The sequence below is a fragment of the Prunus dulcis genome, chromosome 6 (assembly GCF_902201215.1).
Source record: "Prunus dulcis chromosome 6, ALMONDv2, whole genome shotgun sequence".
In the NCBI taxonomy this organism is placed as follows: Eukaryota; Viridiplantae; Streptophyta; class Magnoliopsida; order Rosales; family Rosaceae; genus Prunus; species Prunus dulcis.
Genome location: NC_047655.1, coordinates 13,369,998 through 13,514,176, shown reverse-complemented (window position 1 = coordinate 13,514,176; position 144,179 = coordinate 13,369,998). Strand labels below are relative to the sequence as shown.

The window sequence follows — 144,179 nt, the reverse complement described above, 5'->3', positions numbered from 1 at the left end:
GAAGTTGGATTCATTTGAATTTGGATTGTATTTTTGTTGAAGTTGGATTCATTTTGATGTGTTGAAAGCTTGATGGAACCTCAAATTTGGGGTATGTTAGTATATAAATACATTTTGGGCAGATTTGTTAAATTTTAAATTTAAAAAAAAAAAAAAAAACGGGAACCGCAGGAACCGAACCGGAACCGGACAGGTCCGGTTTGGTTCGGATTTCTGTATGGATGTTGAGCAGAACCGGTCCAAACCGAACCGATCTGCACTATCGGATCAGGTTCCATTTTTTTCCCGAAACCGGTCCAAACCGAACCGTGCCCAGCCCTAGAACAACCCAGTAATGCTGTCAATCTCTATCCCCATCCATTTTCCCTACCGACACCCAAAAGTCCCAACTCTCCAAGCCACACTTACCTCCCCAACTCCAATCCACCCACGTCTAATATATATAATAAAAGCCCATGCAGCCTCACCACTCCACAATGGTCCTTCCCACTTCTCCACCCGCTGAGTAACTCCTCCCTTACTAGACTACTGCCTTCTTTTAAATTTTTTTTTTTAAAAAAATTTCTAATGATATATTTTAGTTTAATTGAACTTTTAATGTATTTTAAAATTAATTCAATTTTTTTATTAACTTCAAAAAGCTTTATAGGTTTTCAAAATAAAATGAAAAAAGATTATCATGTTCATTTAGCAGCAATTTTAACGGAACGGACCAAATTGATAAATGGTATTAAACATAGGGATCAAATTGGCCAAATTGAAAACATATGGACTAAATTGGCCAACGTGATAACACACAGGGACAATTTTGATATTAAAGCCAAATAAATAATATAAAAGTGAAGTAAAAAGAACTTAATGTATGGCAAGGGTAGTATAGGAAAGAGAAAGAACAAAAAAGAAAAAGATTGATTAAAAAATATTAAAAAGTAAAATGGAGTGTAAGTGAAGAAAAGGAGAGTGAAAAAATCAGCTTCCTAAATATAATATTACATGAGTTATTATTTTTTTAATAAAAATAAAAATAATTAAAGGGTAAAAAAATTCAATTTAAATGGACCAAGCACAACTCGAATTCAATGTTGACTTGGGCTTTAGACCGGGTCAAGAATGATTTTGATAAATGGGTTAGCACGACACGACCCAATTAATTAATTGGGTCAAGCCAAGCGCCTAAATAACTTAGTGGCTGGAATTTAAGTGGACTGGGCCAACACAGCATGACCCGTTTGACATCTCTACTTTGAAGTATTGAAAAGTAAATCAATGGGGAAAAAAGAAGTGTTGGGAAGTAAATCTCGTCTAAAATTACTTATAAGGAATATAAAAAAATTAACTATAATGAAGAGTAAATTTGTATGATGCCATGAGAGCTTTAAAGAAAAAAAAAATACAAATAATAGTCTAAACAAATCTAAATTAATTTAATTTATAAAAAGAGAAATTGGAACTTAAGTGTAAGGAGAGTAACACACTACCTCACCAAGTCACATAACACACTTCCGTATTCTCTTTTTTATCTTTGGCATTTCTCGCTTTCAAGGCCTAAGAACTTTACTTTTTGAAGTGGGCAGTTGGGATTACAAAACAGGCGCAAACAACACATAGGTACTGCATTTATAAAACTTATCACTCTGTATTTTGTGATAATTTTTTTTATTATTTTATGATGAAATTGTGTGATAAAATTTTGATTGAAGGGAAAAATATAACGATTTATACTAGTAAATATTTTTTTTCATGCCATATGCTACACGATTTATAATAGTAGGGAAACTTTGAAAAATGCCAAAGGAGAGAAATTTTTTAAAAGAAGCCAAAATGGATAAAATTACCCTTATTTATTTTTGTAATTTTTAAGAAAAAGTGAGTTTTTTTATGGCTAAAACCTAAAATTACTCATTATGAACATGTCATTACTTCTGGAAGGTTAAAAGATAGGATACTATGATTCCTACGCACTAAACATGGAGCTAATTTGATTGCTACACACTAAACAAAAGGATATCGGGGTTTGACATGGGCCCCACATTTCAAAGCAGCGTCTACAAATCGGATTGGTGGATTTCTGGGTATTAAAAGAATGCGAAATAATAGTACTACCATTAGAAGTGCACCAATTTGGCCACGAGAACAAACACCAACTTGAACACCAACACAAGCAAAATAGCATTCAAGTTAAAAAGGGGGAGATTATCACAAGACAACAGATTTACTGTGAGCAAGCGAGTCAAATTAATTCACTATAACTAGAACTTTCGCTTGTACTACATCAATGCAAATAAGGTCTTCGACATATTACCAAGAGCACAACGATACAGTTACAAGTGCCGATGCCATTTACTGTTATAAAATTTACATATATGCTTTTGCTTATATGGGGGATTGAGTTTGTAACCAATCCCATTAAAATGCGACGATATACTTTTAGGACGTACATATCTAATTCAAAGCAGAGTCAAGATTCCATCTTCGTTCTTCATCACGAGCAGTTTGTGTCATAAGTTGCAAGCCCCAACAACTCTGGGCCTTCGAGTCGATGGTTATTCTCAAAGCTACAATATTGGAACCGAAAAAGCAAAAAAAACAAATAAAGATTATTTCATATAACCACAGGAAAATAAAACTAGCAGCTGGAAATAAACCTATACGAGAAGACTATTAAGATCTTAGCTGCGTCTGCAGCGAAAACCCCTAGCCCAACCCCAGGCAACCTAAGTTTCCTTGGCATTGAAAACTGAACTTGCTCTTAACGGTACTAAAAGTTCATAAATCTCTTATTCTCAACGAATAGTGAGAAATAACACAATCAATAGTTTTAAACTTCTACACCACACTACACGCAGACACAATTTCATGAAGTGTTGAAACATGGTGGGGGTTGTGGGAACTCTAGAACAGTGTTTAATGAACTTATTTATTTCTTAAGACAGTCCAGAAAATTTAGCAGTGTGCAGTTTTTGAGAGATCTATTTGTGTTTGACAAAAATCATTCAAATATGTTCACTAAGCATACCAAAATGACATAGCAGCAGTAATCCCATTCGTCAGACTTTATTCTCTATACAAACATCCTATAGCATAGAGGATGGAGTTTCAACCATTTCCAGATATGTAGTGCAAATCCAAGAAACTAAACATTTTATTTAATAATCATTCCAATATTTTACTCCAATATACTGATAATGATGAGAAGCACAACGTGCATACCCTAACTCATTTGTCCATATACTCATGGTAATTTGCTTCTTATGTCATGCGAAATTCACATTATCTATCTGAATAGCTCAAGACCAAGCAAAAATATGCATGCCATATGCATTCTCACATATAGAGTATACAAGATCAGTAAAGCATGTGCAAAAGGCTAAGCATTGTATATGTGGCGACTTAAAGTCTAAGTAAAGTCACAAGTAAAATAAACAACTGTTGAGCCCAAACACAGGAAGCATCATGCATGAGGACCTCAATGCAAACATGAACAGCAATGCAACCACCCAAGCCCCTTATTCTTTTTTTTAAAGAACAGGCACAAAGCCCTTTATTCTTTTTCTTAAAATTAAGTGCTCTTTATTCTTTTTCTTAAAATTAAGTGTCAAAAAGGAAGGGATAAGCTCAAATACAGATACTTAAAATATAAAAGACGAGAGAACATGTAGTAGCCTTGGTTGTAGCCAGGGAAGAAATGATCTCGTTGGATTTACAAAGGAATACAAGATAAGGAAGCAAAATGATAAATGATAGAAGTGACCTACTTGTTTAAAGGGATGTGCTCAAATGGTCCACTGGTAGGAATTGTTCCACATAAATCATTGCTGGATACATCCCTGGAAAAGTGGCAATTTTAAATGATTAACAGGTGTTTATAACAGAAAAGATACAACAAGGAAACTGCCACACTTGCAGAAAAAAGAAGGTATTGAAGAAATAGATTGAGACAAGAAGCACTCACACAACTTTTAGGCTTGAAATACCAACAAGATCCCGCGGGATTGGTCCAGTTAACTTGTTATCATTGAGACGTCTACCAATCCAAGCAACAATGAAAGGAAGGCATATATTACTTAGCTAAAAAACCTCATTGTTTCAATCTGAGTATACATATATAGACATATATATCTATGTATAAAGAAAGAGAGAGATAGAGACACAGAGACACAAAGAGGACCAGTAGATCATATATTGATACAAGGCCAGTGATTAGTCCCCTAATCTAAGCCACATTCAAGAAATTGCAAAATGCGACAATTCAAAAGCTACCAGATTCATTTTCCGGTGTTGCACCTGTGATCTAGGATCCCAAATAAGTTATCCATCAATATTCAAGCAAAAGTGGAGTTGTCAGAAAGCCAAACTCCCAATTTCTCGTCCGAGAAAATAGACTAAATTAAGCCAAAACAGCCCAATAACACAGGTAAAGTTCAGTGCTTAATTTAATCAACTCACAAAAACACAAGTGATTTCAATTTCCCCAATGAAGATGGAATGGTCCCTGATATGTTGTTGTTATATAAGTCCAAGCTAACGAGGCTCTTCAAGTTACCAAGGTCAGCTGGAATAGTTCCTTGAATGTTATTTTTGTAAAGCTCCCTACATAATAAAGAGGTATAAGGGTTAGCCAGACAGTACTTTAATCCAAGAACCAAAAATAAATGTAAGCTTTATGAACAACCCCAGCATATTATTGTCAGAGAAAATGAGAAGGGCTAAGAAACATACAGATATTGAAGATGCTCGAGCTTTCCTAGTTCAGGTACCAAATGTCCAGAGAGGTTTGAATTACCCAGGTCCCTGCCCAATATATCAAAATCATATAATAAACTTGCAACATATTAACAATAACTTGGGAAAAAAACATTACAAACTGAAGACTAAAAATTGCCCTCCTATAGAAAGTACAAATTAAGATCACCAATGCCGCACCCAGAGTTAGGGTAGGAAGTAGTAACCACAATATTGAATATTCTGACATCACTGTCAATACGGGTTATTCATGAAAAGACTCAAACAGATTGCAGATGGGCATAAATACCACTGCAGCTAGCAAGCCGAATGCAATAAATTCACACAAGACAAGACTAAGGAAAAAAAGAAGAAAAAAAAATTATTGAAAGCAAAGAAAGAATTATGGGAATGACTGTACAACAACAAAGAATGTTCTCAACTGAGGCTCTAATATATGCTAAAAACTCAGCTTCAGTATTCATATCGACCCACATATTGAAACAGGTGAGTCTCAAAAGCAAAGCTAGCAAAAAATTTCCACTCAAACATTGAGTGATATAGAGATAATTGTCTTTCACCATACATGATATGATGTCCCAACAGCTTAAGTAGCACTAACATTTCAGCACAAAGGCAATGCAATCTGGAGCTGTAGAGCATAATACTGATACATTTTGGGCAATAATAACAAGATGTATTTGACATATGCATGATCCTACAACTTCTCCCATTTTAAACATCATGATTGTGGTATTGAAATGTTGATGAAACAGTATTCTAGTTCCTACACAAACATATAATAGAGTTGCTTTGAGTTAAGCAGAAAAGCACACTGTCTTTAATCGCAAAATAATACAAACATGAAAAAGAAATAAAGCTTTTCTTTGAATTTTTTTATATAAAAAAACTCTGTCCAAATAGTAATCACTGAATTAACCTATCAACAAAGGGAAGGAGTAGTCAGTGAACTGACCAACCAAACTTTATTCTGGTTTTTTTTTTCTTTTTCATGATGATTACCCATGAGTCTCCAAGGAAAGCCCAAAATTACTGTTTTACAAACAAAAAAAAAAAAAAATTGCACAAAATATATACAGCAAACCAATTTGATCAAACAGTCACAGCGGCCCAATCTAAAAGCAAATAGCGATCACCTTCATATCCATCAGCAAAAAAATAACTAAAATTTGAACAAAGGTACCTAAATGAAGGCATATATGTATGTAAGAGGAGCAAGAGGGAGAGAGAGAATGGTACACTCGGGTAACGCGATTGTCCTGGTTGCAGGTGATGTGAAACCAAGTGCAGGGGTTGACAAGGGTGGGATCCCAGCTCTGAAGCACGTTATCGGGATCCGATAAGCTCCGCCTGAGCGTGTACAGAGCGTCTCCTTCAGAGTTTCCATAGACCAAGGGAACGAAGCTCACGGTTAGGGTTAGGGTCAACAAACAGCAGGCCGCCGCCATGGCCATGGTTGACGCTGATACAGCTAGCTCTAAGAAGAAGATTCTTGAGAAGATTCAAAATCTCTTCAGCTTTCTACAAAATTTGTACTTGCAATAGGGCTTTGCCTTTAATCTTTAATTACTTTTTTCTGTTCTGCGTTTTGCGGGTTTTGGTTGTTTGTGAGAGAGACAAAGACAGAGACAGCAGAGTCAAAGGGTCAAGAGAAGGAAAATGAGAAGGATCGGCTTTGGGACTCACAGAGTAAAACATGGCCTTTTCTTAAATCATTTTCTTTCTTACCTTTTTATTTTTATTTTTTGTATTGGACTGGATTGGATGATATGATTTCTTCATTCCTTCTTCTTTTATTACTCTCAGTGGCGGTAGATGAACAAATGGAGTTGTTCCACTAACCAACTACCACTGAAATGAAATTCTCACTACTTCGTCAAAACGAACAAAATAATAGTTTGGTTTTCTCCTCTCATTCTTATTTATGGGGAATTAGGTGACTATCTAGAGCCTATAAGATTTTAAAAGACTTTAAAAATTCGGGTGTATTTAATTTGGATTTTATGAATTTTTAAAGAGCATATAAAAGTTTGTGCGTATTCAATTCAAACTTGTATGAACTCTTAAAGACCCCGTTTGGTTCATGGAAAAAGAGGCTTGGAAATGAGAATTCAATTGATTTCTCATGTTTGGTAAATCCAGGCATGGGAAATCGTTGCCTGGCACATGGGAAATCATTGCCTGGCACATGGGAAAGTAGGGGGGAAGTGAAGCTCTTCTCTTAACTTGGGTGTTGTTTTCCCTCCTCATGAGAAAGTTTGGAAAAATGAGCCAACATTCAATGCACAATTTTCATGACTATTTTGTCCCTATGAACAATTTATAATTACAACATATCATTAAATGCTTTCTTTTTTTATTTGATTTAATATGGGTATAATTGGAAAATTATACAAACTTTGTTTTCCATTCCTACTCAAAACAAATATGGGAAAGGAAACAAAGTGAAATCTCCCGGTTACTTTCCCGACATTACCAAACATGGGAAAGGAATCTTGCATTCACATTCCTTGGAAAATGACATGGGAAATAATTTCCCCTCAAATCCATTCCGTGAACCAAACAAGGCCAAAAAGTCTATAAAACTCTAGGTGTATTCAACTAATGTGTTTTTGGGAAAATGAAAAAAAAAAAAAAAAAACTTGGGATTTCATGATTCCAAAAGGGAAATCCGTGCGTTTGGCAAAATCAATCAAGATTTTGCAAATCAAATGCAGGAAATATGGAGGGATTTCCCAATCCAAAATCCCGAGTTCAAATCCTATCATAATGGGTGGAATTTTGCAAATCTCAAGTGTAGGGGGTGTATTTCATTTGATGCACGCCAACCAATGACCGGGCTAGAATTCTTAACATTGAGGGGCCAAAATTTCAAAATCACTTCTACATAAGTTTTTCATCTTCAACTGAGAGGGCCAACACTAATATAATTACAGTAATTGTATTACTATATCATATATTTTATAATATATTACAAGTGGGCTAGGCCCAGGGCAGGCCTTGTTGTGGCTCCACCCCTAGCGCCAAATCTCTTCACTAAATATAGGAGGCCATACCCATATCTGTGTTTGATATTCAATTTAATCATCTTTTTTATCTTATGGAATCTCATCTTTGGTTTCCAGATTATTGCTCTCTCTTCCTTTCAATGTAAGCCTATGTGTCTTGCTCTTCAAAGTTTTTATTTATAGCAATTTATGACTTCAGATTACGGATTCATTATGTTTATTTGTTCATCACTCTCTATGTTCTAATTGTGTCCAGTTACCTAGGGCATATGAATGCGTGTGTGTTAAAATAAAGTTTTATAAACTTGTCTAATCATATAACAACACTATAAAAGTTAAATATTTAACAAGAAGAGCAGTTCCTCTTCGAATAAAACAAGTTTTTGAGTACCCTTTTGGGCTTTAGAATGATCCGGTGGTGTGTCTAGTGGTTTTTGAATATGCATTTGTGTTGATTGAGTTGTTATGGGTGTGATGAGTGATTCTTGAATGATCCAGGTTGTGTTGAGTGGGATATGAATATGCTTTTGTTTGTGAGGGAATAAAACTGCTTTATAAATGCCCTCATCATGTTTGAAAGCTTGGTGAAATTTGCAATTTTTTTGGTTTTATAAAAGGCAAGCAGACTGTTGCTTGATGTGTATACAAATAGTTCGTTGTAGTAATGTTCATGGTCAACTACATGAAATTTGTAATGTCTGTGTGGGAACATGGAATTTTAGCAACCAGTTAGAATGTGACACGTGTAAAACGGAATATTTCTTAAGTGAAATAATTATGCTAATTAAATTATGTTTAATTAGCCAATTATCCTGATTTAAGATAGAGTATCTCCCTAAATAAGAATTCGATTTCTACTAAATCTCCTTAATATTATTATGTCATCTCATTTAAGAAAAAGAATAATTCCCATCAACATGGAATTATTCTTCACAAACCCTACCCAAGATTAATCACCCTTTATAAGATAGAATTATTCTTCTTCTGATGCTCGTGTTTTGCTAGATGCTTTAGCCAGGGATAACCTGTTTCAAGTTCCAAGTGGTAATTTATTATCTTTTAATTAATGTAATTATATTGCATATAATATAAGTATTATCTTTAATACTACAATAGCCAAAACTTTTCTTTAAAACTTTTTCTATTGTAGATAAGTATTATCTTGTGGATGCATGATAAGTTAATGGGCCGGGTTTTTTAGCACTTTACAAAGGAACTGGATATCACTTAAATGAATGGACTAGAAACAATTGTCCTGAAAATTACAAAGAGTTATTTAACTTGCGTAATTCAATTGCAGAGAATGTAATTGAAAAGTCATTAGGGTTGTAATAACCCAAACCTAAAATTCATACTTAATGAATAATTTATTTGGAGAAAAGACAATTTTGCCTTTGGAATATTTTATTAAGGAAAAGTTGACTTTTTGACCGGAAAGGAATTTGACCATTCTACAGACACCGTTGCGTAGAGCACGGTGAAATGAGTTTATAGACATGTAGTGGGCCCGAATCGGAGTTGTAACAAGAGAGTTATGGTCAAAAGAGTCTTAGTGGCACAATCGTAAATATTTCGAAGTTGGATTTTATAAAACCAGCTCACTCTCTCTCTCTCTCTCTCTCTCTCTCTCTCTCTCTCTCTCCTCCAGCGAGCTCCCTCTCTCTCTGCGATGGCTCACCTTCTCTCTGTGGACGGGGCCTGTACCAAAACGACCGGGACGACGTCCTCTTCAAACCCCAGCCACCTCCCCCCGCCAGCTGCTGCGGATTCGCCGGAATTTGGAGATGAAGCGGCCGATGTTGTCCGAACTTCAAAGCCGCCGATTTCCCTCCTCCGACCACCATTTCCGTCGACCCAGGTATGGATTTTGAACCTCTCGAGCTGTTCTAGCTGCCTGTCGGGTAGGAATTGATCGATTCTTAGTATAGCTATTGGATTTTTGAGCTTGAAGTTTCGGCCGATTTTTGGCCTCCGTGATCGGCCACTTCCGGTCAGTTTTGGGGTAGGTCAAAGAACAAAAGTGGTTCCAAATATGGTGTTTTACCTAGGGTAAGAATTTGGATACCGTTTGAGCCTCGAACGGATTTTCTATATTGTGCGATTTCCTGGTTCAATACTGCTGAGCCGTTGGATCGCGCTCAATTTCAGATATGTTGTTCTAGATAATTTCAGAATCATGTAGAATTCGACGGATTGTGAATCGGAGTCCCAGATACTCCGAAATCGCAAACCCTGGGGCTAGGGTTTAGAAATTTTACGATTACACGATCGTGGTCAATCCGATCGTCAGTTTCAGACCAGATTTGCAGGACATGGTTATTTAAATGTGAGGAGCCTATAGGAATTCTCAGATTGGTAATCGGAGGTCGTGGACCCCATGGGGTTCCGTATCGACCAAAATGGAAGTTTATCGCTTAGTGAAGTCTCGGGTCTTTTCAGATAGTTCTAAATATCTGAAATGCTAAAGTTGGTATAAGAAAGACTTTAAGTTAGTGCACGTATTCTAGGAGCCGGAGGTCAGGGTTTTACATAAAAACTTATACCGAGCAATTTTATTAATTAAATATTCATGGTGGTTTACCCAGGCACCCGGGACCAGGCAGACCCGCAGGAGAGACCTTCAGAAGGTCTAGTTAGCTCGAACCAGGAGTGAGTGGACTTTTCTTTTATAAATGATTTTATATAAATGAATTTCATTATTTGATCTTGAATAAGTTTTATTGATTGTGATTTTACTAGCATGAATTGTGAAGTTAAATATCTTTATTTTTGTACTGCTTAGTCAAATATGCTAAAGAGGTATAGACAGCAGAATTTGAGATTTATATCAGATAAAATGGCAGCATAGTTCCAGATGTAACAAAAAAAAAATCAGTTATTTATCAGATTTTTTCAGAAACCTTATATTTTCTTATGGCAGCAGAATTCTTGATTTAATAAAAATTCAATTCTTCAGCAGATCTTCCAGTCTTGTTATATTTTCTCAGAAATTTTATGTTTCTTTAAACCACCGTGGGTACCCAGTTATAGAAAACAGTTTGCTTTCAGTATCTGTTGCCTTCGGATATGACAATGTCTACGGACATCCAGTTACCTTCAGTTTTGTCAGTGCACTTGACATTTGCCTCACGAGTTTCGGGGACGCCCTGACCGTGAGAGCCAGGATTGCGGATCAGGCTGACTACGGTCCCCTGAATCCTGCCAGTTTGCAGCTCGGATTGACTTTGTGTCACCGAGACCTGCCAGGGGAATTGACGGAATTACAGGGGTACACCTAGGTGGTAGTTGTAAATTGATTTCAGTGCTTCTATGTGAATTTTGATTACAGTGATTTTATGCGAGTTTTCTCGATATTGAACATGTTTTCCATCTGCGTATATGCATATGTGAATGCCGTGATTTTAGTGTGATTCAAATGCAGTTTACATATTCAGCTTTACATAACTATTTTTTTTTACAGTGGGGGTTAGTATATTCTATTGTTATTTTCTGACTCTTTATTTTTGGTCCACTCACATTTTGTCGAATCTTTTGCGCCCCCAGGCTGTAGCGTGCACAGGAAATCCACCACCGGGCCATTTTGTCAAGGTCACCTGCCGAAAATTCGGCAGAGTCTCCCCTGTAATTTGCTCAATCCCAAAATTTTCACCTGTCAAAACGAGCATGTATAATTATACAACCAACTGCCAGTACTTCAATATACATGCCAATAGTTCCATTCTCACTCTAGGGCAATATACAGTTCGAAGGGTAAATAGGTCAATTGTGCCCGACATTCGCCAAGTGTCAGACACGCACAGGGTCCGACTCGAATTTCAAAGCAGAATTTGGTTCGAGTCCTGTCAATTTGGCATCAGAGCAAGGTTCTACTTCATGTAGACTTTGCCCCTTGTGCATTCTCGTTTTCTTTTCAAAATCCGTTTTTCGTGATAGGACAGATAGGCCCTAAGGGTGGTGGTGTCCGTAGGGGGACTAGACAGTTGTCCCGACGTAAGGGGATGGGATCCCCAGATCGGGCTGGAACCGCACCGGTATCTGAACCGGTAGAGTAGTCTTTTGTTAGAGGCTCGTCATGAGCCGTACCTGCTGTGCCTTTTATGCAGGGAGATCCTAACCATTACGTGTTAAATTTTTCGAGCCGCATTTGATAGTCAGTACTATCCACAAGTCTACCAGAATGTGACGATGCAAGAGTTTTTACAGCTGGACAGAGGACAATGACTGTATCAGAGTACGAGAAAACGCTTGATCTGTCTAAGTATTGTCCTCCACTGGTGGAGGAGGATGGCAAGAAGTGCCACCTTTTTACGATAGGGTTAAAGGCCTCCATCAGAGGTATTGTGATCAGTCAGTGGTTGATTAACTTTGGTGATGTGACGATGTCTGCCTTATTAGTTGAAAGTAGCCAGATAATGGTCAGACACGGGGTGACATAAGTGGTACTAGTCAGGGATTATCTAAGAGAGGCAGTTACAGTTCTGGATCATCGAGTGGCCGCAATTGTGGAGGCTACCGACCTGGATTCAGTTCCAGTGGAGGTTTTAGCCAAGGTAGTAGTATTGGAAACCGCTCTTGGGTTAGTGCAGCCAGAGGTATTGGAAGACAGTTGTTGTCAGGATTTGGCAGGAGGAGTCGCCCCCAATGTGTCAGGTGTGGTAGGTACCATTCCGGGCCTTGCCAGTAGGGCACTACTGGATGCTATTACTGTGGACATTCTGGACCTTTTCGAAAGGATTGCCCGCTGTCCCCTCAGCATTGAGAGATCACAGCAGCATCGACTCCAGAAACAGGTATGCAGGGTAGATTACAGGAGATACCACAGTCTATGGAGGCTTTGTCCAATGGTGGGCCCAGATCAGTGTAGCCAGTCGAGGCAGCAGTCAGCCGAGGGGGCGTGGTGAACGTTCCAGGGCCACAAGCAGAGCGTATAACATGTCACAGCAGGAAGCACATGCATCACCTGCTGTAGTTACAGATTTAATTCCCTTCGACATGGTTGACTTGGATGTCATTTAAGGGTTAGATTGATTGGCCAGATATCGTGCCTCAGTAGATGGCCAGGAAAGAGTGCTCAGGATACATAGCATATGTAAATAATACTAGAGATAATTAGATGAAATTGAAGATATTCCAGTAGTACAGGAATTTTCAGATGTTTTTCCCGAAGATCTTCTTAGATTACCTTTTCATCGGAGAGTGGAGAGAGAGAGAGAGAAAGAGAGAGAGGGCTTCAGGTATTTTTCTCGGGTATTAGGAGTATGTTTAGATGTACCTTGAATGATGAATGAGGCATCTATTTATAGGAGCCTCGGGGCTAAGGTTTCGTAGAGAATATGATGAGTTTATTCTTTACCCAAATTCGTTGGGATCGAGTCGAACTTGATAATATCTGAATTAAATGATATTATCTCTTTTTATGAAGATAATATATGAATTAATGATATTAGCTTCTCTTTATTAGGATAATATATGAATTAATGATATTATCTTATTAAATAAAGATAATATAATATTAATTAAGAAATTTATTCATATTAATTAATTAGCCAGATAAACTGGTTTAATTAATTAATTTAAAAGATAATCTTTTTTTCTATGTGGCCTGCTGTGATTGGAGACGAAAATATTTGCTCCCACATTTCTAACAAAAGCTTTGGTGTCAAGGTAGGGATTTCTTGAGGAGCCTTTTACACAGATTGATTTAATTAAATTTCGTGAGCACTATATTATGCGTGATATTATAATTATTTGGAGTTCTTGGGTTGAGAAAATAGTGGTGGAAAAGAGGGTAATGAGAATGATCTTTTTTGTAGTTGAGTCTAATTCTTAGTAGGAACCAGGTCTCAGGGATCCCATAATGCACATATTTTTTTATTGGGTGATTCTGGACTAGTGACAAAGAGTTAGACAAGATGACTAACAAAGGAGGAAAATTGTGGGATGATTAAGATGGGTGTTAGTTCATATAAATGGGCATTCGGGACCAAGTGGTATAAGCATGGTATGAGACGTGCATGTCTGCTTGTCCAGTTATATGAATTAACGAGAGTAGACGAAGAGCATTCATGCATTAATATTATTATTGTGATATTTGGCAGTGTGATTGCATGTCACTTAATTTAGTTATATCAATTTCGTGTGGTTAGGTCTCATGTCCCTATTGGGTGGTTGCTCATCCCACACCCTATTTAATTTTTCAGATGAATTAGTGGGCAAGACAATGACTAAACCAAATGAGACTGAATTAGATGAGGGTGATAGAGCTTTTTTAATTAATTGTAAAGTTGTAAGATTTTGGAGCTATTGTTATAAAAGAAGTTTATTTTAAACACTGTTTCGGCCTTCTTTTTATTTTATTTTACTTTCTTACACAATGGGCACGGGGTTTCCACCGACCCCTGGGGTCCGGGGCATGACAAAAGTGGATGGAGAATAGGGCACGAAGACTCACTTCTGGTCATTTTCTTGGAAGCAACTAGCCGAGTTTGGTCTTTCTGAATTTGATATGGTGGAGGGAGAGTCATTTGGTTTGAAGCTTCAACTTCTACACTTGTGCCAGTTGGTGGTCTCTTCCTCATCATCATAAAATTATTTCTCAATTACAGCATTGTCATCAGATTCGTACTCAGATGCCTCCTGCAGAGGAATTGCAAAGTGCAGAATAAGTTCGAAAGTGATCGTTAAATAAGTTTGAAATTGATTCGTTAAGCTTATCTCTTTTTGAGAACTTAGCATGCGTATCCCTTGAAAAGATGGTGCCTTCTTTTGGAGTAGAAACAATATCTCTGAATTTATAAAAAGGGGTTTGATCTTCTGGTGGTAGAGATTCAAAGATGTCTCCTGCTTTTGTTAACTCTTTATCAACCCAGTTGAAATTGTTGACTTTCTTAAATCAGAGAAAGAGATTCACGTGAGTCTGTTTCCTTTTGGGCTCCCTCTTCTATTTTAATTATGCCCAAGCCTTTTTGATTTTTCTGGAGCCATGGGCTGATTGCTTTTCTTTTTCTAGGCCCAAGTTTATTTGCAGAGTCCAGACTGCTTGGGCCATGTGGTTTTGTCTTTGTTGTTTTTGGGTTGGGTGTGCCAAATTAGGCCCAAACATCTTTCTCTTTTCCAAAAGCTTGATATTTATGGTGGCTTCGGTGCATCCCAATTTGGTTATCATCATTTGGCCTTCAAATCAGTCATAATTGCTCCCTTGACCAGAAACTTTTCAGGGTGTGAGTTTATATAGAAGATAGAATAGAAGAGGAAGAAGAGAATTTTTTTGAATGATAGACAGAAGAAGAGGAGTAGGAGAGAGGATGGAGAAGTATAGATGATGAAAAAGTAGGGGATGAAAAGAAGCCACCAGCTGCAAAATAAGAAAAGAATGAGATGCAAAGAGAAGTTTTATAAAAAAAATTTAAAAAAATCCACATGCTCTATTTCTAAATATTTAAAATTAAAAAAATTTAATTCTAGTCCAATCAAAGAGACACCAAATCTAGTACAAGTGTTATTCAGCTTAGGCCAAATCAATTTAAGACAATCTCAAAATTTAATTCAGTTCATGATAATTTATCATACCAAACGACCCCTCAGTTCATGACAATTTATCATACCAAACGAACCGAAGATGTAGTAATGAGGATCTATTTATGTAAATGTTTTTGGCAAACTAAAACGGAAGAAGAGCCATAACTAAATGTCTATTTTAGAAAAGAATATTCAAGAGCCAACAACAGTAAATCGTCACAGTAGTAGTCTCTCATTCCCCCACGCAGAGACACAGATTTGACTTATAAAAAATAAGACAGATTTGAATTTCGAGCTGGTTAAATGCGTGGAGACCCTCACCTCACCCACGTGGTCCCCGCACGACGATTGTTGAAAGACCATACTGCCCACACGAAACTCTCTCGTTTGGCAACGAAAGGGACACAACTATTATTCAAGAATTTAACTAGGGGTAAAACCGTCAAATAACAGGGGAACAGCAACAAATCCAACCTTTCACAAAATCTATGCAATGACCATATTGCCCACGGCCCTTTCACGCGAACCAAAACGCAAGAACGACAGCATTCTCTCTAGTTTGGCAACGAAAGGGAACCAACTGTCATTTAGGACTTCGGGAAGGGCAAAACCGTCAAAACATACGGGAACAGCCTACGGTGCGAACGAGGAATGACATAACAACTCAGAGCGCACTTTCAGCGTGCGCTTTGGAAGGATAAAAGAGTAGCGAGAGTTGCAAGCAGTTAATGCTTCTGAGTGAAATGAATCTGGACCGTGCGATCAGAGTGGGTCCCACAAGGTTTGACGAGGTCAGGTACGTTTAACCGCAGGGACTGTAGTGATTGGTACCGCAGACAGAGGAGATGGTAGAACTTTGGACTCAACGAAGATATAATAGGCAGGAGTTTGTCTGTGTATGTTAAAATAGGAGAGAGAGTAACTGAGAGTTAATGAGAGTGAGAGACAGTTGACAAAGTGAAAAACCTCAAAGCTCTTCGGTTCAGTCCCAAAATCTCAGTTTTAGGGTTTCTTCTCGTGGGTTCTCTGTTTTCTCGGGTAAAAGCATTTTGCTTCAGAGTTGGGTTTTTTTTGTGCTTTTCAAAGCCAAAATTTGTTCTTGGTGTTTGTGGGTTTTTGATTCTTGATGGTGTTTCTTTCTTCAATGCAGTTCATTTTTGGTTTTGCTTCATGGTGATTTTGGGTGTTTCGTGTCTCTCAGTTCCATCTCTCTAAATTTCTCATGTTTGCAGTTCAAGTTTTTTTTTTTTTTCCTTGCTTTTGAAAAAAGGTTTTGACCTTTTGGTTTTTTTATGCTTACAGTATGTTAAAGTCTCGAGCTTTTCTCTTTTCTCCTCTTGTTTGTTCTGTGTGGCTGTTGTTTTGAGCAATGCACTTCTGTTTTCGACTGATTTTGGGTCATTTCTCGGTTTTTAAGACCGATCCTTGTGTATTAATACTGTTTCACTTGCAGGGTTGAAGAATTTTATCGGTTGGGTTTCTCAAAAGCGGGTTTCTTGTGCGCTTAGGTAATGTTAATAGTAAAGTTTTCATTTTTTTATTTGCATGCCCCTTTTTTGGGTCTTACTGCGCTTCAAAATGACTCTTTTTAACCACTCTGCATTTGGGTTTCGTTTTGGGGAATTTTTCTCGCTTGCGTAGGTATTTTACATGTGTATGTTTTAATTGCCTTGAGTTGTTGCTCTGATGAATGCATGTCTGGTTTTTTTATGTACTGATATTTTATTTAAATTTTGGACTCTTTAAGTCTTAAGATTTTTCCAGCTTCCACGGTCGAGTTGCGTTTCCTTAACCTACACCTTATGTATCTAATTTTTGTTGGCTTTCTCCTTAAAACTCACATGTAGGTGTTTTTGGCTTTTTGTTTGTTTCCCATTTTTGTAAGTTTGATTTTGATGTAAAATTTTATTGTCAGTTACGGTTTCTGTGATCCACAGTAGCATGTATTTTATATTTTGACTCTATGAGACCGTTATTGATATCGTGTTCCTATTTCTATCATCTGCCTCATTAAAATTCTTGTCAAAGCCTCTTTACAAGTCTGTGTACTTCTCTGCATGTGTTTTTCAGCTGTAAAAACCTTCAGTGTTGTATAATTTTGCTCATTCCGAGTTAGATTTCTGGTCACTATGCTCTGTTGCCACTATGGTATCTTTATGTTGTGAGAGGGTCTGCACCGTTAAAATTCTCTTCCAAGCCTCTTCACGAGTCTGTGTACTTGTCTGCATGTGCATGTGTTTTTCAGCTGTCAAAACCTTCATTGTGTGTATAATTTTTCTCATTCTGAGTTAGATTTCTGGTCACTGTGCTCTGTTGTGAAAGGGTCTTATGTACCATCCGTTCACATCAATTTGGGTTTAAATACTCCATCTAGGCTTGAGGTGATGCTTGTGTTGTATTAGGGTGTTAGCGAGTGTAAAATAGTCAGTTTTGTCTCAAATTTGCCTTGTTAGGCATATTTATTACTGTCATACAGTCTGCAGTTCTGGAAACAAAAAAGGGTGCTTAGAAGCTCTGACTTCCCACATGGCATTCTAGATAGTGCTTCTCTTGATTATTTTGCCTTGTTTTATTTGAACACTACATGATGTTGAGATTCTGTTATCGTTCAATTTTGGTCCCACCTACTGAATATGGTATTTGGAGTGCTATGTGATTTTGTATGAACTTCCTTAGACATTTATTTGCTATAAATTGCTCAGTTAAGTGCTTTGTTCTACGCGGTTCTTTTGGACTTTTTGTATGTTTGAATTGTTATCTTTTGCTTAAGTTTTTTGTGTTGGATCAGCATGATTAAGAACTTCTTTGCCTAAATTGTGTAGAGATAGTTTCTGGGTTCTGATGCTATGTTAAAGTTTCTTCCTAAGGCCTTTTGTTTCCCAGATTTTCAGTATTTAGTGATCTTGTGGTGAGATATAAATGTGTTATGGGTGTTAGTATTCAGTGTCATACTGTGGAATTGTTCTTTCTCTAATTTTTCAAGCAGTTACATCGTTGTTTCACTGCCTTGTTGGGTTTTACTTCCTGATCGGTTTTCTAGTTATTGTTTGCCACTTTATAGGAAGTTTAATATATCCCTGTGTGGTCAAAGTGTGTTATTAGCACCGCTGGTGCCGCATTTGGAAGTTCCATTCCTGCTTCAACATTATCCTTTGGCATTAGGAATCAAGTTTCTTAAGTGTGTACTCTTTATTTTTCATGAAAATGCTTAATTTTGTTGCGTTTCAATTGCATACTTATTTTGTATTTTAGGATATGGATTCGTTTGAGCCGGATGGAAATGGAGCAAATGGGGTGAATGGGGCAAATGGGGTGAATGGGGCAGATGGGGTGAATGAGGCAGATGGGGTGAACGGGGCAGAGCATGCATTGCCACCTCCACCCCCTGTTATTCCACCAGATGTTGTTCCATTGCGTCCTGAAGCAGATAACATTCCTGAACCTGTTAAGAAGAAAAATGTGCGGGTTCCAATTGCTAGGCGTGGCCTTGGAACCAAGGGGACAAAGATACCTCTGGTCACTAATCACTTCAAAGTGAATGTTACTAATATTGATGGTTACTTCTTCCACTACAGTGTAAGTCCCATAAACTTTCTGTATTTTCCAATCTTTTTCTTAATGTTCTGAAATCATCAGTTTAACACTTGTTCTCATTTTTGTATACATAGGTTTCTGTTTCTTATGAAGATGGCCGTCCTCTTGATGGCAAGGGTGCTGGAAGAAGAATAATCGATCGGGTGCATGAGACTTATCACTCTGAGTTAGGTGGAAAGGACTTTGCTTATGATGGGGAGAAGAGCCTCTTTACTGTTGGTTCCCTTCCACGAAACAAACTTGAATTTGCTGTTGTGCTCGAGGATATGCCATCGAACAGGTATGTAAGGAAGGATTGTAAAGGATTTCTTCCCTCGGTGTTGGTCGTTTCTCCTTTCAACCTTCTTGCCCTAAATTCAGTTGGACTTTTTTGTGTTTAGAAATAATGGAAATGCTAGCCCTGATGGTCATGGGAGTCCAAATGAGAGTGACCGGAAGAGATTAAGGCGCCCAAATCGGTCTAAAACATTCAATGTGGAGATTAGCTATGCTGCAAAAATTCCCATGAAAGCAATTGGAGATGCTCTGCGTGGTCAAGAATCAGAGAATTCCCAAGAAGCTCTGAGAGTACTGGACATCATATTAAGACAGCATGCATCTAAGCAGTGAGTGAATTTTTCCTTGTTTTCTTCCATCTGTCTCCTTCCTGCAATTAGTTTTGTGTTTATATTATTCATTGGCTGGATGGGATCATATCTAATGAAATCTTGGATTATAACAGAGGGTGCCTCCTGGTTCGCCAATCTTTCTTCCATAATGATCCAAAAAATTTCGCCGATGTTGGAGGTGGTGTTCTTGGCTGCAGAGGATTCCATTCAAGTTTTAGAACCACCCAGGGTGGCTTATCTTTGAATATTGGTAACAATATTACTTAATGTTCTGTTATATTTTTCAAAACTTACCATTTTTTTCACCTATTCCATTGCGTATGTGTTCAGATGTATCTACTACGATGATTATACAGCCTGGGCCAGTGGTGGATTTTTTAATTGCCAACCAAAATGTTAGAGATCCTTTTTCACTTGACTGGATGAAGGTAACAAACCCCTTGATTATTCATTCTGCAGCATTAATATTTCATTTACTCATTGATAATTTGTTTCTTTGACCAGGCTAAACGGACACTCAAGAATTTGAGGGTCAAAACTAGTCCATCCAATCTAGAATACAAGATAACTGGTTTGAGCGAGAAGCCATGCCGGGAGCAAACGTATATTATTCTTTTTGATGTTACCAAGTTTTTCTTTTTTATGTCTTTGTGCTTTATCTACCCTTTAAGTTGTACTGGCACTGCTCTTTTTCTTTTGTTCATGTTCTTAACATTCTACACTTGTTATCCTTGTATGATACAGTTTTACATTGAGAAACAAACATGCCAAGGATGGAGAGGATGGAGAAATTGAAGTGACTGTTTATGATTATTTTGTTAATCATCGCAATATACAGTTGCGTTATTCTGCTGATCTACCATGTATTAATGTTGGGAAGCCAAAGCGTCCTACTTATATCCCCCTGGAGGTAACATGATGAGTTCATTTTTCTTTCTAGTTGGTGCTATAGATATGATGTTTAATCTTATCCTTGACTTTATGTTTTTATTTTTCCGTACAGCTTTGTTCTTTGGTGTCCTTGCAACGCTATACGAAAGCTCTTTCCACACTTCAAAGAGCTTCACTGGTGGAGAAATCAAGGCAAAAGCCCCAAGAGAGAATGAGTGTTTTGTCTAATGTAGGTGGCTTCCCTTAACCTTTTACTCATTTTATATGGATTCCTGACTCTCCAAGTTTGATGAGTACTATTGCAGGCTTTGAAAATCAACAATTATGATGCTGAACCGATGCTACGCTCTTGTGGGGTTTCAATTAGTAGTGGCTTTACTCAAGTGGAAGGCCGTGTTCTACCAGCTCCGAGAGTACGTACCATGTTTTACTTTATGAGCCTATATGGTTGCTAATGTGAATTGGTTTAGTTCATCCTTTTGGCATAGCCTCCTCTGTTGTACTTCTACTAATTCATTTCTTTTGTTTCTTTAAAAGTTGAAAGTGGGCAATGGGGATGATTTCTTCCCACGAAATGGGCGGTGGAATTTCAACAACAAGGTGATTGTTCCCCACTTTATCCTTTCTTTTTTATTGGATCAGTAGTTTGATTCAATGGTCTAATATATATTGTTGAACTGCAGAAACTTGTGAAGCCAACTAAGATAGAAAAGTGGGCTGTTGTCAACTTCTCTGCACGCTGTGATTTAAAAGGCCTAGTCCGTGATCTGATCAAATGTGGAGAGATGAAGGGAATTGTAAGTTTTGCCATTACACATAATAGTATTCAAGTAACTCAGTACTTTATTTATTTAATAACTTGTATTTTGCTTTTTCTTTTCCATTCTTCCCCTTTTGGCAGAGCATAGAGCCTCCTTTTGATGTATTTGAAGAGAATCCACAGTCTAGACGTGCCCCACCTATGGTTAGAGTTGAGAGAATGTTTGAGGATATACAGTCCAAACTTCCCGGACAGCCACAGTTCCTTCTTTGTTTGCTTCCGGAGAGAAAAAATTGCGCTCTATATGGTAGAGTTGTTTTACCTATATTATTATTGATGTGTTAAATATTATAATACCTCCTGTTAATGATTTCTATTGATTCACCCAGGTCCATGGAAGAGGAAGAATCTTGCTGAGTATGGAATTGTTACACAATGCATTGCTCCTACAAGGGTCAATGATCAATACCTTACAAATGTTCTGTTAAAGATCAATGCTAAGGTGAGTTATTGTAATGGCCATGTTCTTTCTCTTTCTAGCAGTTCATAATTAGGATGAGTGGATTTGTTCCTTCTTGTATTCTCATGCTTGTTGACCTGCCTTCATAATTCCTTGCAGCTTGGTGGGTTAAATTCACTGTTGGCGGTTGAATATTCTCCTTCTATCCCTGTGGTTTCCAAGGCACCCACAATCATTCTTGGGATGGATGTGTCACATGGCTCTCCTGGGCAGTCTGATGTGCCATCAATTGCTGCGGTAAACTGCTGTTTAAGTTTTATCTTCTGGTTTAAATGTCAATAAATTTGTACGTTCATTTTGTTATTATACTGAATTCGGTTGGGCTCTGCACATGTTGATACTTTTGATGGGAAAACAATGATATCTGTTATAATATTGTGTGTTCAATGGTGGAATTAAAGGTGGTCAGCTCCAGGCAATGGCCACTGATTTCTCGCTACAGGGCATCTGTTCGTACACAGTCCCCCAAGGTGGAGATGATAGACTCTCTATACAAGCGAATTTCTGAATCAGAAGATGACGGCATTATGAGGTAGGATAGAAGATTTGCAGAAAGTCATTTTCTTTCCAATGTTCAGTTTGTTTTATTATTGTTTCACATTTTGGTTTCATATATACTTTACAAACCACACAAATGGTAAATTTCTCCCTAATTTCAGAGAGCTGCTTCTGGACTTCTATACAAGTTCAGGCAAGCAGAAACCAGACCAGATCATCATATTCAGGTATGTTTACATTACAGAACCTAAAATCAAATGAATTGTGGTTTTATTTTCTGAAATGCTGCTTAAAACTATGATCTTGAAAGAAATGGAACCGTTGAAGTATCTTGTTTGTAATTTATTTTTATAGCAATTTAGTTTCGTGGCACAAGTATTATAGTGTGTTGCATGTACTCTAAAAAAGCTTGCACAGAATGGAAAGATTTATAGAGAAACATGATAGTATGGGTGAATTTCTAATGTTTTGTTCATGCTCTTTCATACCAGTAGAAAAGGGTTATTTCAACATCAGTAATTTCATTCAATCTTCTGAATTTCGTGAGTTAAATTTTCAAAATGCTGATAAACGTTGTAGTATTTGTATATGAGTTAAATTGGTAATTTTTAGATATGAGTAATTTCATTCAGTCTTTTGAATTTTCCTATGCCAAATATTCAAAATGTTGTATTTGTTTTTGACACAATGAGTTAGAAGTCACATTCTAATTATTTATTTTTTAGTATAGTAGTAAACACTAGAGTATTGAGGCTTCAATAGTAAGTGAACCAGAATGACATGCCAAATACGTAAGGATTGGAATGATGGAATACATAGCTACTAGATTGGTCTGTGAACCAGGCACTTTTTAAGCTGCAGTCCTGGTATTCCAACTAAAATCTTTTCATGAATCCCTTTCTTAGGTAGTGCTTATCACTGGTTTTAGTTAAATGCTTTTTACTTTTATAAACTTTGTTCAACGTATGGTACTCTGTTATATACTTTAATTATCAATTGAAAATTGGGCACTCTTTGTAATACAACAGGTAGGTATTGATTAATTATATTTTATAATTTTTTATGGGTATCTGTTTCTTTGGAACAATTTTTATAAATAAGCTATACATTTGACCTATTTTAGATCATGTTGATTAATCACATTCTGTGAGTTCTTCTGTTTGATTCATCTTAGAAGTTTTTTACTTGTGCTTCTGATACCTTCATGTTGTTGACTAGTTATATATTGGATTTAGGGATGGAGTCAGCGAGTCTCAATTCAACCAAGTTTTGAACATTGAACTGGATCAAATCATTGAGGTTTAGCGAACTGACCATTGTGCCCTTCAAATTTGTCCTCCACTTGGAAATGACGTCAATTTTTGTTTTCTGGTCAGGCATGCAAGTTTCTCGATGAGAACTGGAACCCAAAATTTGTGGTGATTATTGCTCAGAAGAACCACCATACCAAATTTTTTCAGCCTCCTTCCCCTGACAATGTTCCTCCTGGTAGGCAGGCACAAGCGTACAAATTAAATAATTTACATCGTTCAACATACCTATACTATTTATTGTTTCTGCAGGAACCATTATAGACAACAAAGTTTGTCATCCAAGAAACAATGACTTTTATCTCTGTGCCCAAGCTGGAATGATTGTGAGTATCAATATATATATATATATATATATATATATTATTTATCTTGAACCATATAGATGCTGTAAAATAGCTAAATTTGAGTATTTAAGCCTGGACCTTTCCATCTTGTTCTACAGCTATGATAATAGCACTCAAAAAGTGAGTGTTTTAATTAAACTACGATTGTAGGAGTGTTAAATCTCAGATGTAATGGTTCAGTACTTATTACTTATTTTTGCTACTTATCTGCTGTCTGGAATAGTATGACAAGTTATATTAACTTGGTTTGCTCTTAACCTGTTTTTTTAAGGGGACCACAAGGCCTACACATTATCATGTTCTTTTAGATGAAGTAGGTTTCTCAGCAGATGATCTGCAGGAGCTAGTGCATTCCCTTTCATATGTGTAAGTGAATGGGATATATTGCTTACTTTTAGCCTTAATTAATAATTAGGATTCTTCTGAATCATAATTGTCATGATTGCAGATACCAAAGAAGTACCACTGCCATTTCTGTAGGTAAGTTGCAGTTACTTTGTTCTGATCCTACTGCAATCCTCTCCTTGATATTTATGCTGTCATTATAATTGGCATCGTAACATGCCAAGCTGCAAATGAGATCCTTTGATCTTGTTGAATTTTAAGTATATTTTAATACTTTGATTTAATATTTTTATTTTCAGTTGCTCCCGTTTGCTATGCTCACTTGGCCGCTACTCAGATGGGACAGTTCATGAAATTTGAAGATGCATCTGAGACATCCTCGAGCCATGGCGGTGTGACCTCTGCTGGAGCAGTTCCTGTCCCTCAACTGCCCAGGCTGAAGGAGAATGTGTCCAGTTCCATGTTTTTCTGCTGAGAACTCTGAGCCTTGAGCATATTAAGACTGCCTACTCAGAACACTTTGTATATAGTTTTTTGTGTAGCCTCCCACCATAGGAGGTTTGAACCGACGGAAGTAAGCTTGCATTAGTGTAGTAGTACCCTGTGTTTGTCAGGCTTTAAATGCTGGTTGACCTTAATATTGACTGTGTAGCCAAACTTATGACAATTTCTGTTGGCATTTGTGTATTTTGTGGCATTTGTATATTTTGTGGTTGGTCTTAAGGGTTTGGTTTGTTCTTTTGGCACCAGGCTTGTGCTCTGCTGAAGTGTTTAGAGTATGCAATTTGAGGTGTATTGAGCCTAGTTGCCTAGTTGCGGTGCGTTGAAATTTATGCTTTAATCTCTGCTAAATTTCAATCTCTGTGCTAGCCAATCAGGGCACGAGAAAATTAGTAGGTTATTAATGCGAAGTTTGAAATTAGCAGCTTCTTTGTTTGGCTTGGGGTAGGCTTGGGCACAGATTGGTTTGGAACGGTAGAAGACTCTTCTGTTAACCAAATCAGAGATTTTGGTAGACCATTTTCTCTTCCGTTAACTAAATCAAAGATTTCGGTAGACTTCGGAACGGTTAATCTAATATTTGGTTTGGATTGGTTCCGTATGCCAGTAGTACCGTAATGAAAACAGACTAATAAAAATATAATTTATAATACTTTCACATAACATATAATTTATAATACTTTCACATAACATATGTTCTTGAATAAATACATTAAATCATCCTTGAATAAATACATTAAATCATCCTTGTAAAATATAAAAATTCAATATATAAAAATTCAATAGTCTAATTTATCCAAGTATGAAATCAAATAACTTAAGTCACTATATCATTCAATATATACTCAAGAAGTATTGGGAGCCACTTGTGTTTGTTATTTGAACATTTGAGTGTTATTTTTACTGAATTCTCTACATTTATGTAAATGATTTTGACATTTGTTCAGTGTTGGGTTCTTTATTTTTTCATGCTGAATCCAACCATATAAAGAACATAAAATTTGTATCAATGGTCGAAAAGTTACAGGTAAAAAAGGGACAAAGGTCAAAACTGAAAAACATAGGAAATTCATAAATTCCTCTCTGACCAAAAAGTGCTACAGTACCGGGTGATAAAGAAGTGATACAATGGTGATAAAACAGTGATACAATGGTGATAAAGAAGTAATACAACAGTAATAAAGGAGTGATAGAAAATTCTGATTGTATTTATCTTTGGTTTATTGTTTTGTGTTTAAATAATAGAATAAGTATAAATATCGGATTGATACGGATTTCTGTCGGATTAGGAATATTGTTTCCGTTAACCAAACTAAATATCTCGATACGGATCGGATCAAAATAACTAAAATTAAAAAATAATGATTTAACCAAACCAAACTAAATTGTCGGTACGTGGATAATTCGAATTTGATGCCCACCCCTAGCTTGGGTACATCTTTGATAGCTTTACCTTATTTTGAATATCATTCCTTACTCGTGTTCTCTTTAGATGTAAAAGTAGTGGCTTTGCATAAAAATTACTTAGTAACTAGAGTTTTGAGAACCAATACATCTACAATATCAGAGGCTAGCTAGGCTTTAGTATATTTGCTTCCACTACCTCAACTCATGCATGCTGGTAATGTCATTTAACTAGAAGAGAATTATGCATGCACAAGCAGTGGCAAGCATTGCTAGTAGAATAGCATGGATGTAGACATATGATCGAAAACCATGGTTAAGCAGAAGTGGTTCCGGTGGGATTTCCCGAACTTGAACAGCCACTTTCATACCCTCAAAGCAGTAACCTCGGCCACTGAGAAAGAAATATGTATTCGCCTCCGTCAAGTTAAACACGTCCCGCCCTCCTCTTGTAACATTATATATGAAATCTTTGTCAATGCAATTATCATAGCTAGTTTTGTTCACCTCAAGAACATTGTAGATATGCTTATCAAACCCAAAATCTGGATTAATTGGACACAGAAAATTGCTTGTGAAGGTTAGCAAATTATTATATTGGAGGTAAAAATCAATCTGATGTTTGTGACATGAGAGAGGAACTTACAAAGCCAATCACCCGCATAGAAGTTCTCGTGATTTGACCACTCTGTGAAGTCAATATTGGGAGCCCAAGTGAACCTTCCCCCTCCAACTCTATGAAGCACAGGCTGCCTGCATTCAACATGCAGCACTCTAATCATCACCATCAAAATCATCAACCACCTAACTCTACTTTTCAAACCCTCCATTCTCTCTCTCTCTCTCTCTGGATTAATTTATGGCCTTGCTAAAAATCAAACCCTCCATGCTTAAAAGGTCGCAGCGCATGCATGTCTCATGCAAAAAGGTACCAGAAAAATGAGAAAAGGGGTATGTTATGTTGTTATTGTTGTACCTGTTGAGCATGATTCTTTGGGCTTGATCATCCTAAAGGTGTGTAAAAAGATAACCCCTTATGCAATTTTTTGTTATAATTATCGATTTTACAACTCTACAAGAAAATCTTTGATGTGTGCTCAAGAAATAAAGATATCATGTTGGATCGTATTGGATGAAGTTTGTCTTTTCTTCAGCATAACTACCAGGTCATGCTTTGCATGTTGCAAACCAAATCGAGGGCTTTGAGGTGTAATTAATTGTAAGATTTCTTACTTCATTGAACTCTTTTTTACTTTTATCTTTATTTCTGAATTATTAAAGGCATATACGTGATATCAAAAAAATCTACTAATTAATCGGTTTCATAAAAATACTATAACTATATTACGTTCTTCCCTTATACTTGAAGTCCTATAATGAAAATATTTTAACGAAATTTATTTGTCTTAATTTCTAGATGATTTCGAGTTCCTTTTGGATTTATGAACTAGTAAAGAACAATAGAAGATTAGATCTCATACAGTTCAAATCCTGTTTTCACCCAATGACCAATATGTCTACAGAAACAACAAATTCAATATTAATAACTGTGTACATGTACACATTTTACAGTGTAACTATATTTAATGTGTAATATCCTGCCAAAAGAAAGCTCAAGAAACCTCCAAGAAAATGGTAACAACCAGTCTTAACATGTTTTGCAAATTTTAAAGACTTACAGAGAATCATATTAATGCAATCAAGTCTGCAAGTGCTATTTAATCAAACAAATTCACTGCCTAAAAATTCAAACAAAACGCTCCTTCCAAACGTTAAAATGTTCAAAATGAATAGCAAAGCACTAGTACTAAATTACAATTAAAAGCAGCACCAGGGGAAGGAGTAGTGATGAAGAAAAAGTAGTAGTAGTAGTAGTAGAAGTAGACATCGGTGCCGGGGCAGGCGGCATTGGTCGGAGGACGTTGACGGCAACCTTCAACCCTTGAAAGCAATAGCCCCCACTGCTAAGGAAGTAGTAGGTTTTTGTTTGTGTGAGATTAAACACATCTCTTCCGGCACCACCTGTTATGTTTTTTATGAAATCTTTGTCGATGCACTTTTCATAACTTGTCTCGTTCACCTCCAGCACATTATACTGGTACTTGTCATATCCAAAATCTAATAATATTTACCACCTTCAATTAATTTCATAAGTAATGAATACTTAAAATTAAATATGCACTAATATCAGCTTGGTTTTGATTGATTTGAAGAACAAACATCCATATGAGATAACTCACAGACAATGAGAGGATGCATGCATGCCTTGGAAATAATTAACAATTGAATTGAATGTACTACTTGAGTTACAAGTCCTTGATAGTTTAATGCTTGATTTACGTGCGAGTCATGTGTGATTAGTAATTCTTTAACATTTTGATTCAAGGAATTATCAAGTATTTTCTAATATTTTTTAATTGGGAATGGGTGAGTTCCCACATTTTATTTAATTCTAAGGGGCATTATTATTTAAACTATGTTAAATAAAAGTAAATTCGACCGAACCGATCAAATTGGCTGATGGTCTAATTTGTTTTGACCAAAAAGAAGCCACATAATTCATAACCAAACCAAATCATTATGGTTTGATTCAGTTGTAATTTTGAGCTTTTGTAAATCGAGCTAAATTTACATCAGAATGAACACTTATATATATTTACTTAGATTATTTTAGTTTACACTCGTAGTCCTATGAAACATTGAAGTTATTGATATTTGATTGTAACTATATTAGTAATGAACTTCGAAGGCAGATAATATGTTGAATTATAGGATGGTTCAATGTGTAGGAAAATGAAAAATATGTAGGAGGTTATGGAATTTTTGTTGTTGTTGTATTTGGGCTAAGCAAAAAGGAAACGGTTTGGGCTTATCTGGCAAAAAATAAGGTTTGGGCTTAGACCAAATTGCCCGATCCAAAGTGTTCAATATTGTCTTGATTTGGTTCGGTTTTCTCAGTGATTTTTGTTAAAATCAAACTGAATCAAACCGTTCTATTGAAATTAATTTGACTGCAGTTTAAGAGAAACTGATCCAATACATTCCGATTAGAGTAGGAGGTACATTTGATATTTTCAGTTGTATACAATAAAGCATGAAAGGCAGAGGCTGCAGGGCCGGCCCAAGGCCATGGCTTTTTGGAGAGATTTTATGGAAACCCAAGGACATGGGTTCATGACACCAAAATTTTCTGAATTTTGAGCCATATGAAAGTTTTGAAAACATTAAAAAATAAATAAAAATTTGGACCACATCAAAACTAAACAATATACCTACATTAACCCTTAAATGTATATATTTCTGGGGTGATTTGTGTGAATATGTAGTTCTGTTTTGAGAGGTCACTGAGGGTGCCGAAAGTTTAGGACCAGCCCTAATTAAGGGGGAGAGATATACAATGTCGTTACAAAGATTTTTTTTTTATTGACGTTACAAATTTTGAAGGTATTTAATTTTCACCGGTATGGGTTCCATGTACTGTCTCATAATTATTGAATAATTTGATAATGTTCAGCAAATTATCAACACCACAAGAGGATACATTATTTTTTAACACAAGCGATAGTTTAAATTACAATGGGGAGGGAGTTTCTCGCATACAAAGTATCATATGAAGGTTCGAACCTGAGACTATTAGTCTGCAAATTAAGACTTTTTTCCATCGGACTAGACCCTGTTGGCCAAGAGTTATATAAATTGAGATATAATTATTTGGGAAAGATATGAGAAATGCCTTTGGAAAATAATATTAATAGGTGCAATTGGAGAGGAGCCCATATAAAAATGAAAAAAAAAAGGTACAAGCTAAGAAAAAGGTAAGAGAGAATTAAGGGATACGATTAACAGTAAGAATAATTTTTGCTTGTGGGTTTTATGAATAATTCATTTTCCTAGGAAACAAACAAACAAGGAAACAAATTAACAAGCAGTAATCAAAGAAAAAGGATAAATGATGATAATGATGATGAAGAAGAGAAAGAGAGAATAAAATTAACTTACAGAGCCAATCACCAACGTAAAATGTTTCGTGAGAAGACCACTCTGTGAGGTTAACGTTTGATGGCCCCCAACTTGTCTTGCTTCCTCCAACAGAATGCATTTTCCCACTGGCATTACCCATCTCAGCTCTCAACATTATCACCATGGCCACTGTCATGCCCACCGTCAACACCCTTCTCAAACTTAAACCCTCCATCATCACAACTCTCTCTCTCTCTCTCTCTCTCTCTCTCTCTCTCTCTCTCTCTCTCTATATATATATATATATATATATATATGTGGAGTGTTGTTTATGCCAAGAAAAGTTGGGTTCAGGCAGTCTAGGGCTGTCAATGTTAATTCTCATTCATTTTATGTGATTTGGAGTTTACCTCTAAACCCTTTATTTTTTTCTGGATTTAGCAGATTCTGCACCTATTAATTTACATGCATATTTAATGCTGCTTTAATTAATAGGCACCAAAAATTGTTGAAATGGCCTATTGGCCATTCTTGATTTATTACTGCCATTACTGGATTTTTATTTTCTTTGTTTGTTCGGATAAGTATCGATTTTCTTTTTTCTTTTTTGGTTTTCAGTCGCACCTAGACATGCAAACGGATCGTATATACTTTAATATAAATCCAAATCCATTTATAATCGGATTGTCAAATTCGGATTGTATTCGGACTATCTAATTGCACCTATCAACCCATATCCGTTACACATCAGATTTATTTTGAGATTTACAAAAAATAAAATTTTCATTAGTAGTCTAGTTCTTTTATTGTATTTATCTACTTTTTATATTTAAATTTTATCATAAATATTAGTTTTAAGTGTATTCTTAGTGCTATAAAACTAAAATTACACATTTACACATATAAAGCATAGAGAAACTAAATTATACTTCATACTAAGTCGGATATGATTAATTATAATCCATATCCGGATCCATTTATAATCTGATTACCGGATTCGGATTGTAATCGGATTATTGAATTGAGAAGTCCAATCCATCTCCTATTAATTACACTGAATTCAGATCAAAATCCAATTCATAGAAAGGAAGCCTTGACAACATGAGGATTCATTTATTGAGGATCAATAAATACAACTTAGGGGGCATGAAGCCTGATCAAGATGCATAGAAAATCAGAGGCACATGTACCCAAACCATCTATTTAGACACACAAGATTGACCACCTTTTATTTAGGCAACCCACAGGATTGACCACCTTATGTGGCATCCTATGCAGTCATGTCATGTCAATTAATGAATATTGTCATGTTAATTCTTTTTATTTATTTATGAAGATACAACAACACTCTAGCGAGGACGTGGCAAGAGTTATAGTTTCATCAATGGAATCAAAAAAGTAAAAACTAACCTTAGAGCATCTCCAATAGTAGTAGCAAACCAAACTCTTTAAATTGAAGTTTGTTGAACTACGTGGTAAATTAAAAAGCTTTGTTTGCTACTTAAATATTTTCTGCCGCACCAGATTCTTCAATTCAATTAATGCAATGTTATGGGAAAAAATGAAAAAAAATGAAACCATGTGAAAAATGTCTATGTATTAATTATTTAAAAAGAAAAAAAATACATGTTTTTTATATTTTCAAGGTAGGTTTTCCAAAGTAAAATTAAAATGTTTTGAAGAGTCAAGGTCAACTTACAAGTCCTGAAGAGAGAGAAAGAGATTGCAGTTTTGATAACTGAGTTTGACAAGGCTGTTGGAGAGGGTTTTGATGATGTGGCTCACCTATTTTAGCATTCCAAAGTTGTTGAAGATGTTGTTGCAGACGCTCTTACCAACCTCTCCTCTTCCATATCTCTGCCACTCCTACCAACCTCGACACCACCCAAGTCACTATGCCATTCACCATATCCCCCACAGCCTTCCTTTCCCTTTTGATAATCTCTCTCTCTCTCCTTTCCTCACAACCCCTCTTCTGCCTCAACTTTCGTGGAAATATTTAAACAATAGAATAATTGTGTTATAAAAATAAAATAAGCAGAGTATAGGAAGTACCACTAAATATTGGGAGTGGAATTATATTTGCTCTTTGTGGTGTTTACACTGACAGAATTTCTTCTCAGATAGAATTCACTCTCTCTTTTCTTCCCTAACTCTCACTCTCTTCTCTTCTAATTGGTTGTATATTTTCAACTGAAGGGGAAGCCTATTTATAGGCAATTCCAAAGGCCTCCCGTGGATGTACAATGCATCTCCAAACCTTCTTTTTTCAACACCATCATTTCCCCTTTTGACTACCATACTCAACACCATCAATTCTCTTTATGTGGGCTCCACCTTTATTATTTACAACAAATTGTTAATTTTAAACAATTTTTCTCATGACAAACGAAACCAACAGCCCCTACACCCTCAACCATATCCCCCACAGCCTTCCTTTCCCTTTTGATAATCTCTCCCTCCCTTCCTCACAACCCCTCTTCCACCTCAACTTTCGTGGAAATATTTAAACAATAGAATAATTGTTAATTTTAAACAATTTTTCTCATGACAAATGAAACCAACAGCCCCTACACCCTCAACTTTCGTATAAAGGGAATGATTTATTTATTTATTTTTTCATTTTCAAAGAAAATAGAAAAATGATGAGCAACATAGTCTTTTGCTCCTTTTAACAAAACCAATGTAGATTGTCATTGATTTCTGATGCATAACGTACTGACTAACGCTGTAACCTTTACGTCGGGGACTCCCTATCGGTTTTCCGACAAATCACACGTACCCCACAGAGCGCGAACCTAAACGAGGGTGAGTTATCGACCCTGGTGCTGCTATCCAATGCGTATTGTAGCCAAAACTGAAAATGCCATCTTCGTGGTGGTGGTGATGAAGGTTTCAATAGAGATGGAGACAGATGGATCAATGAGCGCTAGATCTTGAAATTGTTGTTGTCGAGATAGTACCTAGATTTGGGAGAGGACAAGACACATGGATTTCTAGAACAATTGGAGCAGTTTGGTTGATTTTTTCTTTCAACTTTACAGTTATGGGTATCAACAGTTCCATGGCAACATCCTCTTTCAAGTCAGGGAGTAGTTTTTCTTTCTTTGCTTTTGTTTTTGTTTTTGTTTTTTTGCCCCAGATTCAAGTTTTGTTTTCTTCCTTTTTGTATGTGGTGTTATTTACTTCATCTACTTGTTTTTGCCTTTGTTGAAGCGCATGTCATTTTATTTTATGCTTGTTTCTTTCCTTTATCTTTTTCTGAATTTTAGTTTTAGCCACCTTTTCCTTATTTTAATTCTTATCTCCAATAGTTTCCATCTTGTTTAGCATCCTAACGAAATCTTCTTTTGTTTGTGGTGTTGGTTGCGAGGTTGTTTGTCAATCTTGAAGAACCATAGCGTTCACCTTTCGCAGAAAATTTTGCAGTGGAGCAGTTACAAGACATACTGCAGTCTGATGCTGATGCTGTTGCAGTTGGTGTTATTTTCAGTTGGTCTTGTGACTCGTTCATGGATTGGACTTTGTTGGATCACTTTGTGCATCATTTATTCATTGTCCACTTGCCCAAGTTTTGCATGTTGGTTGTTGTTGATGAGCAAGCTTTACAGTGGTACTCTTTTTTCCTTTATTGGATTTTCCTTCATTTGTGGGTTTTTTAAGACAAGGTTTTAATGAGGCCATTATTGCTCTATCAATGGACTCTACTGGGATCATTTTTGTCTCTCATGTATTGTTTTGGCAATAGTCTTCTTTTTTCTTTTTATTTGTTTCCTCGTAACTGTTTCTGTAACATTCCACATCGACCAATGAAGATGGGGTGATGTGCCTTATATGTACATGTCCGCCTTCATCTAGCATGATGCCTTTTGGGAGCTCACTAGCTTCGGAGTCATGCCAACTCCGAAGTTAAGCGAGTTGGGGATAGAGCAATCCCAAGATGGGTGACCCATTGGGAAGTTACTCGTGAGTTCCTAAAAACAAAATCGTGAGGGCAGAGAGGGCCGCCTAAAGCCGACAATATCGTGTTACGGCAGAGCCGATCCCGGGATGTGACAATTTGGTATCAAAGCCACTCTGTCGTGTGGTGCGAGTGTGCCGACGAGGACGTCAGACCCCTAAAGGGAGTGGATTGTAACATCCCACATAGACCAACGGAGAGGGGGTGATTTGCCTTATATGTACCTGCCCGCCTCCATCTAACATGAGGTCTTTTGGTAGCTTCATGGATCTTTTTATGATCACCATTAGTTGTCGATACAGATACAAATGGGTAAGCCTATTTCTTCCCCCTTAATACCTTGGAATTAAGGTATTGGTTTGGAAGGTGGTGAGAAGGTTAACAATGTAGCAAGAGTTATGCATGCACGTTGGAGATAAAAGGTTTGGATGGAGTTACAACTCCAGATATAAACATTTTACGTTAGGGATTGGAGAAAGTTAAAACTGGAATCGGAGGAGAAATGGGAAGAAATTTAAAATTTGTTGTGTGAACAAGGACTAAATTGTAGAGGAATTTAAAGATGTCGAGGTATCATGTAATTTTAAGAAAGGTTGAGGGGTTGAAGTGCAGTTTAGAAGATTCCGAGGTAGTTATGAAATTTTTGTAAGGGTGGTAGGTTGTAGCACCCCGTCCTAAAAATCACTGTTCAATTGATTATTTAATATCCTTCGATGTAGGGGCACTTTAGTCACTTTTTGTTTAGGAAGGATTTTGGGGAATTGAGTGGCACCGTTGCATAGAGCTCGACGATACGAGTTCGTACACATGTGGCATGCCCAATTCCGAGTTGTAACGAAGGTGGAAAGATTTAGAAACGAAAAGAACGTAATGGGAATTTTCAAATTTGTTACTACTATAGTACCCGAGGCTGCTTTTTATTTTCCTACTTCTTCTTTCTCTCCCCCCCCCTTTTTTTTTCCCTTAGGCATTTCTTCTTCCTTCTCTTGCGACAGTCACTATAGCAACAATGACTGTTTGACTTCTCAACCACCAATCAATGCCGTCGTACACCGGTTGGCCATACCACCTTCATGAAAAATGTTTATCTCTTCCTCATCTACCTAGCCCAGTGGTTAATAAACGTCAACCATTAAGGATTTCTTTGATTTTTAACGAAAAATAGCACTGATGGCTTTGTCCTTTTTCCAGCGATTTTTGGGTGTTTTTCGGCGATTCCAATGACCAAATCCTTCAAGTGAGGCATGGAAATTCATCCCCTCATCATGCTCTACATTTTATGTAGGGTTAATTTTGGAATTTTGGAGATTGATTTAAATACCCATATTGGCCACTTTTTGGCCGGGGTCTAAGACCAAAAGTTGCTCCTCTTGTTAGCCTGAACGCGTTGGTATAGGTATTGGCCGGTGTTTTGGAGATTTTCCATCATCGAAAAATCTCTCAAGACACCCACATTTGCCGGCTGTGAGTGACGGCCCGTGGGCCACTGTGTGGCGGCCCATTGAGTTCTAAATTGTTTCCCTTATCGTCCTGAGCACGACAATATACTCAATTTTGGACTTGGTTATCGTTTGACAGTTTCACATGTATTGCACCTATTAAGCGATATCCGGGTTCGATAGGTTCGGACCTTTCGATCGTTCCCAATTTCAAATATGTTGTTCTTTGTACCTCTTGAATTATGTAGGAACTTGTTGATCGAGAATCGGAGTCCCGGATACTCCGAGTCAATGATTCTAAGTTTAGGCGAAACGATCGCCGTCTAATCTTGCTATTGGCTTAGATTTGACCACTCGATCGAGATCAAACTTTCAGGACTTGTTTAGTAAACAATGGTTGACCTATAGGACATTTCGAATCGGAAATTGGAGATTGTGGGGCTGCGGTCCTAATTGACCTAGATAGTGGTCCTTCGGATTGTCTTCGGACACCTTAGTTACCTTCGAATTTGTCTAGGCTAGTATGACATTGCCACACGAGTATCGGGGACGACCGAACCATGTGGTGTGAGAATTTGCATTCTCAGGTTGAGTATATCTCCCTGAGTTATGCGAAGGGAATTGACGGATTATTTGCATTCTCAGGTTGAGTATATTGATCAGTTCATAATTGTATATCATTTTGTACCCTTCTAACTTATGATTTGGTTATGTTTTTGAGTTAAACTTGTGCTTTTAATCTTTTTTGTGTTTGTGATTCAGTTAATTGAGCTTAAGGTAGCAATGATGACTTTGGATAGGAAAAGGTGCAAAATGGTGCAAAAACGTGCAAACTGAGTTAGAAATTTATTTCGGCCTTAACTCATTCCTCCGACTTTGGATTGGCCCAAATGACATGTGGTTGGAAAGATGACATTTTGAACTTCAAGATGGACGGCTCAAAGTCATCAGTTGCTTAAGGGAACCCAATTCATGAACCCACGAAGTTGGTAGTCATGCTGAACTAAGGATGAGCTGATTGTTGCTTGGTCATGAAGAGTTATGCATGAGCTATGGTTTCTGGTGGGATTTTTTGGTGAAATGCAACAGCCAAATAAGAAAAGAAACTGATTTTCAATTGCATTGGTATGTTAGGTGAAGTTGGTGAAGTGGGTGTTGTAGGTGAAAGTCATACTCAATTCAGATTTCTCACTTCCTTCTCCCTATAAATACCACTTCCATTCCACATCAAAATAAACCACATCCTGGGATTCGCACTCCTACAAACCGCTTCATCCATCCTCTAACACTCCCATCATTTTCCCAAACACATTTAGACACACATCCTGGGATTCACACTCCCACAATTCATCCATCCTTTACTCCACCCTTCATACTCTCATCATTTCCTGAACACATTCAGAAACCACCCTCAAACACTCCCATAACCCCGAACACTCCAGCCGTCAACCCAAAGCTCTAAACAACCCCAAATCACCAAAACAGTCCTAGCAAGCCTCTTTTACATTTCCCTACAAATTTCTTTTTCTTAGCCATCACCACTCACCCAAACTCATCCCAAATCACCTCCTTAACTTTCATACGTCCTTCTAGACGTGGGGAAACTCTTGGAAAAGCATTAGACGTGGAGAATCTCTTGAAGAAGCATTAGACACCATAAGAACTTCAGAAAAATATTTTGCTACTCTGATTGCATTCATTATGTTTTCTCATTTCTGTTTAAATTTCTTTCCCACTATGAGTAGCTAAATACATAACTAGGGCTTCGATGTAACCTAACATGAATATTCTAGGTTTATAAATTTTAAGTTTGAAGTTTGATTCATGATTCATGTTCTTATTCATTATGACTACCTACCTATGTGCTAATCGGAATGCCTAGCTATCATTCAGATTTGTGTATCTTGGTTGGAATTAAGAGTAGACACCATATGCCTTAATTTCAATTGAACTATGAATAGGAAAAGTATGTATGGACATTCGACAACAGGGATTAGATACATGCTTGGTTGTTTAATACATTCTTCTGTGCTTAATGGATTTCTAATGCTTAATTTAGGTTCGATAACAAGGATCTAATTAGGGAATTAGGAATACAAGGTTAGGACCAGACACCATGGCTTAATCATACTTTAGCTAGAATCAATCTTTGAATATGAATTGGACTTGTCACTTTGAATCATTATAACCTAGAATTGGATTGTTATGGTGAATCGAATGCCCTAGTCTCTAAATCTGTTTTCCAACCATTAGGACCACTCTTTGTTACACTTGTTTACTTGCTTTCGTTTGCAATTTCATTTTGTTCATTTGTTTTCACAATCACAAGCACTCAAACTTTATATTCCAATTTCATCTTGCTTCAATTGTTTCCAAACTCAATCTTAATTTAAAATATGTTTTAGACTTAACTTCTTGTTTCTAGAATTGGGTAATCTAAGTACATAATTAATATGAACTTCTCAGTCCTCGTGGGTACGACCTCGTACTTGTCTTGCTATACTACTAATTGGCCCGTACAATTGCGAGTAACACAACATATATCTCCCTGAGTTCTGCAAGGAATGCGTCTTAGGCCAACCATATGTCCCCTGAGTTTTGCCAGGATTGTGTCTCAGGTAGATCTTGTGTCCCTCAAGTTCTGCGAGGATTTATCACACACGTGGCCGCATATGTGGTGCGAGGGGAATTGATGGATTATTTGTGTTCTCAGGTTGAGTATACTCCTTAAGTCCTGTGAGGGGAATTGATGAATTATGTTTGAGGTACATTTATTAGGAGAATAGTGCAGTACCAACGTGTGGTACAGTTAACAGGATACTCTACACCACCCTGCTCATATTATCTGCACAGGGTTGGCCAGGATCCCTAGTCACCTACCAGACTTATCTACTTAGGTGGTTAGCTAGTTTCCTCTTCCCCTGTTGCCTTTGGATTTGATGGTATTTCCTTATACCTCTTGGTGGGTGATTACATGATATATGTACTATGTAGATGATTGAAGGTATGGCTTTCTAATAAAAGATTTGGTTATTTAAGTGTTTGGATGTACAACAATAAACTAATTGAATAGTTAGGTACATAATTTTCTGGCGTGATATTCAATTATATAGCTTGTTGAAATTAAAGTAAAGAATGATTCTAGATTTTATTGTTGGTTTCTTGAAGAATATTATATTATCTAAATTGTGATTGTTTTAGTAGAAAGAACTACGGGTGGCTTGATCCCTTAGTAAAAGTACATAGGCAATCTAGGCTAACCTAGGTGCAGCCGCAAGTTTATAATTTGTTTTTTATGTTCAGTTTTGTAAGTTGAATTTGCTGAACGCTTGGGAGTAATTGAGTTTACTGTGGAGACTATTGGTTTTTGAGTAGAGGTCAAACCCTAAAGCAATTTTTGGTTTAGGGCAAGAAGTGTATTTTGGTCATTCGTGCCTGACACCTGCCAGGTGTTGGATATACACAGGGTTTGACACAGATTCCAAAGTGGAATTTGGTTCGGGTCCTTTCATAATTCATATTTTTTGAGCATTTTTTTGTTGTTGTCAATGTAACTCACTTCATTGAATGTGAAAAAATTTAAACTTTACGAGTTTGGAGCCCAATAATATAGACAGAAGCACAATACAAAGGCTCAATAGAGATGTACAAAATATAACTTTAAAATGGTCAAGAACAAATACAAAGCTCTAGTCTAAAATAACACAAAAACATAAAACTCTAGATTTCAAATAAGTTCGGCCACACTAATCATAACACAACAACCCCACCGCCATCACAAGTCCACAACCACTAAAGGAGGAGTCAAGAGTAACTAGGTGAACCAAATGTCTATAATCCAAGCAAATAGTGCATGCTCCACTTTAAATGCATCCTCACACCTGAAGTTGCCATCAAGGAAGAACGATGTAAGAGACACTAATGGAACCGATGAGCTCGGTGATGGAGAATTGGCAATATGAGGCAGCCTCAGGCTAGGATTGAAATGTAGAAAGACAAGATTGACCTAAGGCTAGTTGGACACTTTATAAGATAAAGCCTTATTGGTTAAAATGCCCCTTGAAATTTTGGTCAAATCTCACTTTCCCCCTGAAACTGAAAGTGACCCATATTGCCCCTTTGAGCGTGGTTTCATATTTCACTTTTCCCCTTTGAGTGTGGTTTCATGTTTCACTTTACCCCTGCCATCAACTATGTTCCAAACTCAATAAAAAAAAATGATGACATGGCAAGGGTAATATGGTATTTTCATCCCAAATGGCTATTTTCCCCTAATGTGAGATGGGCATGTGGCAATATGTGGAGCCTACTTCTATATATCCTTTTTTTTTGGCAGAAATTAATTAAACAAATAAAATAACAACAGAAAAATAAAAATACAATTCCCATATTCCCCTCTCCCTTCCCCACCTCAAGCGCCCATCACAACCACCCTAAATTACACTACTAGCTCACTATAATATTGTTTAGGAAGAGAGACAGAGAGACAGAGAGACAGAGAGACAGAGAGATAGAGAGATAGAGATAGAGAGAGGTTTGTTGTTAAGCTAATCTTGGGGGTGCTTGATGGGTGGTGAGATGGTGATACTGTGCATATTGGTAGCATGAAGATTGGTGGTGCTGGGCAGAGTTCAGCGCCACTACAAGAAACACGAGCATAATCTCTAGAAAAATCTTCGAGAAAATTTTCAGCAGCACGACACCCACATTTGCTACTCTTCCACGTCAAGCACACCGATGACCTCATGGTCCTCTGTTTGGCCAACGAGACCGCAGCTCGTACGTCGTAATTTCATCAATACCGTCCCATCAATTCCCCCAATTTTCAATTTTTGATCTTTTTTGTGCAGGCAAAATGCCTTTGGCTTTCCTTGAAGACATTAATCAGATATTCGTCGTTTCGTCTCTTAATAACCTTCGTCTCTTTGCTTTCGTTAGTGGTTGGTTGTTTGGGTATGGTGTTGGCTCGATAAGTTAGGATGGGGAGGTTGGATCTAGAGGGGAGAGAGACGAGATGGGTGGCTTCAATTATGGTTCGAAAGGGATGGATCGATATGTTGGTGGGGCTGCTGGGAAGAGGGGGGACTTCTTAGAAGAAGAGGAACTATTGGTGTAATTTGGGTTGTGAATGGTGGGGTAGGTTGCTACTTGTGCAAATAATCTAGATCCTTCGCCCTTTGAACTTCTTTCTTTCTCTTCCTCGATTATTGTAAAAAAGACTGGAGTAAATAGACTACATCCAGGAGGTGTTGACCAAAGGCCTTATGATGCCTAAGTTAGTTCAATTGAATCTATGTAAAACAATATCTAAAAAAGGGTACAGAGATTTCTCTATGGTGAGAACTGGGTGGCCGGAGCCGTGTGCGGTGGCGCTTAGTCGTGTATGAAAAAATATGGAGAGTGGAGAGTGGCGAGGCCGACGGCAAGGGTGTTTCCGTCGGCTAGGAGAGAGGGAAAGAGATGACTCGGGTATTTTTGCAGGATTTTGAAGCTGGGTTTAGAGTTACCTTGAGTGTTGAATGAAGCCGTGTATTTATGGGAGCCTTGGAGGCTAGGGTTTTGCAAAGAATAAACTCTTATTTGGAAGGAGTTTATTCTTTCCCCAAATTGCAGAGATTGAGTCCATTAGGGATTTGATTGGGATCAAATCTCCTTATTTTATGATGATATCTCCAAATAAGGATAATATCTTAATTAGTGATATTATCTCTTTAAATAAAGATAATATCCCTATTTTTGGTGTCAATTATCTTGGCAAATAAATGACTTGATTAATTTAACCTAGTAGATATTCTTCTTATCCATGTGGTGTCTCTTGACTGTAGGCTAAATATTTGTTCCCACAACTGCAATGAGGGTTAAGGTGGGGAATTGACTTTTTTTTCTTTTTCTAATGTTGTTTTATTTGTTTAATTAATTTCTATAAAAAAAGAATTGGATATATAGAGGTGGGCTCCACATATTGTCACGTGACCATCTCACATTACGAGAAAATAGCTATCTGGGATGAAAAGACCATATTACCCCTACTACGTCATCATTTTTTATGGAGTTTGGAACAGAGTGACTACATGGGGCAAAGTGAGATACGAAACCACAGTAAAAGGAGTGTCAATTTCAGTTTAAGGGGATAAAGTGAGATTTGACCAAAATTTTAAGGGGCATTTTAACTAATAAGCCTAAGATAAATGTGCAAGGCTTAGGAGGCCCAACTTGGGGCACTAAGAAGCATAAGGGGCGACACACATGTGGGAAAAGTCACACATGTGAACGAATGGGTATTTAAGTCAAGTGATAGTTTCATTCTCATTTAAGGTTTCATTCTGATATTGTTATTGATTCACATGTATAGGTAAATATTATTGCGCTGATGCTAGTTATCCACAAATGAAAGGATATTTAGGCACTTATAAGGGTGGGCGAAATTATCTTCTTGATTTATGATAAGGAAATTGATATATTCGTATTTTACATATAGAATATATCTCTATTTGCTTTGTTTTAGTATCAAATTGGTTAGTTTAATGTGTTTAGGGAAGATTTTGTAGGCAACCGTCTCTAGCAAGGCTTTAGAACTAGAACTACGATTTTTGGAGGCTTAAGGGATTGAAATTGGTGGAATTATCAACTCAACGAAATCTCCAAAACTCACTCTATCATTTCATCAAACACCTGGAGTGCATCTATGCAAGTGTCAATTTATACCCACAACTGGTCTCAATGACCAGTGTCAGAAAGATAGAGTTAGAGAAGTTTACCATCATTTTTGGAACAGAAATCATATGCAGCTATTGAAATTGGAGAAGACCCATGATTTGGCTTGGAGATAAGACAAATGATAAGTTTCAACAACATTATAGTCAGCACATTTTCAAAAGGGAGCAAAAAGAATATACATAAGAAGAGATTGAAGAGAAACTTGGTCATTCAAGGTTTATTTCTTTACTAGCTTATTGGAGCACTATTATTAAAGTTGGGGCATTTGGTGAAATACATGAGCAAGCACTTGTCGGCTAGGCATTTACTGATCACATTTGGAAGAAGCTGTGGTTTGCTATGAAGCATTTGCTGAGGCATTTGTTAAACTCATGGGCTGAAATTGATAATGGCTAGGCATTTATAATTTTGCCAAAATACAAAGCATGTGAAGCCTAATTTCCTAGATTCCTTCTTTGACTTGAAAATTTCTATTTCCAAGTCTTAGCCGCAACAAAGGGTTTCTCCTTTGGAGATTGGATTTTATTATTAGCCTTCCCATTATTCCCAATTTCCTTTTTTCTCCCCTTAGCCGTATCTTTTCTCCTTTTGAAAATGGGTATTCTCTTATTTTCCTATTTTCCTTCTATTTCCCAATTTCTCTCTATAAATATGTTTTCCTTATTTTTAGAGGAATGCCCTTGGCCTATAAATATAAAGCTTTAACCAAAACCTAGAGGACATATACCATATACTCTCATCATATTTCAATGCACCCATAAATATATCAGAGAGTGACCCAAGAGTTTGCTGATGCGGAGCTTTTAGAGCTTACGAAGGTGTTGCTGTGGAGAATCCAGAGATCAAGTCCATCGGCCAAATCGGTTTTATGACAACAATTTTTTTTTTTTTTTTTAATCTTCTCTTTTGTCATGAACTAATTTCCCTTAATAGGACTATGTTGTAGTCTAACCATGAATACTTAAATTTGTATAGTTATAGTAATTTATGATTACTATTCCATGTGTATTTGTTACTGTTATTAATGCTTTAAATATCTAGCTAATATTTAATTGATGATTCAAAAGGAGATCGAGAGGAGATGCTTGGTGTTTGCTTCTTGTAACAAATACCATGTCTTGAAGCCCAAAAGGGAGTAACATAACTCATGCATTTTTCTTGCAGGTTCTCCTAGAAGTTAATGAATTCTTGATTTTCTAAATTTGTTGCTCAAGAGAGAATGAGTTGTTAATTAAGAATACTTTTGGTTGAGCCTGAGAGGGGATATCGAATGAATTAGGAGAAACTAGTTGTCAACATGGGTAGTAATTAGGGTTAATTGGCTATAAGAATTAAATGAAATTGGTTATGGTGAAATCGGATGCTTTAATGCCTCATCACCTTGATTTTGTAAACCATTATTTAAATTGTTACTTTTCATATTTGTTTTAATTTAGTTTAATAAATCAATCACTATCATTAATCAATTGTTCAAATAAACTTTTTAATTAATCATAATTGGTAATTAAAAGGAAATTACAGTCTTCGTGGGAACGGCACTTCACTTATCTCTGTATTACTAATGTGGATTGTGCGCTTGCAATAATTTCATAATAGAAACTGTGGTAACCAAATTAAATCAAAACGCTACGTCAAATATTTCCTTCTATTTGGGGATTATTTGACATAATTGTGAGTTACTCAATTTAATTGAGAGTTATCCAATTTAATTGGAAGTTACCTAATTTAATTGGGATTGATTTGATTCATACCTTAATTAGGGATTTGATTTAAAGGCAATCTCGCCAAATCAGGGAGGAATAATTCATTTCCAACTACGAAATTATTTATCTGAAACCCTAGCCTCCGAGGCCCCTATAAATAGATGGCTACACACAAGGGTTGAGGTACGTCTAAATTCCTACTGAAACTCTGCAAAATTTCCCTCTCACAAACCCTAGCTGCCACCTCTCTCTCCCTCTTACATAAGGCTCCGGCCACCCCTCACGGCTCTGGCCACCTGGTTTACACCTTACATATACATCTCCGTACCCTATTTAGCCATTGTTTTCTCTATGAATCAATTGAACTAACTTAGGCATCGGAGGACCTTTGGCCAACACCCCCTAGGTGTCGTCTTATTTGGATCTATTTTGCAGGGAGAAAGAGGCGGCAAAGAAGAAAGGGGAATCTTTCAATCGAATATTCTCGTGAAAACAAATCGCTCCCACAAATTGGTGCTTTCATTGAGAGCACGAGATATACTCAAAGCGTGCTCCAAACCAATTTTTTCAATCAACGGAAGCCTTCCAAACAACCATGGTTGGAAGCAAACCCCTTAGGACCAAAACCACCGCGACGGCTCACTCTGGAACGGCCGAAACCTTTATGCCACTGCGAGGTACAGCTGCTGCCAGCGTTTTGCAGCAGCCTCCCGTGGCTAACAAAGCTGCCCAATAGCTCCCTAGTGAGTTTCAACAGCCCCCGGTGGCTGCCTATGTCATCCAACCACCTCCGGGTGCCTCACAACCTTTCCAAACAACTGCTATAGCAACCGGACAGCCACCAAACCATGGGGACAGCTCCTTGCAGCCGCAAATCACCTCTGTGAACCACCAAATAGTGGCTGGAATTGCTGCACCTGTTGTGGATGCACCAAGCCAAGGCCCCGTGGTCGGATCTAGCCATCTTCATGGCACCGCCGCCGATCATGGTGGAATCTCAAGGTGGGCTCATTACCACCGCCGACTTAGGCCCGATCTTGGAGCAACTTCAAGCATTCCCTCCATTGCATCCACGCTCCCGTGTACACCTCCAGCGAAACCCTAGCCCGTGTGTAATTGGGCTCCACACACTTCTCTCCTCCCGATCCACGAAGTCAAGCAGACCTTAATCTGAAAGTTGACCAGTTAACTCAGAGAATGGACGGCCAAAGCAACTTGATAAGGCAGCTCCTCAACCAAATAAACTTGGCTCAAAACCTTGGCCTTGGACAACCTGGTGAAGAGAGAAGGATGGACGAACGCATCGGTAGGCAGCTCGATGGGTACCAAGCATGAGTAAGCAGACAAGGAGAGAGACAACAATGTGATCGGCTTGCTGACATGTCACAGGCATCCGCGAGCCACACTCAGAGTAGACGAAGTCTCCCATCCAGATTGAGTTTACGGAACAACATGGACGAAAGGATGGACCCACGACTTGACATTCACGCCCGCTTGGGCCCACAAAGAAGTATCCATTCAAGACTGGGAACATGAGGGACACGAGTTCGTGAACGATTGCGTGATGAGTGTAACGATCAACACTCACCAACCCGCCTAAGAACCAATTCGCGACAACAACTCGTGGAGGAATCTTAACAAGCCTAATCCACCAATTTGCCTCACAGGCAGGGCAACCAAGGAAGTCGACCTCTGCAAGTCGACGAGGAAGTCAACCATCCTCACATGAATCGTAGAGGTCGCCAGCGTGATCGGCAAGCCATACGCGCAGAAGATGTCGAGAAGGTAATAAACGACCGACTTCAAAACTTAAAGATTCGCGGAAATTTCGAAATGCTCTGCGTAGGGAGGTGGAACAAGTAATTCTACGCTTTTCACAGCCAAAATTGAGCAGGCTGCTCCCCCGAAGTGATTCTCAACTCCTTTGTTCGTGCATTTCAAAGGCGATTTCGATTCCGAGAGCCATCTAAAGCACTTCAAAAGTGTCATGATCCTTTACAAGGCTAACGACGCGTTGCTGTGTAAGGTGTTTGCAATGACCTTGCACCTTGCGAGGAGCAGCCCAAGATTGGTTCCACACCCTACCATCTGGTCGATCAGCAGCTTCAAGGAGCTGGCTTACGTCTTCACTAAAGAATTCACCTCTTACCGGATAATCAAAAAGAACTCTAACCACCTGCAAGAAGTCTGATGAATCCCTTTGAGATTACATCAAGAGATTTAAAGCAGAAAAAGCCAACATTGTAGGATGTGACAACCGAATAGTATCCACTACTTTCAAGAAGGGCCTTCTAGCTGAACATGATTTATAGCGTGAGCTGACTATCACTCCTAGCCAGACTCTGGCAGAGGTCTTCTCGATCGCAGAACGCTACGCGCTCTGGAATGATGATCGAATCGCCGCGAAGAAGTCTACCAAGCGGGAAGATCAGCCAACCAATAGACAAAGCCAAGGAAGTGACAGGTTTAACAACAGGAACAAGTGAAGGACAAACCTTGGGTAAGAGGACCGCCACCCTTAAAAGGAGATCCAGACAAGAGGGATACCAGAAAATACTGTGCCTTGGATGCACGGACACACTATGAACAACTGCTTCGCTTGGAAAGCACACCTTGAAGAACTTGTGACAGAAGGTCACTGCACGTTATTCATTGCGAAGCAAGCCATCCAGCATATTGAGGATTGTGACACCGCGAAGGAGCCACCCCAGAATGTCATAAGGATTAACACAACCCTAGCTGACTCTGAAGAGTCTTGGCTAACCAGCAAAGAAAAGAAGTGGAAGATCAAACAAGCCACTGTGATCTCCCAAATCTCGATCGACCTTCCACTGGTAGAAGACAATCTCGTGATTGGCTCCCAAAAGAAAGACCTGATCGGCCTCGACATGCCACATAACGATGCCCTTGTCATTAGCATTCAAATTGCTCAGGCTATAGTAGACCGACTCTATGCAGATGAGGGTAGTGCAGCCACTATCCTGCAACTGGGGGTCATCCAGCAGATGAGCTTGGAGACGAAGATCAACAAATCAGCCCGATTGCTGACCAGCTTTAATGGTACAGCAACGGTTACCGTAGGCACGATAGAGCTCGACGTCTACTCCTCACCTGTAATCAGCTAGCCAACATTCATGGTCATTATTGAGACCTTACCTTACAACAGAATTCTGGGCAGACCATGGATCGGCAAGATCAACGCCATCACTTCTGCCACACATAAGAAAATTTGCCACCCAATTTCTAGGGGCGGTGTCGGCCATATCAACAGCGATCAGGCAATGGGGAGGAAATGCTCCGCCCAAGGGCTGAAGAAAAGCAAACAAGTGCAGTTCATCCCTGTGAGTCAGGCATATCTGAAGGAAGTTGAACAACCGGATCTTGCTCCCTTATAGCAATCAAAGCATCAGGACCAAGCAGAGGAAATATGCCTAGAGGTCTCTCTTGAAGAATGATGGAAACCCGAAGAGGACATCGAGCTAATACCCTTGGATCCTAACTACCTAGACAGAGAAGTGCGGATCGATTTGCGATTAAGCCTAGAAGAGAAGATGGAGATGACCACATTCCTCTAGAACAGCAAAGACATGTTCGCATGGTCGCCATCTGACATGCCCGGCATCGACCCGAACATCATCTGTCATCGGCTCCATGTTAACTCTGTCAACAAGCATGTCGCATAGAAGAGATGCAACTTCGCTCCCTAGTAGGTTACGATTATTGAAGCTGAGATCGACAAGCTCCTAGCAGTCGGCTTCATTAAAGAGGTTTCCTACTCGAAGTGGCTAGCCAATATTGTTCTGGTAGCGAAACAAGAAAAGGGTAAATGGAGAATTTGCGTCGATTACATCGACTCTAACGAAGCATGCCCTAAAGGCAATTTCCCATTATTGAGAATCTACCAACTAGTGGATTCCACTTCCTGCAATCAGCTGCTCAGCCTCATGGATGCCTACTCCGGCTATAATCAAATCTTGATGCACGAGGATGACAAGGCGAAGACCTCTTTCATCATCGAGAGAGGGACCTACTGCTAAAAGGTCATGCCCTTTGGGCTGATGAATGTCGGAGCAACCTACCAGAGACTCGTGAATAAAATCTTTAAGAAGCAGATTGGCAAGACTATGGAAATCTACGTGGATAACATGCTAGTTAAAGCCTCAAAATGTGCAGATGACATCAATAACCTTGTCGAGGTATTCAGCCTGCTCCGTTAGTACCGCATGAAGTTGAATCCAAGTAAATGCACGTTTGGCACATCGTCCGGCCAATTCTTAGGATACCTAGTCACACAACGAGGTATCGAGGCACACCAGTGCCGAATCAAAGCCATTCTCAAGATGAAGTCACCTTCCATAGTGAAGGAAATACAAAGTCTGACAGGCAGAGTAGCGGCCCTCAACCAATTCCTCTTGAGATCTACCGACAAGTGCAGACCATTCTTCGAAGTTTTGAAGAAATGACAAAAAGACAAGTGGGACAAGGAGTGTGAAGTAGCTTTCCAGAATCTAAAGATTTACCTCACTTCACCTCCTCTGCTCTCAAAGCCAGTTTCTGGTGAAAACTTGTTCGTATACCTGGCAATGTCCAACTTGGCCGTCAGCTCAGCTCTCATCCGAGAAGAACTAGGGGCCCAACATCCGGTATTCTACACATCAAAAGCTCTCCTTGATGCAAAGACTCGATACTCGAAATTGGAAAAGATCATTTTAGCCCTTGTAGTCTCCGTGAGAAAGCTGCGACCCTACTACCAAACTCACCGAGTCATCGTCATTATCGACTTTCCTTTGATGACATGTTTATTAATTCGTAATTGGATTAGGAGGAATTGAATTGAGGAGGAGTTGGATTGAGGAGAATTAGATTTCGGATTCCTAATGAAGTTGTTTACTAAACCATATGGATTGAGGGGAGTTAGATTCCAAATTCCTATTAAAGTTGTTTACTAAACTATGTGGAATTGGGGTAGGAGTGGTACTAATTACTAAAATGTCCTCATTTTTGGGTTAAAGTAGATGGCATATTTGGAATTTTGAAAATTGTGTGAGGATATAATGGGTAAAAAAAGATGAATTCTTAATGGGTGAATTCTCCAGGAATTAGAATACCACATCCCATTTCGGAATTAAATTCCTCCAAAATCAGGACTTCAATTCCTAATTTTGTATGAGCCCCGCTTACTTTTCAATTCCTTGATGTGAAGTAAACGAAGGAATTCTACATAGGCGGAATTCAATTCCTGATTAGTAAACACACCATGAGATCAATCCTCCACAGCTCTGACGCTTCTCAGCAACTCATAAAGTAGGCTATAGAGCTAAGCCAGTACGACCTTCTCTATCGGCCAAAAACTGTAATAAAAGCCCATGCTTTAGCAGACTTTCGTTGCAGAATTCACCCCATCAACCGAAGAAGAAAAGTTGGTCAACAAAAAGAAGGAAAGTTCGAAAGCAGACGGGGCCTTCGCTGAACCCGACCAACCTAGAGACATGTGGCAGTTTCGCGTAGATGTAGCATCGAACCAAAAAGGTGCTGGAGCAAGTGTCGTCGTCATCACCCCGGATGGAACCCTGTTAGAGCAAGCTGTCACGCTTGGCTTCCCGACCTCGAACAATGAGGCAGAATACTAGGCATTGCTCGTCGGCTTGCGCTTGGCAAAGGAGCTAGCTATCTACTCAGATTCACAGTTGATCACGAATCAAGCCTCAAGTGAATACATGGTGAAGCACCCAAGGATGATCTTGTACCTTGACAAAGTCCAAGAGCTATTGAAGGCATTTCCTACCTTCACCATCCAACAAGTGCCTCGAGTAGAGAACATGTATGCAGATGCACTGGCAAGCCTAGGGTCAGCGCTGGATACCCAATTCAGACGCTCCATCTCGGTCGACCACCTTGATAGACCAAGCATTGAAGAAATAGAGTCGATCGACACAATGTTGATTGACGAGGACCCCAACTGGCAAGACCTCATCATCGGCTACTTGATGAATGGAAATTTGCCAATTAACAAGTCCGAAGCTGGAAAGGTCCAGCAAAAGGCTGCGAGATACTACATGCACGACAACATGCTCATCCGCAAATCATACTCTAGCCCTCATCTCACTTGCATAAAGTTCCCTCAAACACTTCAGGACGGCAAGTGTGGCAATCACTTTAGGGGTAGGTCATTCGCCCAGAAGGCTTTAAACGCAGACTACTTCTGGCCTACCATGCCCCACGACTCCACCGAATATATCAAGAAATGTGATCGCTGCTAGCGATACAAGCTGATCCCTAACCTGCCTGCCTAAGTCTACCATCCGAAAAACAGTCCATAGCCATTCATGCAATAGGCCATTGACCTAATTGGTCCCTTACCACTGGCGCCTGCCAAGAAAGACATGATGATTGACGCCACCGACTACTTCACCAAATGGATCGAGGCCGAAGCTCTATCTTCTACCAAAGAAGCCGACGTGGAGCGATTTATTTGTAGAAACATCATCTGCCGGTTTGGTTGCCTACAATCGCTAGTTACCAACAATGGCTTGCAATTCATTGGCAAGCAGATCACCGCCTTCTTCGCAAAATACAAGATCAAGTAACACCTATCTGCCCCGAGATATCCTTAGGGCAATGGCCAGGCTGTTGAGCCAATTCTTAACAACTAAAATGAGTTATTAAAAACAGCAACTTTAATTCTCACAAGTGCACGAACCGTTTATAGTATAGCTTATGTAAATACGAGGTCGATCCCATGGAGAATGGTAACTTGGTTCCAAGTTAAATTACTTAGAATGCTAGAAAAACATAGAACAAAGAAACTGACTAACTAGCTAAAGGCACGGTCGAATTCAACAATGCCTCTTGCTAATTACTCAAGGTCTAGGACAGAAACCTAGCACCACACACGCACTCGAAATGGGGGGTTTTGTTGTTGACATGAAAAGAAGAAAGTGAAATGAAAGTGCTCGAAAGTAAACACTGGCAGCAATCAACAACTTGTGAAACAATGATTGAGAGGTGTTAAAGCCTTGGAATCCACCCCTAGTTTTCCTATCCAAGTTACGAATGCATAGAAATTGACTCAAGCTTCATCAACAATAGATTATCGCATACAAGCCTATGGTATCTAGGTGCAGGATGCATGATTCTCCTAAGGCATGTGATTATGCATGGTATCTACACAACACGTGATCTCTAATATCTCCTAAGGCATGGTATCTGAGTCAACCTATGGTTATTAACCCCTTGAATGATTCTTAGGCCATTCATGTGTTGCTTGTGAAAGGAGAGTAGAATTGGTGAATCTAAACCCCTTCCCAACTAATGCATAAAATCCTAGTTAGCTACTCCAAGAAAACATACATCATAATAAACTGGAGATTAACAACTTGATAATGCTATAAAATCATCCATAACATTGAATATTCATGACTAGGGCTTCATCCTAAGCCCTAACTAAATGGATTAGTTAGACATAACTATGAATAATAAGAAATACATAGATAGGATAAAGAGAGGAGAAGAACTAGATGATGGCAGCAAGGAAGTTCCCAGGATAGCTCCAAGCTCCCTTGACAGCTCCAAGCTCCCTTCTCTCTTTGTGGTGAATCTGAATGTGTGTATGAGAGTAATGGATGAAGTGAATGTGTGTGTCTGACCCCCCTCTCTTGAATGAGTGTGCAACTCTCTATTTATAGAGTGAAATTTCGTCCTCCCCTTTGGCTGCTGCAGCACACCTCTCTTAGCTGCTCCCAACTGCTCCAGCTGCCCATACTTGCCAACTGCTCCAGCTGACAAAGACATGCTTTGGTATGGTTTCTTTATGGAAAGCTTGACTTTTGTTCATCTTTCTGAGCTTCTGAGCTGATTTGACTCCCATGTGTGGCTGCCCATGTGTAGCACATGGCTCTAGGGATTGTAGCCACATTAAATGTGATGGCAGCCAACATGATATTTCTGTGAACTTGGTTCAGTCTTTGACGTGTTGAGGGCTCCAGATTTATCCAATTGGGCTGAACTTTGGATATGTTATAATAGACACCCATTGGAACAACTTCTATCAAGGATGTCTCCTCATCCAACCTGTGTAAGTTGCTGAAATGAGGCCTGCAAAATGACCTACGAAACTGGACTGACAAGGAGTGTGGCTCAAATTGGCTTTGTCTTTAAGCTCATATTCCTCTTATGCCACTCAGCCCTTAACATGCATGAATTGTATCAAATGTCATCCCCTTGCTGTCTTAACCTACAAAACACACAAACATAGGTAAGAGACTCAAAATAAAGAAAAGCTAAACAAAATTACTAAGCAAAGAAGGCATGCAAATGTGTCAAATTATGACCTTATCACAGGCCGAGGCACTAACAAAATAATACTGGATTGTCTAAAGAATAGATTAGAAGGCACCAAGGGGAAATGGGTAGATGAGCTTCCTGCAGTACTATGAGCTTGTCATACCACAAAACAAAGATTGACCGGCGAAAACCCATTCTCCCTCGCCTATAGGACAGAAGCGATCATCCATCCCCACATCAATGTGCCCTTCATTAGCCTTGAGGTGGGCAGTGTGGATTAGAACTCTGAGCAGATGAAGCTCAACCTTGACTTACTTGAAGGCAAGCGTGAGAAAGCCATTGTCCGAGTCGACTCTTATCAGTAGTGGTTGAACTCTTACTATGGCAAAAGAGCCAGGATCAGACAGTTTCAATCAGGCGACCTTGTGCTAAGAAATACATTCATCACTGCATAAACACAATGGTCCAAAGCATGAAACCCAGTTGAGAAGGCCCTTACGTGATCAGCCGGTCCGGGGGCAGATGAAGCTATACACTTGACACCATGAAAGGAAAGAGGATTCCACGACAATGGAATGCCTGCCACATCCAAAGATATTATCTATGACGCTTCCTCTTACCCACTCAGTCCCCAACAAATGACTGAGCCATGCACATTTCTGAAGAAGAGAAGCAACTACTACAAATTCCCGAATATGCCACAACAAAATACAGCAGCCCGTAAAGAAGCGTCCTCAGGAAGACGCAGAGTGCGCCAGGAATTTCCTAAATGAGGTCTCCATGCTTCCTAAGGGAGGTATCCAAGTTCCTATCCATTTCCTAAGGAAGGCAGGATAGTCATACAGTTGCCCATAAGGAGCGTCATAAGGGAGACGCAAGGCAGCGACGATAAGCATCCTTCGGGGGATGCAACCTGTAAAGAAGCGTCATTCGGGAGACACAGCCCGCAAAGAAGCGTCCTAAGGAAGACGCATGATGCGTAAGGAATTTCCCAAAATGAGGTCTCCATGCTTCCTAAAGGAGGTATCCAGGTTCCTATCTATTTTCTAAGGAGGGCAGGATAGTCATACAGTTGCCCATAAGGAGCGTCCTAAGGGAGACGCAGGGCGGTGACTACAAGCATCATTCGGAAGACGCAGCCTGCAAAGAAGAGTCATAAGGGAGACGCAGGGTGCGCTAGGAATTTCCCAAATGAGGTCTCCATAAATCCTAAGAGAGGTATCCAAGTTCCTATCCGTTTCCTAAGGGGGACAGGATAGTCATACAACTGCCCATAAACAACGTCCTTCAAGAGATGTAGGGCAATGACCAAAAAATCCTACGGTATATACACAACATGCTCGGAGTCCTTCAAAAGGGACCCTAGCACTTGTCAATTTCCTATGGGAAAGCATCCTACGGAGATGCAGAACGTGCTGGGAGTCCCTCAAGGGAAACCTTGGCACTCATTAATTTTCTAAGGAAAAACATCCTACAGGATATGCAGAACATGCCCAGAGTCCCTCAAAGGGGAATTTGACACATACAAATTTCCTAAGGAAGACACACTATCAAGATACTGGCTAGTTACTCAAGCAGTTCACAAGTCAATACGCTAATTGAAGTTGAAAAAATGATTGAAATTTTCGTAGTAAGCTGACCAACCGGCCAAGTTCAACAAACAGAATATGGTAAGATAAGGCCAATTATTCTACTTAAGAAAGCAGACTACAAAAGCTGAAAAGAAATAAATGAGTCTTCATCTACTCCGAGATGCTAGCAGGAGATCCCTGATCTACAGCTTCTTCGGCATTTGCCTAATCAGCCACGTTCTCAGCAACTCCACATGCCTGATCCGCAATGTCTGCCACTACCTCATCTGCTGCATCCTCCTCTGCTTCATCCTCTTCAGCTACCCTCTTCGACCGCTTGCTCTTCAGCTCCTTCAATGTTCACAGTATTAACCTGCTCACTTTGCATAGAGAGCAAGTCAGAACAGAGCATCTCGATGTCTCCATCTCCAATGGCATAGAAGGAATCATTTCCATTTGAGCAGTCCAAGTAACGCAGCTTATACGCATTCATGGTAGCTTTGAACTTGGACTTTTCAGCAAACTTGTTGTAGGTGCCAAATTTAGCAAGAAGCTTGTCATAACTAAAGAAGACGTTAGCATTCTTGCGCTCAAGATGGAAGCAAGCATCTTTTCGATGTACCAAGTCAGCAGCAGAATAGGGGGCAACAATAGACGAGTTTCGGATAGTTTTAGCATCAAGAACTACTCCCTTTTTGAAGCAGATGAAATGTTGCTTCCCTTTGTTTTTCCAAGGAAAGACTTGAGACTGCCCCAAAATCACCAGCTTGATGGATATGATCAACCAGCTTGAAGCAAGCAGACTGGCTTGACAGGAGGTTCATCTTCAGTAGGCCATACACATCTGCATCCTTTGAAGGGCTGGACTTGTCCATCTTGGGATCAGCCGCTGACGTTGTACAAGAACCCTTCACCCGGACAGATGACTCTCTCATCTTCTCAATCGCCACCATCCTTATCTCTAAAGGAGTCTACGATGCTGAATCAACTCCACGCTTGACTGCTCGTGATTCAACAACTGGATTGCTATAGTTGGGCGGATGAGCACACCTCCTAGTTCGATCTTCATCCCTTAACTAGTCCAAAAGACTCTCTACTTTAGAGAGGAGTACTAGCATCTTTTTGCCTCTCAGCAGGAGAACTAGTCGCGAGTGGACCACTTCCTGGATCATATCACGGCTTCCAAGCTTGTCAACATGAGGCTTGAGTGGGATATTCCGTGTGTTTCGCATACCGCCAACCTTGCTGTTGTCTACCCCGAGAAAGGTGCTGAACCTTAGCAGATGACGGGGGAGCAGCTCCTACTTATGTCTTCTCAGCAGAAGGGAGCCTTGGTTTCTTCCTCAACGGAGATACATCCATCCCCCGCAAAGCAGTAGCATAATTTCTTGAAGATTGGACATCAACCTTCCTCTGTAGGCAGATCATCAATGTCTAGAACATTCTGCTTCCATCTCTCAGCATCCTGGGTAAGGGCAGACCATCAACCTCCTCCCGATACTCGCTCAATTGACGTGGCTCGCAACACATGAGGCCCAGCATGCTCCAGCCTAGACCTGTGACTATAGGCAGCAGCTGGTCCACCTGGGCGCACCTGCTCCACCACAACTAGACGGGCTTCCCCCAATTGGCCATTGCTGCAAAAAAGAAGAAAATACGAAGAAAAAGAAATATACATGCTCAACTTACCTTGGGATGCACGGCGACCCCTCTCTTCGACAGGTAGTACAAAATCTCCAAGATCTCTCTCAAGCTAGAAAGTAGAGAAGTTAAGTTTGTGATATGAAGAAGAGTAAATAGAAGCCTTGCATTTACACAGGTTGGGCATCTTAGGTCAAGAAGGAATCGCAAGCCCATTTCTACTAGGAACCCAACTCCAAGAAAAGTCTCAAGCCGATTCTAACTGGGTGTTCAGAAAATTAGCAAGTTAGAAACCTCCTTCGAGCAGGAGCCCAAATCCAAGAAGGAAGCCCAGTTGCAGCTGGACAGCCCAACAGTTAATTTACACCTCCATGCCAACAGTTATTTGACCTAATTTAGAGTTACCCAATTTAATTGGGAGTTACCTAATTTAATTGAGATTGATTTGATTCATACCTTCATTAGGGATTTGATTTAAATCAAATAAATCAAATCCCTAATTAAGCCAATTTGGCCAAATCAGGGAGGAATAATTCATTTCCATCTGCAGAATTATTCATCTGAAACCCTAGCCTCCGAGGCCCTTATAAATAGATGGCTACACACAAGGATTCAGGTACGTCTAAATTCCTACTGAAACTCTGCAGAATTTCCCCCTTACAAACCCTATCCGCCACACTCTCTCTCCCTCTTACACAAGGCTTCGGCCACCCCTCACGGCTTCAGCCACCCGGTTTACACCTTACATATACATCTTCATACCCTATTTAGCTATTGTTTTTTCTACGAATCAATTGAACTAACTTAGGCATTGGAGGACCTTTGGCCAACACCCCATAGGTGTGGTCCTTTTATTTGGATCTATTTTGTAGGGAGAAAGAGGGGGCGAAGAAGAAAGGGGAATATTTCAATTAAATATTCTCGTGGGAAGAAATCGCTCCCACGGAAACCAACCAAGAAGGAAGAAATAAATCTTCAATCATAGACATTCATCTCTAACATACACGATTGAAAGAACATTTGGTGATTGGAAAAATTGATGGAGAATGGTACGTCAAATTCACAATTTTCCTTCGGAAAAAAAAGTACAAGTCATTGTCGCTTCAATTGTAACGACTCGATCCTAAATAAATTGGTAAATGTTAATTTATTCAGAGAAAAGACCATTTTTGCTGCTAGAATATTTTATTAGGTTTAAAGTTGACTTTTTGACTGGAAAGGAATTTGGGAATTCTGACTGTACCATTGCGTAGAGCACGGCGAGATGAGTCCGTAGACACGTAGTGGGCCTAAATCGGAGTTGTAACGAAAAAGATATGATCAAAATACCCTCAGTGGCACAATCATAAATATTACGAAAAGGGTTTGATAAAATCTGGTTCCCCCCTCTCTCTCTCGATCGCGCCCCTCCCCCTTCGTTACGCACAGCCGCCACCGCCACAGCTCACGGCTGGCCACGGGACTAGACCGGATCGCTCCGCCACTTATCCCCTTTCCTTTCCCGACTAGCCCCGCCTCTGGAACTGCCGGATTCAGTAGGAAAGAGCTCAGAATGGTGCCGTTTTGACAGAAACTTCACGACGTCGATCTCTCTCCTCCGACCGCCATTTTTGGTGATTAAGGTGTGGATTTCCACCTATTTTTCATGCTTTAGCTGATGGTTGGGTAGGATTTCATTGATTTTGAGTGTTGGTAGCTTGATTTTCGAATTGGATTTTGGCTAGTTTTGGGATAGCGATTCTGGCCACTTCCGGTCACTGTTTGGGGTCGGTCCAAAAACAAAAGTGGTTACAATTAGGGTGTTTTACCTAGGGTGGGAGCCCTGATTCGTGATTTTGAGTTTTTCCAGTGAAGGTTATCGCTTTGGACACCCACGCGCTTCCGACCCTTGTGGCAGAGCATGGGCACTGTAGAAAAGGGGCATTGTGTCTCGAGGTGTGCTCAGATGTCAATTTAGATCACATTCAATGACGGATGTAGAGTTCCAACCATATGATGATGATGAAGAGCTACTTCCCCCAACAGATAAGGAAAGGACTAGTACGGAAGAGACTATTGTAGAAGAAAATGTAACTCGTGCACGAGAGATGGATGACAAATGTGAGAAAATTGTAAATCTTCTTATGTCTACTTGATATTTGTTTTTTTTTTAAAGAAACATTTGGTATTATTTAAAGCTATATATTTTCAATTTTCGGTTAAGAATGCCCAAGATTTAATATTATGTGATTGGTTATCAATTTTAAAACGTTTGATTATGAAAAACTGGAAAAAAAAAAAAAATACAGCAAAATAAATATGACTTTTTTCTTTAGGAAGCCAAGTGTTACGAATAACATCAAAATCACTTTTTCATAGTATAAAAGCACTTCTATGTTGGTAGCCAAACAATAAACTGATCTTGTGTAAAAGCACTACTAACATAAAGTGATTATGCTAAAATCACGAAAATGAGCCCAAAGTGATTACGGTTTTCGACCGAAATGGTCCTCCAACTATTGCTCCAGTATCATTTTGGTCCACTAACTAAATTTATCATTTCAATCATCTTCCAACTCTTCACTTGGTATCAAAATGGTCCTCCCATCCAATTTGACGTTAAATTGAATCACGTGGATGACACATGCTCAAATTTTAAGGATAAATTGGACCTTTTGCCTTAAAAAAAATTATAAAAGTACAATTTAAAAATATTATAAACTTAAAACAAAAGTTTAAAAAAAAATTAGAAATTTTAAAAGTAGTATCACAGCCCCTCACCCCTCATCTCATCACGACCCCATCTCAACTAAGCCCTACCTTTCCCAACCCCCTCGATCTCTTGCACAAAGTAACAACTTCAAGCCCATAGGAGCCTAGAAAATCAAGCCAATCTGATTCAAATTTAAGCCATACCCAACAAAAACAACCCTAAATTTAGATATGGCTTGGTGTACAGTGACGGGGGGAGAGAGAGAGGAAGAGACGGAGAGAGATAAAAAGATAATGAGAGGGAGAAAAACACCCCCATTCATAGGTTTTCATTTTTGTAGCTTTTGGGTGGTGTTGCATTGGATTTGGACCATACAGAGGGTAGGAAGTTTGGTGGTGATTGTGGAATTTCAGGGTTTGGGTAATATGGGTTTGTTTGTTTTTCGTCAACTTAACCATGCTAGACACATTGTTGTTCTTCAAGAATCGATTTTCGGGCACAATCCTGCAAAGTCTTTGGCTTACACAGGGTCTCAAATCGCTAGATTTGTCAGATGATCATCTTACCTATTCAATCCCACCAGTAATTTCTATGTTAATGAACAACTTTCTGGTTGGTCAAATCCCATACCAAATCAGAGGGCTACCCAACTTGGAAAACTTGCTTCTTTGGAATAATTCATGGACAAACGTCCTTCCCCAAAGCTTAGGGTTCAATGAGAAGCTTGTGAGGGTTGATGTCTCCTCCAATCTTCTTGACAGTCCAATCCCTCCAAACCTCTGCAAATACTACAAGTTTGTTGACATCAGCAGCAACAACTTCACTAGCACCATCACATAAGTCAAATTGGTCAAGCTCCTACTCTTCTCAAACAGGTTCACAAACCCCTCCCAAGCACCTTAGCCAACTGCTCGTCCTTCTTGCACTTTCGAATCCAACACTCCCAAATTAATGGGTCGATTCTAACCGGTTTTGCGTTCTTGCCCAATTTGACTTATGTTGACCTCAGTAGCAACAACTTCACTCACACCATCATTGAAGATTTCGGCAATGTCGAAAAGCTCAAGTATTTCCCAGAACCCACTTCACACAGTCCCTCCTTTGTAAGATCCGTGAATTTAGAGGGTACTGCCCAAAAAAGATAGTTTTGCCCCTCAAGTTAACGGAATGATTGATAGACTTTGATGGTAGGATCGTTTCATACCAAATGAAAAGTTCGAGAACTATTGAAATGAAAATTTTAGTTGATGGTCCAAAGTGATACTGGGGCAATAGTTGGGAGACCGTTTCGGTCGAAAACCCAAGTGATTATATAGAGAAGTGATTATCGGCCTATCCAAAATCACTCCCAAACGAGCCATTAAAAATTTGATTGTTTTAGTGTGCTCAACCATATTTAGAATAAATTATGGGAGCTGATTTCCCCACTCCCATTTTCTCTACTTACACTCCCTTTTTCTTTTTAATACTTTTTAACAATTTTGTTCTTTCTCTTTCTTATTTTATCCTTATCCTATATTAATTTCTTTTTTACTTCATTTTTATATTATTATTATTTTTTAACTTAATTTTTTAACTTACACAACATTTTCAGTATTAAAGGGAAAAAAAACTTAATTTCTTACTCGATTAAAGGAAAAAAGAATATGAAAATGGAGTGCAAATTGAAAAATTAAGTATAATATATATATATATATATACATAAAGTAAAAAGAAATTAATGTAGGGTAAGTATAAAATAAGGAAGAGAAGGAATAAAATTGATTAAAAAGTATTAAAAAGTAAAAGGGAATGTAAGTAAAAAAAAGGAGGAGTGGGGAAATCATATCTCTAAATTATTGTGTCACATTGGAAAATGGCCGTGTGGTTATAATATTCGCACCCATACATACTTCAGCACTGTTATGCTGATGTGGGATATTTTCAACCGGTAGATCTTAATCGAGGGTCAGAATTAAAAGACAATTAGGAACTAGGAGAGGATCCAGGTAATTTCTGAATAGCAAAAACTAGAAAGAGCCAGAAGTCACTTTGAACATAAAACCCTAGCTCTCTCTCTCTCTCTCTCTCTCTCTCTCTGTTTTGAACACTACCTTTACTCTCACTCCCTCTCTCTGTCTCTGTTTCAGTCTCTCTCTTCCCCTCTTGTCCGCGTGAACATCTACATTGGCAACAATGTCATCCATGCTGGTACTCTCTCTCTCTCTCATTTGCAGTTTCCCTGTTCATTTTCTGGGCGTATGAGCCACTATCTGTGACTCTTCCTCTTTTTCTGTGTTGGGTTTGCTAACTGTTTGTGAAAATGCCTGAACCGAAAAAAATTGAAAACGAAAACAGCAACCCCAGATCATACTGTTGAAGGAGGGAACGGACACGTCGCAAGGGAAGGCGCAGCTGGTGAGCAATATAAACGCTTGCACAGCGGTGGCCGATGTGGTGAGGACCACGCTGGGGCCTAGGGGCATGGACAAGCTCATCCACGACGACAAGGGCAGCGTTACTATTTCCAACGATGGCGCCACCATCATGAAGTTGCTTGATATAGTTCACCCTGCCGCCAAGATCCTTGTCGACATCGCCAAGTCGCAGGACTCTGAGGTATGGGTTTTGGTCGTTTCAGGGTTTTGGACGTTAGAAGGTTTCTGTTTTACTTAAAGAGAAGATTCTTCTATGAAATCTGTTGTAAAGGAGATTTGGTAGTAATGCAGATGAAATCCCACTTGAACAATTTGTTTTGGGCATATTTAGTGTTTAAAAGTGGGATGCTTCAGAAGGTTTTTAACCATTGTTGCTTCTGGAGCAGGTTGGTGATGGAACAACAACAGTTGTTCTGCTTGCAGGGGAGTTTTTGAAGGAGGCCAAGCCATTCATAGAGGATGGGGTGCACCCACAAAATTTGATAAGAAGTTATCGAACCGCTAGCTATTTGGTACATGATCTGAATTAAGTTTTCAATTTCTAAGTATGATTCAGATTCTTGTTCTGATCTTTATGCATCTTGAATATTATAAACTGAGTATAGGCAATTGAGAAAATCAAAGAACTTGCTGTAAGCATAGAGGGGAAAAGCCTTGAAGAGAAGAAAACACTGCTAGCTAAATGTGCCGCTACTACGCTTTCTTCAAAACTTATTGGTGGAGAAAAGGAGTTTTTTGCATCCATTGTCGTGGATGCTGTCATCGCAATTGGTGATGAAGATCGTCTCAACATGATTGGAATAAAGAAGGTAAGTTCCTGATAAATTATATGAAGACCTCAATTTGAATGGAGTTCTTTCACATATGAAGACTTCAGTTTGACTGGAGTTCTTTGCCTATATGAAGATCTCTATGTAATCTGTCAATTATGTTAATAAGAGTGTTCTGGTGGCTCTTAGACTTCTTACTACATTTCAATAGACTGCTTTCATTGATATGATCAGTTTAAGATATATTTTATGAGCTACTAGGATAAGCTGTTATATTTGTTCCCCTGCCCTTCAGTACGTGTGCTTTGACGGCTCCTTCAACCCGAAACTTAAAAATTGGCCCCTTTTTTTGTTAGCCACAGTGCAGCTTATGCGGTTCTTTTGATTCACGGTAGGATTTAAAAAAAAAAAAAAAAACTGCTTAACGGACTGCTTTAGTGAAGTTCATAAAGAATAATATGGCTTCTTTTGGTATCCCGTTTGCTTCTTAAATTGTTCTTTATGATGTTTTATGTTCTTAAGATGTCCCTTTACATGTGGCTGGATTGAGAGAAAAATGTGGGTTAGTTATATCAGGTGACATGACTAGGCCAGACATGCTGATAATATCATGCTAAAGTTGGAGTATTCAACCCAAAACCAATTGGCTACGAGGTGTTTGAGAATTCGACCAATTTTGGCTCTTGGGGGTGTTCCAGCTGATGGGTCTTTTAGATTTGATTGGGTTTTTTAGGCTTCTGTTAGAAATCTTGTGCAGGTTTGGTTTTTTGGTGGTTTGGCTAATGGTTTCTGGTGACAGGGAAGAGCTGTTAGCTGTTAACTAGGAAGCTGACTTTGAAGGAGACAATAATGGAAATAATGGCAAAGGAGAATGGTGAGGTAAGGGCTGGTGTTGTGAGAGAGGGCTATTGGTGAGGTATATCATGAGAGGGAGGGAGAGAAAGGGTTGGCAATGAGAGGACGAGATAGAGTTAAGGGAGAGAGAGGGAAGGAGGAGGGTGTTCGAGCTGGCGACATAAGGAAGAGAGACATGAGAGCGTTGGGTAGAGATTGGATGAAGAGGTGATAGGATATTTGTGGAAAATGAAGAATTATACCAGGATATCACAAAAATCAGTAAGACAGCCCAAAGATTTGACTTGTTCGATTCATATATAAACTTCTAGAAATAAGCATTAAGTTCAATAAAAGAACTCCAAACATCTATCACCTGTATTAAATTTTTCCCCTCTCCAAAAATCAAAACTTTTATGTTTTAAGTAAAATTTTGAGACGTGTAAACATATCAGTATGTTGTGCTTGTTTTACATTCATTACATCACCTTTTCTATCTCAACAAAATCTACATTATCTTTTCTTGCTTAAGACTCTGTCTCTCTTGTCTCTCTTTTGTTTTCTTTGTTCTTCTCCTTTCTGCTTCAGACTCTGGGACTATATTCTTGCTTTTGTTGGAATAAGAATGGTTGTGGGTATTGATATGGCTTGATTATTAGGAAAATTATTAGCCACCTTCTCGTGGTGACATTTTGAAGTTTTATGTTTGGCTCTTTATTATTATGTTTATTTTCTTTTGAGTGAACGACTGGTTTTGGCAGGAAATGATAGCTTGGATTGAATGATGTATAATAAGAAAATTGGTATGATTCTACAGGTTTCTGGTGGCAACATGCGTGACTCCTTTTTAGTAAATGGTGTTGCCTTCAAGAAGACATTTTCATATGCTGGTTTTGAACAGCAACCAAAGAAGTTTCTTAATCCCAAAATACTTCTACTAAACATTGAATTGGAACTGAAATCTGAGAAAGAAAATGCTGAGATAAGGTAGGATTCTGTTGTTCCCTTTGATATATAATACTTTGATCCTTTTACACTTAGTTTGTGCAACTTGACGCTCTTTCCACTGCAGATTGTCAGATCCATCCCAGTATCAGTCCATTGTTGATGCAGAATGGAATATTATTTATGACAAGTTGGATAAGTGTGTGCAGAGTGGGGCCAAGGTAGTTCTTTCACGGCTGGCTATAGGTGATCTAGCAACACAGGTGGGCATTTTCCCCTTTCTAAATGAGCTCAAAACTTGTTATCCCCTTGATTGTTTTCGTCTATGTTAGGTAAAATTTTATTCTCGAGTACCAAGGAGACATTACCCTAGTACACAAAGCCTGTATACATGATTTCAATAATGCAAAGACCATATCTTACAAAGTGCATATAGAATTCAGAGTTTTGTTTGATCAGTCAAAAACACAGACTTCCCCTCAATTTAGGGTGGTAGTATGTTTTATCCCCGATTATGCAATTTCACCATTTCACAATAACACAATCTTCATGTAACTGCTGGAAATTTTAAATCCATATTTAGCTCTATGAGTTGTTTTAGTATGCATGAAATTTGGTGGTTTGGTTTTGACAACAGTGAAATTGCATGGCGTTATGAAGTTATGCATGTGATAAATTTATATCATTGTGGTAATTCAGTTGAAAATATGTTTAATTCTTTTGTGATTTCAAGTGAAGAGTATCTCTATGACCATGTTAAAGATGTGGAGTTTAATTTACACTCCTTTTTTGGGTGAACAGTATTTTGCAGATAGAGATATATTCTGTGCTGGGCGTGTAACTGAAGAAGATCTCCAACGGGTAGCTGCTGCCACTGGTGGCACTGTGCAGACATCCATCAACAATGTTATTGATGAGGTTCATACCTCATGCTCTGTCAGACCATATTTTAGAGTAGAATTGTGGGCATTTTTGTCCTAGAGTTCTTATAGCCCTTCTATAGTTGGGAAGCATTTCTTTTGCTCTTTGTCAACTGAAACTGTTTAGTTTTGTGTATTTCTAGGTCCTTGGAACATGCGAGTGTTTTGAGGAAAAGCAAGTTGGAAATGAGAGGTTTAATATATTTAGTGGATGTCCGTCGGGTAGGACAGCTACAATTGTTCTTCGTGGTGGAGCTGATCAGGTATTGCATTTGTTGAGGTTACTCATTTTGGCATGTGTTCGTTAGATCTCTTTGTTTCTTTCATCTTTTTTGAAGTTTTGTTTTGTCGATGCTGACCTTGGATATTCTCTTGGATTCGTACTTAGTTCATTGAGGAAGCTGAGCGGAGTTTACATGATGCTATCATGATTGTTAGAAGAGCGCTAAAAAATTCGACTGTAGTTGCTGGTGGTGGTGCTATAGATGTATGTGTTTCTTAGCAATAGTGAGATCTCAAAGTATATCTGAGAAATATTTTATGTGTTGGTGATTGTTTAGTTGATTATGGTGGCAGATGGAGATCAGCCGGTACTTGTGGCAGAAAGCACGCAAAATTACGGGAAAGTCTCAGCTTTTCATTAACTCGTATGCAAAAGCTCTTGAGGTATGCTCTGTTGGGCTTTCCTGTTATACGATGGTGGTTGAAACTAGTGCCAAAACTGCACTTGATGTAGAATTTAAGGGACCCCAAACAAATTTGTCTAATATGCATGATATCCGATTCTGTTTTCTAAACACATTGAAATGGAAATTGGAGATGGACTCATGCACACACAATTTCCAAATCAATATTTAGTTTGAAAATTTAAAATTTAACATATAATCTAGTTGATATATCTTTTATCAGGAATCATCATCGGTTGTATATGTGCAGTAATGCAGTATCATGAGGCAAATTTGTGCCAGTGATATCGTAAATATCTTTGGAGAAAGTTGGTTTCTATATGTGGAATAATGTAGCATTTGCCTTGATCCAAGTATTTCAGTCGATTCTCAATGGTGGTGGTCGGAACTTCAATGAAAGTTTCACATGAGCAACGAGGTTGTTTTGGGCTTCACAGGATTATGCAGCTAGATATTAGTTGTTTTAAAAATTTATGTTTAGACTTTTTAGTTTAGCAATTTTTAGGTTTAGTCACTTTTTTTTAGGCTGCTGGCCCGGATTTCAACTCAGACACAATGTTAATGAGCTGTTCATAAGCAATAGAGCTCTGGGTTTTTAATATTTCATTTGGTTGGGCTTTGCAAGGAGTTGAACAGTTTAAGTACTTCAAAGTAGCTGGGGTAACTATTCCCTCAAGCACCAAATGTTGGTACTGCTATTGTCATGTAGTTAGTAAGATATGATTTAGCCTTTTCTGTTTATGTTATGAAGGTTTTTATTTTTATTTTCAGTGATGGGGTTATAGGGATTTATATTGAGAGTGGCAGCAGACTGGATTAGTGGCATTGTTAATGATTCTGTCTGTTGGTTTAGGTTTTCTCTTAGGTTTTTGTGTTTCTTCTGTTGTTTTCTCTGAATCTCTGAATAAATATTGTGTTTCTTATTAAAGAAAGATACACACGCTGGTTGTTTGGGATATAATTGATGTGCAAATTATCTGGTTTTGACATTATAGGATGGGGAATGTGTCAATTGAGTTCTCATGGAACTCTAGATTCTAATTTCATTTGTTAGAGATAACCACTGTTAATAGTGTTGGACCGTGAGCGTGATACATTAATATTTGTATACTGGAACTATAAAGTCCTGAGGCTTTTCTTTAGAATGTAATGAATACAAGTGTGATACTTATACTTTGAATGAAGAGCATGCTGTGTTTTAATTAGCAGAGTTCTGCTTATGTTGCAGGTTATCCCACGACAACTCTGTGACAATGCGGGATTTGATGCGACTGATGTGTTAAACAAACTTAGACAGAAACATGCGCTTCCATCTGGTTGAGCTCTCATTTTATTTGACCTTGTTTATCTATTTATTTTATTATTTGTTTGCTAAAATAGTCAGTTTTTAACAGGTGAGGGTGCACTTTATGGAGTGGACATCAACACAGGTGGAATTGCTGATTCATTTGCTAACTTTGTCTGGGAGCCAGCTGTTGTGAAGGTATTCCTGTCATCTTTTTAACAGCATAGATGTGTCACACACGTGACTTGGTAATTTTTTTAGTTTTTAACATCATGTGGCAATTGATATAACGTTGTTTTTTTTCCCTGTAGATCAATGCTATAAATGCTGCTACAGAGGCTGCTTGCCTTGTTTTAAGTGTTGATGAGACAGTTAAAAACCCTAAGGTAATGTGAAATCTGTTTTCTGTTTCTAGGTGATTAAATATGCCTTAGCTCACCTTCAAATTTCCTTTAAGTAGTTTGTTTGTCCGTTACTAATCATCATCTTTCCCTCTATGTCATCTGCATTGGGTTTAAAAGGAGTGAACAGTTTTCCTTTTCTAGAAATAGAGTTGATTGTTTGTCCAACAAATTTTGTCAATCGAGGAGCAAAATCTCATTTATTGGACTTTTTATTTCCTAGGAGAAAGACCAAACTGGTGGACTCAGTATGGTCTTGCATTTCTGTAATATCGTAGTCCTTCAGAGATTGTCTGTTTTGATGTGATACCTGAAAACAATTCTGTGTATGGTCCTCCTTGGGTTGTCAGATGTTTCGTATGTATAAATAAACAAAACAAAATCAAACAAAATAAATTTGTATTTGACTACATGTTTTAAGTTTTATAATTATCTTCTATTTCACCTGTTTAATGCTCTAACTATTGATGTTGATAATGCAGTCCGAGAGTGCGCAGGGAGAAGCTGCTGCGAGTGCCATGGGAGGTAGAGGGCGTGGAGGTGGTCTTCGTGGTCGTGGGCGCGGGATGCGAAGGCGATAGTTGTGAGAGTTTTCTCAAAGGTGGTTAAAGCATACAGTTTTGTCATTCTGGTTTATGGTGTGCTTACAAATTGTACTTCCATTTGAATGGACTGATGAACGTGGCTGTATCAACTTGCATACCTGAATGATTCGCTTCTCAAATGGCTGAGAACTGTTTGTGGATTCTGAGAATGATAGTCTTATGTTAGTTGGATTTGCAAAGTAGTAACTTGTGGGTAGCTGCAACGTACCAAGAGTTGTGATATATTTGACTAGTGTTTTTGTTCTGGCATTGAACTAAGACAAATTTTGGGACCTCTAGGTCCATTTTCCCTCTCCTCTACCCCGTGTTCTCTTAATACACGATGAAATTTGTATTCGTGGCTTCTTTGGGATATGCAGTTGCATAGCCTGTCTAGCCGTGCTTCTGTAGGAAGTGCTTCTGCTTGGTAGCCGTTCTGGAAGTGCTTTTGTTAGAAGCATGTTGAATCATTTATTACAAGTTCAAGTTGAAGTGCGTTCTGCAATGGACTAAAATGTGCTCAACGCTTTTAAATAAAAGCTCTTTTCGCACCTTAAAACCCTCCCAAATCGTCCCCGTTGACCCCACTCCATCTCTCGAAGAGTCCACAAATTTGGACTTCGGCGAGCACTTCGAGAACAATCATACATCGACAATTTCTAGATTGATATCTTCTTCCGCATCAAATTTCACTCTCTGGAAGGACAAATTTGTGAAAATGAAAATGTCTGATTGAACGCTTGTTAGGATTCTTTGAAGTTAGTCTGCTACAGTTTCTGAAAGATTCAAAATGTCTGTAATGGTCTCATCCCATTCAAACGATTCAAAATTTGTATTGCATAAGGTGGGGGTGAGTTTTCTCCATTTTTCCAAGCTTCTGACTGGAGTTTCAAGTTAAGCTCGAAGAATTTTGTAGAGGTGAGCCAAGCGAGTCCTGCCCTATATTGAATCACCAATGATTGAATAGGGTTTGTTGAGAAGCAGCCTTATTTCATCGACATACATTCGCAAGAGCATCAGATTCTAATAAAAAAATATCATGCCTACAGAGAGGCCAGGCCCCCAAATCAAGCTCATCCTCCAACATTAACATTTTGATTCTGTTGTGAACAGAGAGTTGGGACTGCTCCATAAGCTGGATTGGATTGCTACATGATATTAATACCTTGTATCGACATAAATGGTAGAACAAATTACATGCTATAAAGGCTGCTAGCATTATTTTTACTCAAGTAAACATACAACACTTCAGTTCCAGATTTTAAAATTAGAGAACTTATAGCAGAGAAGTCAGAAGCTTGTTCTGCACTGCACTTTCATTTTCAAATGTCATGTAATCCTAAATAAAAATCCTTTATTTATGCTAGGGATAGGAAACCCTATTGGAGAGCTCCAGCAAAGACCTAAAACTGGAACTGCATTTCCGGACTGTATCCCAGACTCTCGAGGTTAGCAGCCATAGCTTTGTTCATGGGTGGTGGCCCACATCTTAAAATCTGGAAACATCAAGGTTTGGAATTATGTGAGAGACAGAGAGACAGAGAGAGGTTACCAAATAGAAGTAGTTACCTTAATATCAGATGCTGGTGCAGGGCAGTAAGTTTGAATAATTTCCTTTGATATGAACCCGACACCACCTTCCCAAATTTCAGGAGGCTGACGATGGTATTTAAGATTAATTATTAGAAATGAGCAAAAAATAGAAGCAAAACATGTTTCATGGAATTATGCAAGTCAATTTTTCAAGGACAGATGACATGTTGAAAAAATTGAAGGTTGGTGCATATAGAACCAAACCAGAACGTTTTAGTGTTTTACTAACATGGAGCAACTGGAAACATTCGGCTATAAACGATAGAAATCCATTTCAATATAACAATGTTTCTTCTTGCACTTTAAATATCAATTACATGTACCCAGTCAACCATAGGACTTCAAGAAAACATGATGCATAAGATATAATGAGGGTTACACTCCAGAAGTTGAAATTGTCAAATCGATTGCCACAAAATGAATGAGAATGATTTCATTTAAAATTTGTTGGGATCAAATTTCTCGTTAGGATTGGCCTAGCTGAACCTTGCCCTAAGCTGCAAAACATCTGTAGCCCCAGTTTTGAGCGGTTGATTGTATGCCTCAATAGTGCTTTCCATATATATATAGATGTAGTAACCCTTAAGACATTGAGTTTTAAATGGCGTATATCATGTTCAACAGAATCTAAAATGACACTTATACAGACTAAAATTTCTGAGCTGTCTTTCAAACTGTCAGACTGATGTGAGGGATCCAACTCTAGACTACCTATTTTTGAGCGGGTTTGATCTTTATCCCTAGATCAAACTCAAGTACAATCAAATGAATTCAATAAACACTAATCAGGTACTTGTAGACAATAGCAAGGCTAGTATCTCAAAACAAAGAATTGTAACTTATTCAACTTTCACAATAAATTCTGAAAGGAAAAGAACTTTTTTTCAACTTCTACAATATAAATCTGAAAAGAAGAAAGCCATTTCATGAAAGAATTTTATTCAGAACTGTTGTGGTTTTCATCATCTTCAAAGTATGAGACTACTATGAGCCCCCATGAACCATGATCTCTATACTATTTCAGGATGATCCACATATAATGACAACATAGAAAGTTGTAGAAAGGTCCCACAATGTCAAACTACGGCGGAATGATAATTGGGTTAATGTATTTTGCATGCTAATAAACTTGTCGGTATACCTAAAGCCTTTGGAAAAATGACTTTGCTGAATTACCATGAGCCTTGATGCTAGTTTGACAATATTTAGCTCCCATCGTATTATGTGTACCACACTAGGGTACAGTGTGCTTTGCAGCTTTCTATCACAAAAGGGTACAGTACTTAAAATTCAGATTAGCATTGAAAACATATTTTGTTATCCATAGATGTAAGATACTGGTATGAATTGACCGCAACACAAACTACTTCCCTTTTGCTCTACTCAAACAGCATCTACGTCCATTTTATAACGCCCAAACAGAGTTCATAATCCAAGAAAATTGAACTGATGTTAGACGGGTTATGTTAAACCTAGTTCTCTAGGTAATTGGAAAAAAACAGAAAAAAAAACAGAGAGTAATGCTCTGAACAGAGAGGAAATGCAACTTATCAACTTGGAACGTTACAGATATAAGAGTGGCTTCAAAAGAAATTATAGATACCTGATTCAAAACATAATAAATGTTGAAACGATTGGGAAAGTTACTGGAAAGATTATCCAACTCTTCCTGCAAAGACACAGTTTATACAAATTTAATACAAGAGTCAAAATCTCCCAATTTTATAAATTCTAGGACAGGAAATTACCTTACTACGTGCATGACACAAACTAAATTAAATAATAAATGTTGTGCAGAAGAAAAATATTGTCATCATCTAACCCCATATCATTTTCTTTTTCTTTCAACTACTTCCATTTACATTTTTTTATAGACCTCATTCTTCGAATTTTTCCTAACAATTTATCCATAATAGAAGAACCTCCCTCAAAATTATTGTGATTTTTTTAATTGGGTAATAAAGTCTCGTAATACACATCCTCATTATTTACATAAGAACGATACAATGTTTCTCATGAAAACTAAGCAAAGTGTAAATTTACAAAAATACATTACATCTTTGTAAATAAATAAAAACTAGCTATATCCAGTCTGATGTCAGTAAGAAGTAAACATTAACTGAATGACAGTGCTTGTCAGTGCCCACTGGCTAAATCACATAAAGCTACTACATGCTTAAGTTTATTCAATTTATTTTTTTCCTTTTGTGGTAAAGTACAAAAGATAATTGATTAAATAAAGATCTCCTAAAATATCATTTCCTATGGTTTCTTCACATTTTCCATTTTTTCTTTTTGAAAGATATTATTTCTACGTGTGCTAACAAGAAATTATTCCATCTCTTGAAAGCATTGGTAAAAAGACACCTTACAATATATGTGTCAATGATGAGCACCTACAGCCTCTGATGAGGACATCTTTGTCAAACCCATTAGGGTTTACAAAAGAAAGAGATGGAAGAGAGAATTATTAATTAGTTTCCTAATTTATTTGTTAGTTCCTAGGTTCTCTAAGTTTTCCAGATTTCATTAGGATTTTTAGTTTTTCCAGATTTCAGTAGGATTTCTAAGTTTCCTATTTTATTTGGATTAGGATTTCTTTCCTAGAATTAAGTTTAATTTTCCTTTTCACTCTAGGGTTAGATTATTACAAATACCCCATCTATGTAATTCATTATGGACTTGAGATTTGAGATATTAAGAAAAGTTTACTTTCCAGACATTGGAGACTCCTTGGTGTGAAGCCAAGGCGTCTTTTACCACCTATTTTCTGTTTTTCCATTGTTTTCGCTTCCGCTAAATTACCCAAATACTCAATTCCCCCATATCCTACATCAGCCTCATACCAGAATAACAGTGTAACTTTTTAAGCATTTTATTAGTTAATAACTACTTTGGCTTGGTATTACACTGTTATTATAAGTTCTGCACTCCCCTCATCCTCCCCTAAGCCCAACTTTTCATGGATGAAAATAAGAGGTAAGCTTAGGTGCAAATTTTTTTTTTCAATGCCATACTGGACAGTTAAAAAAGTAACAAACTATATCTTGTGTCTGGAATGTTGTCCCAATAGAGGTTTTTTTTTCTTCCTATTAGTCTTTTTTTTTTTGCTCAGTAAGTGTCTGAAAAGGTCTTATCAGACTCATTGACGTTTCAATGTGTATGATAATACTTTTTTTTTTTTTTAAAAAAAAAATGATATGAATACTTAGAGATGCATAGAGGACTCTGCAAAACATTCTAAAGTTAAACTAACTTCAAATCACACTCATTCCCGAGTGGGAGAACTACCGAACAGGCCTGAACATATTTTTTTTATTAGGCCTCTCTAGTCATATTATTTTGAATTTTTCAGAACATATTAATTGGACAAATAGATAAAGAGACATACTAAATGATATATACTTTCAATATGCATATGTATTGAGAGAGAGAGAGAGAGAGAGAGAGAGAGAGAGAGAGAGAGAGTTTTACTTTCAATAGAATGTCCTCATATGTGACATTGGCATATATAAGATGTACATTTGTTCTGTCACTGGGATTTTCCAATATGGCTCTAGCAACCTGTCAAACCAGAAAGACAAAGAAGAGAAGTTATACCACTCAAATGATATATGTGGAGCAGAAAGAAGAAAAGGGCCTTGTGTAAAGTTAAAGCTCCACTAAATTACATACCTGGAACATCGGAGTGATGCCAGTGCCTCCAGCTAGCATCCCAAAAGCTCTAACTTGGTTAGGCTGATACTTGAATCGTCCCTGGAGGCATAATTTTAACTAAATTAGCTACTAAGGAATAAAGAGTGCAATTTTTAATGTTGGTAAATCAGACTTCTAGGATTCAGGTTTCTTAGATTAATGTGGATAGATCATCGTCTCAGAGATCTTCTGAAAAGGAAGTAGTCCCTGAGGGGACTGAATGAAGGTGCTCCACCCGGACTAAAAGATTAATATGGTGCATTGCAAACTCAACAGGAATAAAATTATAAACACATTTCCTGCTTTATCTGCATCCTAGAGATTTTAAAAGCATATTGACTTTGAATGGTTCGATAACTGCAGTAATTCCTAAGAAAGCGGAAACTTCCAATGTTAGTTTTCATAGACCTGTTAGTTTATTTGGAAGGGATTTGAAGTTCCTAGCTTAAGTGTTGGGACTCACATGTAGCCTGTAGGGAGGTGCTAGTTAAGGTGGTGAATGATTCAAAATTCTGTAGAAGATAGCTGATTGGTCCAAGTTTTACATCCTTAAAGCTTGGACCTAAAACTGCATCCAGATTATCCCGGATGATATGGAGGACTGGAAAATCTGTTTGATCAATGGGTTTTAATGCTAAATGGAATCGATCTCTTTTTGTACTTTAACTTTGTACTTCTTGGTTCTTTTAGTTGATATGTAGACTTGATAAAGAGGCAAAAATTTACCTTAGGTCCTTTTACCGCCAGATAGTCACCTTCACACATCACTTGAAAATGGTGAGACATCCTTCCTTGTGGATACATCTACGCACAAGATAAAAAAAGTTTAAAAATTATCAAATCAATGTAAAATAGGCCAAGAAGGATAAGTGATTTGTGAGAAAATGTACCATCAGTTATATGTCCAATGGCATACAAACATTAACTGTTTACGAAACAACAATGAGAAAAATAAATACCTTTATGACTAATTCAAAGTATCCAACATCTGAATCCAAAGTTGTTGGGGTATATGGTTTGACAACGTCTTCATTAAGGCTATCTTTTCCTCTGCATGAAAAAACAATGAGTCAAGAGAAACTACCGTGATAGATTGTAAGTCAAGCATACAAGATCATAGAAGTATCAAACATGTTGAAACTAAGCATGACCTGTTAAAAGAAAAGGAAAAGCATGGAACTGGATTATACTACAGAAAACCAACCAATCAAACCTGCAACTAATATGCTGTCCGATAGGAAGTCCCAACACTGATGTTGGTGTTGGAAGAGCAAATTTAAATTTAGCCACATTATGGCTGAGCTGAGTGCGTTTAACAAGTTTAAATTCCTTGAATTTCTCAGGATCCAAGCAACCTAAGAAGACACATGGTGTGTTAGGCACATTCTGCAAACACATATCAACAGAAACTCTAATATGGAGCATATGGAGAAAACAAATGTTAATCAACTAGAAAAATTGCTAGAAAGTTGGACTTCATGTTGTCTTGGAGATATGACAGTTAAAGTACAGAATGGTGAATGCCACAGATGGTAAAAATAGTAAAATGCCATGCATGATGGAAATCATCTGTAATCTTATATAAAATACAAATCATGGGTCATATGCGTCAAACAACACTGTTTTTGTAAAGCGCAGGTTATTCCTGTTAAAAAAAATTATGATATAAAATCAGTTGTCTGCAAATTGTTCTGTTAAATGTCTTTACGATATCAAATGTATTTCCTTCCATTCGGTTTTAGTTAAATTTTTCATGTAATCCTTCGGCCCCTGTACATTTGAAGCTCCACACTTGCCCTATGTGGCTTTTCAATATGGATGCAACAGATACTGGTTGCATGTAATGCACACACAGATATAGTTGTATATATACATATATCTGGGAGTTCAACAATCGTAAATGGCTATCATTGAGGTTCATCAAGGATCACCTTCAAAACATCAGTAAAATTGGAAACTATTTGATAATCTAAACTGTGCAGACAGACATAGTCTGACCAATATGATGATGGTAATCAAATAGCTTTAGTAAAGGCACCCTGCTCGATATGAGAAAAGTATATTTCGTTAGTAAATAATCAACCTAATCATACTTTTATCAACTGCCACTCACCCCTTCTAGTTTCTAATCTAATACTTCTATTTATCCTGTTCCTAACACCATAACAACATAAAAGCACACTCCTCTGAGCCAAAATTACAATCTAGAACCTATGTCTAAGTCGCTTAAATAATAAACCTAGTGGCACTCCAATAAATTGTCAAAGCATAGGCCCCCTACCAACCTAAGTATAAGGACTATATTTAAGAATAAGCTTATTCTTAATTAAAGTTAGCCTCATGTTTTGATGTTATAGGGCTGAATTTTGAAAGGAAAAAAAAGGTTCACACACCTAGTAGGAATTAGGGGTTTGTAGAGCAAATAAGAAACCATGGCAAATCAAAGTTAATCATAGCAATAAACAAGATATTTCAACCATGTCATTATCCCTTGGAGCACATACAAAGTGACAATCTGCTTGAACCCATCAATCAACAACTAGATTTCAAGTTCATTCTTTTAATGTACCACAAAATGCATCAGCTTCTAAGATTCTATCAGGGAAACTAAAAAATAGAAAAAGAAAAAAAAAATGAACATATTTAAATCGCTAAAAAAGAAATCCATGTGCTATGAATATGAAGATAATGAAGAATGTTGACAAAAAGAAAAGAAAAAAAGGGAAGATGATTGAAAGACCTTTTGGTTTCTTGGTGACGTAGAAGTAGTAGGCCGTACCAACACCAATAGCCACCACAGCCATTCCTATGGTTAGCATTTCTGCTCGGTGGCTCTGTAACACATCCATTCTTCCAAAGCAAAGCTCGGAGCCAGAAACAGAGACAGAGAGGATTCAAAACGAGTGGTTTGCACTCTCACTCCCTCTCTTTTCCGTACGGAAGAAGTTGGTTGCAATTTCTGTGCTATGTATATATCCAACAGAAAGTCCTCGTTTTGCAGATGATAATAGCTCGCGCGTTGAAATTTGCCAATTGAGAAAGACGGATTCGTTTCGCAGGCACGTGTGTGGCTCTTTGTTTCTTTTTGGCAAAATGTTAATTTTGTTACATGAACTTTTGCCAAATTTGTGGGATTTGACCTTGTAGTTTGATATTCATTACATTTCATGCAATGGGGGATTTGACATTGTAGTTTGATTCGGGAATTTTACAGGGGTAGGCTAAATGTTTTTTGGGCTAACGACAAAAGACACCCTGTTGGTTTGGGGTTGTTCTCAATATAGACTCCAGGGTATCAATTTTATCAATTTACACTCTTACGTTTGCAATATCGTTCAATTTCATCCTTCCGTTAAGTTGACTAAAGTTGACCGTTTGGTCAGACGTTAACTGATGACGTGTTCATTGTGGGACCCACCTATTAACCAATCCCTAAATTTTTTATATATAAAATAACATAAACTTTATAAATAAAAATAAAAAGCTTAAAAAACCCAGCCCCTTCCCTCCCAATAACCCAGCTCCCTCCCCCGCCTGGTTCCCCTCCTCCTCTTGAACTAACCCCAGCTCTCTCTCTCTCTCTCTCTCTCTCTCTCTCTCTCTCTCTCTCTCTGTGCACAGCCAAAAGCCATGAAAAAACTGGAAATATGCCCAATGACATACTCAAGCCAGCACCTTTCTTCACTGGTGGAACAAATCCTCCCCCAGCTCAACACCTTCTCAAGTTTTAGGTCCCTGTAGATGATTCCAAGCATGTAAAGGTATTCTAAGGCCCCTAGAACTTCCGCAACATAAAAGCTGGAAAGCTATACCACCAAAATTTTCAATTAAAAAATTAAAGAAAATCTAGATTGAAGACGACTTTGCAGAGAGATAAAGCAGGCAAGATTATGACATCTCATGATCTCATCTGAGTTGTAAGCACAAGAATACAAAAAACAAGAAAATAGAGGTCCTAGTTAAATTTGATTTTATTCTTTTTTTGATAATAAAAAATCAAGTAAAAAGAGAATGATACAATTCAATATATGAGAAAAATGGAGGAATATTCAAAATTTTCGATCTTGGCTTTGTGGATCTCCTTCTTCAATGCTAGAGCCTTTTTGTCGACGAATTTTCTGGCGTAAAAGCACGAGGAAGATGAACACCTGCGATCTTGATGGGCGGGACTAGAACCTGTGCCTCTAAAGGTGCAGAGGTAGATGGTGCGAAGGTAGCCAGCACCGATGCGGCGGAGAAGGGAAGGGGTTGGGGTTGGTGCGAGAGGAGGTGGGGAACTGGCAGGGGCGGGCGGGCTAGATTGTTGGGTAGGGAATGAGCTGGGTTTTTTTTAAAGCTTTTTCTCTCAATCCTAATGGGCGGGACTGGAATCGGTGACTCTGAGGGTGCAGAGGTAGACAGTGTCGATGCCGTCTGAGCTTATGCGGCAGAGGAAAGGGGCTGGAGTTGGACAGAGAAGGGGTGGGGAACTGGTCGCTGGGGTGTGGTGAGGGCTGCTGGGATTTTTTAAGTTGATTTTTTTAAAAAAAAAATTGTTAGAATGTTATTTTATTAATTTAAATATTTTTTTTTATTTGGTTAGTAGGTGGGTCCCACAATAGACACGTCAGTATTTAACGATTGACTACACGGTCAACTTAACGGAAGGATGAAATTGGACGATGTTGCAAACATAAGGGTGTAAATTGATAAAATTGATACCCTGGAGTCCATATTGAGAACCACCCCAAACCAACAAGGTGTCCTTTGTCGTTAGCCCATGTTTTTTTTTATTTTTATAGATGAGATATATTATAAGCCTTTTTTTTCTCTTGAAACAAAAATGTAAATAAAATTTTATAAATCAAACAAGGCCATATTATGAGCAAATATAGCATAAAGATGTACAAAATATAAATAAATACCAAATCAAACACATTGTCAAACTTCAAAAAAATATGTTCGATTGCAAAAAAAACTCAAAGAACTTATCTGGTGAAGTGGAACCCTTCTCTCTTTGAGTGTATCAAAATCTTTGATTATTGAATCTGAATCAATATCCACAGAAAGCTTTTTCATAATGTAGACAATGAGGGAATTTGCGAGATACTCATCCTCCATTTTGTTGAGAAGTACAGTCTTAACATGTTTCATAGCTAAAAAAGCTCTTTTTGTAGCCGCCGTAGAAACCGGAAGAGTTAACACTAAACGAATCAACCTATCAATCAAATAATATGCCTTTGCTCTGTTATTTTAATTAATACTTGACATAGTTATGAAAGAGTAGACATAGTTTGAAAGATGTCAAGATCATGTTGGTGAACTTCAAACTCAAAAAGTTTCTTTAACAGTGAAATCTTGAGGATAAAATTTCTCTACAAGCTTGCAAATGTCATCAATCTTAAATGATTTAAAACCATTGCTAGGTTCCAAAGCAGAGCTGAGAATAAGAAGTTCCATTGTTATTTCGCTAAATCTACTATTTAACTCTTCCCATTGATAATCTATTGTATCATTGAATAAATCAACCTGATAATGATGTTCAATTGTAATATCATCATGTTGCTGACAAGAACGACGTGTACCAACTTTATAAGGAGCATTCATATTTGGCAAAGCATGGTAAACAATATGCCTTATCTCTTTGCTCATCTATTATCATCATGTTACATGATATCCTAACAAGAAATGCTAAACACCAAAAATCATATATGCTAATTAATAATTCAAGTTGCAAAAATAAAACATATATCAACAATCTCCAAAAGTTTTCACCCAAACCCTAAATCATAAAAATTTAACAACAATTAAAATTGAAAATTGAAAATATAAAAAAGAGAGAAAAACTTACCAAGATTGAAGAACCCACTAAAGATAGGTTGGTACAATTTTTTAGAGGAGGAGAGCTATTTCCTTTAGGCTCTCAAGGTTTAAATATGGCATTTTGAGTGGCTAGAAGAAATTTTTTGATGTTTGCTCTTTGTGGGTCTAGCCCAATATCAATACGATTAGAATAGCTCAAATTGGTAGAGCCTTAGCGTGGGTTCTACTTCTAGTCAAACTTATATAGGTTTGGATTGATATTTATTATTTCCTATATGCTTCAGGAGTGGACTAATATTTATTGGAGTAGGAATAAAGCTTATAAAATTAAAACCATGTTCAATACTTTACAAATCTTCCCCTAGGCTGGAGCCCACTCCAACCTAGGCTTAGGTCTGCCCTTGATGTCGGGGACATTTTCAAATTTTTGTAAGAATTCGTGATAGAATAAGCATGTGTTACTCACATGGAGAGGTATTTTGTACGAAAAGTTAGACCTATTGTTGACTTTCGATAATGTTTAAGCATGGTTGAAATCTGGTTGGGTCAACCCAAAATCCAACAAAGTAGATCCCAATTTGGGCTCAAACAACATTCGAGTGGCCCTAATCAATAAAGATGGTTAGAGGCCCAAAAATCATTAATATAGCTGAGCATGTAAAAGTGGCTAAGAGCCTTGAGAACACATAAATGTGATCGAGATGGAATGAAAATCAAATCAAATATTATTAGTCACATCAAATCACAAGCATGAATAAGGGATTGAATGCATTTTGAGTCAATCAAGGCAATTGATGCAATCATCATAGTTAATGTTATTTATCAAGGATGAAATTATGATTGATTTGAAGACCAATTGATGACCAGTCAAATTAGGACGACCAGTCAAATTAGGACGCATCAAAGCCTTTATAATTACCAAAATGTAGAATAGTGAAATGGACAACTTATCATTTTATAGTATGTTCAATTCCTATCCTAGGAGTGCGTAATGTAGTCCATAGTCTAGTTTTCATAGATTTCAATTATGTCTTTACATTTCAACACATTAGTCTAGTTTACTTTCTCGTTCAATTCAAGTCTTAGCATAATCTTTATAGTTTTTGTTAATCTAGTTTACTTTGCACACTTTTCTTTACATACTCGTCTTTCAATTATTTATTTTATGTACTTTAAATTACACACTCATATTTAAATTATTTACTTTTTGCACTTAGTCTTTTCGGTAAATACCACGAGGTGTCCCCACACCCGAAGGGTGGGATTAATCCCCGTTTAGGGTTCGACTTGCCCCTGACTACAAAGTGCTTCCAACAGGTTTCAAACCCCACCTAGCCTTTTCAATTTCATTTAAATCAGTGGCGAAGCCATGATTTCATGTGTGTGGGGGCCTCTTACAAATTATAAAGAATAAAAAATTCGAACTCACAATACATACGAAAAATAGTATATATATATCACATATGTCAAGAATTATATTGCTTATTAGTTGCAATCATAATTGTCCTCGACAAAGGGATAGTTAAATACATTCTGAGCAAGAAAAATTGCAAGAGATAGGCAAAGAGTCGCAATTTAGCAAATATCTTTAAAGTTTTTTCCCCCATTAAACCCAATAGAAAGAAAAAATTGAAATTTCACAAACTAAAAAAAAACCTTGGGCCTCTTCATGCATTCATATCATACATGAAGAAATGTTTTATGTAAAAATATTGACTAAGTATGAAAAATGGTTTTTCAAAATAATCATTTTCTCAAGATAATTTTTGGCAGCTTTTATTTCTTACACATCAAATAAGAAAACTTGATTTTAAGAGATTTTAGTATGAAGTATATATTGACTAAATGAGCCATCATTTTTAGCCTAATCGTATTTTGCACTAAAACCGATTTTTCATATTTTTATTTGGTGGGAATTTGATTTTCTAGTATTTTTATTTGAATCCAAATATGGGGTACCTTATTTACATTGTAAACTTAAGTAAATTGAGTAATATAAAAATAAATGAAAGTAAAAGGACAAAGACAGTGCACCACCACCAACTAAGCGAAATGGCAATTTAAAGCACCTCCTTATGCCTTAATAGGTCCGCCACAAGGGTACATATCAAAATGTAAAGTATTTGAAATAATATACATATAAAAATACATAACAGTATATTAATTTTAAAATAAATAAAAATTTGAGTGGGGGTCCGGGACCACACTAGTCCTAGTGTGGCTCCGCCCTAATTTAAATCACAGCACCTTTTCGAAGAAAAGGTAGAGTTTCTCATAAAATAAAATAAAAATTGGTCCATTTAAGCATCTATGCAACAAAAAAAGCCTTTTAAAGTGAATTTAAGGCTTAAATCAAAACCTTTAAGAGGATCTTTGAAGGCCAAGTGGTTGATGTTTTAAAACATCCCAAAAAATTTAGGATTTATTCTTATTTTGTTTAAAAAATATTAGTACGATATAACTTGTTTTTTTATTTATTATTTTGTTGAATTTGGAAAGTTATATATATAATTTTTTTTTTTAAAAAAAAAAAAAAAAAAAAACTTTTGTTCCAATGTGGAGGAAGGCAACTTCACCTCCCTATCCCATTTCCCCCCCTTCTCCTCAATTTTTCAATTCACAAAGGTGACTCACCTAGCCTAAGATACTTCAATCATGAATTTATTCTGGTTATAGATGTGTACTTTGGCTCCAATTGCTTGTTCAAACTAGCCAATATCATCTCAATGAAATAACCCGTTGAAGGTATGGAGCTCATTTCCTACAATCTTCATATTGTCTCATTGCGCTCTATTAGTTGTAGACCAAGTGTATGTTAATATGTCTCAAACACACATCTCTTTTGTAAAGTATGTTATTGTGATATTCTATGTTATTTCAATGTAATTTAGTTTCAATCTCAGTTTGGGATTATGATTTATCAAAATGGACATCTCAAGGGTTATTTCAAAGTTTGTTTTGTGCCATTTGGATTTAAATTGAATTTTTGGTGGAATTTCAAAGTATGCTAGAATTGTTATGATTCTTCTGCATGCCCCGGTTTGAATACGTGTTTGAAAAACTTTATGGGCTTGGAGTTTTATGAAATTTTACTATGTTTTATTTCGCGCATCTTCTTCAAATATGGAAGTTTTATCCAGTTTGTTTGTAAATTGAAATTTTGGTGATTTTTCAAAGTAAAGTGTACAAACCTGAAAAACAGAACATTCTGCAGCCTAGTCTGTTTTGGTTTCTATTTTGACATGCTTCCTTGATAGCAAGATCAATTTCATCATCCATAATTTGATCATGATAACAGAAGATAATTCATAGTAGAACTGAGGGAGAGCAACAATGAGTGTTTTGCAAGGTTTTAAAACCTTTCAACCCCAACAATATACACATAATTAAATCTCGTTTGATATCGATGCATCATCTGTAACGTAGGCTACTCTCGAAGCTTAAACTGCTTACAAAAGAGAATCAAATTCAATAGAAAGGAAAGAAAATATATAACTCTACATTGTGGATCAAAATGTAGTAAGCCTTTCTTAAGATTATTTGGAGATCTATTTTCAAACCAAGGTGTGGAGCTATCTTAATTTCCCATTCAGAAATTTGCATTAATTTGTTCACTTACAAGTTACAAAGATATCCTGTATTTCAACTTGTCTTCGCATTTTCATTTGGGATATCAGCCTCTATTTTATCTTCAGAAGGATCTGGGTTGCTTGCAGCTTCCACATTCTCCAATTTTGAGACACGAAACACAGCTAAGTGTTCATCACCTGCAACAAATTATGTGATCTCAATTAGGCAGTTCAAGAAGGACTTTCCAACTCCCAAATCCTGAAGACTGTAGTTTGCCAAAACACTCCATTGAAGACATTCATTATAAAATCCGTAGAGAATTAGGTGGCTGCCATTTAAATAACACCATTCTTTTTAGTTTGTTATGGTATCGTCTTGATTTTGGTTAAAGAACACTAATACAATTCTTTTAGTGTTCCATTGTTCAGTACTTAATCTACATGGAAAAGAAAAGAAAACGAGAGAAAATTACTCTAGATTTCTTCTGAAATTTCTCTACAACATAATGAGGTTTCGAAAGAAAGTTGGATCACAGAAACTATAACTTCTCTTGATTTCATGTCACTTTATCTATGTTTATAGCTAGATACAAGAACAGAATTAATAAAACTCCCTTTTAGTTTTCAATTTGCTTCAAGAAAAGGTTGAAGGAGCAGGATAGGGTGGAGATCTACAAAAGAACATCCCACAGTCCCAAAACGAAAGGAAAAACTGAAGGAAGTTGAGGCTCCACCCCAAAACCAATTGGCAATGGGGGGAGCCTAGGCTAGGTCCCTTAACTTTTGAATGTGAGACAGACACTCTCAACAAAAACATCAAACATTACGTCCCTTCATTGATCCCAACCGCTCTTTATACTTCACCCAATTACTATGTTCCTTATTTTCTCAAATTTATATCAAACCATGAACATCAGAAAAAAGGGAAAATAATTTTCCCAAGTACTTCCGAGTATAATCTGTTACTCTGTGATCATATGAGAGTTTCAAGGTTTGTTGATAACTTCTGTCATTGACAGAAAAAGCCAAACCCATTGTTCCATGACTTGTGCGGAAATCTCGTCAGGCTCAAGCTAAAGAATTTATTGAACTTCAAAAGAACACTATAGTCCCTTGATTCATCTCTACTGATTTCTACGTACACTTAGAAGAGATGTACCCAGAAATCTTCTCTGAGCCTCAGTTGAGAATATTTAGTCACAAAAGCAAACTTGGAGCTTATGAAAGTAGAAAAGATAGTGTATATGTGAAAGGCTACCAAAAATAAAAGGAGAAAACATAAAAAAAAAAATAACAAAACAAAAAGGCTAAAACGTACCGAATGTAAGACAAGAACCAGGTGGCACAGTGGCAACAACTCCTGCACTCAACCGTTTGTCATCAATGAAGGTCCCATTTGTGCTGTCCAAATCTGTTACCAAGAGCTTCCCTTCTTTCTTTTGAATGCGAGCATGAACACCAGATACTATAAATTCAGACACAAACGCAAACATGAACTGAGAAATTACTTTATCTTAAACTTCAAAAGAATTTATTCTTTTCTCCATGATATTGAACATCTGTATGATTTCCTGATGATAACTTATTATCTGCATGAATAAAATTACATGTATAATATGCAGTAATATGAGTTAGCCTAAAATTACATGTATACCCTCTGACAAGGTAACCATCTTTTTGCTTGTGATATTCAACCTTTCAGATTATGTTTCTGGATAGGAAAATAGGAATATGATTCTCTAATACCTGTTGCAACTGGAATCACCATGTCAGCTTCCTCTGGAAGACGGCCAACAGTCACCTCATCCTAGATTCGAAAGAAGCCAGTCAACTTTTTGAATACTTTTTTGCAATCATTATAAACAGACCTCTGATGCTAAACCAAAAAATAAAAAAAGGAAAGGAAAAAAAAAAAAACTTACAGCAGAAATTTCAAACGCACTTGGCATTGGAACCTTGAAACCTATATGCCTTGTATCTCCATCACCTGTTGGGTAGAAATTATATTTGTAAAATGAGTCACTCCTTAACCAAAAACGAAAAACTAAGAAGAAAGAATGCACATGCCAGACGAAATGCAGCAATATGAGAAAAATTGAAGTGGGATAAGAATTATAACCAAATTGAGACCTGTACCCTTGAAACTAAGAAGACTGAAAATTCTAATGTTGGCTAAGAGGAACCTCCTTTTGTGTGCTACTGCTACATGCAACCTGTAAGAAATAAACCGTGGAGGACAAACTCTACCAGACATGCAGTTAATGAATGATAGAGAGAATTAGGGGTTTATGATGCAGTGGTGTCTTTTCTGCTCTAAGCTCAGAGCGTGCCACTGGACAATATTTCAGTCACACTCTCACTCTATAATAATACACGGGTAGGAACCTAGGGCACTCAGTAAAGCTGAGTTAAGGCCAACAGTATTCAGGTTACCACGGCATGCTATCATGGCTTAGCAAGGTGAGCTTTGCAGAACAGAATGTGTTGCAGCGCATATATGTCACTCAAAGCGGACTAATACTAATAAGGCCCAGCGCGTAAAACATCTAGCATGCATGATGAGTGTCGAAATTCTCTCCAAGTCTAGCAAATCTATGTCACTCAGAGCAGTCTAGTCCTTCTATAGTATTGAACATTGAGAGCACAGGATCAGTGCCAAACCTCCCTCCAAGAAGGTTTGAATTCAAATCACCTTCCAAACCTCCCTTCATATCAAGGATTATAAAACTTTATCAGGCTAAGAATCATCTTCCAGATCAGTGAAACTTACACCTGAACTCTTCCCTAACTAGGGCTCTTGGCACGTACTAGCCTCGTGCTCTTATTTTATGACGGTAGGCTTCCATTACTGACTAGTGACCAGAAAGACCCCAAATTCTCCTCTAGGTGCTTCCACTGCGTATATAGAAAAACTTGGTGTCACCTTTCTACAAGAGTAAGAAAACCATTCTTAACTCAAACTTAGTTCCCTTAGTTCTCTCAAGTCTTACACTCTTTCAGCTACTGACTTCGTCATCAAAAGCTCCTTCATACATGCCACACTGATGTCCCCATATCTCCCAAGGGGTTTTATTTTTTGGTCTTACAAATTAATGCACTAAAGCCATTACCAATGATGCATATGAAACCCAACAGTAAGCTAATTCCTTCCTTCAGAAAAAGAAGTATTAGGTTCAACTTCAAACATTGAAGCAATTTCAATTAACAATGGAAAAAAGAAAGGCAAATAGTTCGTTATATCATACGTTAGAAATAATTGCTCCCCAGATTTTCAAGTACACAATCCAAAAGTCAACCATATATAAAAATGCTCTTGGACTAATCCTTGTGTGAGGGGTTGGGGTGGGAATAGGTCTTAGATTCAAATTTATGGAGTAAAAAGGAATAAAATAAAATAAAATTCCATTTTCAATGACAAAGGAAAGAACAGATATTAAGTACTAAGTGACATGATCTTGTCATTAAAGATACTGTATTCTATCCAGGAAATTGTGCTGCTAAAACCATGAAATTTTGAGTAAGCCAACTACTTTTTCTCTCTCGAGAAAAGAAAACGAACAGTAAACCAAGTACTTTCTGACTGGGAAGGAGCTATAATTCATTTCGGTGGTTTACTTAAATTGCTGAAGCAACCTCTAGTTTATTATGAATTGCAAGCAAAGGTCCGCGAAGTTAAAGATAAGAAGAAAGATTTCTTGACGCTATTCCTGAACCAGAGATTTCTGGAAAACTCACAACTCACTAGCTACAGTTAGATTATTATGAAAAAAGAATACCCTGATGATCTTATAGCCTAAATTCCAAAAAAATATTCACATAGCATGTAACATGATGGGAAATAAAGAATGAATGAGATAGAATTGGGCATACCAACAGGTTCCAGAAGCCATTTTTGAGGTGGAGGAGGACTTTGAGCCTTAGAGGAGGAGGCATAGATGGGGCCGAATGTACTTCTTAGCTGCTTCCCTTTGATCCTAAGTACACCTTGGCCTTGGAGAATGTTGTTGGAGCACTGAAAAGGTAGTGAAGTAGTAGAAGCAAGAAGAGAGGCAGCAGAAGCTCTGAAACTTGAAGAAGAAGAAGGCCTTGGAAGCTTTGTATGGGAAATAGACAAGTGATGCTGAGCAGTTATTTCCATTCTGTGCAACAACAAAAAAACCCACTTCGCTTTGTGTGGCAGATCTGCTGCAATGAACAAGTTTTGTTTTATTTTACACACATGGTTTGGATTCGCACGATATTGGATGTCTGTCTGTTGTGTTCACTTCGGAGTTCACATGTATTAGGATATGTGGCGACCATTTAATGCTTTGACAGGGATTTGGATAACAATATCTTGAACCGGCAATGTCTACAGTCCACCCGGTGAATCAGTTTCAGTGCACACTTTGGCTATTTGTTTTTTTTTTATGAAGCATGTGCACGTGCTATTTGAGTTGTAAAAAAAAATATTAAAAAAACACCAGCTAAAAGACCATCTCCAACTATAAATTTGTACCCTATTTTTCTCCAGAATCTATCTGTATTAGGGCTGGGCACGGTATGAGATGACACGGGATGGGGGTCATCTCGGTGTCAATCTCGAATAAGAGAATCATGATGAGATGACACGAAATGAGAGTTTTTAAAAACACGTTCAAACCATACCGGACGACCTAAACGAGATCGGTATGATTCGGTATCAATATTGATACCGTAAAAAATCTACAACAGATGATATATCAAATGAAGACTTACAGTGAATGGACATAGTTGAAAGAGATTCATCATATTCAAGAGTTAAAAAAATAAGTCATAATTCAAGGCTTTGCTTGATCACTACTGATTTCCAATATCTTTGAAAATAAAATAATTTACTTTCCACCTTAATAATTAGAGTGGGAGGGGTGGAAAATTCTGTTATATATTATGCCTTGTTCAATTAGGACATATGAAGAACAAGGCACAACCTTCTCAACCTGCTAAGCTTGATTTAATTGCTCATGCATAAATGGAAAAAGAAATGGAGATTTCTGGTGGAATGGGAATCAATATGGCATGTGCCGTGATTTGGAAAAAGAAAAACAATTGAAATATGGAATTGAAGAAACTAGATGGCATAAAATAGCAATGGTGAGTGAGGTGAGTCACTCAGAAATGTCCTTTAACAACAAGAGATATCTAACTCTATTTAGAAACCATGGTGGGGCTCTTTTTTTACCTACATTTTTTTTTATCAGATGCTATCATGAGTGCTAAATTTCACAAAGAAAACTCTAATGCAAACATTAAAACTAAAGCTGGACAGATTGTGAATTGTATTTTGGATCCATTTAAGGTTCATCTTTTCGTGATGATTAATAAAATTGAATTAAATTAGGGGTGGAACTAATATTAAATCAGAATTAATAAAACTAATTTACTGTTTGGTACGGTATGACACCAACCAGGATCACAAATGTGGAACCGATGTCGTGCCAAACAGTAATGGGATGACACGGTATCATCCCGTTTACACGCTAACAGAAAACGGGATGACACTGGATTGGCACGGTTCCGGTATTCCGGTTTTGATGCCCACCCCTAATCTGTATATATATCAAAAGGCAGAAAATGGTAAAACATTCAAAATACCAAAAAATGCCCTTGGTTATACAAACATTAAGAATTGAAATTATTAATTAAATTAGGATAATATGGTAAATTCACACTTTTTCATATTAAAAATAATTAAAAATTAAAGAAAAATTAGATAATGGAACATATTTTTTTGGAACACAACTACCTATTATCTTTTTTAATTCTAAAATAAATTTAAAAAAAAAATCCTCTGTAGGCGTGGAAGTACGTGCAGAGAGGCTAATATATATATATATATATATATATATATATATAGAGAGAGAGAGAGAGAGAGAGAACTCAAATTAAGCGAGTGACAATGGAGCCACATTCAAAGCATTTGGCGCGGTTCTGAGCCATGGTTTTGCCACCGGGACAAGCATAGAGTCATGTGCTTGCAATTGCTTCTGTATAATTCCAACATCGACATCCGATGCACGACGATTTCAGGGACAATTCGGTTGACATTTTTCCCTCCTTCGAAACCACAAAAGTTACCAAAGAAATTCAGAGAAGATCACAACTATGAGAAAAGCTAGCTAGGGTTTTAGATAGTCAAGGTAACAATTCAACAATTCAAAACGAGAGCTAGAGAGCGCAAAGAGAGATAGAGAAGCTTGAAATTGAGGAAGAGAAAGGTTGAGATGGTGGACAACGATAGAGGTTGAGTTGGAGAGTGGTGCGTTTGAGATTGCGTTTAGAAATTTTAAGCCTCACCACAGTTTTTCCTTCTCAAAGTGCTTCTTCCCAATTTCTCTTCTAGCAACAAGCTCAATTCCAGTCTTCCATCCTCCCACTCCATCTCTTCTCTCACCTTGCCTTTCAATTCTTTCTCCCAAAATGCATTATAACTAACCATCTCATACTCCCTCAACCAACTCTACATCATCAATCGGAAATTTTCAGTGATTTTTTTTTCCATCTAATCAATTTTTCATTTGAGGGATTATTGTATAGATTTTTGTGTTTTGAATATGTAACAGCATTGCTTGACTTTTGATAATGCTCCGTTGCTTTAGGGGGTGTATTCAATTAGGATTCTAGAGAGTTTAAAAAGATTTTAAAAATTCAGTTGTATTCAATTTGGATTTATACGAACTTTAAAAGAGTTTCTGCAAGTCTGGTTGTATTCAATTCATACTTGTATTAACTTTAAAAGGTGTTTGGGCCAAAATTCTGCACACCCAACCCAACGCTGGAGGCCCAGAAAGACTAAGCAATATCAGAATCCAAGCAGTTTGGATTTTTTTCTTTTAAATTGGAATCTAGAGCCCAAAATCGAGAAAACCCAGCCCAGGACTTGTCAACCCACGAGAAAAAACTTGGGCTTTGGAAAACAGAGAAAAGAAATCAGCCCACAGTCCCAAAACTCAACCTGGGCTTGGCATGATCAAATGAGAAGAGAAAAGCCCAAAATGGAAGCAAACCCATGTCACTACCTGACTTTGAAAAGTCAGCAATTTCAACTGGATTGATAGGGAGTTAATGAAGGCAGGTCTTAAACAGGCAGATGTCTCCAGCCTTTTAAGTCAAAAGAAGATCAGAGTCCCTTTCTATATAAATTCTGCATCAGGATAGGCATAATTTCCAAGAGATAAGCAGACTATATTTTCTAAAGAGATAAGTAGGGCGCATGGAGTTGTTCATCTGGAAAATCAAACTAACCATCAAGGCAGATTGAACTTTTACAAAGAGGAGTTAAAGATCAAAAAGGGATTAGGTTTTCTTTCAAAAAAGCAGAAAAGTGATCACCATAAAGAACTGACGGTTGATGGTTTGTCTGCCAGAATAGATAAAATTCCCCTTTTCTTTGACATTTAAAATGAAAGATCTTGCTTTTAGAAAATTTGCCGCCCATTATTAAAAAATTAGAAATCCCACTCCAGCATTTTTCTATAAATATGAGAGGAGATGAATAGATCAAAGGACAGCCAAAAAATCAATCAAAAATAAAAACTCAAAATGATCACTTGATCTCAAAAGCCTTCAAAACACTGAAGCAACCAAAAGCTCATCGAGCCACAAGAAACAAGTCAGCTATAATCCAGAATCTCCAACTTCAGTCTAGTTTCAGAGAAATAGTGTAACACCCTGACTCCAAATTTAATCCCTTATTTAAATTATTTAAGAGAAATTACAAATTTACCCTTGGGTACGGGTATTTTGGTCATTTTCTTACCCCAAAAGGAGTTTGGGGTAGTGACTAGTATTTTTGGGAAGGTCGTACTAAGATGAGTCCGTAGACACGTAGTGGGCTCAATTCGGAGTTGAAACGAAGAAGTTACGAGCAAAACAAGTTCAGTGGCAAAATCGTAAATATTTTGAAATGGAATTTTTTATAAAAATCAGATTCTCTCTCTCTCTCTCTCTCTCTCTCTCTCTCTCTCTCTCTCTCCCTGTGCGCAGAAACAGCCCCTGTTACTGTTCACCGCGGTGGTTTTTGGGCCACCACCGTCGCATCCGGCCACAGCTTGGGGTGGCACCGGTCCCAAAAGAATCGGCCAACCTCCCTCTTCCCATCCCGACCAATCTCAGCCGCTGGAACCACTCGTGATCGCCGGAAAATGCAAAAATCTTACCGGTTTTAACCCAAAATTCAAGGAGCTCAATCTCTCTCATTCGGCCACCAATTCAGACGAGTAAGGTATGGATTTCTACCTATTTTCCATGCTCTAGCTGATGGTTGGGTAGAATTGCATCGATTTTGAACGTAGGTAACTCGATTTTCGAATTGGATTTCGGTCGATTTTGGGATCTCGATTTCAGCCACTTCCGGTCAGTTTTTGGGGTAGGTCCAAGAACAAAAGTGGCTCACAAATAGGGTGTTATACCTAGGGTAGGAGTTTGGAGCCGTGGTTTTGAGATTTTCCTGCGATGCGTAATCGCTTTGGGCACCCAGCGCTGCCGGCGCGTGTGGCGGCTCATGGGTGAGGGTAGTAAAGTTGCACTGTGTCTCGATGCTATCCTTAGGTTGTCACGAGTGCGTAGGATTTCACGGATCTCAATTCGAACGTTGTTTGACTATCGAACGGATACCGCATGTTGTGCGTTATCCGGGTTCGATAGATTGGGACCGTTGGATGGTCTTGAATTTAATATATGTTAATCTGGGTATTTCTAGGATCGTGTAGGAATTCATGGATCGTGATTCGGAGCCCCGGATGTTCCGATTTAATAATTTAAAGTTTATGTTTATATGAACCGTCAGATTGTGCGATGATGAGCGATCTGACCGTCCGATCTGGACTAAACTTGCATGACTAGTGTCCTATACCTTGTAGAACCCCTAGGAACCTTCGGATTGGAATTTGAAGGTCGTGGGCCCCGTGGGCCCGTTTTACCAAGATTGGGTAGTTTGACCCTTGGTTGACAGTGAGCCTTCCGAGATAGTCTTACCTTCCTAGGAGGATTATAATGACCATAATGATAGGTCTTGAGCGTTGTTGAGCTATGTTGACTAGGTTGAGATTTTTAGAGTGTTTAATTGTTATTGTAGGAAACTCTCGGACCTTATTTTTAAATGAATAGCTTGGCTTTGTGATGGAATTGTTAGGCATATGAATTAATGGTTTATTTAAAACCATTTTTTTAACTAATAGTTAGTTTAGCATTTTTGTTAAGTGTTGGTGATTTGTGGGGTACTTGGGATGTTGTTGAGGTTTATACAATATTAGAGAGAGATATATATATATATATATATATATGTATGTATAAGGGTATAAAAAGAGTCTAGAATGTCAGCTTGAAGTGCTATTCGTACTACCTTAGGCACCTCCCCGAATTTTGGTTACACTACAAGTACCACCCTGTGAAAGTTAGGTCCCACGTGGCGTAGGTTATCCGGCGTGTTGACAGACCTCATACGTGGCGTTGGTTGTACCGGCGTATGGGGAGATATTGTACTATGATGTTGAGGTCTCGCGTGGTGTAGGTTATCCGGCGTTGAGACATACCTCATATGTGGCGTTGGTTGTACCGGCGTATGGGGAGATTATGTGATATTATGTTGAGGTCGCACGTGGCATAGGTTATCCGGCTTGTCGACAGACCCCCTACGTGGCGTTGGTTGTACCGGCGTATGGAGAGATATTGTGATATGATGTTCAGGTCTCGCGTGGCGTAGGTTATCCGGCGTTTGGCGTAGGTTATCCGGCTTGTCGACAGGCCCTATATGTGGCGTTGGTAGTACCAGCGTATGGGAAGATTATGTGATAATATGGTGAGGTTGCACGTGGCGTAGGTTATCCGGCGTGTTGACAGGCCCCATACGTGGCGTTGGTAGTACCGGCGTATGGGGAGATGATGTGAAATACAGAGAAATGAATAAAGGTATTGCCTATGTGTGGAACTAGGTTTTAAGGAAGAACTACGTGTGGCTTGATCCCTCAGTGTGGGTACTAGGCAGCCTAAGGTTATTAGGTGCAGCCGCGGACATAAATATGATTGTGTTAGGAGGTTAAAACCTCGTATATTGGGATTGGAAAAGTTGAAAGATGCATGTTGAAATTTAGTAGTCATAATTTATATTTGAATTTATCGTTTGTCTTTTTTAAGGCATGAATTGATTTGTTAGCATGTTTGGTAGTTGAGAATTATTGGAAGGCCGAATGCCGTTTATGTGAATTGCATGAAATTATATTGTGCATGCTGCCAGTTGTGAGGTTGAAATTCTGGGCAATGTTCAATTTACAGAGGAGACTCTGCCGAAATTTTGGCAGAAAGACTCGTACCCTTATTCTATTTTGGGAAAAAGGGTATAGCTTTAGAAGTGGGCCCGACATCGGGGTGATGTCGGAAATTTCCACAGGATTCATCTAGGGTTTCGGGAAATTTGGGGCGGATCCTGTCAAATAGTCACTCAAAGCGAGATTTCTCTCGTTACAAATTTGGTTCAGCATAAGCCAAATCAAGCAGAGTTCGGGTTTTACAAATATGAAAACCTCAACAAATTTATGGAAAGCCCTGATCAAGCAGAACAGGTACCATAGTGCAGTTCCAGCTCAGTAATCATCAAATCCAGCCACTTCTACCTTTTCAAAAAACCTTCCAGGGCTTGAAATAGATTAAAGCTTTGCCACACTCGAACGTTGGTATCGATTTACAGCTAAAACTTGATAGTTGAAGGTGTTGATGGTCCAATCCAACACAGACATACCCAGTCCAGCCCGGATCAGAAGTATCTATCCAGGCAGAAATTGAAGTCCAGCGCTCTTTTTGTCTTTTTTAGAGTTGGTCTTCCCTTTTGAGCTTTGTAAAAGGCAGTTCTGCCTAAAACAGTTCACTTTCTTATCATTCATTCTGGTCAGAACTATCAGTTTTGTACTGTGAAAAATTGTGAAGTCATCACTAGTCTGAGGCAAGAAAAGAACTTACTTGGGAGATATTCCTCACCCAAATTCACAATCACTTGTTTAGAAATCAGTAACTTGGGGCGCAAGTTATCTATTTTTAAGAAGTCTGCTAGGATTTTCATTACTAGCAGTGGCACGCTCGCACACAAAAGAAAGTTAACTTATTAATCAGTTAATGATTTTCGAGACAATGGGGAACTTTACCCTACCATCACCGGAACAAATATAAAACGGGTGAACAAATGGTCCATACAAATATGAGTGTATTCAATTAGGATTATAAAAAAGTTCAATAAAATCTAGGTGTACTAAAAAATTCATATATTTGGAAAGATTTCAGTAACCACAAGAAAAAAAAAAATATAGAAAAAGGAATATCCGAAGTTTCTTCTGAAATCATATAGCTATTGCACCATACTTTTTATATAGCACCAAATGAGAGAGCAATAAAAAACAAATGTTTTAAAGAAACAGAGCACCACTTACTGCTTAACGGAAAGCAAACATCTCTTCTTGGCTTTTTGATTGTCTGCTTAAGGATGCCAAAGTTAGCATCCGTCTAAAGAAATATGTTAAAGAAAGAGTGTTGCTAAACAAACTCTAAAATTAACTGAGTACACCCTAAGATCTAAGTGCACCATAATATTTAAATTTAAATATAAAATTAACTAAATACACCCTATTTAACTACGAAAAATACTCATGGATACAAATGAAATACTTGTAAATATTTATTCATAAAACTAAAATATAAAAAAACCTACCCAGTTCCCCACTCTCCCTCTCCTCCCACAACTGCCTCCACACCCAAACCTTACCCGCGGCCTGCCCATTCCTTCCTCCACCACCACCCATCTCCAAGTTCTACACCCTCCCTCCCACACATCCCTTTGTACGTACCCAGCCCCAGACCCAAGACCCCGAAAATTTATCAAGGTACCCAACCCCCTCTCGTACCCCTAGATTATCATCTTGACCATCGTACATCAAGTGGACTAGCACTTATATTCTTTTATTCATCATTTCAACTAAATCCAAGATAATGTCATTTCCATCTCGATCAATCTCAAAGAGCTTTCCTACTTATATGAGCCAAATTCATGTCATCGTGCTCTTTGACTTGCCTAGGTGTGTTCCCATGGAAGATGAATGTTGCCCTCTCTTGAAACTAATTGTGTGTTTACTAATCAGGAATTGAATTCCACCTATGGAGGATTTCTGTGTTTACTTCACATCAAGGAATTGAAAAGTAAAGGGGACCCACACAAAATTAGGAATTGAATTCCGGATTTTGAAGGAATTCAATTCGTGGGTGAGAGGTAGTATTCTAATTCCTGGAGAAATAACCCATTAGGAATTCATATTTTTTACCTATTATATCCTCACACAATTTTCAAAATTCAAAATTTGACATCTACTTTAACCCAACATCGAGGACATTTTAGTAATTAGTACCACTCGTACCCCAATTTCATATGGTTTAGTAAAAAACTTCAATAGGAATCTGGTAATTCTCCACAATCCAACTCCTCCTCAATTCAATTCATTCTCAATTCAATTTCTTCTAATCTAATTATGGATTACTAAACATGCCATAAGTATAAATGAAGCCAAGGTGGTAGGGTTTCTTTTGTTTTTTTATTTTTGTTAATTTTCTTTTATTAGTTGCATACTGGAATCAATATGTGACAACATTTTCTTTGATTAGGGTTGAAGATGGTGAGTTGGGTGTACTTATTATAATTATATTTGTTTTACAATTAAATATATCCTTTTTGGTCATTTTATATTAGGATAAATTAGTAATTCAATAAATAGTTTTGTAGTAGGATGTATTAAGTTAATTTTAGGGTTCATTTAGCAGCACTTTAAAGAAATTATAGAAGTCTGGAATAAAAGCCATGCAAATCTTATAATAAAATCATATAGAACTCTTCTCAAGTCTATGTGAAATCTAAAAGTTCCAGAGTTTCAAGAAATTTGGCACTTAAAAAAATTCTTTTAAAATGCTCTAGAATCTTAACTGAATACACCCTTAATTTTATGTGGAATTTCTTTGTTTGTGAAAATTTTAGTCTCCAAATTTTTTTTTTTTAAAAATGAAGGGCTTGTTTGGATGACCGATTTGGACAAGAGATTTGGGCTTTCATGCGATTTACAAATACAAATGGACCAAGTGTTGGGAAGAAAGGTGGAGTGCGGCCTTTAGAGCACATGTGACGCACAATCAGGTTGCTCTCTCTCTCTCTCTCTCTCTCTCTCTCTCTCTCTCGCTTTCTATCTAAAGATATCTAGAGAGAGATGTGAAAGTAATAACTTTATGTTATGGACGCCCCCAACTTACGGCAGAGAGGATGATACGTGGCGCAGTATACCTGATCATTTGGTCAACAAGACGTATGCCAGTAGACATAGCTCCATATATATGTTCTTTTCTTTTTTTCTTTTTAGGTTGCGATTGCAACTAAGGTGAGACAGCGTTGAAATTTGAATGGGAAGCAACAACATTACCATTCATCGCGAAGAGAGAGAGAGAGAAAGAGAGAGAGAGAGAGAGAGAGCGAGAGAGAGAGAGAGAGAGAGAGAGAGTGAATACCAGGAAAAAAAAGGAATCGGGTCTTATACTTAAATTGGGACTTCGCAATATTTACGATTATACCACTACACTTATGTAGATCATAACTTCTTCGTTTTCACTCTGAATTGAACCTGCCGCCTGCCTATGAACTCATATTCACGAGCTCTACGCAATGGTACTACTCAATTCCCCAAATTCCTTTCCAAACAAAAAGTGACTAAAATGCCCCTATCCCCAAGGGCAAAAATGTAATTACAAAATTAAATAATTAAATAGAAACAATTTGTTGGGTCGGGGTGTTACAGCAAAGGTTAGGGAAACCAATGTGGGCAACGCTATGATGATGAAAATTGAAGCCCCTTATTTCCAATGGCTTTATGTGTGTTTGGATGCCAGCAAAAAAAGCTTTCTAGCTGGATGTAGACCTATCATAGGTGTTGATGGGTGTCATTTGAAGAACACATTCCAAGGTATGAATCATCTTCTGTTTTTCTTATTATAACTATATTATCATAGGGCAATTTATTATTCAAAACATGTGAATCTATGTTGCACTAACTATGTCAATTACTTATGGCAGTGAGTATTAATGCAAATGACAATATGTACCCAATTGCTTATGTTGTGGCTTAATTGGAGACCAAAGAAACATGGTGTTGGTTCCTTCAATTGCTTATTGAGGATTTGGGTCATGTTAGTGAACATTGATGGACTTTCATTTTAGACCGACAAAAGGTAGTTTAATATTCTATGTTTTTTTATATTCTTAGTTTAATCTTTAGGGTTTAATATGCTTAGTTAAATATTATAGGGATAAAATACTGAATTTGATTTATTTGTGCCTGAAACAGAACATAGATGGTGTGTCAGACATCTTTATGGGAATTTCAAAACATTGCATAAGGGAAAGACTTTGAAAGATTTGTTATGGAATGCTGCCAGAGTCAAAGTCAGAATGCATATGCTTCTAGTGGACTAAGGCAAACTAGAAATTTTGCTCCATGGAAACCACTAGGAAAGGCAGCTACTAAAAAGCAAGGCATGCCTATTCCGAAGAAGGAGAAGACCTGATTTTTAAAGGGATGAGACTTTTTGATGTAGACTGATATAATTCAGGATATGTATTTTGCCTTATTTTGTGAACCATGTCCAAGTCTGTGTACTACCTAAACTAGATATTGTAGTTTGCCTTATTTTGGGAACTAGGGCCAAGTCTGTGTACTGCAGCATGTGTATATTGCTTCTAAAGACATTGTATTTTGGCTTGTTTTCTGAATCATGACAAAGTCTGTGTACTGCAGCATATGTATGTTGCTTCTAAAGACACTGTATTTTTGCTTATTTTGTGACTCATGTCCAAGTTTGTGCACAACAACATGCGTATGTTGGTTTGTGTACTACACCATGTTTTCATTCCATTTCATTTCATTTAAGCCAAAGAATATAACAACAAAAACAAGAGCTAAATGTTTTCACTTCATGACTAGAAATTTACAACCTCTGAGACATGTCTTTCCACAAATTTTGATCACAATGTTACAACCAAAACATTTGAGCAGAATGTTACAACCAAAACATGTCTTTACCCAAATTGAAGCACCATCTAAGCACCTCATTTTTTTATATAACTAAATTGAAAACAACATTGACAACAATCAAGATACAAATGATCAACATCTCTTTTATTCCTTTCAGCATATTCAAAACATCTCCAACTTGTAGCTACATAGATTGAAACACCACACCCTTGCTACCATTGTTTTCCATCCGTTGTGAGTCTTTAAAGATGATATTTTCCCTCCATTTGGTGTTGTCAACATCATTACACAATACGAAACCTTTGCATCCAACACCTCCCTACATCATACAACCACTTTACATAACCACAACATCCATATAATAAAATAAAATTGATTCAAAACCATGCCTTACATATTTCCTTGTACACTTCCAAAAATATTTGTTGTAATGTTGTTCTGTAGTTGATAGAAGTAATTTCATTTCAACCCCACATAAAAGGCACCTCAATCCATGAGAAGATGAAGTAGACATCTGCAAACTACAAGAAAGAAACCTAATTGTAAGAATTGAAATAAAAAAAATAAAAAATACAAGAAATAAGCAAATTTAGAAACTGAAATTGACATATAACCATATCAGACAAGAAATTACCCCAAAATGGATGAATTCCTACATGAATTGATGATTCCCTTTCAAATCGTGACTTCGCCTATTAAATCTTCATCAATTGGATAATATCGAACCCTATACCTCGAAATCGACCAACCTTTTCCCCAAATTCCAGAACCCTAACACTTTTTTGGGGAAAAGTTGCTCTCGAAAATGGTTTTTTGATTAAGCGCTTGAGGCGAAAGGGTAATAATACCCCAGCACACACACATCACATGTGTCTTAACTGACGGAATTCCCAATTGGACTTGATTTGTTAACGATGCAAGATGTAATGACCAAAATCGAAAAATTAAAAGTGCGGTGACCGAAATTAAAATCGGGCCAAACCCCAATGACCAAAATTGTAATTAACCCATATTTCAAATGTTTGAATTCCAACTTGTTTTCTCTGGTTTTGGTTCAATTTGTAACATCCCGTCCCAAAATTTTCTTAAAGTTTTGAAATTCAAATATTAATTAACATTTTTTTACCTCAGGGGTAAGGGCATAATGGTCGCTTTTCTTTGGGGACAAGTTTTGGGAATTTGAGTTGCGGGGTAGACCTTGCTCTCACGAGTTTGTAGACATGCGATGGCTCAAATTCGACTTATATAATTTTTTTTAATTAAAAAAAACTAACTCTTTAAACTTGTTTTTACATTTTAGCTTTTAAATATATCAGTCATGATCTCTTGGACCACAGGAGTCCAAGAAATTTGTGGTCACGCACCGTTGGATGTAAATTCAACGATTCACTCAATCTTGCACTCTTTTTAAGAAACTTTTTTGAACCATTGGATTAATATTCAACGGTGAGTGACCACAATCTCTTGGACTCCTGTGGTCCAAGAGATTAGGACTATTTAATATATATATATATATATATATAAAGCAAAAGGCAAAGAATGATAAAACATTCAAAATATCAAAAAATGCCATTGGTTAATACAAACATTAAGAATTGAAATTATTAATTAAATGAGGATAATATGGTAAATTCACACTTTTTCATATTTAAAAAATTAAAATTAAAAGAAAATTAAGATAATTGATCCTATTTTTATGAAACACAACTACTCATTATCTTTTTTAATTCTAAAATAAATTTTAAATTAAAAAACAAAAAAAAAAACCTCTCGCAGGCGCGGAAGCGAGGCGAAGAGGCTAATTTTTTTTATTGTATATGCATTCCTTGTGCTATTTTATACCACGAGAATATATTATCACCTTACTAGCCCCTTGGCACATCCGTGAATTTTTTAATTTATTTTTAGAATTAAGAACAGTATGACCTATTATCTTATTTTGTTTTTAATTTTAATTTTTTTGATATGAAAAAATATGAATTTACCATATTATCCTTATTTATTAATAAAATTTCAAATTTTAATTTTTGAATTAACCAAAGGCATTTTTTGATATTTTAAATGTTTCACTATTCTCTGCCTTTTACTTTATATGTATAGATAAAAGATGATTTACCATTAAAAAATAAAAATAAAAAACAAAAAAGAAGAAAAGATCATTTTCCCAAAGTGGATGGGGATGTTTTGTTTAGATATGGATGCTGTGATAAAATAGTCAAACTTCGTACCCAAAAACAAAACCCTCTCTTCGTAGTCGCCCCTTGCGTTGCTCAATAGTCACACCTTATTATTCAAAACGCGAGCGACCCCTGCGTTACTCGACAGTCCCAAATGGGGGAGACGAGCGGAGAAACTGGAGTTACCGACAGTAGCACCAAACCCGAAGTGGTCTCAGTAGAAGAAGCTCTAGAAACAGTGCTGAGAGTGGTCCAGCCGCTGCCACCTATCACCGTGCCCCTCCACGATGCGCTTGGGAAGGTGCTGGCCGAGGACATTCGCGCCAGAGACCCTTTGCCTCCCTACCCTGCCTCCGTCAAGGTTACCAGAAAGAAACTCATTACTGTTTTATTTGAAATTGTTCACTTCTTTGAATAATATTGAATAATATGTAAATACGATTTGTGTTTTTTCATATGTATATTTAAAATCTTAATATTTACTATTAAGTGTTCTGTTTGAGTCTCTAAACTGACCAATTAACATGGGTTTTCATAGTTTTATGGATTCAATTAATATTTTTGAGAATTGGAATGCTTGCGTTGACTTTTTTTTTTTTTTTTTTTTTTTTTTTTTTGGGGTTGTATATGAATTGGCGGACATGCTCAGGATGGATATGCAGTGGTAGCTTCAGATGGGCCTGGTGAGTATCCTGTGATTGCTGAAGCAAGAGCTGGGGACGATGGACTTGGCATCACCGTCACTTCTGGAACTGTAGCATATGTTTCCACTGGAGGTTTGCCCTTTTTTCCCTTTAATATGAAAAAAAATACAGATTTAATTTGTCAGTTGTATGGATGCCTTGGAAATGTTTGTATTTCTGACCCTTTTTTCTTTGGTGGTTAGTTGTGTAGTATGCAATACTAGGGAAGGTCAAATATCATTTTGAGGAAAGAAAATTAAAGATTTTATGGTTAATGGGTTGAATTATTTGATCAAATGATCTAGCTGACATTTAATTAATTACAAACAAAAGCTACCATAGTGTTGTAATGTACTCCAACAGAAAATAAATAGTATGTCAAGTCCAGGCTCGCTAGACAATTTCAAATGAGCCACTCTGTGAGAATAGTGCATTCTAGATAAATTATTTGATTTTCTACCTTATTGTTGATTTATTTATGTTTTTGTTTGGTTCATGGTTTATTCATATTACTTGTACATTTCCTAAAAACTAGTTTTCAAAGTATTATACATCTTATATATACATGTATAAATAATCTTTCTAGAAAACCTGGATCGATGAATTCACTGACTGCTCAGTTTTTCTGTGATCATAAAGTGATTTTTCAACGTTTGGTCATACTCTCAATTTTCTACCATAGATATCATTAGTCGGTCTTTCTGAAGGCGTTCTTGCTCCCAACATATTGGTCTTTTTGCTTTTAACCTGTTCTTCTGGTGTGCTTTCTTTTAGGACAAATACCTGATGGTGCTGATGCAGTTGTACAAGTTGAGGACACTGAACAAATTGAAGGGCTTTCACTTGAATCAAGGAAAGTAAGAATATTGGCACAAACAAGCAAAGGAGTTGATATTCGTCCAGTGGTATGATATCATTCCTTGCTTAAAGTTATGAGAGTTAAAATGTCAGAATTTTGTGCAGTGGAGTAGATATGCATATACACAATGTTCACTGTTCAAATTTTTTATTATTATATAAAACCAGAGTCACTAATATAATTTACTTTTACTTATCTCATTTGTAATGCGTCCAGTTACTTTCTTTTTCTCAAATTATCATGGTGAAATGCATGGATAGATATTTTCACTCTTAAGACACATTAGCTGACCTAGTTTCTTGCACTTTGTGAACAAAGTTGCAAAGGTACTTATTGGAAGGTTTTATTTTTCTAATAAAACGGTTTTATTTTTCTAAGTTTTATAAGGAACGAGGACTTTGTGATGTTTTCACTTGTGGACCCGACTTCTGTGCTTTTGTGATGCAGGGACAACTCTTGTATTTAGTTTACCTACTATAAATTTGGTTACCTTTAGGATATAATGCTAAAGGGTATTTGAGCTTTGGGATGAATTGATGGTAAAATGAGGCTTCTTAGATAGTTTATGACTTAAGACTTGAAAGGCACATGGTTGCTGTTCCGGTCTTTTCAACCTTGAACAGTATTTTGATTCCTTTATTTTTTGCTTTTAGGTGCGTTTATTTTTCATCTCGGGTGGTATTGGGGTTTGCAGAATAGGATTTTTAGGGTGTATTCAGGTCTAGGTATTGCTTGAAATGTGAGGACTTCTGTAGGAAGAAGTGAAGAGCTGGTTGGATCTGAAGTAAAATTGCCATTTTAGCTTCTCTTTGGACTTCCATATCCAAAGATTTCAAAGGGGTAACACTTTATTTGATTTGTGGTAATTGGGTTGAGATAGGTTGGATCACTTGCCGGGTAAAAGTAGGAAGTAGAGAAAGAAGAACAAAACCTTAGAATTTATCTAAGGCCTCCTAGGAGTCTCACCTGGAACTTAAATGGCATCTCACCATTAACCTGAAGCAAAAATCTGAAATTTCATTAATTTAAGTTTTCTATGTTGCTCAGACAAAGAATTCCTTATACAGAGGCAACTCATAGTACAATGAGGGCAACTAGAGAAATCGTATTCAGACAAGGACTTCTAACAACTGAGTATACCCATACTAAACTCAATCAAGATTAGAATAAGCCAAGATACTAGAACTAGTCCTGCAACCAAACATTCCCAAATATGAAAATACCACTGGCAGCTCCGAGTAATAAGGACACAAACACTCAAACTTGAATCTCTTTAGTTTCTGCACTACATTTGAGTGTTTGTTCTGCTTATACTATTATGTTTGAAGAATCTTCCAGGCTGGCACCAAAGCCACCACCAAGGAAAGCAAATCAAACACTACTCTAAGGAGCAAAACCAGAAAGGTGCCACAAATTAGCAATACAGCAATTATCAAGACAGTCCTCAAACTTGCCTGAGGACAACCTCCTTCTGATGGTACACTGGTCGATAAAATGGCCATGGGAGGCTTAGTGTTATTAGTTCCTTTAGTAGATAAACTTGATTGAAGACAACCTGGTCTGACCGTATAGCTCCAATTGAATAATGGAAGAAAGATGGACAGTTAATGTGTTATGGGTTTGACCGAGGGCTAAAAGTGGAAAATAAAGATTTGGTGTATTTCAAGTTTTTTTGGAACTCTCTAGCATGGCTCCTTGATCAATATATTCATTTGTCTTTCCATCTTTGGTTCGCTATCATGATCTAATAAGAAACAAATATATACATTTTGCAAACTTGCAATACTTGTTTGATCTACTGAAATTTTAAAGCCTATTTGAAAATTTGTTTTCTAGGGATGTGATATTGAGAAAGATGATATAGTATTGATATCTGGGCAAAGAATTGGTGCATCAGAAATTGGTTTGCTTGCTACTGTGGGAGCGACAGTGGTGAAGGTATTAAAAATATTTACTTTTGTGTTAAGGATTGTCATTGAAAGCTAATGTGTCATGTATTTGTCTTATTAATGAAACTTGTATTTCCTATCAAGAAATAAGACAGATTGACGCTGAGAGCTAATATGTCATGTAGGTTTATCCCGCCCCAACAATTGGTGTGCTTTCCACAGGAGATGAACTTGTAGAGCCAACAACAGGTTGTTTAAGTCGTGGCCAGGTACTGGAAGCTATTGGAAACTCTCTCTCTCTCTCTCTCTCTCTCTCTCTCTCTCTTCCAATGATTAATTTCTTTCACTTTGTAGTACCAAAAATAAATAAATTCACAGTAAATAGTGAGGGACCAATCTAGTTTTAAAAAGTCTACAAATAACAATTAGGTACCAGGGCAAGGCTTTTAAATGTAAGCTTTAAGCCATTATTGGCTGGAAAATTATACATTAAACACAGCTTAAAACTTCAAAATGTTAGTGATGTAGTACAGCCGTAGGTATTAGATTAAGCACTTAAACAATCGAACATAGAAGAATATAAGAGATCGAGGAGAAGAAATATAGATCGAAGAGACAAGATGAGGGGCAGAAACAGTAGAACAAAGAAGAATATCGGAGATAGAGGAGAAGAAAATATAGATCGAAGGGACGAAATCAGAGAGTTCTAGGAAAAGCTTTACTCAACATTCAAATCTGAATTTTAAAGAACTACATGGGGTTATTTATAGCAAACTAAAACCTAGACATAATAGGATAAAAATCCCTTGCTTAAACAGAAATCCTAACCCAAATAGAATAGGAAACTTAAAACTAGTAATCTGGAAATCTGGAAAAGTAGAAATCCTACTAGAATTTGGAAAACTAGAGAATCTAGGAAACTAACAAATATATTAGGAAACTAATAAATTTAGGTCCTACGCGTCCTGCATCAGTTAGGTTTCTTATTAGGTTAATGGTCAATGAAGTCATACTTATTTCCTTCTTTGGTTTGGGGTTAGGCTGATTCTTTCAGGCTTCAGTATGATTAAGGACGCAATGAGGAAGTGTTGGCCTTTAAAAATAAGAGAGTGTCCTGCTTCATCAAGATCTTACTTACTAATGTTCAGAGATTATATTGGCAGAAAGAAAGAAAAAAAATTGTTCTATGGTCATCACAGTACGAGACAAGGGTAGTTATTTTGCATTTAGGATTTATTAGATTGTATTATCATGGGTTGATATCAAGGATGTTGCTACCCATCATGTAGTATCTACACATTTTAGCAAATAGGCTGATCAAGTTCTTGTGCAGATTAGGGACTCCAACCGTGCTATGATACTGGCAGCTTCAGTACAGCATCATTGCAAAGTTATTGACTTGGGAATTGCTAGAGATGATGAAGAAGTACTGGAGAATATCATGAATACTGTCATATCCTCTGGAGTTGATATTCTTCTTACATCTGGAGGTGTTTCCATGGGAGACAAGGACTATGTCAAACTACTATTTCGAAAGAGAGGGACAGTGCATTTCAGTAAGGTAGACTGACTCTGCAGTCATTGCTTGTAGATTTTACTTTAAAACTTTTTATACCCTCATAGGATGGTTGGTGGAACCAAATGTCAATTGTGATGCTGTGTTGAACTGAAAAGTGGTTCGATATAGTTATATATCATATGATATCATGTTAGTTTGGTATTTAACTGGCTCTTCAGGTTTGGATGAAACCAGGGAAACCTTTGAATTTTGCGGAGATCAATTCTGAACCTGCAGAGAGTATGACAATGAAAAAAATTTTTGCATTCGGTTTGCCTGGAAATCCAGTTAGCTCTCTAGTCTGCTTCCATTTGTTTGTGGTACCCACCATCCGCCGCCTTGCTGGATGGGCAAATCCTCATCTTTTGAGGTTGCTGAAAATTCTGAAGAATTTCTAATTATTTGTTATCTCTCTCTATTGTCCCCCTTATTACTGGAGTGGTTCTGTTAAGCTATTCATATATACAACAGCCATCCTTATATTTTTTATATTTCTACATGTAGAGTACACGCTCGTCTTCTCCAGCCTGTAAAGACAGATCCCACTCGTCCAGAATTCCATCGTGCTATCATTAGATGGGAATTAAATGATGGATTTGGAAATCCTGGGTACGTTGTTTAAGGAATTTGCTGTATTAGTTGTTCATTTTAGTTTCTTTCAGAGTTGGGACTTAATTGGATCCTCAAAGTGCCTTCTGTTTTAACCTTCTCAGTAGCATTAAGAACATTTAGAAAAACAAGAATTGTCTCTTGTCATTTCAGCTTTGTTGCTGAGAGTACTGGCCACCAGAGAAGCAGTCGGATCTTAAGTATGAAGTCTGCTAATGCTTTGTTGGAGTTGCCAGCAACAGGCAATGTAATAGCTGCTGGGACTTCCGTGCCAGCTATCATCATTTCTGATATAAGTAGTACTGCTATTTTCGAAAGTTCCTCATCACCAGGTTCAGCATCTCCTTTACAAAGATTTAAAATGCAAGAAACAACTGTAGCTGAGTCGCAGAATGCCGAGTTTAGAGTAGCTATTCTTACAGTGAGTGATACTGTTGCATCAGGGGCTGGGCCTGATAGAAGGTATGATACCTACATCTACATACCTACTTATGTTGAGATACGGATGCCCTTATATGGCAATTTCTGATAATGGCCTGTAATACTTGACACATGGTGAAAACATACAAAGCCCTCAGAATATTTTGTTTCCCCATCTCTTTATTTTGTGTGCATACTTAATGCTTATTGGATAAGGGCGCTGCTCATAGTAGTTTGGTTACCTGAGTTTAAGATAGTATGTTTAACTAAATATGTGGTTTTCTTTTCTTTTTAAATTTTGAAGTAAAATGCTTGTGAGAAATATTTTAGTCTTTGATTAACCTTTAAAAAAAAAAAAAAATTTATTTTAAACAATTGATCCTTTATCCTAAAAGAAATTACTTTGTTACTCCTTTTCCCAATAAGTTGTGAAATAAGTCTTCTTTTGGTTGCTCAATGTACAAAAGAGTATCGTTACATTTTTCTACATGTTAGGAAGATAGTAATCAAACTCAACTGCATCTAGATACTCCTTTTTGAATATTTGTTTCAAGAAGGTCACTTAATAGATGCCAAAGAAACAAGGCAAAGCTGATGTTGCTCCTTGTCAAAGTACAACATGTGATGCACTATATGCTTTGCAACAATTTAATGTAAAACATGTTCTTCCTATGTATAAAAAACTCGGCTGTGGTTAGTAAGTAAACACCCCAAAAACATGGAAAAACTTTTAGAGAACAGACCAATCCAATCCAGCATTTGGGCTTGTATCTGAAACATTCATGCTTGACACCACATAACATAGAATTATATCTCTCTCAGCAAGCATTTCGACATGTGAAAAATGATATGTACGCATCCTTTGTTTGAGAAGAAGTTTCAAACCTTTATGGTTGAATTCTGTGAATTTTTGTTTCATGTAAGAATTTATTTGAACAGATTATATGTTTCTTCTTCATTGTTTTACATCCTGCATCCACTATTTCTTTAGTGTTCTTGAATTTGCAGCGGTCCAAGGGGAGTTTCTGTTGTAAATTCCTGTTCAGAAAGGTTGGGAGGAGCTAGGGTTGTTTCCACAGCTGTGGTCCCGGATGATGTGAGCCAAATCAAGGATGCTCTCAGTAGATGGAGTGATGTTGATAAAATGGATCTCATCCTCACCCTTGGTGATTTTCTTGCTTTTTAGCTGGCCTGTTTCTTTTGGTAAAGTAGAACTTCTTTAATACAGTTTTCTTGAATTCTTTAAATAGTTATATTTTCTCAAATTTAGGTGGCACTGGCTGCACCCCACGAGATGTAACCCCGGAAGCGACCAAACAGTTGATTGAGAAAGAAACACCTGGTCTTGTTCATGTCATGATGCAAGCGAGTTTAAAAGTAAGCTTCATACTTAAAGAGTATATGTATGGCAATTTATACTTCTATGTCTTTTGACTGTATTGCTGGTTGACAATCTTAGTTGGTTGGAGATGAAAACTAATGAGGTGGATCTGCTCTGAAATACTAGATAATGAATGAAAATATTATTTAAAGTTAGTCAAATTATTACCTCTCTTTAGCATGGATGTGCTGTGTTGTAGTTTGTAAGTGCAGACTTTTAAGGGGGAGTTTGGTGCCTAATATCTTTAGTTTCTGTTATTCTAATATCTTATCCATGCACACTTACTGAGTGAGTGGTTATGTAATTGCCTATGTTGATGACTTGGCATCACGGTTGTGTTTAGCTTAAACTCCACTTTTTCCTTGTTTCAAACAGGTGACACCGACTGCTATGCTCTCGCGATCTGCAGCAGGAATAAGAGGGTCAACATTGGTAAGGCCTCATTTTGCATTCTTATCTTTCATATTGGTAGGTAGGAAATCATGATTATGGTTAATTATAGTTTGATGAATATTCAAATAAACATGGGAAGTAATTCAAGGGTTGTAATGATTACTGTTGCAATAAATGCTTCATAATGACTGAACTTTAAGCATAACAGTGGTTTCTAAATTTACTTGAAGCATGTCGTCTCTATAAAGGCGGACGTTGGATCTTGAATGAAAAGAACAGAAATAAATTATTTTATATCCTTTATAAAAGTCAGAAAAACTGAAGCTTTAGCGGAGTAATCAAATAATAGTAAGTCATGCAAATTCAAATGCACTAGTTTCATTTCAACATTGTTGATGTTACATTGATGCTCAAGTATATTTCGAACTTGCTTCTTAGCGGTGTAATCAAATAATAGTAAGTCATGCAAATTCAAATGCACTAGTTTCATTTCAACATTGTTGATGTTACATTGATGCTCAAGTATATTTCGAACATGCCTCTCATGGTAGTCTTTTTTATTTTGTGTTGAATGATTTGTCAATTTTCAATATCTTAGAAATCTGGATCTTATGGATCATTTGGTTCCATTCCCCAATTATGCAATTCTCTGTTCTTACTATATACATATATTCAGATCATTAACATGCCTGGAAATCCAAATGCGGTTGCGGAGTGCATGGAGGCGTTGTTGCCTGCCCTCAAACATGGATTAAAGCAGATAAAGGGAGGCAAGAGAGAAAAACATCCCCGACATGTCCCTCATGCACAATCCGCGTCCATGGATGTTTGGGAACAAAGTCATAGGTTGGCCTCTGCGACTGGCAGAGAGCACGGCTGTTCTTGTTGCCAGTAATATGGAGGAATAAAATATCATGCCATCTTTCTTTCTTTCTTTCTTGTGTATTGTTGTTATGCATCTCACAGAATGTAAAAATTGTCTTTATAATAAATAAATAAAACATGTATGTCTTCACAAGTTTACAATAATAAAAAGACCTGCGTTTTATTTATATAACCCCAGTAATCATTGCTTAGCCGCCGGCCCCTCCCTTCCCCAAGCCCCCCAAAAAAAAAATATATATATATATATATATCAATTCTTCCATCTCTGGCAACTTTTCAAAATACTTAAAAACTTTTGACCTACAACATGTGTATATATATATTTTAATAATGCACAGATTCTCGTTTGCATAACTGGTATGCTCTTCCCCAATTGGCATGAGTGACAGGAGTCTGTCATTCGTCACTAAATGTTTGCTGAACTGCGGTTGACCAGAGTGCTGGTTCAGCGTTGGTCCAGAACTTCATACATCGACAGTGTCAGTTCCATGTGAGATTCCGGTCACTAAGTCCGGTTAATGGTACCCACTCCCGGAAATTCCACTGGTTAGTCTGACTCTTGCAGGGCAGACCCAAGTCCATCGAAAATGAATTTATTTTAACGAACGTATGAGAAGACTAATGTTCCTTATTCAGAATTGATATGGAAAATAAACTGCAAGTCGGGGCTGTAGTTGACACAAACTACTCTTATTTTGCTCTCAACTTGCTGGAACTTGGTCCGGAGGAAGGGAGCATTTTTGCAATTCTTGCGGCTCCTAATGTATTTTGGAGGTGCTTTACGCTATGCTAAGTGAGATATTTTATTGGAAGAAGCTCGACAAGATGTTTGTGACATGAGAGCTCAACACATATGAGAGCAATTCCAAAAGGGAAGAATATGCGCTTACGGCCGCTAAGAGATGGTTTTGCGGGTTTGGAAGAGAAAAACTCCTGAACCCGTAATAGCAAAGTTTATCTCGTTAAGGATTTTGAAACAGAGAGCATGGTTATGACAAACGCAAAAACAACCAGAATTTCTCCTTTGAATGTTGACATATGAACCACATCTACCTCCATAACCTTCCAGATCCCAAACCCTATTTCTCACCCAATTAGGCATAGTCATTTGGCGAGGCCGTTGCATTTCTGGCATTCAGTCACCAGAACCCGTGTTTTAATCTCACAATGTGCTGGGCTGGTGTTTGAGGGAGGGAGGGAGATGCCAACAAACAACACTTCGATGGTCCAAGGGTTCTTGCGTTTTACTTTAGGGAATTGGCAGTAAACTCTACCCTACTCCAAGACCCACCCAACCATCAGTACACAACCGTTACTCAGCTGGAAAATGATTAGTGAGAGTTTAAAATTGTCTTTAAGAAAAGGGTTATTTGTAGCAATGGTCCCTCAACTATACTTGGAGTTACATTTTAGTCACTCAATTCAAATATTAGTTGCAGATGTCACTCAATTGGGTGTTGTGTTGCACCATTAGTCCCTACCGTCAAGTCTCTCTAACGGAAGGGACTAATGGTGCAACACAATACCTAATTGAGTGACCTCTATAACTATTTTTTGGAGTTGAGTGACCAAAATGTAACTCCGAATATAATTGAGAGATCATTGTTACAAATAATCCTAACTGAAAAGTCACATTTTCCCATCAATAATTTAAGAGATGATTGTCACGTCATCATTTTAAACAGAAAAAGTCACAGACTTGACGATAGGGACTAATGGGGCAACACAACACCCAATTGAGCGACCTCTGCAACTAATATTTAAGTTAAATGACCAAAATATAACTTCGAGTATAGTTGAGGAACCATTGCTACGAATAACCCTTGAGAAAAAGGTTTATACTTGAGAAAACATAAACTCCCGCAAATCACAATGAACCACCTCATCTGTAGTTGATTATCAATCATTGATCAACTGAATCCAAAAATTACCTTGATAAAAAGATGGACAGAAAACAAATTGAAAGTTACGACCGAAAAAAATTAAAACAAATTGAAAACCATCTGGAATTTATAGTCTACAACTTCAATTTACAGAGATATATGATTTCGAAGACACATCAATATTCCCACCAGGAATTCAACAATAATCGTTTTTACCTGTCAGCAAATCAAGTGAAGCAAAAAAGAAAAACATGAGTTACATCCCTAACATATTATCTCAGCCGGAAGCATCATCATCGACAAAAAAGTGCGGTGGTTTCCAAGTGAGTAGCAGGGTATCCTACAAGATTTCACTACAACTTGAATCTTCAGTTACGATGTAATAATTTCAAGTGGTTGACCTCATTTCTTTTCGTTTTATTTGGTCGCAGTGGTTAATCTTGTTGGACTTTACAGGAGTTGCCTTTACCTGGAAACAATGACAGTCGAGTCTTATACCAACCTGCCAATAAAAATATCTACAAGCTCCTGTAGTCTATCACTGTGACTTCATCTTCTGGGGCATCTAGATCTTGATAACTGCAGAAATTGAAAGCCAGTCAGCAATTCCTGTCTACAGCCTTAAAATCAACAACAAAATTCAAAAAAATTCGCATTCAAAATTCAATAGTTGAATATCATATACTATCTTCATGTTTGACAACGGAAGAACTGGCAAACAAGTTCAAAAACCCCTAAAGGGGTGAAAATTAAACCTCAACACGAGATTACCAGATAATACTGACAAAATCATCATAAGATGGGACCCACATGGGGCATATGCAACGATGCATAATGCCAGAAAAGGTTTAATCTTACCAACACATATAGGGCAAACAAAGCCTTAAAGACTTACACCACAAAATAATTTCACATGAAATAATGGAAAAAAGACAAACCAACCAGAAAAATATAAGAATAAAAAGAAAACCACAACTAGCCAAGCACTCGTTTTAGCATTCATAATCCACACCAGTTGTATTCAATTATTTATGGTCATTTGTGGTAGTACGAGATTTTTCCCTGCCAAAAACATAAGGGAAAGTGGAAACCAGCAGAGCCAATATAAGGGAGAACGGAAACCACTGTTGACGAATATACTAAGCTTCGCTAATAATTTCAACCAGAAAACAAATATATATTCAGTTTGGCTCAAACACAACTCCAGATCCAGTTAGGAACACCCTCCATTTCAATGATGTTTCACACATAAGTTACCTTCTTAAACGACGAGGATCCTGTCGAAAAGCTGGAGACAAAGCAAGAATTGGGGCTGGCCCACTCATTTGGGGTCCAGACCACACATTTCTACCACTGCCTTCAAAAGGTGGAGGACCACCTTGTTCTCGCAACATTTGCATTGCAACTTCAGGTGGAGCAGGAACAAAAGGTCCTAGTGGACTGCAATGAAAACAATACAAAACCAATACATAATATGATCTCGAAAAAAGAGTGACACACCAATCGCACTTCAAACATAACTAAAAAATGTTCAAGAATTGTGCACATACCCAGCACCAGGCACAGGCATCAATACAGGTGGTGGGGGTATATCTGATGGAAAAGGAGGACCAACACGTACTCCTTGTCCACCAAAATTATCAAACATTGGTTCGTCGAGATTTCCTCCTTCTGGACCATCATTGTTGGACTGAAATTCACTTGATTGCATGTTATCAGACCTATCATATCTCTCACCACCATTGACTCGATTTTCTCGTTCTCTACGATTACCACGTTCGTCTTTCAATCTATTCTCTACACCTGGCCTACGTCTCTGTGGTTTTTCCCTCTACAAATGACAGATTCAATGTGTGAACAATGAAGTACAATGCTAAAAAAAGATTAAATTATCAACTGACATTCATGGATGATTGGAAGTTGAATAACATTTAAAAACTAGATAAAATATTTAGGAAAAGTTAAGTTCTTGGTTCTTGTAATAGACCACTGCAACTTAAGACATCTGTTGACATCTATTTTATTTTTTTCAAAGAACATATATGAGAAAATGTAGAGAATGTTAGCGAAAGTTAGATATGGTCCAACCATGCACTTCCTGGGATCCTTCACAATTGGCATATGAACTACAAACAAAGCAAAGCAGATACTGATACAAACTATGCACTTTTTAACAGAGGAAAATAAGAGTAAAATCAGATCTGGTCCACCTATGCCCATACAATCCCACTGTCCTACAGAAATGGCACGTGAATTCTAATAAAAGAAAATACTATACACACAACAGGACTCATATGTAAAAACTACAATAAAGTCTGCTTTCGTCTTCCTAAAAATATTATTTCTATCTTGGAATAATTATAGATCATATGGTTCAACTCATTATGATATTTGGATCCTCAGTAGAATACTAAATCGAATCTGCCTCTTGTATGGAAACACAAATACAGTGTGGAAAATCCACTGAAACTGAAAACAAAAGTCAATTAAAAACCTATAGCCAGCTGGTATGTTTCTGATATCCCAAGTATTTACCAGATTAAAACCTTGAATTATATAGAGAAAGAGGAGGGAGGTAAAAAACTGATATCATGTTACCAATTTGATCCCAAGTATGAATGTTGCATAGATAGGGAAAGTATTACATACATAGCCGTACCAGAAACAATAATTTGTTAATTTTCAAAAATTTATACCAGTACAGGTTGCTGCATAATAGGAGTTCCACCAGGGGCATCTGCATCACTGCGAATGAAAGTATATTGTAAAAAACCATATAGAGAAAATATTATAACAATTTGAATTAGAAATATAACATGCTATCAACTAGCATAATTTATTTTTTTAAATAGATAACATACTTCATATAATTCTGGAAATACAGCTCCTCCCGCAGTTTGGAAGTCACCTCAATCACAAGTTCAGGGTGTTTCAGTTTAAGATGTTTGTGCACAAATTCAGCAGCATGAAAGAGCTTTGTGCAACCCTTGGCTCCACAACCATACTTCCAGCCATACTTTTCATCCCTGATCTTCCGAACATAAGGATCTAAGGACTCAGAAGCAGTGGCATCTATCTTTTCCTTAGCAGTCATTATTTCCAAGGGATCTTGACTCTGCAACCTTTCTTGCCAACGCAAGTCCATTTTCTTTTCCCACTCAGCTCCATTACTCATTATGTCGGAACTCTTCCCCTCTGCTCTTACATGCCGGAGACCCTTAGCTTCGTTTGACTCACTCATTCCATAATAATCTAAACCATGGATGCGCCAAAGATAAGTGATAAGGGTGTCTAGTAGCTCAATGCCCTCCAGGCCCTTGACAGATGTCAAACCCCGTACAATAATAACAGGGCCAGTGGAGCCACCATGCAATTTTTCTCTATTTTTGTCATTATCAGGTCCAGCTAAAATGTTTTCCACAATTCCTTTTTCAGAGTCAAGTTTGCGAACAAGGGCCTGGGCTTGTTCAATGTCAACTTGTATACGTCTGGGCTCAGAACTGACTGGGTGAGCCTTAGGAGCAGCTGAAAGAAGATCATTTTCTTTATTTGGTTCCCTGACATGCCTTCTCCGCTTGCCACCCACGTCAGCTTCATCATCAGAATTTGGTTCACTAGTATGTCCTGATTTATTTGGAGCCACGGAATTGACACCTGGGCCTCTGCATAAAAAATAAAAACAATAACACTATCAGTCTGCTGTAATACACACAAGATGCAGAATCAAATACGCACAGAAAGTGTAGACAATTCTTACAAGTCCAAGGTCCCACTTTGCAGTTCAAGCAGGAAATCTTTTGCTACTTTTCGTGCATGTTCATTCCTCCTAAATAACAGTTGAATCCAAGAAGTTAAAATTAAAGAAAAGGAAAGAACCAGGTATGTAAGACTGAATCACCCAAAACTGAATGAACAATTGCAACAAGGGAAGGAAAAAAAACCAATTTCTGACCAACAAAAATTCTGCTCAAATACATAATAAAGAAAAACTTCATTTGATTGAATAATAGGAGCACACCTTTCAATGACAGTGAGTAGATTTGTGGGATGATATTTGTCTTTGAGCCTACGGACAAAAGCTAGTTATGTTAGAATGACACATGTAAACCAAAGGAAAGAAACAATGTAAAACACTATTACCAGTCCTCATCTTTATGAGCATTAAAATAAGCTCGTTTCTGAGTAGTAATATACTCCGTCCTGTATTCTTGATATCTGTATCATCAATAAGTTGAAATCAGTCCCTTATTATTCAAAAAATCATAAGTTGACCATGTAATAGAACTCCAGAGCAATATCATTACTCCGTTCTGTACCTGCGCTCAGCTTCAGCTGGCAGAATGTCGTCTTCAAGCTCCTGAATGAACTGTTTGTATGACATTAACCCTTCTCTGAAAAATATTATTCAGTATGTCACATTTCTAAGTGAAAATAAAATAGCCCCAAGCTTCCATTGAATAAAGTGAGGCGATAAACAATCAAACTTTTCAAAATGTGAATTTGCAATTTGAAAGACAAGGGAGAGCAAAACAGATTTAAAAAGAAAACTAAAACACCACCCTCCAATATTCATTTTATTTCACTATAAAACCATAGAAAAGAGAGCACCTAGATTTCACTATTGGTAAAGTGAAAATTATGATATCATTTTTCACAATCTTAGATCAACTCATGCTCGAAAATTATGACATTATTTGGTCATCTCAGAAAAAATATTTCAAGAGCATTCCTTTCAGTGTAATTCTACTTGATTGGGGAGAACTTTTCCACTAGGTGCTTTATGGGCTTTTGTCTTCTGGCTTACGTTTCAGTTGTCTGATGGATTTCTTGTTCATGCTGCCTCTAGTGTGTTCTTTTCATTGTAAGAAAATTTGTGTTTCTAAGCCCATTGAAATACCCAAAAAACACAAAAAACTAAAAAAACTAAATTCCTTTCAGCCAAGGACAGATGACAGAGTGGATTAGTTTATGCACCAAGAACAATTTTGGGCTTCCTCCAAATTACTGGTATTTCAAAATTTCATACTCATCTAGAATAAACATGATCTTGGTCATGGCCTACATAAGCAGGACCCACTATATTAAACAGATAAACTATGCCAAACACATTGTTTAGCTACGTATGATACAATAGTAATAAGTAAACAATAGAAAGGATTTTGAATTTTCATTCCGAATCTGCGAAGAATAATATCATAAATGTACCGAACAAAACAAGAAATGATAAATAAATTAAACAGAATTTATTAAAAAGAAATAGAACTAATGTACAGGATCAAATCCTAACCTTTGGGTAGTCCCAGTGCTGGAAGCATCACCAAAACCACCACGTCCTGAATCCCAGTCTAAGAAGAAGGGAAAAGATATAATTAAAAAAAATAAAAAATATTTGATCATTTAAAAGTTAAAAGTTAAAACTGAAATTTGTAAGCGTCAAGGCAAAAAAAATACATTACATCACCATCAAACAGATATCCAACCATAAACCAAAAATATGAATTAAGTTTACAGTAAAATTTGCATCTGTACCTACATACCATAGATGTGAATGATAAATGCAAATAAAATCCCTAAAATCATGTTTAACATACGAGCATCTGGGTTGTAAGGATCACAAACGTCTCATGAACACCAAAGCTATCCTTGACTTAATAGCACTACTAACACCAGTATCTCAGCACCTCGGCAAACATTCAACAACAACTCCAATCAATTTAAGGAAAATATTGATGCTACCAGCCACCTCCACCAACACTAATCGCTCGCGACCCCCAGAAAGCATTCAACTGAACTAATAGGTAGATCTCAAAACAACATCCCATATATCATTTTACAACCACTTCTTAAGAATGTGCCAATTTTGCCAGTACTTTCTTCACCACCACCTCCTAATCATAAAATAAATTTCATATGTCCACAATAAAGGTGAAAAGGAGATGTACCAAGGAGGTGCACATGATTAAACTGTTAGAGCCTTAATGCAATCCTTAAAACACTTTTGAAAATATTAAGGAGTAGTCCGAGGTCAAGTTCCCAAAAGAAAGCAAAAACACTACCATCACAAAAAGGTAGACCAGCCAGTAAGCATCAAACAGCAAAAGAAAAATGCTCTTTTCGAGTCTTCATATTTTCTCTTACTGATAATCTCAAATGGTTACAGAAAATGCATTAGCACCTTACGGAATTACATGATCAACAAGAGGTTCGTAAAATACTAAAGTTGAGCTATTTGTGGAAATATTGTTACCTAGAAGGACAATAATCATGGCAACATATATGTTTACATTAAACTGGGCTTACCTTAAAACAAGGGGCAATTTATGGCATCAAACTTGGCACCATGTCAAAATTAATTGGTCAAGTATATAACTTTTTATATCCAAAAAAAATGAATATAAACATACTATAACCACACACACACAAACACACAAAACTGTTCTATCAGGAACTGTCTTGATCAGCAACCCTCATTGAGAAACAGGAAGAAGCTTATCAAATGATTTCTTGTATGTCGTCCCACATAAGTGACTATGCTGGAGCAACCCCACCCGCCCCCAAGAAAACTCCCTTTATCAGGAGGTGATCCAGCAGGACATGCAGTAGATAACTCATATATGAAAATATATTATACAAATATATATACGAAATTTTTTTTGGTCGAAATAAATATATATATGAATAAACATGTGTACATGTGTACATGTGTATCAATGTGTACAAGTGTATCGATATGTATATGACTGATAAAATCAATCTATCTATTGCCAAAAATCACCAAGCAATGTACCAAACCCACCAACAATGAAGAATTTACCAATTTATCTAAAACAGATGGATCAGCCCTAGATTTCTGAACAGTAAGAAACAAATACTATTAAAAAGTCAAAAAGAAATGTATACACATTATTAGTCCTGTTATGTATCTCCCGATATGTCACGATGATTTTCAGCATAAACAGCCAATGGAACTCACCCAAAATGAACTTGCAGCATAAGTCAAGAGAGCTTGAATGCAGGTAAACCGGTTAAATTAGGCATTGAAGTCAACTATCTAAAGGAGCTAGTAACCTAGAAGCAGGTCATGATTTGAAGCCAAGTAAAAACGTAAGTCAAATATTAATCATGTTGGTGGCCCGCAACATACATAACACAGACAATGTTTTGAATTAGAAAGAATATCTAACGGACTATTACTCTTCAAAATACCTTGACTGAAATGAAAAGTTTATGTATAAGCTAGAAATATGAGCAACACACATGTAAACCATATCCATCCTTCTACAATAATCAAGGACCCATATCTCCATTACAACATATAGGAAAGGAAAAGGAAAACACTTTAACCACTTAGTAATCTAATGCTGCAGTGATTAACAACTAGACAAACCATGCCTAAGCTTCCTTATTTATCATGTCTCTTGTGCCATCCAATTAGCTAACTAAAACATGTGTAGCCTTCCATAACACAATCTCCATTACAACATATAGGAAAGGAAAAGGAAAACACTTAAACCACTTAGTAATCTAATGCTGCAGTGATTAACAACTAGACAAACCATGCCTAAGCTTCCTTATTTATCATGTCTCTTGTGCCATCCAATTAGCTAACTAAAACATGTGTAGCCTTCCATAACACAATGTCATCTTAGATGGTTTAATTTTTGAAGACACTTAGTTTCAACACTGAACCTCCCATCCAGAATTCACCACATAAGAAAACTACATGACTTTAAATATTATAGACTTGTTAAAGTATCTTATCATGTGTAATCTTACAACTACTTAATTGGCTATCTCTTAAGCACATTAATGAATAAGAATTTCATCGTATTAAAACTACAAAACACCCACAGAAAACTGCAAAAACATTTAGGAACTTACCAGGAGGACCATAGCCACCAGATGACCGTCCACCATACCGACCATGAGGTCTTTCGTCAGCATAACCAGGTCTACCCCCCATCTCACGGTCATATCCAGTATAATCATATCCAAACCTATGCATCAAAAGATTAAAGGAACAACGTTCAAGGAAGTTCGACACAGGAAGACCATATAAAGCCAAATATTTCAAACTATATATATTAGGAAAACCAACCATAAACTGATTCTTAGAAATATGCAGAAATTTCCTACATATACGCAAATGAGAGAAAATACAAGCATTAAAAGGTACCATAAATGGAACTACAGGAATGGTGGTATTTTTTAGAACAAAAGGTGCATCTATAGCAAGAGACACCTTCAGGTCCCATTCCTCATCTAACATTAAGGCCTTTTTTCTACTTATTAGTTACAAGGAAATATTTACTTACATAAGCATGTTAAACAAATTGCAAGTGTAGTAAGAATAGAGGAAAACTTTTGGTTATGACAAACAGAATACCAACTTACCCCCTACTTCTCCAAGAACAAATTAGAGGTACCAATTTTACATAATCACTCTTATTCAGGTGTATATGCTACTTTGAATTCATAATTCCTTCTAATTGTATAGAACATTTAACTTTTAGGGACAAGTGATGAAAACCTCTCTAAGTTTCAAGCTTTTACAATTTTTCAATGAATCAATCAGAATTGCAAGGTATTTCATAGAAAACGTCTCTCATCATTAAAGGTCTCTTATAGTTTGTACCAACACATAAATCATTATCCATCACACAACAAGTAGTGGTTACAACGGGATAGCTCATGATAATGCCACAAAGATGATTAAAACACGATAAAATCAAGCCACACGTAGCAATACACAATTCTCACATAAACAAAAAGAACAATATCACAGCAAACACAACGACCTTATCATTCTATCGTCCAAATGATGACCCGTATCCATAAAACAAAATATTCGGATCTGAATTTTTAAACAGAACCCCTCCAGAAGAAATTCTATGAATCAAAGAATAGATGCCTTTTGTATTCTATTCTTCACCAAATATTAAATAGAGACAATGTATTCAGTGCCATGACTTCGCTTTAAGTGGTATGGTCCTGTAACATTGTTATAGGATTCAATCATCAAAATGCAGCAAAACTCTCGCAGTGGATATATGGGTCTTATAGATGGAAGTAGTTGGGGATAATTCACAGCTTATGTTCTCAAATCTCCAGGCAATGCTTCAATTTGCACCTACTCAAGTCATTCCCTCACAATCTCTCAGTAAACTAACAGCAAATAAAGCACTCATCCAAGATCACCAGTAAAACTCAGGAAAAACCATCAAGACACACTCACCTCCTATCCCCAGGACCAAACCCTCCTCTGGGACTCCCTCTCCTGCCCTCATACCCTCCATCTTCCCTCCTGGACCTCTTGAACGGCGGCGGTGGAGACCTCCGAGTCGGCGAGTGCCTTCGGTCCCTGTACGGAGGAGGAGGACTGAGGCTGCTCCGGCGCTTATAGCCCCTCTCTCTATCTCTCTCCCTCTCTCGAATAGGCGGAGGCGGAGGAGAACGATTTCGATCGTAGTAGTCAGGCCGGCGACTCGGAGGGCGGTCGAGGTCCCTATCGTCTCGACCTTCGTCCCTGTCGCGCCTTCGCGTGGGTGGAGGGGGCGGGGGCGGAGGCGGTGCTTCTTGCTGCGGCGACGATTGGGGGTCTTCGGAGGACTTCTCTTTGCGGTCGCGACGGCGGTCCAAGGACTCGACCGGCATGTTCATGATCTCGGCCATGGAGTTTGGGGATTTGGAGAAGGCGGAGAGAGGGTGGAAGAAACCCTAGAATAGAATGAAACGCTGAAACGACTCAATGACTAAAATGACTAATGGGAGAGAGAGAGAGAGAGAGTTGATGAGAGGCCGCGGGTGAAAACAGTCAATTTCACTAATTGGGTGTGAAAAGTCATTTGAATATTGGATTGGGTGGGTGACGTTTTATTTTTTTTCACTCATCAACCATGCACGGTGAGTCAATTTCACAAATTGGGTGTGAAAAAAAGTACGTGGAAATTCATTTTTTTTATTAATGTGGTTTGCTTGTAATAAACTTATGCTGATAAATAAGTAAAAAGCTATTTCATTTGTTATATAATTTTCTCCTCTCCTTGCAAGCTAATTGGTTTTCATTTCTTTTGCTAAAGTAAATTAAATGTATAGGTTGTAGAGGTTGCAGTTAACCTATTCAAAGAAATGTCTAACATATGTTGTGGTAAAATGTTTTTGTTTGTTTTCATGTTTTTACATTTTCTTTTAAATTCTAAATATATGCTATGGTTTTAGGTTTTCTTTTGGTCATTAGTGATACGTTTTTCATTAAGATAAAGAGAGCAGTCCAACTGTGGAAGCGTCGAGATGAAAGAAGAACTCATGAGTATTCCAACATAATTCTAAACATGCACAAGAGAGGCAATATTATGGTTTGCAACCAAAATGTCACCACATTTCATTATCACCAATTAAGCAACAATAGTACATGTACAACCTTTACCCTTCAATTCTATGATGTTGCACAATCCAAACAAAATGTGCAATCACTATTAACTCAATTCCCATGCACAAAATGTACAAGTATGATCTCATTTCATATGTTGGTTTTAGAATATCATTACACTAATGGAGAAGAAGAGCCAAGAAGAAGAAGAACTTGTGCAATTTTCATCTTTTTAAATTTTATGGCTGCACAAAAAATTACAACAAAAAAAAAGAGTATAATGCAACAAATATATTTCATTTGTTGCACTACCCAAAAATCCAACAAAACATGCAAAAGGATCTTGCTCAACTTCCCAATGCTTTACCCCTTTATTTATATTGGGAAATAAAAAAATCAATATGTACTTGTTCCTACAAAGTACCCAAATTTCAAGTCAATAAGGTAAATTTAGCATATATATCTACATGAAGTAGTTGAGTAAGAGAAATTTTTTCTTGCAAACTTGTCATCATATTAGAGTTTTCTTGTGTTGAAAATGCTAATAACCACTCATTTTCATCCTCATGATTACGTACAGATGCGCTATAATCAAGAGCAAATTTTTATGATCCATGAAAAACATGGCTTAAATTCTTAGCAGCATTTTGATACACATACCAAACACAAAGTCAATGAGAAGCTTCAGGAAATACATGTAAGATTGAGTTAGCCATTGCAACGATATGTTAGAATCGTCTTTGGCTGCTTTCCAAACATCGCTTCAAGGAAAGTCTCAAATAACCACTTAAACGATTTTGCAATTTCATCGTACAACAAGCTATACCAAATACTATTGTTTGCTTATGATGATTAACCTCGACAAATGGTGCAAATGGTCAACCATATTCATTTGTTCAATATGTCGTATCAAAGCAAACAACATCCTCAAAGATGCCATAATCACTTATATAACGTGAATCAACCCAAAATATATTTGCGATCATATCATCCTCATCAGGTTCAAAATAAATAATCCAACTGCACTTTCTGAAAATATTGCAATATAGCACCAACATCTCCCTTTTCCATATTCGTCTTTCTCTTTTTTATGTATGTAATTTCAGTAATCTTTATCCAAAAATTCATGATTCTCTCATCCCCCAACTTAGCTACTCATTAGTTCCATAGTGGCTTTAATTCGTATTCCTGATTTTTTAGCATCATCAACATGTTCTTTTTTAGATTTAGACATACATCTATTAATCCTAGGAAAATTCTACAATCCTTTGTTGTATTGATACACCAAATGATACAGACCATTGAATTGAGAAAAACATATATAGGCTAATCTACAACATTCAATTTGGGGTAACTTGAAAACATGTTATTATAAGTTAAAATTAAAATATATTTATATATAAAAAACCACGCTAGAACGAGAAAACGTGAAAACCAAAAATGTGAAAACCACTCTTAACACTTCTTCTTCTTCATTAAAACTCGATCTTAGCTCTTCTTATTCTCCATTAGAACTCGTTTTGCTAGCGTTGTCATTGCACTGGAACTATTGAGAGAGTAGGTACATAGCTCATCTGGTGGTGGGTCTTATTCATGATCTAAGGCTTTGTTGAATCTTGTTTCGTCGTTGTCATCGGGTTGGTGGAATTGAGGTGATCGTTGGGCTAGTGGAACAAAGGTGATTACTAGACTTGTCATGTTCATTTATGACAACACATATAACAATTATTTTCACAAATGGTTCATGGTATACAAGCTTTTGGAGGATTGCAATGCAAAACTTAGTAGATCTTGAAATCGGGTTCAGGACCGACATTCAATCTCTTCTTAATCTGCTCATGAGCAATTACTTGTCGGGTTTTGCCTTTGCTTTAGCTTTCAACGCATTGAAGTCTTCATAAGGAGTTCTCTTGTGGGGACCCGACTTTCTATTCGCTATTGCACGAGTCACTATCGGATCCCTTGTTGAAGTTGAACCACAATTCTCTATGAACAAACTTTTTACGTTGTTATGACCCATTTTATCCTAGTGCCAATAAATCATTACAAAATAGCATTTACAAATCAATATAACTAAAACAAACATATATTAGATGATAGAATATGCATAAAATAAGGACATCTAACTTTGTTATTACATTGGGAGAAAACCAAATAAAAATACAACGTAATCCATAGTACATTGATTTCTGCAAATCAAATACTCGATGATTTTCATCATCCAAACATGTAAACCTACAAGTAAAATTATGAAAACACATACAAACAAGCTACAACCAATACTCATCGTACCTCATTATGAAGTCGTTTTGCATGCTTTCTCTCACGGATGACTTCAACAGAGGGAGCCAAAGTTTTATCAAGATTTGCAAATCCTTTCACATTGTCACCTTGGTCGTTGAGAGTTCCATCTTGTTTCTCTGGCCTACTTTTTTGAGGTTTAGTATTTCCAGGGTCTACTTGTCCCCCATCACACCCCATATCAAATATGCTATCATTTTCCTTATTCAGTTTAACTTCCTGTTGATGAGGGCATGGAGCGCGCAATGTTATTTCTTTCTCTTCATTTTTTGATGATAACTCATAAATAACCTTGAAGAGTGATTCGTCCATACGAGCAACAGTGGCCACCAAAGTTGCCCACATCCTTTCTTATTGAACTTAACTCTTCAGCAAAGTGAGTCATTGTTTTTGCATAATCTCCGAGACTTCTAGATTTAATTGTGATAACAACTACCTTATCACTTTCAAACCCCCCTTTTTTGTAGCCACTTCTTCATTTTTTTTAGTCTCTACTTTCCCCCACGCAGCGAGTGGTAGTACAAGCCTATTCATAAGTACGCTACCATAAGCTATAGCATGAAGGTAAAACAATTGAAGGACTAACATGCAACCACCAATGTAAACTTGATTGTTCTCTTTAAATGACCTGAAACTATCTAATAAAAATATGAATGAATAACTTGCCCAATTTTTCCTTGCTATCTCTTAACAGAAGCAGATATTTTAGATTCACATACACGGAAGTGGTTGGACATAGCAACGTGCATAGAGCAAACATGGCAAAACCAACTTTGAAAAAGTCACCTGCTTCTTTTGTCCCCACCATCATCTGCTTCAACTCATTACTCTTTAAAAGCTTCTTCCCAACTTAAAAAGAATTTCACACCTTTACAATGTATTACTCATGCATGTATCCAGTGAAGTCAACTTCCTCTCCTCCATCCTTAACACCCATTATGCACACAAAGTCATCCACAGATATCTTAAGTGTTTTCTCATGTAGCACGATTGATGATTCACAAGGATTCAGTTTATCAACCAAAAAACGACACATTGAAAGAGATAGTTTTCCTCACTTCATTTTCAACAACTAAACAAATCTCATTTATTCAATGGCTGCTTTTTTCTCATCACTTCAAACATTTATAGTATCATTTACATCCTTCGAACTGCATCGTGTGGCTATCTTCAAACAACTCTTCTTCGAGAAGTTCATTGAAGGTTTTTTAGGTTCATACTCTGCTTTCTGAGTAGCACCCAACTGTTGCCATATATCAGCGATTTCCTTCTTGGTCTGAGGAAGAAAATAATAAAATTTTATCAATTCATTATAAGTTGTGAGCTATAATGTCTCTATTTAAATGTATTGTTGCCAATTTATCACCTTAGTATCCACCTTCTCCACTATTTTTTGTTGCTTCATTTCATCGCCCTTTATTTTCCTATTTAAAACATTCACATAAAAAGTACTTCATATACTAGAAGAGACGTTTAACACTTAGAGCAATTCCACCGATGAGCTGAGCCCAAGGTTGAGGGGCAAAAAAAAAAGTCGTTCCAGTGGTGAGCCCAAGCCCAGGCTGGGAGTGGGTCCTACGAAGTCGAGCTGGTCCGAAGGCCAGTTCAGCCCGAGGTCGAGCCAGCATGTTGTAACATCATGCGCGACGTCAGCTTGACGCAATCTCTAACGGGTTGAAGCCACGTGTCACGCCCACAGCGCTCCGATCTGCTTCTCCAAATCCAATCCAACAGCTGGCTTTTTTTTTGCAATAAAATTATGAGAAAAAAAAATCGAAATTTTTTTTAAAAAAATACTAAAAAATTTTGATTTTTTTTTTCTAAAATACCTATCAATACCCTTCACTTTCAACACCAATCCTCATACATTTTATTATACTTATACTATTATTCACTATTTACTCAACATTTTCCTCTCTTTCACCTTGTATTTTTATTTCTTATTTTTATGGTTTCTTCTATCGAAACCGGAGGGGCGTGGAGCACCATGGAAGATGTTTCCTTGTGTGAGGCTTGGCTCCAAGTTTGTCATTGTCCATGTCAGGCAATGAGATGAAATTTTTTCATATGTGGAAAAAAAAGTTCATGCCGAATTTTGTGAAAAAATTCCGGGGTCGACTCGTACGGAGATTACATTGTCTAGTATGTGAAAAATTCTCAATAAAGAGTTGGGAAAATGGAGAGATGCCTTGGTAAAAGCGATGGACAACTATAGAAGCGGGGAAAATCGTACTAACAAGGTAAGTATTTTGTAATTTTTGTTTTATTAAGTTTAATCTCCTAATATATATATTTTGTTAATATTTATTGCATTTTCAATATTTTGTTAATATTTCTTGCATTTTAAATATTTTGTTAATATTTCTTGCATTTTCAATATTTTGTTAATATTTCTTGCATTTTCAATATTTGTTAATATTTCTTGCATTTTCAATATGTTGTTAATATTTCTTGCATTTCCAATTGTTTCTTAATTTTCTTGCACTTCACAATTTATTTGTAAGGTTAATTGCATTTCCATTATTTTTTTTTTGTTACTTGCATATCCAATATATTTTAAATATTTCTTGCATTTCCATTTTTTTGTTAAATAGATGATTCAAGCACAGATGTGGTTCGGTGCAACCGGGGGTGGCAAAAAAAGTTTCAACCATCATGAATGTTGGGAGGTGGTGAAATATTGCAAACGCTTCATAATTATTCCGACGGGTCCCGCCGTTGTGTTAAACGAGACGCCACTCCGTGATTCAATGACATCGGATTCACCTCTCGATTCCCCTATGAGTCAAGACTCACCCATCGAAAAGGAGCCGAGGCCCATTGGCCGAAAGGCTGCGAAGGCAAAGAAAGCGGGTAATTCAAGCAATAATAATTCAAAGTTTTTGGAGGAAATTGCAAGGCAGAACGGCATAAGAATTGAAATGGAGCAGAAACGCCAAGATAACGAGTTGGCAATTCAAGCCGAGTATGCACGAGAAAGGGAGTATTTGCGCAAAAAAGATATGGACAAGACGGATCGGGAAACCATGGCGATGGATACAAGCCATATGTCCCCTGAAACAAAACAATTTTGGAAGCTAGAACGAAGGGATGTTATGAGAAGAAGACTTTTCCGGGATGATGGGCCTAGCAACACGGATTGGTTAAATGATGGAAACCATTAAATTAGTTGGCATACCTTTTATGTATTTGTATTTTTCATGTTTTCTATTAAAGTTGTTGTAATTCATGTATTTTATTTTAGTAGTAGTAATTCTTAATGACTTGTATTGGATTTCTTTATTTAATAAACAAAGCATTCAATAAAATACCTTTTTATTCAACATATTCCATACATCAAACAAAACAAAATTAAAATAAAAAAAACTACAAACAAGGCACAATAATAATAACAAACCACAACCAAACCATAATAAATAAATAAACAACACAACCAAACCATAACTAAATAAAACATAACCAAAGCATCTATGCTCCATCATTCATCTTCATTGCCTTTCACCGCCCATAGATGCTCCATCAAGTCAACTTGACGCATTTCATGAATATACGAAGATTGCATCTCTGTATATCGATCTATCATCCGGGTCATGAAACGACCATCCCTCACCAACGGTTCCGGCTCAAACGGTTCTCCACTTGGCCCCATGGGCCTTTCATAAATCCGTGTCAAGGCCGTGTTCATTGGATCCGGTTCGTAGACCTCTAAAGCATCATAATCGTACTCATCCTCCACAATCATATTATGGAGGATGATGCAAGTCATCATAATGCTTCTGAGGATCTCCTCATCAAACATACGGGCCGCACCTCGAATAATCAACCACCGAGCTTGAAGGATGCCAAAACACCTTTCGACATCTTTCCTGTATCCTTCTTGATAGGTAGCAAATAATTTTTGCTTATGGGATCGGGGATTCGGAATGGATTTGACAAAAGTGGTCCACCTCGGGTAGATGCCGTCAGCTAGATAATACCCCGTCTGGTACACTGTATTGTTGACTTGATAGGTGATATTGGGGCCTTGGCCTCTCAATACATCGTTGAAGACCGGGGATTGACCCAGCACGTTGAGGTCATTTTGGGATCCTGCAACTCCAAAGAAGGCATGCCAAACCCATGTGTCGAAGCCAGCAACGGCTTCAAGGATGATACTTTTTTGGCCTTTTCTATTTCCGTAATCACCTTGCAAGGCAGTTGGGCAATTCTTCCATTGCCAGTGCATGCAGTCGATGCTACCAATCATTCCTGGAAATCCTCGAGCTTCGGCTTTTTGTAGAAGCCGTTGGAGGTCCCTGGGAGTAGGTCTACGCAGGTAGTCCCTAGTGTACAGAGTTTCAACAGCTTGACAAAATCTTACCAAAGCCTCCAACGTAGTGGACTTCCCCATCCGGGCAATCTCATCCACCTGATCAGCAGATGCTCCATACGCCAACATTCGTATAACAGCTGTAAGCTTTTGCTCCGGAAGAAGCCCCAAAACCCCAGTAGCATCACACTTTTGAACAAAGTATGCATCATAATTGCAAATATCATGCATGACTTTATTGAACAAATGAGGTTGCATTCTAAATTGCCTTCGAAAATCAACATCAGAGTACAAAGAAGTTGGGATAAAATAATCTTCCAAAAGATTCTTACCTCGAGAATGCCTATGTCTGTCCACATTCCGGCGGCGGAAGACTTGTGAACCACGGCGGCGACCTTGGTTCTCTTCATCTTGCAAAGCCACTCCTATGACAACTTGTTCATCGACTTGTCTCTGCAACTCATTGATTTCATCTGCTTTACGGTTTCTCTAATTTGTTTCTCGCTCTTGCCTCTCCAAGCATCTCCTAAAATCTTCCATTGAGAATGAATGGAGTATGAATTCTAAACTCTGATAAACGAAAATATAGAAAGACGTGGTGTGAGAGGTATGAGCTGAGCCTCTGGTTTTATAGAAAATTTTGGCAAGATAGACATGCCACGTGGCTTGATTTGATTGGATGAAATTTGAAATTCATCCGAAATTTGAACCCAAATTTGTATGAATTTTGAATTTTGAAATTCATTCGAAATTTGAACCCAAAAATTTATCTAAATTTTGAATTTTGAAATTCATCTGAAATTTGAACCCAAAAATCTTATCCGGAAATTTTATCCGATTATGAATAGTCTTGACACGTAGGAACCCGGAAATCTTATCTGAAAATATTATGTAAATTAATTATTGAGGTAAAAAAATTTGTGAAAAAAATTTTAAAAAAATAAATAGTAATTGCCCTTAGCCATGGTAATAGGTGGAAACACAAAATACTATTTGCAAGGGCAACCACTATTCACATGAATAGTGGCTGCCCTACCTCCCCCCTTGCCATGGCTAGGGGCAAATGGGCGGAGTTGCTCTTATAGATAGTGAAAATAACCAATCTTGCGACTAATCACCATCTTTGACTCATCTTTTGTTGTGTTTGGATTTTTGCCCTTATTATGCACTTTACTTTTCTTTCTCACCATTTTATAATTCCAATTAATGATGAGCCTATATTAAACAAGAAAACTATTTTATCATATCAAATATACTCAATCAAAAATAATAACATGTCAACTCATATGCAAATTGTTAGATTATATCACACAAACTCAATGGGAAAATAACATTTCAACTCATATGCAATTGCCAAATGAGATATGAAATTGCAGGACCCTTAGTCATTGCATGTTTGTGTTCCAATATATCTCCCTCTACGCATTCAACGTAATTCTCAGGCATCCACAACTATTTCAATGCTTGTTCTTATGCTATCCACTTTTACGGAAATTTTACAATTTTTAATAATATGTGAACGAAATTAAATGCATATTAGGTTACCACCCAAAATTTTTTAAATCTTTTAACTCATTTCATAGTTCGAATATCCAAGAATACAACATATTACACAAAACAAAAAGTTGTCTTATCAAATAAACTCAATCGAAAAGTAACAAGTATGTCAATTGCCAACTAGGTGATATGAAATTGCATTACCCTTAAGCAATTGCATTTTCGTGCTATAATATATCACATTCTGCATGTCCAATATAATTTCGAGGCATCACGAAACACTTTTAATGATTGTTCTCAGCCTACTGATTGTAATGACAATTTTACAATTTTACAATTTTTAATAAGGTTACCCACCCACAACAACTAAATTCATATTACGCTTTCAAAAATTAACTTAAAGTGATGAGGTTAGGGTTTAGCAAACCACTAGTCATATTACGCAATACTAATTTTACAAAAGATTAGGGTTTATCAAAAGATAAAATGAGATTCTTCAATACTACCATTACAAAACTTCAAACCAAGTGCTTTAAACCTTAAGTAAATAGTTGCCAATCAATTGAGGAATCTTCACCACATAACATATGTCAACTCATATACAATTGCCAAATCATAGAAACAAATTGCATGAACCCTATATAATTGAATTTTAGTCAGTCATATCGAATAAACTCAAAAAATAACATGTCAACTCATATTCCATTTATCAAACTGATTTTTATTGAACCATATATGAAATTGCATTCTCGCTAGTCATATCAAACAAACTCAATTGGAAAGTAATATGCCAACACATATGCCAATTGACAAACAAAAACTAGTCATTGCATTACCCCTATGCAATTGTGTTTTTGTGCTCCAATAAATCATCTTCTAAACATCCAATGAAATTCTCATGTCAAATTGCAATGCTACTGACTTTCATGCAAATTTTACAATTTAGAATAAAGTTACCTACCCAAACAAATTAAATTCAAATTTTGTACAAAACTTAGGTGAGGTTAAGTTTTATCCATAAACATAATTAACTTTAAAAAAGGTGAGGTTAGTTATAGCTTAACAAGAGATAGGGAAGATTGCTCAATACTATCCTTAGAAAGCTTTAACCCCAGTGATATCCAGTGCTTTAAACCTTTGGAAACTAATTCCTAAATACTAGAGGAAGCTTTCGTGAGAATCCCTAAATACTAGAGAAAAACATTTACATGTTGCTTTCGTGAGAATTCCCCTTAATCTTAAGTTGAAGCTGTGGTGAGAATCCCCCTTAATCTTGACCTGAAGCTGTGGTGAGAATCCTCCTTAATATTGACCTCTTGCTTTCGTGAGAATCTCTCTAAACCTTCACATGTTACTGTCATGAGAATTCCTAAATACTAGAGAAAGAAGCCTTAACCTTTACCTGCTATAGCAGGTTATGTTTATAAATCAAATAGCATGTGCGTTGCACATGCTCCATTACAGACAAAAGGCACATCCATGCGCTTGGTGCACTATAGAAGGTGTCATGTGAATGATGTGCAAATTTAGAAAAATAAATGCATTAGTTTATTAATTAGTTACAGTAAATGATGTAGAAGCAGTTGAGTAGTTGGCCTTAACCAAAACCAATCTCATTTAGCATATGTTCTTTCAAATCAATCTCACTTAGCACCTATTCTTTCAAGATAGTTACAATAAATATTATATAGTAACCTATAATATTTACAACATCGCAAAACTTTTAAAATTTGTTGCAACCAAGGATTGCCTTATTGTAAGTTATAGAGGATTTTTTGCGAGCTAATGAGTATCACAATAAAGGTAGAATTGTAGGCAGGTTAACCAATTATTAAAAAACATTCGTTGTAGTCTCAAAGAACACTTCAGAATTATCAAAGAAATTATTTCATTGTGATAGAATAAAAATTTCCTATTACTTATCACCTCTAAATCATTGTTATGGTAGCTTTATTTGCAAACACTATTATCATATTACGGTTTAGGATCAGAAACTGGGTTTTGTTGGAAAGTAAATATAGACTTCTTAGGTTTTTTCCCCTTATTAATCATACATGGTTTTAGTTTATTAGATTCATCCATTGCTTTAGTTGTTCTGTTATATGCCATATTAAAATTCAATAATTCATTGGGATTTACTAGTCTATTTGTTGCTAACTTTTTTCTTCTTCTTCTTTCAATCAAGTAGACATATGCAATATTAGCCACTGTCAAAGAGATTGATTATGATTTAGTGGCTCCAATAATAAAACCAAGATGTGTTTCTGAGATCACACATTTTTATATTGGGTCGAGTAAAACATAAAACAAAGTTGTCCCGCATGTTGCACAATTGTTCTTCAATGCAAGAACAATTTTCACAGAGTTGTCAGATGCTCACTCATACATTCCATGACATCAATTTTATTTTCTTGATTATACCCACTTATTCTCTCGCATAGATAACAATGACATCCTCACAGGTAATAATATATAGGCTTTTTATCACAAAACGTCCTTGACATTTACGAAACTATCAGATTGCATCCTTAAAGTTTTTTTGTATCATTCATGGTCCCTAACATTAATATGGGTGCTCTTAAATAGTTCCTCAGTCAAAAAAACTGTTAAATTCAGGGATATAATCGTCAAATCAATCCAAAATTATAAAAAATATATATTTTATTTCCTTCCCTTCTCTTTTTCTTTCTTCTTCTTCTTGCACTCCTCAATTATAAGCAAATGGGTCTGTGTCTGTGGATTTTTCACATGCTCTACTGTGTCTGTGTCTGTGGATTTTTTTTCCATCTTTTTTGTGGTCGGACTTTCACTGATTTGTTCAGACAAAATTATTAGGAAGTGTTCTACTAGAAGACTATGGAAGTTGTGAGGACTTGCTTCTCGCGGAGTTGCCATTTGCATATATTACATTTTTGGGGTGTAGACAATGAAGACTCCTACAACATTTTATGTTAAATAATAATCTGAGATCTTTAAGATATTTTGAACTTATGCAGATGGGGCAATCACTTGAAGCACTTCTACAGTGGAAATCTTTGGTCAGTCTTTTATTTGATAATAAGTTGAAAACGAGGTTGTTGGCTAAGGGGCCAGTTAACACCCAAGCTAAGTTTGCTAAGGGGCCCACTCAGTCTATCAGGCTTGTAGATGCTCTTGCATCAGACGCAAAATATAGATGCAGTATATGTAGCCAATGAGGTTATAGAAGAAGCGAGGAAGAAGAAAAGCTGGGTTGTTTGCATGATAGATTATGAAAAAGAAAATGAATGTGTGGAACTTTCTGGAATTATTTTGGAAGTTGAATGTTTTCGAGAAAAAAATTGCCATTTGCTCACAGACATACATGTATCAATTTTTGCTTATAATTGAGGAGTGCAAGAAGAAGAAGAAAAGAAAGAGAGAAGGGAAGGAAATACAATATATCTATATATATATATATTTTTAATTATATAATTTTGGATTGATTTGATGATTATATCCATGGATTTAACAGTTTTTTTGTCAGATGGACTATTTAAGAGCACCTATATTAACGTTAGGAACCATGAGTGATCAAAAAAACTTTAAGGATGCAATTTGATAGTTTCGCAAACGTCAGGGACGTTTTGTGATCAAAAGCCTAATATATATATCCTCCAAAAATATGCATTTATGTATAATATGTATTTATTAGCAGTTTTTACACATTTTAATAACCTTACAATGCTAATGTGTCAAATTGCAAGATGTTTTGGAAGAAAAAATGGTTGGCAACTGAAGACTTGAAACAAAATGTGAAATTTACATTTAAAATATCAGGTTAAGATGTTAACAAAGCATCTATAAATTTTCAAATTGTTACACCTCTTATTAAAATGTTTTTTCTTTGATGTCTGTTGATCTAGAAGAGAGGGTGTTAAAATCATAATTTGGGGTTACACTGCAAAGACCTTTGATGTTCAAAGCTTTAGAACAGTTACTAACACCAATATTTGCGGCTTTTACAAGCATCAAGGTTAAACAATTCCAACATATCCAACTTATTTTTACTTTTTTCCATTATTCATACTTCATTTTAAATAAAGTAAAATTTGATTTGTCATTTATAAACACGCATGAAAAACTGTTCTAAACATCAATGTTTCAACTTTGATTTTCGTCAATCCAGATGTATAAGAATTGGCGCCATACAAAACGACGTGTGATTTTTTACCCCCCCTTTTTTTTTTCTTAATATACAAATGTGTTTCTCATTTAACCTAAGCTAACAACCCCTTCTTATAAAAAATTAAATATAAAAAAAAAACACAGCTTTAGCGATTCTACACATGTTGTTAGGATCGTGCCTCCTTCTGTAATGCAACAAATGAGACCTCAACAATTAGAAGCTGCTAAAAAACTATATGTGGAAGATTTGAATGTTCTTGATCTAGATGTGCACAAGGTAAAAACACCAACCTTCTTCTTTTGCCTTTGTATTATTCTTAACTCAATACACAACCTTATAAATTATTAAAACTAAAACTTATTTCACTTTTCTCTTATCACTCTTTGTTTTATAATTATTTTCATTATATTAACCACTTTCTTTAAACATGTTCTACGATGCTTATGTTCTATGTAGAGTAGAGATTACACGATTTGATATGCGTAATGGATGGTGGTACACAGCATGCACGTCTTGCTGCAAACAACTGAGAACAGTCCCCATAGTGATCAGCTGGTTTGTCCAAAACACAACAATCAAATTTCTTCATCTAAATGTTTTTTATAAAATTTAAGCACAACTATCTTTGATTATTAAAACATTATATGAATTTTGAATATAGGTTTAAAGTGAGTTTTGTTCTTAAAGAGTCAATCGATAAAACCAATGTCATGATTATTAGAAGACCATCATAGCAGTTGTTTAGAACTTCTTGCTATGAGTTAGTTGTCGAGAAAGGTTTTACCAACCAACAAGAGTTCCCAGATGCAATTCTAGGAGCAAGAGGGTAGTTTTAAAAATTTCAGCTTTGATTTGGCACAATGAAAAATGATTCGAACATAAGCGATCTACTTATCCAAAATGACAAAGTGAAACTTCTTCAATCAAGCTCCAAGTCATTTGATCAAAAATTGGTTGAACACGAAAAGAAAGATATGGTTACCCAACTGCTTCCACTCACTCCACCACTTTTCTAAAAACAAGCTCCACCTACATCTTCACCCTTTGACCTAGCACTTCTCCAACAGAGTTCACTTCAGATTCAAAGAAAAGGTATAGACTTGTAGTTAGGAAAGTTCTTTTCAGCTCTTTTACAAGGAAAAAACTAAAAAGGGGCAAAGAATGCTTGAGTCACCACTCTATGCGGTCCAAGAATCAACAAGCCCGGACAAGCCTTCTGACAAAAAAAGATCCTAACACTGGGTAAAAAAGTTTCTAAATTCAAAAGTGTTTTGAAAAAGTAGTTGTAGTTTCCAGTTGTTATTTAGTAGCTTGGCATCCAATTATTCGATCAAATAGCACTTCAATTAAATCCGACCATTACAAGAAAAAACCATCATATAGAGAAACCCCACCGACTTTATTTTCTCCTCATAAAACCTCAAATTCACCATTTCACCCAGCACTTCTCCAGTAGAGCTCACTTCAGATTCAAAGAAAAGGTATAGACTTGTAGTTATGAAAGTTCTTTTAAGTTCTTTTACAAGGAAAAAACTAAATAAGTTAAGATTTATTAACTTCTTCACATCAATATTTTCACATTACCTAACGCTTACTAATGCTTTTCTTTTATTTATTTTTTTTATTTTACATGTGTCTAAGTAATGTTACAACTAAAAAGAAACCTTACAAAAGTCTCATTGTCAAGACTCCAGAAAAAAAAAAATTGTCAGATTATGACAATATCCCAATCATCGCTTTTAGGAAGAAAACAACCCAAGCCAACTCCAAAGCCACCTCTGCTGCCCCCAAAATAGAGTTTGTATTCTTTCATTTACAATTCATTAATCTCACTGAGATTCACAATAAAAGTCATTGCATACATTAAACATCCAATCACTCTAGAATATTCCAATTGATCTATTGCTCTTCCATTGTTAGGATATAACTTGATATGTGGGTCATAAGGTGTTAAAACCAGAGTACAATCAAAATTATAAAATTTTCTAAGTATCTTCTCAATATAATGTGATTGAGTCAATATCAATCCATCATTATATCTTTTGATTCTCATACCAAGTATAACATCAACTTCACCTATGTCATTCATATCAAAACTTGATGATAAGAATTTCTTTGCTGTGTTTATAACTTCTAAATCAATTCCAAAGATTAATATATCATCTACATATAAGCAAATGATAACTCCCTTTCCATTTTGAAACTTGCTAAACACATTTGTCTGAATCATGTATCCTAAATCCATTGGATACAATCACCTTATCAAACTTTTCATGCCACTGTTTTGGTGCTTTTTTTAAACCATATAATGATTTAATTAAATTGCACACTTTATGCTCTTGTCTGGGCATGACAAAACCTTCTGGTTGATGCATATAGATCTCTTCATCTAATTCACCATTTAAGAATGTTGTCTTAACATCCATTTAGTGAATTCAAACTTGTAGATAGATGCTAAGGCTATGAGAACTCTTATGGTTGTTGTCCTAGCAACTGGAGCATATTTATTAAAGTTTTTTATGCTTTTCTTTTGTGTAAAGCCTTTGGCAATCAACCTTTCTTTAAACTTGTCAATAGTTTCATCTGCTTTCATCTTCTTTTTGAAGATCCACTTACACCCTATTGGTTTAGAATAGGGGGTAAGTCAACTAATTTCCAGGTTTTATTGCCCATGATTGAGTCAATCTCATCATTGATTGCTTCTTTCCAAAAAGCTGCATCTTGTGATTTCATTGTTTCCTCAAATGTAAGAGGATTCGACTGTGTACTTGATGTAATCGTAATTGTCTTACTATGTGAGTCTCTTGTACCTTCAACTAGATACATAATGAAATCCGGTCCAAAAGATTTTTCAATTCTTTTTCTTTTGTTCTTTCTAGTCTCACTAGGTTCGTCATCATTATTAGATGCATTAGACAGATTTTGTTCTTGGTTCTCAACCCTTGGTGGAACCTTCACCAATTCCTTAGTGTCTTTATGTATAGATTGAAATCTACCCTTACAAAATTCAGCATCTGTAGATTTGATAACGGTGTTAACACTTATTGAATCATTTGGTTCTATGACAAGAAAGTTAAGCAAATAATCCATGTGGATACATTATCTTTCAGACTTTATTTGCCCTCACTACTTGTGTGCAACAAGGTTAAGCAAATAATCCATGTGGATACAATGAAGCCTAGCTTTAAAACTATATGTTGTCAATGTTTTGCACAACCACAGACAACCCCGAACACACTCAAGAATGTGACAAAGATACTCAAGAATATCTAGAAGTTATTTCTACATATTATAGTCTCTAGAAGGTTTTAATTTGTGAAATATGATGGAGGAGAGTAATTCAAACACTTAGGCACCAAGAGACACATCTAAACACCTAAAAGGTATTTCAAAATCGCACCCCAAACATGTGATGACCGGTCGTTTTATACTGAGACGAAGTATGTAGCTTCTTGCCAACGACCGGTCGCTTTTTACAATAACTTTATATTATGAAAATCTTCAACAAGTTATCGAACCATTCTTTTATTAATGTTATGAATTTAATTAAATCTTGTTTTGTTTTAGTTTATGAGTTATTTGAGTTTATTTATTTACCAATTTAGGATTAAAAGATTTATGGTATGTTTTAGAACTCTAATTTTTTGTTAAATATTTGAATTTGAAGTTCCAATTTCGTTTAGGGTGTCTTAAGAAGAAATTGGAAACAATGGTTACTTGAGGCCTCCTTAGAGATCTTGTACCCATCATCTAGAAGAGAAAAATCTATTAAATATTTATATCAGAACATAGAGATCCACAAACCTTGCTCATGTTGACAAATTCTCCAAGTTGCTTTGGCAAGCATGGCTTGGTTCATCTACATGGTTTTCTTAATTCCTAGCCCCTTTTAGTTTTGGGTCATACACCTAGCCCCAACTTGTGAGCTGAATCTTCTTGGCTCCTTCAACATCTCCCCAAAGAAAGTCTTTGTTGAGCTTATATAAGGAAATTTGGCCATAAAAGGATTATTTGCTAATTTTAATAATTTAGGTTAGGATCTTAGGGTTGTTTGGTATCCTACTCAAAAAAATGAACTCAAAAATCCTGAAATTTTTTTTTATATAAAAAACATGAATGTTTAAATACTGATTTTATGATATAAAAACTTGTTTTGTATTGAATTTTAAACTATTTTTAAGATCTGAAAAAAAAATTGAAACTAAAATGAGAAAATCAGAAACCCTAATTCCAAAATTGAAATTAACAAAAGAGAGAGAGAGAGAGAGAGAGAGAGAGAGAGAGAGAGAAATATATATAAAACCTCACTTTTTTGTTTGTAATAATTGAGATTTTTTGAGTTTGGATTTTTTAAAAATTGGCCTAACAAACGGTTTTATTGGGCTTTGGACTTAAAATCTGTTTTTGAATTTATAAAATTAGAACCAAGTGGGATACCAAACGGCCCTTAATTTTCTAGAAGGGTAAAGTATATTGCAGGGGTTCACCAAAAACAAAAGTATATAGCGGGGCAAATCGCAAGTTACCTACAAATTTAGGGGCCGGAATTGGTAATTACTTTCCTTTTCTGTTTTGGTCCGTGGGCTGTTGTTGAGATTTAACCCAAGAGGGTGAAATCCGACCCGACTCGGATCCGTCTTCTTGCAGATCTCCACAAACTCATTTCCAGTTCCCAATTAGCAATTGGTGCAACAACAAAATAAGAAATCTCAAGGCTGAAACGTAATGTAGTATCTAATCTGTGAGATTTCTAAGGATTTTCTTTTGGGGTTGAAAATGAACAATTTCAGCGCTGAAGATCTGTCAACCATCGGAGGAATCGCAACGGTGTCGCTTCTGCATTCCTTCATACCCACGCATTGGCTCCCCTTCTCCATCGTAGGCCGAGCCCAGAAATGGACTCTCTCCCGCACTCTCTTCGTCAGTACGTTTCCTCTTGATCCTCCATTTTTCATTTTCTAGGGTTGTTTGGTCACTCACAGAGTCATAGTCATTGCTCATGAAGGTGAAGGTGAAGGTAAAATTGAGAGTGAAAATGTGCTTTCCTGTGATGTTCATGGTGTAAACTAGTTTAGAAGAATTCTGGATCTGCCATGATTTTTTTTCTTTGCTTTTAAGTTTTAAGCATTTCACTTTTTTGAGTTTAAGAATTGGAGGAAAATTAGAGGATTAGATACATGATTTTTCAAGTTTAGGTAAAAGCTGTAAAGGACCTTTAGGGAACCCTTGTTTAAATTTGTTGCTTTCCAGTCATAACCCAGTTCTCTTTGATGCTGCACAATTCAACTGTAGGATAATTTGGCATTGCATTAGAGAGAGCTAAGCAAGCTTAATCTGCTTAGATTAGATAGATACCAGGCAATCTGGACGAATGGTCTAAAATCAAAATTCAATTTGGCGTTGCTTGGAACATTCTCTAGTCCATTTTACTTTCCTCATTACAAGGTTTCCTAAGTAAGTTTGCAGCTGCCTTGCCTTGTCTACTGGGAAAAAAGGTGTTATATGTGGTCTTTGGTTCTCATAGTAAGAATTTTGGGAGTGTATAGTTTACAAAGTTGGAGAATTTTTCATATTAGACTGGGTGATGCCATCTGTCTGGCTTGTACACTTTAAACCCTGCGTGAGATCCCTGAGGGACTTTAGTTTTCATCCTTCTTCTTCTTCCTCCCTCCCCTCCTCTCTGTCTCTGTCCTTGTCTGTCTATCCGTCTGTCTGTCTCTCTTTCTGTATCACCATTACTATTTTACAACATTTTTTTTGTTTGATTCCAAGCATTATTGCATCCAACAAAACTGAGTCATTTTAGCGCATGCACTTTAGAACCTGTACTCTTTTCCAATCATGCTAACTTCAAACAACAATTTTCTTAACTATTCATAAGCCGTAATCCTTTACATAACTAATTGCAGGACACATTTACATGTTTTAAAATTCTCTCTCTCTCTCTCTCTCTCTCTCTCTCTCTCTCTCGCTCTCTCTGTCTCTGCGTCTCTCTCATATGCTTATTTAAATTTATTGTTTTTCAAAAGTTAGTTTTAGGAGATGGATGTGCTTAAAATTTAGCATTGTCTATCCTATCAAAGAAATCAAAATAAGGATTGCCAAGAACATTTTATTTATTTTTTATTATTTTTTATAACAAGAAACACACACACACACACACACACACACACATATATATATATTTTATTGATGTAAACAGAATAGAAATATTGCAAGATAACAAGCAATCCAACCATGAAGGTACAAGAAAGACCCCTATTACCAAACTGGCAGTACAATTATTAGTCTATCGATAACAACACTGACCAATTAAAATTTCATAATTGCCTGAGATATTGCAGCCTCCCAGTCCACATTAAAAACAACTTAGTTCTTTTGCAAAGTATTTGGGTATCTAAATGAGGACGTATGCTGAAAAAGTCTTGTACTATGAAAGATCTTGAAGAAACAATAAAAATTCCATACTATAGTACAAGCTGTTACACTTTGTTCATTGTAGTGCATTGGTTATATGCCTGCCTCAATAAACTTCATGACCCTTGAAAACATGTAGAAAAGTTTCTGTTGAGTCTGACTAATATTTATTGACTTAAAAACTTTACCTATTTGAGCTAAACAATTCCTGTAGACATGGCTTAAAAGTTGACTCAGGTGCCTTTACTTTTTCAAAGGTGGGGTTTGATGAACCTATTATTAAATCGCAGTACCATTCTTTAGTGCAATGCTGAAGGCTTTGGTTTCTTTTCAAGAAAAAGGCTTTGGTTGTCAAGAACACCTTGTAAGGGCCACCTAGGAAGGATTACAATCAAATTTTCTTTCCTGAGGACACTTTGTGGTGTCCTTTTCGTTAATACTTCAGCAGATCTAGACTTGACCAGTGCTTTCCTTTTCTGTCCCGAAACATATTAACTTCGTTTTTTCTAAACGAAAAATTCTAACACTATAGTGAAGCTGGTTGGTTGATTTTGGGTTACCTGACTGAGGTTTATAGTAAATGGGAATGCATGAGTCCTTGATCTGGAAGATGCCCATATATTTAAGCCAAGCTATATCTCTGTAAAAGGTTTTCTTTTCTTTTGTTCTGAGTTCACCGATACAAGATTATAGATTCTGAAAAAAATGCATAAAAATTCAGTGTTTAAATGTTATTGTGACAGTGCTTTCAGGACTCATGTTCACTCTGATATTTTCTTGTGCAGCTGCATTTGGAGCAGTCTTGCATGTAATTTCCACTTCAATACTCGGTATAACCGCAGTCACCATGGCAAATACCATAGCTGGCGAGGAAACAGTACATAAACTTGCTTCGCTTCTGCTCGTAGTTCTTGGTGGCGGTTACATTTTGTTGTTCTTAACTGGAAAAGGCGGTCACAGTCATTCACACAACCAACCCATGGAAAAGATGGCTGTTGCAGGACTTGTACTCGTTCCTGCATTGTCTCCTTGTGCAACCACACTTCCGGTATTTCTTGCTGTTGGGAATTCATCTTCCATGATGGTGCTTGCTATCATAGTGCTGCTATTCAGGTATCAATATTTTAGGATCAAGTTTTGAATTTCTTGTTTGTCTCTTGATTACCTAGTTATGACTTGGTTGCTGGAACTTTCATGAGCAAGTGCGAGAACTTAATTAGTAGCTTTTTTGGTTAGTAAATTGGCACAAAACGTTTTGAAGAGAAGTGGCTTTTTGCACCCACGTTTCACTGAGGGAAGAATAGATAACCAACGCAAAGTTAAATGTGCACATTCCTCTTCTTCTCAAATAAATAATGGCTTCAATCAATATTATTCAGTTATGTTTTCATTTATATTTGGGAACATTTCAGTCAATATGCACTGATGTTTCTATCAACCTTGATTTGGAAATCTTTATTGACCCCCTGGAGCTTTTCCAGTGTGAACTTAAACATTTTTCAGCCATCAGCAACACGAACCTGACATAATTCCTTCCAAACTTCCTTTTTTTTCTTTGGATATTTCATTTTCTCAGTTTGTCTCAGAAATCTTTGTGTTGAGCAGACCTTGTGAAGTGTTTGCCTAAGTGGCTTTTGTGGTTTACCAGACAGTTTAGATTTCTGAACATCCAGAATTGACTTTCTATTACTTGGTTGCTGCTAGGTTGATGGTTTTCTGGTCGGCCTAGCATTTAATTTAATTGGGCATTGAAATCATTGAATTACTGACATGATGTTCTGATCAATTGCCTGTATGTGGTCTAATTTATAGTGATTTGGAAACTCCTTCCGCTAACATAAAGATCCTTGCTTCATGGTATTGAATTACAGCACCATAACCGTGATGACTTCACTGGTTGCATTGTCATTCTATGGTGCCAGTCAGCTCAAGTTTCACTGGGTGGAGCGGTACGACAAACTTCTTGTTGGGTCGGTGCTTTGTTTGGTAGGAATGTTGACACTTGTTTTTCATGATCATGATGGAGAGGGAGGTGCCACTGGGGAGCATTTGCATAGGAAAATCATTGCCCTCTGAAGATTTTTGTCATCTTTCAAAGTGTATTTTGTGCCTTCAGGCAAAAGTTACGATAAGAGAATGTTGCTTCCGTTTGTATCAACCAGTGTATGCAGCTCTTCCTTTGATGTGCTATTAACGGAGTGTTGTAATGTTTGGTTCAATTGTTTCATTATGATGTTGTTATATATGACAGTTCTTCTGTCTCTGGTTTTGAGTAACTTGTTTTTGTACGTGTATTAAGTTTGTTGATCCATTACATAATTGTAACCAAGGTCTTAAATATCGATAGTTTCAGAAACATCAGTGGTTCAAAAACACGGAAATATTGATGGAAATATCGATATCGATAAAAATCGGATAAAATCACGGAAATTATGATAAATACATGGAAATTTTTAATGAAACTTTAGAAGAAGTTTATTTAGTCAATCATCTATTATTTGGACCCAAAAAAAAAAAAAGGGAAGGAAATGCATTGCAAGTGGGTTTGTGTGATTTAAGTTGATTATATTGCGACCTGATAAATTCTGTGACTTAGAAAATCTGAAGTAATTAATAAAGAGAATTAAACACCCCTTAGTAATTTATTTATTATTTTTTAATACAATATTTTACACTTTATAAATTGCATGATAAGATACACTGGACATGGTACACGTTGTTATATCTATTAATTTATCAAAAATTGAAAAATAATTAAAGATGTAAACCAACTTGATTTGTCATGAAAATTAGGCACTTTATCATGCTTAAAAAATAATAGTGAAGATTGAAAATTAACTAAGAACATAAATAAATTTATCCAATGAAGAATTAAATAGGAAATAAAGAAAATGATTATAGAAATTTAAGTAATTAAGCAACAATTTATTTCACGTTATTCATTGGACATGGTACACGTTCTTATATTTATTATTTATCAAAAATTGAAAAATAATTAAAGATGTAAACCAATTTGATTTTTCATGAAAATTAGGCACTTTACCATGCTTAAAAAATAATAGTGAAGATTGAAAATTAACTAAGAACATAAATAAATTTATCCAAGGAAGAATTAAATAGCAAATAATGAAAATGATTATAGAGATTTAAGTAATTAAGCAACAATTTGAAGGAGAATTTAGTAATGTAAGTACTTATAATGAATAATAAAATAATCAATAACATTAAATGGATTAAATAGAAAAGAAATAAATTATATTAAGTAATTAAGTCACATTTCCCACTTCCCAAGTACTTTCACGTTTCCCTGGCTCTCACTCCCACTTCCCAAGGTTTTTTTTAATCCTTTATTTTGTCTGAACTTCCCAAGGTTGAAGATACACTCAACTTTCCTTCTCTCTCTTTTTGGCATTCACCCATCTCTCCCTTTTAATTTTATTTATTTATACCTCTTCTTCCTCTTCCGTTTCACACACACACACACACACACACTCTCTCCCCCTTTCTTCTTCTATCTCTCCGTCTCTCTCCGTCTCTTTCTCTTCTTCCTCTTCCCTCTTCTCTCTCCTCCATCACAATCCAAAACAATAAAACATAAAGACCCACTCCATACCTTTTTTTCCCCTCTTCTTCTTCCCTTCTCTCTCTCGCTCTCCTCTATCTGCTTTTTTTTTTTTTTCATTCTTTTTCTATCTCTCTGTCTCTTTCCCTGCTTCCTCTTCCCTCTTCTCTCTCGCTTCATCACAATCCAAAACAGCAAAACATAAAAACCCACTCCATAATTTTTTTTTCCCTCTTCTTCCCTTCTCTCTAGCTCTCCTCTTTCTATTATTTTTTTTTTCTGAGTTGAGTTAAGATTGAGTTGAGAGACAGAGAAAGGCTGAGTTTCGGAGGCTGAGGGATTCATCTGAAGGCTGAGTTTAATTTTGTAAGTTCATATCGCGATATTATCGATAAGTCCATTTAAAGTTGCAACTTGAACAAAAATATTGTTACTGAAATATTCGCGAAATTATCGATAAATCGACGATATATATATGGAAATGTGCTAAAATATTGCTGCCCCAAAAAAACGATAATTTCACCGAGAAAATTATCGATATTTTGTTCTATGATTGTAACTATTTTTTTTTCTTTGTTGCTTTTTTCCAATCAAATAGCTTGCAGAATTGGTTTAGCCTCCCTTGTCCGTTTGATCCCTCGTTCTCATACAAAAACTCCACTTAAAAAGACACAATACTCTCAAAATTAAAACTCACATAAACCTAAAAGTAAAAAAAAAATATTAATATTTCGCAGACGATCATCTCTTAACAGACTTGTCCGGTATATTATCCAACAAATAACATGTTGTAATTAATTCAAATCTTCTTTTCTAGTATGATACAAAACAGGGCTTCCTTCATTCAACCTCGCTCTGCTTTTGAAAGTTTTCCTCCTCGGACTGATTGGGTATAAATACATACACATCTAAAGCTAAGGTGGCTTTGATTCACTTTGTTATTTATAGAAAATAAAAATAAATTTCTCTTACATAGAAATTGCTTATGTTTGGTCAAGCAGGTTTTGGGCTGATTTTTGTGGATATGAAGGTCTTGTTTGGAAGACTGCAATTGCGGGGTTGCTGTTTTCAACGGTGGGAGTTATATTTGTGCTAAAGCAAACTTACCACTCAGACGTGTCAAAAGGGATCTCAAGGAGTCCACCACAGTTGTCTTCAAGGTCGGCATCATAACAAGTAGCACCATAAACAACACTCAAAGCAACACTAATCTAATACCCATCCGGGAGTCCAATTACCACAAACAAGAAAGTGAGAGCAAATTCTTGTTTTAACTGTAGCTCTCATCATATTCTCAAGTGTGGCCCTCGTAATTTCTGGATTTTGCATTTTCAAAATTTGACTTCTACGGTCTAATTGAGATTAATGGTAATTTTAGACTACTGCCTGATGAGGAATTTACTTTGAGAGCTTCATTCATACAACCAGTTGAGAAGAGTTACAAATAGGTTCAAAGAAGAATTGGGAAAGGCTCGTTGGGAGTAGTTTACAAAAGGAGTTTAAACATTGCAGTGGAAAGATTAGAGAAGCTAGGGAAGGAGTTTCCTGCAGAGATGCAGGCAATCGATTTTACTGACAACTTTTTAGGTTTATCTGGCTTTTAATCTTGAGAGCATTTGTGTATTTTTCAAGTGGGTTTTTTGCTATATCTGAAAGTTTTTATGAAAATTGACATTTATAAAAGTATAGGCAAAATTTTAGCTATTTTTAATTAAAATAAAAAACTCTACTAAAATATGGCTACTGCATTAAAAGGTTTCATAATTGCAAATCCATAATTAACAACAAATATAGAGATATTACATCAACAACATAATGTCTGAGAGGCATGTCAATATCAAGCTGTTAGAAATGTGTCCTAAAAGCTAATACAATTGATGTAATAATAGGACACTTATTTTGTTATCTTTTGCACGATTACAGAAATAAAGTCTGGGGATTATAAAATATGAGATGAACTAATACAGAAGTTCATAATCGTAGGGTTATCAAATAGGCATTGATGAACCGTCAAGATTAGCACATACTATGTATGCTCAATTTTGAGGATGGTTGGTTTTAAACCATTTGTGTAGTGACACTAATATAAGAATGTGGGTGATCAATAGTGACCGAGTACACTGAGTGCGATAAATAGAAGTTCTCATATAGAGTTTTATTCGCATGTGAAACAATAAATCATAGTTGCAATAATGCAAATTAGTCCTTACATCTGAGGCATCATTGTTGCCATGTGATGCGTTATTAATCTTTTGATAG

General features: G+C 37.0%; 9 protein-coding genes and 1 long non-coding RNA gene across 10 annotated transcripts; 4 read left to right on the top strand and 6 right to left on the bottom strand.

The window, feature by feature from the left end:
• Nucleotides 1-2,193: 2,193 nt before the first annotated feature.
• On the bottom strand, nt 2,194-6,504 carry LOC117632280 (leucine-rich repeat protein 1). Its single transcript, XM_034365717.1, has 6 exons — nt 5,983-6,504; nt 4,720-4,791; nt 4,447-4,590; nt 3,953-4,024; nt 3,756-3,827; nt 2,194-2,555 (listed from the first exon to the last, which is right to left on the bottom strand). Exons 1-6 carry the CDS (start codon nt 6,195-6,197, stop codon nt 2,483-2,485), a joined length of 648 nt encoding a protein of 215 aa, XP_034221608.1. The 5' UTR covers nt 6,198-6,504; the 3' UTR covers nt 2,194-2,482.
• A 9,458-nt stretch (nt 6,505-15,962) lies between these two features.
• Nucleotides 15,963-24,888, top strand: LOC117630812 (protein argonaute 4-like). The gene is made up of 24 exons (XM_034363596.1): nt 15,963-16,307; nt 16,723-16,777; nt 18,522-18,845; nt 18,938-19,143; nt 19,244-19,468; nt 19,585-19,721; nt 19,802-19,899; nt 19,976-20,073; nt 20,216-20,381; nt 20,475-20,591; nt 20,668-20,775; nt 20,900-20,962; nt 21,046-21,159; nt 21,264-21,429; nt 21,512-21,624; nt 21,742-21,879; nt 22,044-22,174; nt 22,302-22,367; nt 23,376-23,439; nt 23,517-23,628; nt 23,703-23,776; nt 24,069-24,163; nt 24,246-24,277; nt 24,442-24,888. The coding sequence occupies exons 3-24, from the start codon at nt 18,525-18,527 to the stop codon at nt 24,615-24,617; spliced, it is 2,820 nt and encodes a 939-aa protein (XP_034219487.1). The 5' UTR covers nt 15,963-16,307; nt 16,723-16,777; nt 18,522-18,524; the 3' UTR covers nt 24,618-24,888.
• Nucleotides 24,889-26,278: 1,390 nt separating this feature from the next.
• Nucleotides 26,279-26,877, bottom strand: LOC117630313 (lamin-like protein). The gene is made up of 2 exons (XM_034363052.1): nt 26,694-26,877; nt 26,279-26,592 (listed from the first exon to the last, which is right to left on the bottom strand). Exons 1-2 carry the CDS (start codon nt 26,875-26,877, stop codon nt 26,279-26,281), a joined length of 498 nt encoding a protein of 165 aa, XP_034218943.1.
• Nucleotides 26,878-60,036: 33,159 nt separating this feature from the next.
• On the top strand, nt 60,037-67,213 carry LOC117633053 (T-complex protein 1 subunit eta). Its single transcript, XM_034366725.1, has 14 exons — nt 60,037-60,204; nt 60,352-60,612; nt 60,818-60,943; nt 61,037-61,240; nt 62,853-63,022; nt 63,108-63,243; nt 63,782-63,898; nt 64,044-64,163; nt 64,289-64,387; nt 64,477-64,566; nt 65,815-65,902; nt 65,981-66,069; nt 66,183-66,257; nt 66,755-67,213. The coding sequence occupies exons 1-14, from the start codon at nt 60,190-60,192 to the stop codon at nt 66,851-66,853; spliced, it is 1,689 nt and encodes a 562-aa protein (XP_034222616.1). The 5' UTR covers nt 60,037-60,189; the 3' UTR covers nt 66,854-67,213.
• Nucleotides 67,214-67,883: 670 nt separating this feature from the next.
• LOC117633054 (NADH--cytochrome b5 reductase 1-like) lies at nt 67,884-75,289 on the bottom strand. Its single transcript, XM_034366726.1, has 9 exons — nt 74,886-75,289; nt 73,359-73,500; nt 73,105-73,195; nt 72,872-72,949; nt 72,125-72,205; nt 71,924-72,013; nt 70,053-70,118; nt 68,426-68,512; nt 67,884-68,352 (listed from the first exon to the last, which is right to left on the bottom strand). The coding sequence occupies exons 1-9, from the start codon at nt 74,992-74,994 to the stop codon at nt 68,260-68,262; spliced, it is 837 nt and encodes a 278-aa protein (XP_034222617.1). The 5' UTR covers nt 74,995-75,289; the 3' UTR covers nt 67,884-68,259.
• A 5,985-nt stretch (nt 75,290-81,274) lies between these two features.
• LOC117633052 lies at nt 81,275-85,823 on the bottom strand. The gene is made up of 5 exons (XM_034366724.1): nt 85,387-85,823; nt 83,439-83,503; nt 83,263-83,323; nt 82,835-82,981; nt 81,275-81,714 (listed from the first exon to the last, which is right to left on the bottom strand). Exons 1-5 carry the CDS (start codon nt 85,652-85,654, stop codon nt 81,590-81,592), a joined length of 666 nt encoding a protein of 221 aa, XP_034222615.1. The 5' UTR covers nt 85,655-85,823; the 3' UTR covers nt 81,275-81,589.
• A 10,724-nt stretch (nt 85,824-96,547) lies between these two features.
• Nucleotides 96,548-97,406, bottom strand: LOC117632693. Its single transcript, XR_004586512.1, has 3 exons — nt 97,216-97,406; nt 96,976-97,102; nt 96,548-96,900 (listed from the first exon to the last, which is right to left on the bottom strand). It is a non-coding gene; the product is annotated as an uncharacterized LOC117632693 (long non-coding RNA).
• A 1,353-nt stretch (nt 97,407-98,759) lies between these two features.
• Nucleotides 98,760-107,568, top strand: LOC117631613 (molybdopterin biosynthesis protein CNX1). The gene is made up of 13 exons (XM_034364863.1): nt 98,760-99,119; nt 99,408-99,534; nt 100,216-100,346; nt 102,137-102,238; nt 102,375-102,458; nt 103,523-103,750; nt 103,927-104,117; nt 104,252-104,356; nt 104,510-104,818; nt 105,785-105,942; nt 106,047-106,153; nt 106,533-106,589; nt 107,227-107,568. The coding sequence occupies exons 1-13, from the start codon at nt 98,913-98,915 to the stop codon at nt 107,443-107,445; spliced, it is 2,025 nt and encodes a 674-aa protein (XP_034220754.1). The 5' UTR covers nt 98,760-98,912; the 3' UTR covers nt 107,446-107,568.
• A 1,803-nt stretch (nt 107,569-109,371) lies between these two features.
• LOC117630700 (serrate RNA effector molecule) lies at nt 109,372-119,111 on the bottom strand. The gene is made up of 12 exons (XM_034363427.1): nt 118,554-119,111; nt 117,200-117,315; nt 114,606-114,663; nt 113,635-113,709; nt 113,459-113,533; nt 113,337-113,384; nt 113,076-113,144; nt 112,180-112,980; nt 112,015-112,063; nt 110,869-111,149; nt 110,576-110,758; nt 109,372-109,897 (listed from the first exon to the last, which is right to left on the bottom strand). The coding sequence occupies exons 1-12, from the start codon at nt 118,988-118,990 to the stop codon at nt 109,837-109,839; spliced, it is 2,253 nt and encodes a 750-aa protein (XP_034219318.1). The 5' UTR covers nt 118,991-119,111; the 3' UTR covers nt 109,372-109,836.
• Nucleotides 119,112-136,491: 17,380 nt separating this feature from the next.
• Nucleotides 136,492-140,672, top strand: LOC117633277. The gene is made up of 3 exons (XM_034367012.1): nt 136,492-136,865; nt 139,144-139,471; nt 140,230-140,672. The coding sequence occupies exons 1-3, from the start codon at nt 136,718-136,720 to the stop codon at nt 140,432-140,434; spliced, it is 681 nt and encodes a 226-aa protein (XP_034222903.1). The 5' UTR covers nt 136,492-136,717; the 3' UTR covers nt 140,435-140,672.
• Nucleotides 140,673-144,179: the final 3,507 nt, after the last annotated feature.

Excerpts from the sequence above, each read along its gene's own strand:
- LOC117632280 (XM_034365717.1), bottom strand. The coding sequence starts at position 6,197 with ATGGCCATGGCGGCGGCCTGCTGTTTGTTGACCCTAACCCTAACCGTG. Across the intron at positions 4,025-4,446 it reads TTGAAATCACTTGTGTTTTT|ACGTCTCAATGATAACAAGT; the intron begins GTGAGTTGATTA and ends TTGGATTGGTAG. Across the intron at positions 3,828-3,952 it reads ATTTCAAGCCTAAAAGTTGT|GGATGTATCCAGCAATGATT; the intron begins GTGAGTGCTTCT and ends CCACTTTTCCAG.
- LOC117630812 (XM_034363596.1), top strand. The coding sequence starts at position 18,525 with ATGGATTCGTTTGAGCCGGATGGAAATGGAGCAAATGGGGTGAATGGG. Across the intron at positions 19,722-19,801 it reads TGGCTTATCTTTGAATATTG|ATGTATCTACTACGATGATT; the intron begins GTAACAATATTA and ends GTATGTGTTCAG. Across the intron at positions 24,278-24,441 it reads TACCACTGCCATTTCTGTAG|TTGCTCCCGTTTGCTATGCT; the intron begins GTAAGTTGCAGT and ends TTTTATTTTCAG.
- LOC117630313 (XM_034363052.1), bottom strand. The coding sequence starts at position 26,877 with ATGGAGGGTTTGAAAAGTAGAGTTAGGTGGTTGATGATTTTGATGGTG. Across the intron at positions 26,593-26,693 it reads CTATGCGGGTGATTGGCTTT|ATTTTGGGTTTGATAAGCAT; the intron begins GTAAGTTCCTCT and ends CAATTAATCCAG.
- LOC117633053 (XM_034366725.1), top strand. Across the intron at positions 63,244-63,781 it reads TAGGTGATCTAGCAACACAG|TATTTTGCAGATAGAGATAT; the intron begins GTGGGCATTTTC and ends TTGGGTGAACAG. Across the intron at positions 64,388-64,476 it reads CTGGTGGTGGTGCTATAGAT|ATGGAGATCAGCCGGTACTT; the intron begins GTATGTGTTTCT and ends TTATGGTGGCAG.
- LOC117633054 (XM_034366726.1), bottom strand. The coding sequence starts at position 74,994 with ATGGATGTGTTACAGAGCCACCGAGCAGAAATGCTAACCATAGGAATG. Across the intron at positions 73,501-74,885 it reads CGTCACCAAGAAACCAAAAG|GTTGCTTGGATCCTGAGAAA; the intron begins GTCTTTCAATCA and ends GTGTCTTCTTAG. Across the intron at positions 72,206-72,871 it reads TGGCGGTAAAAGGACCTAAG|GGACGATTCAAGTATCAGCC; the intron begins GTAAATTTTTGC and ends TTATGCCTCCAG.
- LOC117633052 (XM_034366724.1), bottom strand. The coding sequence starts at position 85,654 with ATGGAAATAACTGCTCAGCATCACTTGTCTATTTCCCATACAAAGCTT. Across the intron at positions 82,982-83,262 it reads GGTGATTCCAGTTGCAACAG|TATCTGGTGTTCATGCTCGC; the intron begins GTATTAGAGAAT and ends CTGAATTTATAG. Across the intron at positions 81,715-82,834 it reads TGGTTCTTGTCTTACATTCG|GTGATGAACACTTAGCTGTG; the intron begins GTACGTTTTAGC and ends AATTTGTTGCAG.
- LOC117631613 (XM_034364863.1), top strand. The coding sequence starts at position 98,913 with ATGGGGGAGACGAGCGGAGAAACTGGAGTTACCGACAGTAGCACCAAA. Across the intron at positions 104,357-104,509 it reads GATGGATTTGGAAATCCTGG|CTTTGTTGCTGAGAGTACTG; the intron begins GTACGTTGTTTA and ends TTGTCATTTCAG. Across the intron at positions 106,590-107,226 it reads GAATAAGAGGGTCAACATTG|ATCATTAACATGCCTGGAAA; the intron begins GTAAGGCCTCAT and ends ACATATATTCAG.
- LOC117630700 (XM_034363427.1), bottom strand. The coding sequence starts at position 118,990 with ATGGCCGAGATCATGAACATGCCGGTCGAGTCCTTGGACCGCCGTCGC. Across the intron at positions 113,534-113,634 it reads CCAGCTGAAGCTGAGCGCAG|ATATCAAGAATACAGGACGG; the intron begins GTACAGAACGGA and ends TTGATGATACAG. Across the intron at positions 111,150-112,014 it reads TTATGCAGCAACCTGTACTG|AGGGAAAAACCACAGAGACG; the intron begins GTATAAATTTTT and ends TGTCATTTGTAG.
- LOC117633277 (XM_034367012.1), top strand. The coding sequence starts at position 136,718 with ATGAACAATTTCAGCGCTGAAGATCTGTCAACCATCGGAGGAATCGCA. Across the intron at positions 136,866-139,143 it reads CTCCCGCACTCTCTTCGTCA|CTGCATTTGGAGCAGTCTTG; the intron begins GTACGTTTCCTC and ends TTTCTTGTGCAG. Across the intron at positions 139,472-140,229 it reads ATCATAGTGCTGCTATTCAG|CACCATAACCGTGATGACTT; the intron begins GTATCAATATTT and ends ATTGAATTACAG.